Consider the following 104,083-nt stretch of genomic DNA (forward strand, 5'->3'; position numbering starts at 1 on the left):
CTTTCATGTGAGATGACTCGAAAACGAAAACCAGATAAAGTAACCCAACAGATCTTAAAGAAAAGAAATCCAATTTCAACATGTTATTGAAGCATTGGCTAGTGGTCATCATCTTTATCTCATATGGGAAAAAAACAGAGTACAATTCAAACATGTTATTGCCGACATGATATGGCTGAATCAGCTTTTCAACTTCAAGTGGATGGATTAACTTGTCAATTCAGACAAAACCATTGGGACCAAACTAATTATGTATGAACTATGAATGAATATTACAATTCACTTTCAAATTACTTGCCCACACTATATTGATCGTGCCTAAAACCTGTACCACCCAATTTGATGCGACTCACGTTTTAATTTTTATTTTTGATAAAAATAAATAAATAAAAATAAAACCGCCCCTCAAATTTTTAATTATTTATTTGCGAAATAACAAATATTAGTTTTTAATTATTATCTTTATCTGGCTATTTTTATAAATAAAGGCTCAAATTCATCCAAATTTTTTTAAGTTAAATTCAAGATAATTAAAAACTTGAACTTGTGTTGATTCATTATGTTGGATTTGTGGATAGTTTGATGAATTTTTTTAATAATTTTGTTAGTTATTATGATATAAATACAAAGTTTTTTACATTTTATTTGAGTAATTTTTGACAAAGAATATGAAGAATACATAAGATTATTTTTTCTTTCAACCGAATTTTTTCATACATAAAAGTTGGGATTACACCCTTATTGCTTGAACAATTCTTTGTTAACTTTTTCCTTGAGTTGAGTGTGGGGCGTCGGGTTCGGTTAGGTATGATTCTAGTGTGGATTTGTTGTGTGGACTATTTGGACCTCTCAGAATAATATCATCTTTGTCGGTGGGTCTTCATTCTTCAACGATAGAGAATCTTGTGGATATATAGGGTGAAACTCTCCTTCCGAAAATGGTTTCTACGTAAAAACTCTGATAGCCCTTGCTTTCTATATACGAGTGGGAGGTGCAATCTCTCTTTTGCTGGTCCAGTAAGGCGAGGTGAGGGTGTCATGCTTGGATTTTTCAGTTTCTGGTTGAGTGATATCTCTTAGGGTCTTGGGGTACTCTTTCATTGCTGGATTTTCCTCTCTTTCTCTTTGATGGCTGCCCTGGATTTTTTTTCTTTCATTTTTCAACAAGTCTATTAACTAAAAATATTACTATTAAGATGAATAAATAGAATGTTCGGGGTTCGAACTCTGACTCCTGCATATATAATGCAATGTCCCTACCAACTGAGTTAAACTCAGGAAAACCATTGCATAGTTAATGTATTTAATCATTAATTATATCAATGAACCTACAAAAATGAATTTTTTTTTTTTTTTTTGGTACAATTTTTGGTTATATTTTATCATTTTATCACTAATGATAATGGAGTAGTTCAAAAATATCTCATTAGTTTGCTATAGAAAAGAAAATAGTGATGGAAGCTTTATATGAATGGTTGGACTCCATTGACAGAATTCAAGTTAGCACTCGTCACATAGTCAACAAAATTTAAAGGATGAAATGAATTTTGGCCCCCCAATTTAATTTCATTTATGATTTTAGTCTTTCACTTTTAAATTTGTAACTTTAGTCCTCAAAGTTGTTAATCTGGCATTGCCAATTTGAGTTGAAACTATTTCATGTATCCATTTCAACAAATTTTTAAAAAATGTCCACAATTTTAATACAAGAATTAACTTTATGACATGTATAGCACATGAATGGATTTTAATCTAATTGGCCAATGTCATATGAGCAAATTCACTTTCCAATTGCCACATCATCCACTTATAACACCAAATTTACGGTGTAGACAAAATGTCTTACATTTATAAACTTTGAAGAGAGTGAAAACTAAATTATTCAGAAATAGAGGAATATAGTTTCCATAAACTTAGTTTAGTTAGTAGAGACATCACATTTTATAAGTGAAACTCTGATTACCAAATTTTCTTGCATACTTTTACTACCTATCTTAGTTGCACTTTGGGGATCAGCTCAATTTATCTGATACTAAGGTTAAAAAGTTATGATTTTTTTTTATTCAAATTGTTTAGTGACTAAATTTATACACATGAAATATGTAGAAGTCGAGAATTCTAAATTCAAACTCAGACTTCAACAAATTGGTGTCTCTGCTGCTACCAACTAGATTGTACTTATTGATCTAAAAAATTTATGATTTCAAGTTTAAACAATGCACATAAATAATTATGAAGATCTGAAAAGATAAGAAATGCAAGGCATCAGGGAAAAGATACCCAAGTACAATGATATAAATTGAAAAAAAATGTCCATAATCTTGTGGGGTTTGAATTTCTAGCATGAGGTTCTAGGAGGACTATTTTTTCCCCATAATCCGATGCAACCAATTAATTTGGACTTTTGTATAGCTGAAGACAAGCATAATTTTATTCGAGTGAAGCTTCATATGCATATTTTAATAACAATTAAATTTCAAATGGGAGATATGTGGAAGATGTACACTCATTACCATATTTTAATAACAATTAAATTTTGAAATACTAAGTGTAAACAATATTGTAAACAATATTTGGTGTTTACTCAAATACACATATTATTTGGAATATTTACCGGTATATTATTTAGGTGGATGATTGTGATTGGTCCATAAATAGTATTAACATAGAAAAATCAATAGATACTATTTGTAAACCAACGAGAATCATCCACTTCAACAAATGTATCAGTACATATCGACATGGGATCCGTTTGTATTTGACTTATTTTTTAGCTTATGAAAATAGCTTATACAAATAAATAGAGTTTTATGTTAATTCATAAGTTTTCACTAACAAAAATTGTATCTTTATAAGTTGTTTTATCATAAACTACCTTAAAAACTTATAAATAATACATAAAAATTTATTTATTTACATAAACTATTTCACGTAAGCTCAAAAATTAGTCAATCCAAACAGACTCATATTATGTGTACCGAAGAATTCACCAAAATATTTACATAGATAGGATATCACAATTAATTATGTGTAACTTTTTTTTTGACAAAAGTAGTTTAAGGACTTAAATTTCACTTTCGAAGTGAATATGTGACTTTCTCTATATATATAATGTGATGTTACTATGAAGTGATTTAAGCTCACGTGAACAAGAAAAAATTGAAGTTGTTTTTTTTCTCGTAAAAAAATAAAATAAAATTTATGATCTGACTATTATAATTGATATATGGATTAAATTCTTTTAATAATCAATAAATTAACTTATTTTCTGGGGTGGTTAATTAATTAAGCCTAACCAAAAGGGCCACAAGAGTCCACTTAGTGGACACACAAATTGGACAGCATTTGACAGGTTCTGCTTTAATTGGTGTATTTTGGCACACACCATTTCCAAAATATATGGTTCCAAAATTTTCCAGTTCAATTATTACTATAAACAGTGATCTAAATTATTTAAAACGGTTCTAAATTGTACAACAGTACTATTAACATTAACATAAATCCACTAATTAAAATTTAAAATGGTGTGGTGGCATCAAAGAAGCCTTCCCTTTTAGTACTAGGACTAAAGTTTCTTACATAAGCATATATTCATACAATATCTAATTTTTTATTTTATGGTAGAATGGAATGGATGCATAAAATGTTTGAGGGCAGGATTAGCTAGCATGTGACCTATGATTTAATGTTCATATGATCCACATGGTATCTTTGAAATGCTTAAATAGTAAAGCATAAATTTTTAATCACCTTGCTAAAAAAAATTGCAAGGTAATTATAAAAATGAAAAAAAATAGTTGGCCAGGTTGGTTTACTCCTTTTTTGGGAACTTCATCATTTTGGTGGAAGATAATTTCGAATCAATGACATCTTCAACTTCATCACTTTGAGAATGGGAAATAAGAGAAGCTCCAGTTTTGTTAGAAGGTGTCTTTAATGACACGTGATCAGGGTCAATCTCGTCTGTAGTAGACAAAATTAAAAGACGTAAGTTAAGTTATTATTCAATTATCAGTATGTGAAGTAAGATTGAAAAGAAATGCACAAATAGAACAAAAATAAACCGCAACAACAGGAGATAGAACTTGAACAACTAATTTGGATTCCTGAATTTGACCTTTAATATCTTCAATGAAGGTTTCACCCTCATGAACATCATTAACAGATGCATTTCCCATCATGAACATGCCCCTGGATGAGGTTGTGTATAACATATCTTAAGCTACAAATACTAATGAATACATTCAATAAAAACTTCAAATTATATACTAATGAATTCAGATTATTTGACATTCAATATGCTAAAATGGCCAGTTTGTAAAAGAAAAATATAAATAATTTGTCTTACGCATGGGTCTTCACATTTGGCTGGATGCGCTTATGATCTTCGACCATCATGCCTAGCAACTCAGCGACATCTTGTACTCTATAAGACACATGGAGATAAGTTTGATTGGATCACATAATAACAAATCCAATTCAATTAAGAAATCCAATGGGGGACCTCAATACATGATTTTTTTTTTACTGCACCTCAATACATTGTTAATTAGAAATAGTTAAAAAATCTTACCATTATAAGAAAGATCATTTTTTACATCGGCATTATTTCAGCATTGTGACCGAATTTTTGCTCCGAAGTGTACTGCGACCGTCCAGAAGATTGACACATCAGTTGCGATGATGTATCAAGACCTGGAGCAGATGTCCCACTTGATATAGCGAACTCTAAGTTGGTCCATTCAAACATGTAATTTGAGCTGGTTGAAGAGATAATGGACAAAAAACAAGAATAATAAACTACATCCATTGAGCTGGTAAAATTATATTCAAAAAAGCCATCTTTGGAATTTTGTTACCTTGGTTGAAATATTTCTGTATTTGGTGAAACTGATCCTTAATCGTTAGAGCTGTTTGCAGAGATCATATACCAAAAATCATGATTCAACAACAAAGATGAAGACCTGAAGCGTTGATTATAATATTTTTTTTCAACTAAAATATGAAAAATCATGATTCTAAAACGATCTCAACAGAACATTTTTGTTAAACCACTAAAGAAGAGCATCTCAAGCGTTGATTCTAGTGTTATTTTTCAAACAATAGTATGAAAAATGTAAAAAAATATTCCCAAACCACAAAAAATATCATAATTTTAGGTTGATTCTAATGTTATTTTTTAAAAAATTAGGATTGTCTCATGCCATTTAAGGTTGATCCATAAAGTAGATCTTCACACCATTTTCAAACAATAGTATGAAAAATGTAAATTTTTTTACAAACCACGGAAGAATATTATCTCAAGCGTTGATTCTAGTATTCTTTTTCAAAGAATAGTATGAAAAATATAAAAAATTTCACAAACCACAAAAGAATATCATCATTTTAGGTAGATTCTAATGTTCTTTTTTAAAAAACCAGGATTGTGTCACGCAATTTAAGGTTGATCCATAAAGTAGATCTCCACATCATTTTGAAACAATAGTATAAAAAATGTAAAAAATTTCACAAACCACAAAAGAATATCATCTCAAGCGTTGATTCTAGCGTTCTTTAACACCAACACATCATTTTGTTTGATGAACAAACATAAAAATCATAAGTTTTATGTTTTTGACAACTTAACATTATGTAAAACACAAATATCGTTAAACATCGTCAAAGGGTTACCTGAGAATCTACAACCACCAGCTCAAAATACTCTTTTCCATCCTTCATTTGTTTTTCACTTTGAAAGCTATCTTCCATAGATCTTTGGTGTCATTTATATTCTCTTCATTCCTAGACATTTTCCTGACAACAACATCAAATAATCATCATTTAAACTTTTTCGTAAATGCATCTTCTTGGTAAAAAATTGCAAGTGTTGATCTTTCTTGGTAAAAAATGATATCTTCCATAGATCTTTGCTTTTGTTGGTGTTATACGAAGATGATGAAGTTTAAAAACATGAAAGAAGTTCGATTTTAAACTTGCAAGTGTTGATTCAAGACATTTGAGTTCAACGATCTTTTCCATATTTTAGTCCATTTTTCTTTGATCTTCACTGAAATCTTCCAAAGATCTTTTCCATCGTTGATATCTTTGACACATTCGAACTTTCTTGCCATTTTCCTGGACCAAAACATCATAAAAAACTGACATTAATCTTAGTTTTAAAAAAACCCAAATAAAGTAAATATTTCATAGATCTTCTCTATCGTAAGTGTTATACAAAGAACATGAAGTTGAACATAATGTTTTTCTCAGTTTTTAATAATTTCAAAGACTCATATCAAAATATTGGAGTTAAACAAAGAAGGGAAATTTTTATAAACCATATCTCAACTTCAAGTTATATCATTAAGTTACAAACCATGAAACAACTTAATGATGAGTTTTCCTATTAGTTGAACAGAGTTTTTTTCAGTTTCAACAAACAAAAAATAGATTAAGTTGTACCAAAGTTGCAAGCATTCATCTAATATCATGAAGCATGAGATGAAGAACTTGAGGAAGATGAAGAAGTACATGAGAAAAGAGGTCTTACCTTTGGTTTCCTGAGAGAATATTTTGAGATGGTATCGGGTAATGTGAAGGAAAATGAACAACAAAGGAAAGACTTTGAGTTAGTTTTGTCAGTTTGGAAATTTTGAAAGGAAAAAGAAGTGATGTGACATAAAGTAAAAAATTGAAAACCAATTGGTAGAGTTGAAATGGAACCATGGCTTGCAATAGAGTTGCATTTTGTCTCACAACTTGATTTGGCTTAGTTAGCAAGCCATGTGGCTTGGTTAGGCCCTCATCTGGTTCAATTACTATATTTTTGGACTGGAAATACCCATGAAATGGACAGGTGGCAATTTCTGGACCAAGGGCAAACTTGACTTTACCATAGTCATCAATTTTCTTATATTGTAATAGATATGGAGATCTATACATCTTTACAAACCTCGGACCGGAGAATATATTATGACACCTGGTGTCTCAAGTGATATGGATATCAGCAAGAGGGTATTGTCCATGGTTAGCCTTGGATATGACCTTATTCAATGGTTCTTAAATAACTAAGTCATACTCTGACAGTTATTCACCAAATCTTATTCATATGCTATGAAAACCAGTGAAGCCAAAATGATAACAAACGAAATTTATAAATGACAGAATGTCATCCAACATTTTACACTGCTATGACAATATAAAAGGCGATGAGGATTACTCAGTGGTGTTACAACTAGCTAACCGTAGTTTATTTGAGTTGATAAATGCCCGTAAACACTGCGTTTGGGATCATAAGAATAAAAACTATAAACATTTTTTGGAAACAGACTCCAAAAAGTATAACTTGTGGACGAAAATTGCTAAGAAATCGGAGCTTAATGTTCCTTCTCACTTCTCACTTAAACTAATAGAGGTTTGATTAAAGCTATGGAGTATCTTTGAAAGAAAAAGTGAGGCGCGGTAACCTTAAACCGGAAAATGTTCTATTTTTTTTAGGAGACATCTGTGGATTCTAATGACAATCGCCTGCGTGCTAAGATAGGCAACTTTAGTTCATGTTCTTTTTCATCTTCAGTACCGCTTGTTAATCCTATAACCGGTACCGAGGGATGGAAGCTGCCCGAACATATAAAACCAGGTGCTTAAACAGACGAAAGATCATATTTGTTCGTGCTAGATCTCATAATATATTTATGTATAACAAAAGACCATTTATATGGAATGATTGGCAATCTGAAGAACTGTCAAGATGGTATAAAAAAAATCAAATGAAGACCTCAAAATATATTCCTCGAGAGATTAAGGATTTTGTTGTACAGTTAACAAAACCTAAACCGGAAGATAAGTATAATTTTTTTGGATTCTCTATGAAGTTTTTATTGAAATTTCAATTAAACTTTTTTAAGTTAGTAAAGTTTGTCGGTCATAATGTGGATGTTGATGACATCTTCGTAAAAGTTCTTACCGTGGGAGAGAATGAATGAAGAAGTGTCCCTTCATACCTTCATACAACCTTGATTCATGAGGTAAACATGTTTATCTAAACGATAAATTGTATTTTCTTGGTCATGTGAAAGATGCTGAAACCCTCGATATCTTTGTTTTCCGGTTGGCTACAGAAACTTTCGAAGAGTTTTAATTGCATCAGGATATGAGCATATCTGATACTCCCTCTGTCTCAAAATTATTGTCACAATTTGACTGTGTGCACTATTCATACAAGCTACTTTGACCATATTTTTTTACTAATATATAAAGATAAATATTCGCATATGAGATCTTGTTAGATTTGTCTCGATGAGTACTATAAAAATATCAATTTATCATAATTTTTAATAATACACAACTAAAAATATTAATGATCAAAATTGTGTATCGGCAAGTATGCAATAGTAAAATGTGCATAATTAATAAATTTAATACTTGATAATATATATAAATATAATATATTAATTTTTGTTTTACTGAAGATATATTTCTTTAGCTACACAAGTACTAAAGAAATATAGAAAATTGAACACACACAGACACACACATTGTTGGTTGTTAATTGCTTGTTTATTCCTGACTTTAATTACCTTGAGAAAAAAAAAATTAGAAATTCTTTTTGAGAGAAAACAAAGTAGAGTTTCAATGATTGCATAGTTATCAACAAAGCTTTAATCTGAAAATAAAACACTCTGGACATCTCCAAAATTGGTACATATATAATACACCAATATATGAATTGGTCAAACTAAAAGACCCTGAAACAATGCATGCTCCACAATCCAAACAATGATGAAGAGTAGTATATTTGTTCAATTTTTATCATTATACTTTCGGTGTTAAAACTTTTAATTAACACGTGACATCCCTGTTGCACTTTACCATGACATTCTTGTGATCACTGACTGAGCCGACATGTCAAAGAGTATTTTTAATTATGCTCGTCGTTAAGGGAGGGCTATATTCACTCTCAGTGGAAACGGAGTCGTGACGCAAGTCACGCTTCATTAACCATAGGGGAAAAACGTAACCCTTAAGGGTTATAATTTTCCTCGTGGGTTGATGAAGTGTGACTTGCGCCACCACTCTGTTTCCAGTGAAAATGAATATGTCTCTTCTTTAACGACGAGTGTAATCAAAGATACTCCTTAACATGTCGGCTGAATCAATGATCTCAAGAACACGAGGATAAATTGAATTGGAGATGTCACGTGTTACTATATATGACAAGCATCTTAGGGTTGTTCTTAGAGCCAAGCGGACGCCCCGAGGATGACGACCGATAGTGGAGGATGATAGGTGATGGTTTTTGTGGTGGTATATCAGTGTATGGTATTTGGAGTTATACTTGTGATATGAATATGCTAAGCTATTTGCTTCTCTCAGTAATTTGGTCAGTTATCATCTCTTTTTTCACACTTGTTTTAAAACATAAATTATCATGTTTCTATTTTCTCACTTCATATCCTTATCAAAATTTTGAAAGAAACTTTGTAAATTAACAAAGAACTAGCCGCCATTTTCTCGGTGTCTAAATTATCAAGTATAAATGAGGCTCATTGCTACATTCAATAGTTCACACACTTTGATTATTTATAAATAATTATTGTTACAATAAGTACATGAATCCATAAAACATTTTCAATCTGCTAAAGTTACATGGTTGAATACATCATGGCACACCAAAAAATATTAGTAAAACATTTACACTAAATTCAATTCTACAAACTGACGTGACTTGTAAGACAATAATCGTGTCTACTTATAAACTCAAGTGCAAAGTATTTTATATCTGATGTGAGATTCTTAAGACACTCTTTCATGAGAGATGACTCAAAAACGAAAACCTGATAAAGTAACCCAACAGATCTTAAAGAAAAGAAATCCAATTTCAACATGTTATTGAAGCATTGGCTAGTGGTCATCATCTTTATCTCATGGGAAAAAAACAGAGTACAATTCAAACATGTTATTGCCGACATGATATGGCTGAATCAGCTTTTCAACTTCAAGTGGATGGATTAACTTGTCAATTCAGACAAAACCATTGGGACCAAACTAATTATGTATGAACTATGAATGAATATTACAATTCACTTTCAAATTACTTGCTCACACTATATTGATCGTGCCTAAAACCTGTACCACCCAATTTGATGCGACTCACGTTTTAATTTTTATTTTTGATAAAAAAAATAAATAAAAATAAAACCGCCCCTCAAATTTTTAATTATTTATTTGCGAAATAACAAATATTAGTTTTTAATTATTATCTTTATCTGGCTATTTTTATAAATAAAGGCTCAAATTCATCCAAATTTTTTTATGTTAAATTCAAGATAATTAAAAACTTGAACTTGTTTTGATTCATTATGTTGGATTTGTGGATAGTTTGATGAATTTTTTTAATAATTTTGTTAGTTATTATGATATAAATACATAGTTTTTTACATTTTATTTGAGTAATTTTTAACAAAGAATATGAAGAATACATAATATTATTTTTTCTTTCAACTGAATTTTTTCATACATAAAAGTTGGGATTACACCCTTATTGCTTGAACAATGCTTTGTTAATTTTTTCCTTGAGTTGAGTGTTGGGCGTCGGGTTCGGTCAGGTATGATTCTAGTGTGGATTTGTTGTGTGGACTATTTGGACCTCTCAGAATAATATCATCTTTGTCGGTGGGTCTTCATTCTTCAACGATAGAGAATCTTGTGGATATATAGGTGAAACTCTCCTTCCGAAAATGGTTTCTACGTAAAAACTCTGATAGCCCTTGCTTTCTATATACGAGTGGGAGGTGCAATCTCTCTTATGCTGGTCCAGTAAGGCGAGGTGAGGGTGTCATGCTTGGATTTTTCAGTTTCTGGTTGAGTGATATCTCTTAGGGTCTTGGGGTACTCTTTCATTGCTGGATTTTCCTCTCTTTCTCTTTGATGGCTGCCCTGGATTTTTTTTCTTTCATTTTTCAACAAGTCTATTAACTAGAAATTTTACTATTAAGATGAATAAATAGAATGTCCGGGAGGTTCGAACTCTGACTTCTACATATATAATGCGATGCCCCTACCAACTGAATTAAACTCAGGAAAATCATTACATAGTTAATGTATTTAATCATTAATTATATACAATGAACCTACAAAAATGATTTTTTTTTTTTTGTACAATTTTTGATTATATTTTATCATTTTATCACTAATGATAATGGAGTAGTTCAAAAATATCTCATTAGTTTGCTATAGAAAAGAAAATAGTGATGGAAGCTTTATATGAATGGTTGGACTCCATTGACAGAATTCAAGTTAGCACTCGTCACATAGTCAACAAAATTTAAAGGATGAAATGAATTTCGGCCCCCCAATTTAATTTCATTTATGATTTTAGTCTTTCACTTTTAAATTTGTAACTTTAGTCCTCAAAGTTGTTAATCTGGCATTGCCAATTTGAGTTGAAACTATTTCATGTATCCATTTCAACAAATTTTTAAAAAATGTCCACAATTTTAATACAATAATTAACTTTATGACATGTATAGCACATGAATGGATTTTAATCTAATTGGCCAATGTCACATTAGCAAATTCACTTTCCAATTGCCACATCATCCACTTATAACACCAAATTTACGGTGTAGACAAAATGTCTTACATTTATAAACTTTGAAGAGAGTGAAAACTAAATTATTCAGAAATAGAGGAATATAGTTTTCATAAACTTAGTTTAGTTAGTAGAGACATTACATTTTATAAGTGAAACTCTGATTACCAAATTTTCTTGCATACTTTTACTACCTATCTTAGTTGCACTTTGGGGATCAGCTCATTTTTATCTGATACTAAGGTTAAAAAGTTATGATTTTTTTTTATTCAAATTGTTTAGTGACTAAATTTATACACATGAAATATGTAGAAGTCGAGAATTCTAAATTCAAACTCAGACTTCTACAAATTGGTGTCTCTGCGGCTACCAACTAGATTATACTTATTGAACCAAAAAATTTATGATTTCAAGTTTAAACAATGCACATAAATAATTATGAAGATCTGATAAGATAAGAAATGCAAGGCATCAGGGAAAAGATACCCAAGTACAATGATATAAATTGAAAAAAAATGTCACATAATCTTGTGGGGTTTGAATTTCTAGCATGAGGTTCTAAGAGGACTATTTTTTCCCCATAATCCGATGCAACCAATTAATTTGGACTTTTGTATAGCTGAAGACAAGCATAATTTTATTCGAGTGAAGCTTCATATGCATATTTTAATAACAATTAAATTTCAAATGGGAGATATGTGGAAGATGTACACTCATTACCATATTTTAATAACAATTAAATTTTGAAATACTATAAGTGTAAACAATATTGTAAACAATATTTGGTGTTTACTCAAATACACATATTATTTGGATATTTACCGGTATATTATTTAGGTGGATAATTGTGATTGGTCCATAAATAGTATTAACATAGAAAAATCAATAGATACTATTTGTAAACCAACGAGAATCGTCCACTTCAACAAATGTATCAGTACATATCGACATAGGATCCGTTTGTATTTGACTTATTTTTTAGCTTATGAAAATAGCTTATACAAATAAATAGAGTTTTATGTTAATTCATAAGTTTTCACTAACAAAAATTGTATCTTTATAAGTTGTTTTATCATAAACTACCTTAAAAACTTATAAATAATACATAAAAATTTATTTATTTACATAAACTATTTCACGTAAGCTCAAAAATTAGTCAATCCAAATAGACTCATACTATGTGTACCGAAGAATTCACCAAAATGTTTACATAGATAGCATATCACAATTAATTATGTAACTTTTTTTTGACAAAAGTAGTTTAAGGACTTAAGTTCACATGAACAAGAAAAAATTGAAGTTGTTTTTTTCCTCGTCATAAAATAAAATAAAATTTGTGATCTGACTATTATAATTGATATATGGATTAAATTCTTTTAATAATCAATAAATTAACTTATTTTCTGGGGTGGTTAATTAATTAAGCCTAACCAAAAGGGCCACAAGAGTCCACTTAGTGGACACACAAATTGGACAGCATTTGACAGGTTCTGCTTTAATTGGTGTATTTTGGTTCCAAAATATATGGTTCCAAAATTCTCCAGTTCAATTATTACTATAAACAGTGATCTAAATTATTTAAAACGGTTCTAAATTGTACAATAGTACTATTAACATAAATCCAATAATTAAAATGGTGTGGTGGCATCAAAGAAGCCTTCCCTTTTAGTACTAGGACTAAAGTTTCTTACATAAGCATATATTCATACAATATCTAATTTTTTATTTTATGGTAGAATGGAATGGATGCATAAAATGTTTGAGGGCAGGATTAGCTAGCATGTGACCTATGACTTAAAATAAATAGGATTTAATGTTCATATGATCCACATGGTATCTTTGAAATGCTTAAATAGTAAAGCATAAATTTTTAATCACCTTGCTAAAAAAAATTGCAAGGTAATTATAAAAATGAAAAAATAATAATATTCAAGAATCATTTGAATATTCCTTCACCTTGAATAACTTTCTATTGCAAAAAAGAATATAGGACTTCATATGCTTCATTTGAATCCTCCCTTGTTCTGATTATGATCCTGAAAGCTCCCAAGTAAAAATCATGCATGTAACTATACATACAAGAAAATTGAAAGACAAAACCTGCATAAGAACAAAGATTGAAGCATCACATACATTAAAGTAAAAACTACTAAATAAATTGGAATGCCAATAATGTAATGCATCTAATTATTATCAATACAAAAAGTATTTAGCTTATAAAAAAAAAAATTACATTAACGATCAATCATAACTGTCAAATCATTACAAATTTATGACTAACGTATGACTGTAATTGGCACTACAGTCACACACATATGATTGATTGTGATTTACCGACAGTATAAAACATTTTTTTTTTATGTTAACCTTTCGATTCTTAGTAATCCGGAGTTTGACCGCGAGGTAATGTAAAGTTTGGACAAAAAATTGTTCCACTCAAAAATTGAACTAGGATTTTCTCGAACAATCTGTCTTTTAGTGAAATTCATTAACCACTTGAATCCGATGTATAAAAACTATTGACACTGACAATGTATAAAAAACTATTTTTACATGCACCTAATCACATCTCACCTTATAGGTATTTATGAAAATATTTTAAGAACTAACATAACAAAGTTGTATAATAGTGTGATTTTATTAAATGTATATGTAAAAAAGTGTTACAGAACATTAGTATGGGTCACGAGGGGACAACGGGGGAGCATCCACAATACAAGTGAGTTGGACATCACAGTTTAACCAAAAACCTTAAGGCGTTAGGTTTATGGGTCCTCCACTTTTCTAAGCAATGTAAGACTTAACTCATACTTGGCACAATAGAGCATAGAAATTAATCTAATAAAAAATTTGAAGATTGTGAGAATTTTCATTACCTTAGATTTGGAAGGAACAACCATCTGTGGAAGATAACCCTGCAATCCAATGTTATAAACTGGACTACCATTAGGATAATAAAGTCCATAGTTTCTCTCAGAAGCAGGACCAGGCTTCAAATCTTCATTAAAAAGTGCAAAAACATATACATCAATTGGAACCAAAGGTTTTGCAGGAGTTCCTTGTTTTTCCTCAATTCTTCTAAGCAAATTTCCATTATACAATTTTGCATTTTGAGGTGTAGCTCCAATTTCATCGGAATCGCCATTTGAAGGCCAACCGGTCTCAGAAACCTTAACTTCAACATTCGTATATCCTATCGCTTTGATTGCGGCATAAACAGCATCAATTTGTGCATACAACATGTTATCATAATGTAAATTTGTATTTGGATCAACCAAACCTTGATTTGGTTGAAATAATGCATAGTTTAAAGATACCTCATTAGGGTTATCTTTATAAGCAAAAAAAGGATAAGCATTAATAAGAAAAGGTGAATTAATTTCATCAAGAAATTCAACAAGTGGTTGAATATATTGCATCAAATCTTGCTTAAAAGAACCATAAGAAGGAGGGTAAGAATTTTCCAAAATGTTAAAAGAATTAGGGATGGCAATGGGTAGGGTATGGGTAGGGTACTATAGTACCCATCCCCATACCCGCGGATTAAAAAAATACCCGTACCCATCCCCATACCCGCGTGGGTAACAACTTTTGCCCCCGTCCCCATACCCTATGGGTACCTAGGTACCCATACCCGTACCCGTTACCCGCATTTTTACTAAAAATAAATTGATCAATTATAAAATATCATATAATTTTAATAGAATTAAAAAAATTTCAAAGATTTTAATATTGACTAATGAAAATTATAAACAAAATTATTACTAACTTTATGTTAAAGTTCATATTTATGTTAAATATTCACATTATTTTTATATTATGTTATAAATAAACATTTTTATTAAAAATATGTAATAGTTTAGTAGAGTTGTATTGTTTTAAATTGATTTAATATAATAATATAAATAAAATAAATAAATATATATTATGCGGGTATGGGGCGGGGTGGGTACTAAGGTACCCGTACCCGCACCCATACCCGTTCATTTTTGCGGGTAATTACCCATACCCGTGCCCGTACCCAAAATGCGGGTTTTTACCCTACCCGTTGTGGGTAATTTTTGCGGGTACCCTCTGGGTATGGGTCAAATTGCCATCCCTAAAAAGAATGAGCTGTTGTGACACTAATTAGTTTGTCTAATCCAAGATTAACAAGGGCATTATGGACATTTTGCATTGAAGGAAGAAGGTTTAAAATTAATTGAGTATCATTACTATTGAATACTTCATTTCCTACATTTATGGAAATTATTTTTGTTTGTGAAAGATAAGGTAGAACATGATGTTGAATCCAAATTTGAGCATTTGAAAGATTTGTCATATTTTGTAAATGCTCATTTCCAATTCCTATAACAAATTCAACATTTGATTGAGAGAAAGCATGTAGAACATTTGGATCAGCATCATAGAGTTTGATTCTTGTTACATTCATTGATCTTATAAGAACAGCTACTCTTGAAGGAGAAGGTAGATTATTTCCTACTTGTCCATAGTTTATTCCAAAACTTAGGCCATTGATTTTCATAAATAATGAATCTGAAAATCATAATTAAAAACAAATTAACATCATAATGTTTATAATAGAAAGAAAAAGAAAATATCATATTCAAACAGAACCTCTAAAAAGTAGAATAAGATAAAGTACCTGAAATGGTGAGAAGAAAGAAAAGAAGTGAGGTGAAGAAGGAAAAGCTTGTCATTATTATTGATCTGATCTTGTGATTATAATATGCAACAATATTTATGCACAGAAAGTGAGGTGATGCAAGGTTTGATTAATAATGTGTGGACTTTGATGTGATATTATTTAATAATATCTTTGTTATATTTAATTTTTTTGGTATATTATATTTCTCTAATATTTTTTATCTTAATATATGCTTGTCTTTGTGGTGTCAGTTTAGTGGTGATATAATGGAATGAAATGGAGCGGAATAGAGTGAAATTGAAGAAATGGAGCGGAATAGGATGACGTTCATATTTCCTTAGGCTCTATTTGGCTCATTGTTCGTCACTGGGTGGTTTGTTCCCCATCGTGGAATGCTCTATTTGGTGGTTGTGGTATCTGTTTGACTTTCTCGTTGCTAGACTATGATAATTTTCCAGACTTGTTGAATTCTGCAGGTTTTGAGTTGTTGATTCTTGGACCCGTTCTGCGTTGATCGTCGGTTCTTTCACCAATTATTATACCTCAGATTAATTTTAGACTTAACTAAAGGTTGAAAACTTATGTTGTTTTAAATGTTTGCATTACCCGTTTGGGTTGATCTACACTTTATTTGATTTTAATGGATTGGGTTTTATTTTCCTGAAGTTTTTATTACACTATGATTTTAAAACTGATCCTGCTAAAAAATAAGGGACTGGACAGGACAACTCCTGCTGTACTGTGTTTGATTTTAAAACTGTTCCTGGTACTGGACAAACTGGGGGCCAAGGGACAGGACAAAACTTGAAATTCTTGTCCCCCACAGAACCACGGGACAACTTTTTGTCCTCAGCACAAGTTGTCTAAAATATCAAAATAACTTTTTGTCCACCAAACATCGTACAACACAGAGTTTGTTCAATACCTTAAACGTTTGTCTTGTGCTGTTCTGTCTTGTACTGTCCTGTACTGTTCTGTCCAGTATTTATATTTTGCAGATCAAACGGACGTTTTCGTTTTATTCTAAATAGAAATTAATAAAAGAAAATACAAGGCTGAGAGACAAAAAATCTGATCTAGTATAACTACATAGTCAAGAGTGATTAAAAAAATGTCAGCACAAAAGTGGAATAAAAATAGAAACTACCCAAAACCGGTATTAAGAAAAACCCTAAATATTTGTTCTGTGTTTTATTTATTATATTTATCATCAATGAGAACTTATTTTTCTATTACTTAAAAAAAAAAAACTATTTGAGAATGCAATGTCCACTGATTTTTTCATATTTTTAAGTTTGATATTATACTAAAGTAGAGAATTTATTTAGAATAAAGTATTTAGAAATATGTTACCAAATATTTTTAAAATATAAGTGAAAATATTGTGCAGTTTGATGTAAAATTTATTAAATGAATAAATTTGTGTTTTTTTTTTAGACTTATTAAAAAATTACGATAAATTTGAATTAAATCTTATATTGATTTTGTCAAAGAATTACGATATAAAATTGAGAATTTGGATAAATCCAAATTTCTCAAATTAGATTTTCACCATAAAAACTACTCCGTATCTCTTAATTTTAAGTAGAAATCAAATCATCAAATCTTTTATTTTTTGTTTTTTTACGGTTCCTCAAATCTTTTATATAACATAATAAAATCTTAGTCAAAAAAATAATATAATCAATCTTTCAAAAAAATAAACAGAAAAATAACAGATTTTGTTTTATATCTAGGTTACACCCTTCTATATATTCTTGGTCGCTTGACAAGTCTCAACATAATATCAAGGAAAAAAAAGTTATTTTTGAAATATTTGTTGCAAAATATGGAAGCCGTGATCGATAAGCAACGTATGATCGAGATCAAAGCAATGCTGCAGAATATGGAAGCCATTGTGGAAGAGAAACGCAATACCACACCTTTCAACCCTTTACCTCATTGTACTTTGCACAAAGTGTTATCTCAAGTTGCTCCACAATTTTATACTGAACAAGAGTTAGCACAAATAGAAGAAATCGATCAAAGTTATTGTCAAGTCAATAACAAAAAAAGGGGTCGCTCAAGTGATGAAGGCAGCGTGTCTCATGAAGAAAGAGGAGTGAAACCAAAGCGCACGAAGAAGAGGGAACTTAAAAAGAAAGTTAGGGAAATTGTGTCATCACCGCCGCCAAAATTGCCTATGATCGTCGAGAACAAGATCAAAGAGTTGAATGGTCGTGATATCAAATATGTCATGCATAAGGAATTGTTCCCGTCAGATCTTGACAAAGAAAAAGCTCGTCTTTCACTTCCAGTCGAACTCGATTATCTTAACGAGATGGAAAAGATGGAGTTAAAGAAAAGAAACGAAAAAGGTAAACTAGTTGGTTTAGGAGTGGGTTTGTTGGATCCTTGTTTTAGACTGTTCTCAATGTCCTTAAGGAAGTGGGACATGCGCAGTGATAGTGTTTACAATCTTGTTCAGGAATGGAAACTTGTTTTGTTGAAAAACAAGTTTAAAAAGGACCAAAAACTTAACATTTGGTCATTTAGGGACAACGAAGACAAGTTGCACTTTGTACTCGACGACAGAGTAATCGACGACAGAGTAAATTCCGAAGAAAGTGAAGAGCTAAAAAATTCAGATAACAGACAAGTAAATTCCGAAGAAAGTGAAGAGCTGAACAATTCAGTTGAGATCCCTAAAACAAGTGAAGCATAAATGTTTGACTTAATAGTTAGTACTATATTATTATCAAAGTTTTTAATTCCTGCAGTATGAATTAAATGTGTTTGTTTTCTTTCTTTTTTTCATATAAAATAAAATAAAAATTGGTTGTTATTATTGTTTCTTTCATAAATTCTCTATATGGATTTTATTACTCTGTTATAGATTTTCCTAATGTCGGACACAAGCTTCGTTGGGCATTTTAGTGTATGATTTTTAGTGATATTGCTGCACAAAGGATATTTCTTTAGCATTCAAAAATCGAATAACAACATTGAACATAATTATTTATTTTTCAGTGCATTATTTCATTTAAATTTTGAATTTCACAAAACCAAATATCTGTTTTTATAAAGATATAAACAAGTATAGAGAAAAGGCTTTTTAAATTTGTGAAATACACCCAAAAAAAAACAAAAGTTTTTACAATTTTTTGATCAAAAGCCTCTTTAAGAAATAAGATGATGACGAAGCAATGAATTTTGAAAAATTTGAGCAACACTAAATTTGTGAAAATGCATATAAAAAATCCATCAAAAACTCGATTTCAGTGACGAATTAAACACAAAAACAGAATCTATTCATCATAGAATCAACATGAATATTTGCAAAGACACAAGGAGTATTGAAACAATCTGAATTTCTACTCCAAATGCATGAATCATGTGTGAAATCAATCAATAATTATTTGGTAATCACAGTATCAATGCACATAAACACAGTACATCGAGGCTTCAAATCATGATGAACACATTCAAGAAGAGTTGAAAAAAATGGCTCTAAAACTAGGTAGCACAGTCTAGATCCGAATTTGACGGTTAATGTTCCTCAAATTATGTTTAGAAAGTCAAACATGGTAGGTCATGTAAAAATCTAAGTGGACCTAAACAAAGTTTGATGAGACAGTAAAAAAACAAGAAAAGAAAATGCATGAAACTGAATTTCATCAAAGATTGATTATGTCGTTCATAACTAAAATGACACCATTGATCACATTCAAATGCCAAACTTATCATATCTAAAAACTACAGTGCTTGCTTGCACAAACAAAAAACCATCATCACAAATAACTAATAATGCCATAAGAAAAGCTGATTATAAAGCAGAACAACCAAATCAGCTGCAAAATCTACCTTAAATTACGGATTTCCTCAAGCAATAGTTTTAACTTTCAAGGCACCATCTCTCAGTAAAGTTCTCCTTCCTTGTGAGTTTCAATTACAACGTCTGCGGTTGGATAGGAAACACAGGTAAGCACAAAGCCTTCCTTAAGTTGATTGTCATCCAAGAAAGAGCCATCAGACTGATCCACTGAACCAGAAACAATCTTTCCAGCACAAGTAGAGCATGCTCCAGCGCGGCACGAATAAGGGAGTTCAACTCCAGCATTCTCTGCTGCGTCTAAGATGTAAACATCATCCGGGGCATCAAACTCGTCCTCTTTTCCATCTGGTCCGATTAGCTTAACCTTGTAAGCGGCCATTGCAGTCGTTCTATATGAAGAGGATGACTTCAAGCCAAAAGACCTGGAAACACTCTTTGTCGACCCAAAAGAGGAAGGGCACTTCACTGTGGTAGCAGCACTGGTTGATTGATTGCGGCTTGCAGTTTGAAACATGGATAGGGGGGAAACGTTCACAGTGGACATTGATGCCATGATCACCCTGAAAATCAATCAATACTATAAAAATTAATATTATACAACAAGAGCCAATAGGTTTTATATACTAAAGAACAAAATATCAAGATTCCAATTGGACACAGTTGAAGTACTATATGACCAACATTGCAAGGCCAATGCATTCTCCAAATTACAATAATCTTCTGTATGAACTAAAAGTATAGGATTACATTTATTACCTTAGCGGTTAGCCAAAGTTTATACATGAAAGATGTTCCACCAAGAGTCTAACAGCCATATGTAATATATACCATCGCACACAGTATAAAATTATGGTGCAGATGTGCACAACTAATCTGTAGCCTTTTTTTAATTATTTTGAATCATTACATTGATAAAAACATGTCTTAGTAATGACATGTGATGTTATTATTAGATATATAATCTTATGCCTTAACTTGCCAGAGTTAGCGCAGAACAGAATTTCAATTATAATGCTCATTTCTAAAAGCAAAACATGAGACAAATTTGTAGAAGTATCTGATAATTGATTTATATATTTCCACGTTGTCATCTGCTTGGAACATAATTATAACTAAATCTAATGTAGTTAAGTAAGAAAAAGATTTTAATGCTAAAACAAACTGTAAATTGATACCAACACCGATATTGTTGATTGTTGAATGAATTTATGCCATAAAAATTTACAAAGAATGGAATCGGTTCCATTCCTGTTTTATAAAACGGCTTTTGTTTTATGGAGCAGTATGAGAAGAAGCAAGATGGTAGTTCTATACTCTTCACTCGAAGCTCCAAGCTTACAAGTTACAATGAAAACAACCTAACAAAACAAAATAACCATATTTTATGCTCAAAGCCAATATTCTTGTGATCATTATCTGCTCATATAACAAAAATTCTTTCATAACCAGTCTAAAGAAAAAGCCTAGGTTGTTTAACTAGTGCCACCACCGTGCGGTAACAAGAAGCTTAAAAGTCAAGCTTCAACACTAACACGTCTTGGCACACAATAAATTCACGAGGGTAAAGCTGATCCAAACATTGCATACCTCTAAAACACCACTTAATTACCCCCTAGAAAGCACTAATGTAGACACAGACACCAAACTAGACATTGATACCAACACAAAGACATCGAAAAAAGAAGTGATTGAATGTACTACATGTGTCGGTGTCACGTGACAGAGATTCAATGATTCAATCTGAAACATCAGTGCTACATAATTTGCCACAACCAAGAAAACAAGTAAAGTTTGTGTCTTTACATAAAAACTTCCAACGGGATCAAAATCCCAGCCAAGCACCGTTTTGCAACGACAACCAAATTAGTTCCAGACACCGTAGGACACTCTTAGATAGGTCTATAACTTTATGAATATTTCAAAATCATCCCCGACTCTATTAAATTGTTAAGTTAGTCCATATATTTAACCACTTACTATCAATTGGATCCCTAATTTTATACACTTATTCTCAACTTAATCCCTAACATATGTTTTGAAGGATTAATCCAAGTAAACTTTAATAGAATCAGGGACCTTTTTGAAATATTGATAAAATCAAAGAGTTATTTGAAAGTGAGTTACAAAGTCAGTACTAATAAACAAAGAAAGACAAAATTTTCAGAGTTGTGAAATCAAACCCTAAAACCCCATCAAAGGGGTTAAAAAAAAAAGGAATTTTTTGTTTGTTATAATGAATAATTGAATATGGTGTTTATATAGTAGAAAAATGATGATAGACATGAAGATGGCGTCAGAAATTAGAATGGATAAATGGTGCTGATGAAAAAGTAAAATTAGCTTAAATAAATTGCAGAATCTAATAATCTATAATACACAAGTGTAATTAGGACTAACTAATAGAGATTCAGAGAGAGAGAGAGAGAGAGAGAGAGAGAGAGAGAGAGAGAGAGAGCGCTTACAGAGAGAGAGAGAGAGAAGGGGAAGAAGATGGTGGCGTTGGTGTGAGAGAGGATGGAAGCGGAAAACACGAAGTGAGTGAGTGAGAGAGAAAGTGATGGGTTTTGGGGTTTATAGGGAAAGTGTGGAATTGAAAAGGAAGGAAGGATCTGTTTTATTTTACAAACCAAACCCACCCACAGATTCCTTATTCTCGCCGCCCAAACCCACCAACAATGCTTTTAACGGATAGAACGGTGAATTTTGTAAAATTTGTATTCGATATAAGGAAAATGCTAACTTGTGCACCGTGCATCATATGGTGCACTTATGCATGTTAGAACTTGCTTTTTTTTAGGTATATAAACCTATGTTAACAATAAATGGTCTTGCTAACCAGTGCTCCCAAACACTTTTTAAAAATAAAATTTTTTTATTTAAAAAATTAAACACTACAATTTCTAATACGCTGATTTTCATATTCTTATAAAAATTCTATAAGAAATTACGAATGCCGCTCTTTAACATTTGCCAACAATAAAATTGAAAATTCTAACTTTTTTCTTTTTGATAATAGAAAATTATAATAAAATTAAAGTTGTTTTTTACCAAGAAAAAAGGATTATGTAAAAGCATCATCTAACAAAATGTATTAGTAAGATGTTTGTGTTTGTTTTGGTTCATCTATTTTTAAAATTGAATCAAACTAGTTCGATTTTCTTATCCGAACTAAATTATAATGGTTAATATTCGGTTTAGTTTGATTTATCGATTTGACATCAATATTATAGACACGGTTTGAGATACAGACTCCAGCTGAATACAATTTTACTCTATATTTTTTTATTATTATGATATTAGTACGAAGTTTTCACATCTCAACTGAATTTTCTCAGTACACATGAGTCATGAATCGAACAATTTATCATATGCTTAAAAATGAATCGCTCAATTCATTGTTGCTCAATTTTACTCTATTTTCTAAACGGTATCCAATATGCTGATACCCATTCACCAGGTGCCAAATTAGACAAACATTATACTAAGTTACTAACTATGGTGGTATATAAAAGACAAAAGTAGCATATACAAACACACCTAATGGAGCCCTATTTATAATTAAACAAAAAACTAATGGAAACCATTAAATTAACTAGATCAAAGATTCCCCCAGCATGTATACCTTAGTCACCACACTATATATTTTTAGAATTTTAGTCTTCTAAAATTTCTGTTCTTAATTTAGTCTATTTATTTTTTTTACAAAGTTTACGTATCATTTTTCAAATAATTCTTTTATTACATATTACCGTTTAGATTAACTTATTTTTTAATTTATGCAAACAACTTATACAATATAAATGGTTTTATGTTATTTTATAAATTCACACTAATAAAAATTGTATTTTTATAAGTTATTTTATCATAAACTACATTTTTTTTACAGATATCATAAACTACCTTGACAAACTTATAATAATACATAAAAATTTCATAAGCTGTTTGCATGACCTCAAAAATAAGTTAATCCAAACAGACCCTAAAACTATAAAATATCATTATTTTAATAATTTAACTATTTAATTTTTATTAAATTATCTATAACTTTACATTAAAAAATAAAGGCTTAATTGTATATACAGTTCCTTATTTTTATTTTAGGTTTCAATATGGTCTCTTATATTAAAAAAGTTTCAAGTTAGTCCGTTATGTTATTGGTTTCAATATAAGTTCATTCTTTTTGTTAAATTTTGAGTTAATTTCTTTTAAAATATTCACACAGTACCTTCATAAGTTGTTTCCGTAGGCAAATCCATTTGTCAAGTAGACGATTAAAACAAAAATTTGACCAAAAAGACCAACTTAAAACTTTTTAAACATAAGAGACCAAATTAAAACCTAAAATAAACATAAGTGACTAAATATGCTATTAAGCTAAAAATAAATTATTAAACTAACATTATTTTAAAATCTTTTTTTTTTAATAACATTATTTTAAAATCTTAATAATGAACAACTAAAATAAAAAACTGAAAGTTTAAAGGGAGTAAAGCTTTTAGAAATTCTTAAAATATTAAAAATAAAGATTGATATATTTTTTTATCAAAAAAAATAATAAAAAGATTGATATATTTAGACGAACTAAAAAAAAAATATTTAACCCTATTTTTATTTTATTTTTCTGTCATAATAACTCCTTTCACCTTGCTCTTCTTTTACGTCTGCTATCATCTATCACCGTTTCCGTTTTGTTGATCTGAACATTATTTAGGTTTATCATTTTTTATTTAATTAATTAATTCTACACAACGCTTCTTCTTTGCGTAGCGAAAAAGTAGCTTCTTGTGTTTTCTTTTGGATTCAGAAACAATCAATGGCTTCCAATAAAAACATTCGATGCCATCACTGTGCAGGTCCTCTTTCTAAAGAGATGGTATTTTCCACTTCATCACTTTTTTTCTCAATTCAATTTCAGTTTCTTTTGATTTTTCATTCTTCTTTTCAATTTTGTTTGCAGGAAACTAGTAAATGGACTGTTGCTCCCCTTATTAGAGACAGCTTTTCTATGGTAAAATTCTCAACACCCCACTTCTTCTTTGTTGTCAAAATCCAAACTTTTTTACTGTTTTCTTGTTTAATTTTTCTGGGTTGGATCTAATCTTGTCATAAACTGTGGAATTTGTTTGATTTTCTTTATGGATTTTTTTAGAAGTAAATCACCAAATTGGTCCCTGACTTTATAAGACATTCTCAAATAGGTCACTGACTTGTTAAAGTTTATTCATATTAGTCTTTTAAAGAATATGTTAGGGATTAAATTGAGAATAAGTGGATAAATTTATGGACCAAATTATAGTAAGTTGTAAAATATAGGGACTTAATTGACCATAAATGGTTAAATATAGGATCCATTTGAGACATTCAGAGCTCCCTCTTCTCTTGAACTTCCATAGGAGTCCGCTCGTTTTCATACCGGGCTTAGGATAGGATGTTAACAGTGACGAGTCTCTCCCGCGTCTGCTCCGGTAGGTGCTGTGATAGCAGGCCTTGAATTTAGGTACGGGAATAGGTCATGACTTACTTTCTTCCGGAGGATATAATGTTAAAGGCTTCACATATGGTAGAACTCTTAAAGGGAGAACGTCGTTACTTTTCGGCTAAGATATCTTTCTAGAGGTCAAACAGTTTAAAAGGGTCAGGGACCTTTCTGAAATATTCATATAGTCAGGGACCTAGACCTATTTATTTGAGAGTACTTGCATAGTCAGAGACTAATTTGGTGGTTTACTTTTTTTTTTGTTAGTTTTTGATCGTTATTACTTATTTGAGGGATTTGGATTTTATTTTTTGTAGATTGGTTCTGCCGTTGGTGGCACTGCAAGTGCATTCTATGGATTCAATCATGGTATGTGTTTTTATTTTATCCACACACTAACATGTAAATATGTAATGTGATGTATCAGCTTGATACTGACACTGATACTAATATGTACACACCAGTAATAAATTTAAAAAATAGAAGTGGTTGAATGTTCTCATATAGAAGATACAGCGTTATAGCATAGCAGAACTTCAACAACCCACTATTGTTCTATAATATGTGATTTAGTATAAAGTGTGTCAAATAGAGGCCATAGTGGTGCTATAGTATTGTAGCGTAGCAGAATTTGAAATCACCGTATTTTCTGCAATCCACAATTGACAACACTGAATGGTGTGGTGTTGGTGTCCTACATCAACACATGTCAGACATTGGACATGCCATCAATCTAAATTGTTTGTGCTACATCAATGGTACCTTAGTATGCTCCTCAAAAGGGTAATTCATGTTTGAAGAATGGAAAAAAAAATGCTGATATAATGCACAAAATTTTGTGATTGTTACTATTATTTTTTATTTTAAATCAAAGCTCCACCGTAGTAGAGTGTTAATTTATCTTATTGATTTAGTCCATTAGAAAACTTAAAATACTGTCATTAAAACAAAGCAACTAAGATGCACTGCATTAAAACTTTAGTTGGGGGATTTGTGGCCTTCAATTATAAGAGGAAAGAGAATGTGTAAGTTTGATTTTTACTATAATGTAATTGCATAAATAGTTCATGTTCCAAACTGAAAGTATGAAGCTTTATTGGTATTATTTTTGTTAATATTAACGACGTAGACTATTATTATTCATAAGGATTTCTCTTTTCATTTGTAATGCAGTTATGCCAGTTGTCCATAGATATGTAAAAGGACCGATGTGGGTACATTTTCTCGTTGGTGTAAGTTTCTTGAGCCTTTCTCCATTTAGTTCATCAGTTCTATATGTATTCCTTTTAAATTTTGTCCTTTTGCTCATTTATACCTTTTCCTCATACTTAATGATTTCTTGAGGTTCATATTTTTCATCACTAGCTTTAAACTCTTAGATTAAGCATCCTAAACATCTCATAGTGATAGTATTCTTTTCTGACATTTAACTGTTTAGGAATTATGTTCTATCTAATTTACTTCTTCTGCTTCCTTTTTGTTAAAATCATGGAGATATTTTTAGCCAGTGTCTGGACACTTCTTATTTTTCTCCAAATCAATGGCAAGCATTGATAAAATTAATTGTATACTTCTGATTGTATACTTGCAAAAGAAATCATTTGTTCGCCGAAGTAGTTCTTATTGGGTATTGAACTGTTTTTGCATTTCTATGACATCCATATAGAGTTTTAGGTACCCTGTAAGATTCCAATGATATTTAGAGAACAATCCTGTTGTGACCTAGACACCCTCACATAGAAGTAAGTCGGCTTATATCTCGTTCCAAAAAAAACTCTTACATATATTACTCTATTTGCTCCAAGAATACTGCACACACACGGGTTTTCTATCAATTGCATTTTACCACTGGCTTTGAATATTTTTTCCAAGAGGAAGTTTTAGTGACCTTTTCAAAAACAAAGATGCCGTCTCCACCAACTTAGATAATCATATTTGATTTCATTTGGATGAATCCTGTTTTAATGCAAAAATCATTAGTTGTCCTCACGGTAATATTTATACTTTAACATTAGCAATGAGTTAAGGTTGTCTCTAAATTTATTCTTCTGTTGAACTCTTTCTTTGTTTAATTGTGTAATTTGTATCATATATATTTGGGGTATACTTTGGATTATGGAATATATTATTTTATATATTGGCCGTGTTATCGTTTGGTTTATATGGATATCTTTTACATGTTGGAATATCAGAAATGGAATTCATTGGTATTAACTATTGTAGAGCTTTTACACATAGCAGAAATACTACTAGGGGGATTTTTCTTATTTCAGCAAAACTTGCTAGTTTGTTACCATGAAACTGATTGAGAACTCTCTAATTTCAGACACCACCTGTGATCGTATTCTCCTCAGTATGTGCAGGACTGGCAGGTGAATTTTTATATTGTACCTTACTTATTTTGCTTGGCTTATATATACCACATATATGCAGTTTTTCCGCAACTTCAAACTGGAACTATGCCTAACTTGGTAGGGTAAAAAGTTATATATACAAACCACCTAATTTTCACAGGTTAACAAGTTTAAGAATAAGTGCTAAACTTCCTATTGGTGTTCTTATCCTTGTGATATAGATTTACTCACTGTTGTCATATAGTGCAATAGTGTAGCAGAATTTTAACAAGCTACTATTGTTCTGCTATACGAAATTTACTACATACTAAGTGTTTTCAACTAGAGGCTATATAGCACAGTAGCAGAATTTGAACAAACCACTATTTTCTTTGATCTGTGGTTGACAGCATTGGATTTAGTATGTTGCTGAATTGATAACAATGTCTTTCTTTTGAAAAACTACAGGTGGGGCTGTTCCTGCTTTAGCACAACTTGTTTCTTCATCTTACCATGCAGCACAGTCATCACCTCCTTCAGACGATGATAAGATTCAGAAGTCAAGAACTTCATCCACTCTCTAATATGAATAGTATCTAATCTATACACATGCATATATTGGCATCTGCTACCATAACCATTTATTCACTCTACAGTGTGCTGAGAGTTTGGTTTTTATCTTGTAAATACTGTTTTACAGCTTTAGTGCTTCGCTATGTAATTTCACCTCTCCTCAACTGGTACAAAGTGAAATGCATCATCCAATATCTTATAGTCTTGTTTATTACGTTGTCATTTCGTTATTCAATTTGATTCAGAGCTTTTATAGTTACACTTGTTAAACGTTCAGATTATCACCCAAAATTTTATTAACATTTTATCGTAATACCGAAATAGCCATTGACTCACATATTGCCCACATAGTGACCTTGATTTGCCAAATTTTCACACACTTTGTGCATGTTTGGATTCACTTTTGGAAGAAGTCAAAAGTGATTATGAAGACTTAAAATTGATTCAATTTTCACTCCAACTAAATACACACTTTAGAGCGGTCGAGTGGAAGCATGTCAATGCGCAACCAAACATGTTTAACATACATATACATACTAAACTAAGGTCTAGAGCGGTCAATAGACGCAGTGGAAGCATGTCAATGCGCAACCAAACATATGTTTAACATACATATACATACTAAACCAAGGTCTAACACGAACCTGGATTGGGTGCAGTCGGCCCCCCCGACTGCTTGCAATCCATTTCCGTCTAATACCAATTGTTTAAAAAAGTTTTTTTTTTTATATATTTTTTTAAATAATTGTAAATACAGTACTACATCATTTTTTTTTAATGTAGCCAAGTGACTAGCAAATTCACCTTAAAAGTGAATAAGTGGAGTATCGCGGTGCACATATAATGCTGAGCTAAGCTCACGAGGACTACCTCATAATGTTTCTCTCAATAAAAAAAGTGTAATTTTGTCAGGTGCGGTGAAAGTACTAGTATATATATATATATAAGAGCCTCAAAACTTAAACCCTTCACCGCGCCATTGAGAAACCCTGCACGGCACAAACACCGCACCTCACCACTAAAAAAGTAGAGTCTTAAAGCCCTATTAGGTCGTAGCCACAAAAAATTAATGACATAATGGTGTTGAAAAAAAAATTCTTTCAATGAGACCCATGATTAAGGGACTTAATACCCTCCGTTCCAATCATCAAGTCCAGTGCCAATCACCATTAAACCAACTAATACATCAAATTATCATATTTTACTTTTCGCAATAAGTGAGTTTTTTTTTTTTTTTTTTGCTTATAATTTAGGATGGAGAGATTACTAAGTAAGTAAGATTTTGGAGTTTGAATTTTTTTTACAGCTCTATAGTGCTATCTAAGTTGAGAAAATTAAGGAGTTCTTGAAACTGTAAAATTTCCTATCCAGTATCTAAATCAATATAAAATGCCTAATTTAATATCTGTAAAATCTCCTCCATGCACTAGTGTTTGTAAGAGGAGTCCAACTTAATACTCCTGATGTTTGTTACTATTTCAATGTTTTGTGAACAAACTAAAATTGAATGAATCGAAGAATTATAAACATATGGGTTAAATTAATAGAACCAAGGAAATGGCTTTAGGTTGTTCATATTTATGAAGTTTTTCATGTCTTGCATGCATTTGGAAAAGACCAAAAATGCAGTGCCACCGCACACTGAATCAAAAGCAACACTTCTAGTGAGTTTCATAACATGTTTAGAGCCACTTTCTCGCATACTGATACAACTTTGGCCGCAATTCATAGAAGCTTTTAATTCACTGTGCGGTGTGACCTTGATTTGCCAAATTTCCAAACACACTTTGTGCCTGTTTGAATTCACTTTTGTAAGAAGCCAAAAGTGATTCTGAAGACTTAAAATTGATTCAATTTTCACTCGAACCAAATACACACTTTAGAGCGGTCAATAGACCCCCAGCGGAAGCATGTTAATGTGCAACCAAACATGTTTTTATCATAGACAACTTGGGGACTTAATTCACATGATTTCCAATTATAACAACCTATCCTCTATCATTCTACTCACCTCTTCCCCAATGCTCTTCCAAGTCATGAATTTAGTATTGATTTGGGTGAAAATCAATAGAGCATACAATTCCAGCACAAATGTCCTTGTTGAGTGTAGACTTCACTTTCCAAAGAGAAGAGTTCATCTTTGATGTAATGTAACAAATGTTGCTTTGTGCTTGATATTGGTGACTCACTCTCTTTTAACATTGTGGTATATATGGCGAACAAATAGCAACGAAACTCGGAAACTGATGGTACCAAATATCAGGAAGAAAGCATAGCATATGCATGCGTTGTAGCCAAGAAAGAAAGATAGTTGTAAGAATCCACTCATTGTTGATCTTGCATAGAAGTAGATACCATACCCGAACATGAAAATGGCCGTTGAACCACCACACAGCACAGATCTGCACACAAAATAAGTATATATATAAATAATTACAAAGCCTTATATTGAGGGGACAATACATAAAACATTATAAATGTCTTCAATTTTTGTTTTCAATATGTTAGAAACACTTTATTTATTTATTAATAAAAGTAAAGAAGTATTATTAAAGAAAAGAGGACATACTTCAGCCGAGATGCAAATTTAAAGGATATGCAACATCAATTTTAGATAGTTCTACACTGACGTCCAATGAAAATTCACTATTTAGCCGCATCAACCGACTTATGTAAGGGTGTACTTGAATTGATCATAACATAAACACTTTCTATCACTTTGAAACTAAAAGAAATATCGCTATATAGGTCTATCTTGGGTTAGTAAGATGGGTAAGAATTGTGACATCAAAGTCGATCAGTTAGATTACCAAGATTCCTTTCTCTAGGGATCTAAAGGGAAAAGAGCCCCCAAAAAACCATGAGGAACGGTTACATGCTTATTTTTCGTCTCTATCAGCAAGACCCTCGTGGCCAATGCACAAGAATTTATAAAATTTATTTTACATTAAATTTATAACAATATACATTCTCTCCATACATCTAAACACGATAATCAGTTCATACTACAATGATTTTACCGAAGATGTCATGGTTATTAAGGATCAAATATAACCTCAAGCACACAAACAAAAGGAGGAAGCTAGGGGAAAGAAAGAAAAAAAACATTAAATCAAGCAACAAGCATTGATGTGATCAATACAACATACCTCCACCACCATTCATGGTCTTCGACAGATAGTTGAATGTACGTCAAGCCAATATTTACGAGCGCAACAATCACAACGACGGTGATGAGTGTGGCAACCAAAATGCCAGGAAGTGTGTATATTTTGTAACCCCACATACTAGCATACACCTGATGTAATTGCAGGACAATTGCACTAAAAGGCACAAAACCTCCAATAAACATTTGAAATGGTGTTCTCCTGTACCAAGAAAGCTGTTGAATCTCTTTCGGATATCTCTTTGTTGCAGAGGGGCGCTGAAACACAGACCTAAAACGGTATCCAATTACTCCACCGAATGCAAGCAAAGGGATTGCGACAAATGCATATAAACTAAGAATCACAATAATGGAGCCCAATGGGAGTCCAGCTGTAACCCTGTACGATATTGCAATAATGTTGAGGATTGAGACTATAACAAACACTGGTCCAATGTAAAGAATCCCTGCTAGACCAACACTCCTCTCCTGGAATTACAGTCAAGAACAGAATTTTAATAGGTAGTGAAAAATAAAATAAAAAATGGAACATTTTCTTTTCCTTGTGAAATAAATATAGAATTACCCATCCATTCTCAGCAAATTGGCCATGGAAAGATGCTGTTGAATACCCAGCAAAAACAGATGAAAGAGTGAATAGAAGGACAAGACAATTTGAGAGTCCGCCACGATTGTATGGATAGAGGGTACCAATAAATGCAAGAAACAGTAGAAAAGAAAGCCTGAAGAAAAGTGCATATTAGTTTATATAAAAAATAGAGGAATGGTTCAATGCAAAAAAAAAAATAGAGGAATGAAGTTAAGCGTTAAGAGTTTATGTTAGGAACCCATAAATTAGATGAAAAGAAAGGATTATTTTATTGAAATATTGAGAAAGAATGAGAGAGATAGAGATAGAGAGAGAATAGGAGAGAGATCTCCTCCAAGTGTTTTCCCTTCTACAACAGATTTGCTTCTCTATCATAAATTATTATAGTACTCAATGCCCTCCCTCTATCTTTGTAGCCTCCTATTTATACAGATACTAGGTGCATGTTTGGTATCACGTTGGATTTAACAAAATCACAGTGGCACCATAATTTTGTTGAAGCTCCAAAGTATAGCTTTTCAAAAATCACGTGACTCAATGTGATTCTGCCAAAATCACCGTCAAACCAACTTTTATTCTATATCCTAACAATGTACCCCTTCCTGAAAAACGACCTTGTCCTCAAGGTCAATATGCTAATTTCTTCATGTTTAATAGCTGTTGAAAAACAAAAACTCGTTACCCCTGGGTCGCACTGTTTTGTATAAGCTAGCTTCAGAAAGGGGTAAAAACTTCTTTCTAGATCCCATTGAGTTGCACTTTTCTGCAGAACTTTCCAAGAAGGAAAAAACACAGTTGTTGGCTTGTTGCATAAGAGGATAAAATTTTCCCAAACACCATAGGGACAAGTTCAGCTTGGCAGTGAATCTGCCAAACAATTTTGGTTATAAAATGAATGGGTTATGAACACTTGAGCAGGGCACTTAAATTCTGAATTGGGCCAGATGTGCCTTGGCCTTGAATTACCTAAAATGTTTTGTTCGTGACTCTAACAGATACTAACTCCAACGATTTCCCATTCTACAACAGAGTCACTGCTCTAATACTAAATGTTTACAATACTCAACAATTTCCCTCTATCCTTGTATCCTCCTATTTAAACAAATATTCATCTGCTGACCAACAAACCAATCTCTCTGACTAACTACTCTTATTATTCTAATTCCCCTTTATTCTCTATCCTAACAGTTAACTTGTAATTAGTTTTTCTCACATTAAACAAATGAAAAGTGATTATGAAATTGCAGTATGATAAGCTAGATTTCTAAACCACTTTGATTTCTATTTAATGAACTAATTTCAACATACATTCTATGTGTTTGAAGGCAGAGATAAAAAGTGAGAATAGAACAAACAGCATTTTGTCAAGAGAATTAAGGCTCACAAAATTAAACTTATTTGTTGGAATAATGAAGTTCAATTATTAAAAAGATTTTGTATCCATGGCAAAGATGCATTCAGGAAGTGCATAAGTTGAAAGAATTAGGGCCAAAAACGTTTATGCCCTATCACCTAAGGCAAAAAACCTACCACCTATTATCTAATTCATTCATTCCTAATCCTCTCTTCTTGTCGTTTGTGTTCTCCTAATGCATCCATAACTAAAGTTGGGTCTCCACTTATAGTATACAAATTTTACTTAAAATCAAAATGAAGTTTGATCCGCATCATAAATATCACAACACATGAGAGTACACCAGTGAAAGCAGAAATCAAGAGATAAAAAAAGTGCTTCTGGCCTTTTCTATCACTTGGAAGTCTAGATTTAGACTGCTAATGGATTTGATTAAAAACATAGGTTGGTTGATGCAGAGATGCTGCCATGTAAAGATTAGAGGCTGAATATTTGGCTTTTATGAATGGTCTTGAGGAATATGCATTTAAAATTCAAACACTAAAGCAGCTTACAAGATTAGCAATTGGGTACCCGTTCCCACAACAGCGAAAAACAAGGACGAGTTTGGAGGATGTTTGAATACATCACCATGAATGGACTTCCAACCAACCTCTCTATCTTCTTCATTTGCATTAGAATACCTAAATGGAAAAATGAAGATAGTTAGGCTAACACAAAAAATAGGCTACCAAAACCCAAATCTTGTAAAATTATCAGAAAAAAGCAAAGAAACTTACTTTTTCAAATCACTCTTCAAATGTCTCGTATATAGCAAGGCAAGCAAACCGATCAAAAGCAAAATGATGACAATGGAGTTAATGAATGAGAACCAATGAACTTGACGATACATAGGAAGCAATGAAGCTTTCGAGTATCTACCCATCCTGTTCTCAAACTGACGCTCAGTGGCATTCCAGATAACAGAATAAGTGAACTTAACATCAATAACAACATCTTTGGTTATATCAACAGCACGATTCGGATCACCAAATGCTTTAACTTCTACAACTCGATTCCCATTGTAAAGAACATCAAATTGAACATGTGTAAAAAGGTAATAATTTGATCCTCCCCCACCATGAATCAAATTTTGATCTTCAAGTTTCCCAATAAACCCCCAAAATGGAAGATCATCCAAATAAAACTGGAAGTAAAATTCACTATTTATAGCTTCCTTAAAGCTTCCAATTTCATCAATTGTAAGCTTCTTTTGACACAATGTTTCATCAATCTTATCTTCCCTAAACTTAAACTCATACAAACCATTGCTTAAACGATCGCCATTGAGTACTTCGCCAAGGGATTCTTTCTCTTTCACAATTGGGTCTGTCAAAAACAAATCCTTTTTCAAATCCAAGTATTTTCAATAAAAACCCTAATTATTTGATTACATTTTCAATTTTTAACATTATATGATCAAAATTGAAACCTAATAATTAAACTTAATTGTTACTTACCTGGATTGCAGAATGGTAATTCATAGTATTCATATGTTTCACTGTAAAAAAAACAATCATATAAACTGAAATTCAATGAAAATTGCAAAAAAAAAGAAAAAAGAACCGAATGAAAATGGAAGTGAAGTTACCTGGGATTGTTTAAGGGTCCTAGTTTGTTGACGAAAAATGGGACATTATCAGCAACGTTGTAGATGTGATTTGAGGGTGAAGCAGAAGAATGTAGAGTGGTGAAGAGGAGAAGAAGGAGGAGAATGAGGTGATGGGGTTTAGCCATAGCCATAGCCATAGATAGATGCAAACTCAATGAGTCAACTGCAAAAACTCAGACATGTTATAGTTTTAGGTACAGACAAGCTTATTAGAATAATAAGATCACAAAAATAATATATGAAACTCCATGAAATTAATTCAACTTACTATTACTAATTACTCAAAATTTACTTTTTAATTCGTAGAATTTTAGATGTATTTGGTTAATAATATGGATCAGATACATCCAATATTCAATGAGTTTAAAAAGTAAATTTTTTCTTGGAGAGAGTACTAACAATCAGTTCCAATTAATTCAACTTACTCAGACATGTTATAGTTTTTGGATTTTACTTATTTTTGAGTTTATGACAATAGTTTATGCAAATAAATAATTTTTTATTTTAATTCATAAGTTTTTATTAACAAAAAATTGTATCTTTTTTATAATAAGGATTTTTCTAACATATGCAACATTACACATGATAAAAATAAGAAATGAGTAATTAATGTTTTGTTTTCTCTCCCTTATTTTTCTCCTAATTTATTAAGTAACAACTAATATCTATTTTTCTCTGTCAAAAAAACTAATATCTATTTTTCTTTCTTTCTCTCTCTCTACTCACTCCCTCTCTTTCTAATTTCACGCTCTCTTCTCCTCTTTCTCTCAAATTTGATTGAGAAACACGATAAAAAACAAAACAATAAATAAAAGAGAACAAAACAAAAAACAGAAGAAGAGGTAATACAACAAAATTATTATTTTGGGTTTTGATTTGTTTGTTTAGATTTCGTTATTTGGTGTTTGATTCGTGTTTAAAAATTATAAATAAATGTTTAGAAGGGATTTGGGGTTGATTTGAGTGTTTTTGTGGTTTGTTTTGGGTTCCGATCAGTTTGTTTTGGGCGGCGGCCGTCGAACAGCACGTTTGCGAGACGCCGCTGCCCGCTGGAATATAGTCCAAGTGGTGGTCCACAACCGATGTCCTTGCTATTCACGATTAACACATGAATGTGTTCTTGAGAGAAAGAGGAGAAGAGAGTTGTGATTAGAGAGAGGGGGAGTGAGTGAAAAGAGAGAAAGAAAAGAAGAAAAAAAAAAGCATTAGTTGCTACTTAATAAATTAGGAGAAAAATAAAAGAGAGAGAATAAAACATTAATTACTCATTTCTTATCATGTGTGCAATGTTGCACAAGTTAGAAAAACCCTTATAATAATACAAAAAATTTATTTATTTGTATAAGTTGTATTGTATAAGTTCACAAATAAGTTAGTCCAAACGGACCCTAAATCTTTTAAATTTTTTATAATTGGTTTTTGTAGATTTATCTTTCTCTTATTTATTTATTATAAATTATTGAAAGAGTCGAAATTCAAACTTTAAATTCCCGATTTCTCCGTATACTTATAGTACGCAGGTCTGATATATGTGCTTGAGTTTTAAGAAGGGGAAATAGTCATTCTAGTCCCTCAATCTGCAATTCGCTGTCATTTTAGTCCCTCACTGAGGAAAAACTATAGAATAGTCCCTGAATCTGCATTTCGTTAGTCAGTTTGGTCCCTGCTGTTAAGTTTGGCCGTTAACTCAACAAAAAAACTGACGTGGCATTTTTTTGGACACATGTCAGCTTGCTGAGTTGGCTCGAGGGACGGAGAAACAACCATTTTGGTCCCTGAATGTGCAACTCGCTGTCATTATGGTCCCTGACTCAAGAAAAAATACAAAATAGTTCTTGACCTTGCAATTCGTTAGTCACTTTGGTCCCTAATGTTAAAAATTGTCGCTAACTTTATAAAAGAACTGAAGTGACATTTTTTAGGGACACGTGACACGCAGACTTAACAGATTTGTGTGACAGTTGGATGAATGATGTGGTTAGGGACTAAAATGACATTACTTTTTATTTTCTCTCAATTTCTTTATCTTCTTCCTCGCATTCTTCTTCATCTTCTTCATACATTCAATAATCTAACAACAACTTATTTCGCTTCTTCTTTTAAATTCTGTTGTTATGCATACTTTTTTTCTCTTCATTTATCTTCTTCATACATGAAATTACCTAACAACCCATTTTGCTTCTTCTTCTTTCAATTTTTTTTGTTGACTTTCACCACCAGTTTAATCTGGTTCGGGGGTTAGTTATAGCATCAAGTGGTTCCGGCCCCTCCCGATCGTAGTTGTGAGGGATCGAAATGTGGTCATTCCTACCAAGTTCAGCAACAATCACCACTGAACCAACTAACGATTGATTCCTTGTTTCAAATTATGTTGTTATGCAAATTCTACGGGGGAAATTAGATACTACCCCACCCGTTCCTTTTTATTTGTCGTTTTAGATTACTGTACACTATTCATATAATCTACTTTGATCATAAATTTTTATTAATATATAAAAACCAAATGTTAGCAAATAAGATATCGTTCAATTTGTCTCCAAAAAAAAAAGATATTGTTCAATTTTTTATAAAGTTAACAACAATTTTTAACGCAAGGGACCAAAGTGACTAACAGATTGCAGAGTCAAGGACTATTTTGTATTTTTTTTTGAGTCAGGGACAATAATAACAACGAGTTGCACATTCAGGGACCAAAATGGTTGTTTCCCCGTCCCTCATGCCAACTCAGCAAGCTGACGTGTTTCCAAAAAAATGCCACGTCAGTTTTTTTGTTGAGTTAACAGTCAAACTTAACAGCAGGGACCAAACTGACTAACAGAATGCAGATTCAGGGACTATTCTATAATTTTTCCTCAGTGAGGGACCAAAATGACAGCGAATTGCACATTGAGGGACTAAAATGACTATTTCCCCTTTTAAGAATTTTCTCACAAAAAACACTTACACAATAAAATATTCATAATATAAAGTTTACACAAAAAAATGACACAATAAAATATTCATGATATAAATTTACATTTACAAATGAAAAAGTTAATAACGAGAGATAATAATTTTTTTACATCATTAAAGCATTGAATGCACAATTTACGAGATAAAATTTTCATATTTGTATTCTTAACTAGTGCCCTGAAACACTATTTAACATTTTTCATAAAATTTAGTCATTTTTTCAAACATGTGTGACCCATGGTTATGAGAATTTGTGTTTGGAGCTTAGAGACACAAGCCAACCAAACACAAGCCAACCAAATAACTCAAAATCTTTCTATTAATGCCTTATTAGATGGTTGATGAATGATGACCACAAAATTGTTGAATATAATTGTGGGAACTAGTATTTCATAAAGCAGAAGAAACAAGTTTAAAATTACGTTGTTGCAAGTTTTTTTGACCTCCACAATTTGCTACACACAAAACAAAATATGAATTCAAAATATTACACCCAACTAAATTATCTTTTAGTAGGTAGTCTATTATTTTACATGAGAAACTTTCATATTATGTCACTAAATGATGAAGTCTCCTCGAAATGGTGTGTGTATGTGTGAAGAGATGATACCCACCTTTAATAGAGTATTATTACCTTTGGTCTTTTTAATAAATCTAAAAAATACTTGCCTTTTATAAAAAGTAATAAACGTAATATTCATTTATTATGTTGACGCTTCTACGATCATCTGTCAACCACATTATCCTGCACAAAAACCTAATCCAACAAAGAATAATATTTCCTCCGTCTCAAAATAATTGTCACACTTTACTACTGCACACTTACCGATGCACAATTTTGATCATTAATATCTTTAGTTGTGTATTATTAAAAATTAATATTTTAATAGTACTCATCGAGACAAATCTAACAAGATCTCATATGCTAATATTTATCTTTATACATTATTAAAAAATATGATCAAAATAACTTGTATAAATAGTGCACACAGTTAAATTATGACAATAATTTTGAGACGAAATTTTTTCTCCCACACGAAATAATCTCCTCCTACTACTACATCACCTTACCCCATCAACATTCCACCCCCAATCTCACAACCATCTCTACTACAATTAATGATGTCAAGGTAAACAATATACTATCGGTCCGTTTGATTCGCTAAAAATAAGAGACTGGACAGGACAACTGTAGTTGTACTGTGTTTGATTGTAAAACTATTTCAGGAACTGGACAAACTGGGAAGCAATGGGCAGGACAAAAACAGAATTTTTTGTACCTCACTTTACCACAGCACAACTTTTTGTCCGCAGTACAAGTTGTCTAAAATGCCAAAATACCATTTTATTAACAAAATATCGTATAAGACAAAAAAATGTTCAATATCCCAAAAGTTTGTTCTGTGCTGTTCTGTCATGTGTTGTGCTGTTCTGTTTTGTACTGTTCTGTCCAGTACTTACCCTTTAACAAATCAAACACACCCTATATCTCTCTTCTCTCATACTCTCCTGCCTCCAACCAACAATCACGCGTATTTATGTGTATTTTTTTGTCAGGTTGTTTAATAGCTATAAATTTCATTCTTAAGATAAATAAGTTGAATGTTTGAGATCCGAACTTTAACCTCTATATATATATTATATTTATAAGATAAATAAGTTGAATGTTCGGGATTCGAATTCTAACTCATACATATATTATATGTATTTTTTAAATGTATGTAAAAATATATATGATAAAAAAATAAAAAATAAAAATAAGCACACACCAGTATTTTGATGTCAAACAACACAACTCAAATAAAAAATAATATTTCAACATAAAAGATTTATTATCAAATATTTCTTACATATATCTTAAAGGATTTAATTGATATGCACCAACGATGTAAAATAATTTTACACTGTCAACCAATATCAACCATGTTTTCTGTAACATCACCCCACTTTCTTGACATGACATGGCAAAATAATTGTTATTTATTGGACAATCGTATAAAATTATTTTACACCGTCAGTGCATATCAATTAAACTCTATTTTAAATATACATAAAATATAAAAAAAATAAAAAGTAGAAAAAAGATAGAAATAAATATATACAGTTTCTGTCTTAAAAAATATACAGTTTCAATCAACCAAAAAAATAAATATAGTTTCATTTTCATATTATTAATATTATTTGATGTTGAAAATCACTCTTCTCACATCACTCTGTGTACGGATCTTCTTCTCTTCTCTTCTCTTCAGGTAATTCCAATCTAATATTTCATTCATTTTCATTTTCATTTCAATTTCAATTTCAATTCTCATCCCAAATTTAATTCATCAATCCCCAATTTTGTATGCTTAATCAACTCTTAATTCATTTTCTCATTTTTCTATGATTTCTCTTGTTTCATGATTTCAATTTAGTTTAGCACCATTTAATATTTCATGATTTCAATTTAACACCATTTATTCACAACGATTCTGCTATTTGATTTTTTTGAATATTTTTGTTCTTCAGATTTTCACTCACTCACTCACTCTTCGATTGAATTGAATTGAATTTATTGATGGATTGAAAAAAAAAAAAAGGTTTCTTTTTATCAATTTTTATCAACACAAGACACAATTTTTGTGTTTGTGTTTGTGTCTTGTGTTGTGAGTGATGGAGAATCTTCCTGTTGAAGTCATTGGGAACATACTGTCCCATCTCAAGGCTGCAAGAGATGTAGTAATTGCCTCAGCAACATGCAAAAAATGGCGAATTGCGTGTTGCAAACATCTCCATACAATTTCATTCAGTTCGAATGATTGGTCTGTTTATCGCGATATGACAACGACCCGTCTCGAGATTTTGATCACACAGACAATTTTCCAGACTTCAGGGTTGCAGTCCCTTTCCATTTTGATGGAAGATGTTGATGAGTTTTCGGCTTCTGCTGTTATTGCTTGGCTTATGTATACAAGGGAAACTTTGAGGCAGTTGTTTTATAATGTGAAGACTATGCCGAATGTTAATATTCTCGAGATATGTGGTAGGCATAAGCTGGAAATACTTGATTTGGCTCATAATTCTATTGTTGGGGTTGAGCCTAATTATCAGAGGTTTCCGTGTTTGAAATCTCTTTCGTTGAGTTATGTTAGTATATCTGCGTTGGATTTGAATCTTTTGGTGTCTGCGTGTCCGAGGATTGAGGTTTTAGAGCTTGTTAATCCGGAGATTGCAATGTCTGATGCACAGGTGAGCGTTGAATTGAGTAGTTCGACGCTGAAGAGTGTTTATGTTGAAGCAATCAGTTTGGATAAGTTTATATTGGAGGCTGATGGGATTGAGTGTCTGCATTTGAAAGATTGTGCGCTTGAGGATTTTGAACTAATTGGTAAGGGGACTTTGAAGAATTTCAGGATTGACGATGTTAGTGTTATACATCTTGATATCGGTGAGATTGTTGAGAATCTTGAGACTGTGGATATCAGCAACTTCACAATTATCTGGCCAAAATTTTACCAGATGATTTCGAGATCGTCGAATTTGAAGAGGCTTAGGCTTTGGGATGTGATGTTTGATGATGAGGATGAGGTTGTGGATTTGGAAACTATTGCTACTTGCTTTCCACACCTGACTCATTTATCGCTGAGTTATGATGTGAGAGATGGAGTTCTTCACTATAGTTTACAAGGATCTTCTTATCTAGAGAATGTTGTTGTTTTGGAGCTTGGGTGGAATGTGATTAATGATCTTTTCTCCCAGTGGGTTGAGGGGCTGCTTAAGCGATGTCCTATTCTCAAGAAACTTGTCATTTACGGTGTTGTTTCCGAGGCAAAGTCTGATGAAGAATGCAAGATGTTGGCCAATTTCACTACATCCATGGTTGAGCTGATGAGGAGATACACAGATGTTGATCCACATTTTAAATTTGAATAGGACTGTTCTTCTAAATGCCTTGTTATAGCTCAGGTTTTCATTTAAGTCCAATTATTTTTTCACATTTGCAGGTAACTTACGGAAATCAACAGTTTATGCACAACTTTAACAACATTCTTATTGGTTTGAATCTCAATTTAAAATTTGTGTGATTGACCAAGAATCATACCTCATAGTAGACATTCGGGAATTTGATCATTTGTTTGGCAAAAGAGAAGTTATTAATTATGCACTATTCCAAAAATTTAACATTGTCAGTTTTGTTCTGGTAAATTTTAGTCTTATAGACCAAAATTAATAAATACCATTATAACAGATTTGAGTTGTTACAGTGAATGTGGCCATTCAAGTGGTCTTCAAAGTTATATCATTAGAAAATTTTCTCTGGAGTTTCATATCTGTTTGTTTTTCGTCTCTCTGAATCTATTTTAAGATGTGGTATGATAAAATTGTGCATGTTTGGATAACCAAGAATGCACAAACCTGCTCTTGGCTTTTCAAATCATGCTAATCATGCTCGAGCCTTGATAGATGTTTTGACTTTTGGGGAGTGCAGGTTCTATATTGTGTTTGCAGCAAAATGCAGGCAACTGTGGCTGCAATTATGGTTGCATTGATGTTGCGGAGACTTCTAAAACCTTTATATTGTGCCACAATTGCCGAGCCTGTTTTATCACCCCTAATTAAGAGTCCCATATTGAATGAGACTAGACCCGATTATAACTTCATATGTGGGGCAATGTTCACCTCAGAATTCAATTTTGTAAGGGTTGAGTTAGACTCAACTCACTACTATTAACATTTTTCCCAATCATCTAAATAAACACGCAAATGTAATGTAATTTCCCAATAATGTTGATGGTGAATTAATGCACTCTATTTGAACTTCTCCAATTGTCTTGATTATTCGACCTGAGTATTCAACTTGGTCTGTCAAAGATTTTTACAATTCCGCATTCGGCTTTATAATGCAGCAAAACTACGCATGTAGTTAAACTAAGAGTCGAATATAACTGGCTGCACCATAAAACCGACTGCAAAGGTCTATTTTGGATTTTTCACATGGCAAAAGTAAATACCGAAGTTTAATAAACTGTACCTCTCAAAATGGCTATGATAGTGTTGAAGTTCATGCCAGAGAACTGTTTCCTTTATATCATTTTCAAAGATCGTCTGCAAAACATCGATGTTCAAGGAGAGTAAACCATGCCCAAATACTTGAATTATGCCATTGACAGAGTTAATAATTTCATATTGAATAATACTTCATTTACCTTTTTGGGAAAATTTACGCCATATAGTAGATGCTGAATATGACTTGAACCATTCACAGGCATCTCATATTTGACACAGCTGCAGCATAGAGCAATATTAAATATCAAATGTAGAATGCAACATAAAAAATGAAAAGAATATTTTCCTCTTAATAGCATACAACTAAATCTTCTTGCAGGTTTTTCTCAACACCGTCGTGGCAAAGACTTATGATGCCGCCAATGCCATCACTGCTAAAAATAAAGGAAACAATGAACTGTTACTTATTGAGTTATTTCTAACAGAATATTTGTATATATGAATATGATGAAGCTGCAAATATTGTTGACAAACCTTATGCTTGTATCTAATTTGTTTGAACTTAGTGAGCAAATTTTTTCGGCTACCTTGGCAGTGTTACTAACCAATAACCTATCTACTTCAACCGAAATTCTTTTTGATTCAGTTTCCTACAAAACATAGTTTATGATTTAAAGGTCATCCGCAAAGAATGCAAATTTAATGTATACGAAAAAAATTGATGTACCAAGTGATTCATTCGGTTAAGCCTTTAATGAGTTCTCTGGTTTCATGATTTAAAAAAGAAATCTGAAAATCTAAACACAAAACATGGAACTGAAATCCATGAAAGAATGAAACAAAACAACTTTACAATTTCTTGAAGAACAAGAAAAAGTGAAACTCAAGATTCAAGAAAAAATGGTAGAGCAAAAGAAATGCTCAACAAGAAGTGGAACAGCCACAGCAATTACAAGAAGAAAGATCAACATTCCAAACAATGCAATCCGAACTGTAGTGACCAAATCACTATAAACATCGCACGATGCAAGAAACGAGTTAACAATGACGGTGTTTGTACCCGAAGGACACATTTCAAGTCACTTCTCCACAATGACCTTCTAACTTGTCCTTCATAACCGGCCACATTGGTTGCGTGAATCTCGCATTAGCACTAAACCGTAAATCCAAATACACAAACCCGCAAGGCTCTCCATGACCATGAATGTTCCTCCATTCATCAATCATCATAGACACATTATGAAACTTTGCTTCTTGAGTCAAATCTTTCGCGGGTTCATTGTAGAAAGGTTCCGGGAGAGAGAAAGTTGAGAGCTTTTCTTGACGGTGGAATAGCGAGAGATGAAGAGAGTCATAGTAAATGGTGCTTCCAATAGTGTTGGAGTCTTTGGCAAGAAACTCGATACCTATCTAAACCCTAATCCAAAAACCAATGAAAACCTTTCATTTAGCCACATTATCCACTTACATCCATTTAATGTGAGTCTCTCCGTCCGTGTCCACGATCCTTCGCCACTCACTTATTTCTCCCACAATTGGGCTCTGATACCACTGTGGGCCGTGAGGGGGGAGCCTCATTGGATTAGATCAGCACATTGGACATTGAGCAACCTTACAAGTGACTCTAACACCACATCTTCATCCAAAATCTTAAGGCATTAGGTTAATGGGTCATCTCACTTATAAAGTATAAAGTGTTCAACTTCAACTCTTCCAACAATATGAAACTTTTTTTCCCGCACTCTATTGATCTCAAAAGTTTTTATCTCAATGAGATGATGAATATTTAGTATAGTTTTGGGTGTGTACTCCGGTTAATAGGGATATTTATCTAATTCTTATTGTTTGATCTTATTGTTTGGACGCACCTATAGTTTGATCTGAATGCAACATACCAAATCAAGTTCAGCTACTGTCTACTTATCTATGACAGATCTTTTTTGAGAAAAATTATATTAATCAAACATTCAAATTAGTCAAGTCTGAAATTCCGTAATTGATAGGTTATACACGTAAGTTTCATTATAAATCTTACATTGGAATGTTTTCTCCCTTAATCTAATTTTTTTTAATACTCAATTATAGGATAAGTCCGGTCTCTTTAGTGAATTTCAATAGTTAAATTAGTTCAACAATTAAAACTTATCGAAAAGAGATGGGAAGTTTTAAAAGAGATCCAATTCTCAATGCCATATACGGCAACATTTTTATTTATTTTTCTGTCAAAGAGCTTAATGGCGATTTTGGCAATGTTCATACAAGTTGCTCAAAGGCAAAAAAAAGTTATAAACAATGTTCTTTTTTGCTTGCTTAGACAACAAGTAATAATAACTTAATAACAATTGAATATAATTATCATCAACAAAGAAATAATTAATTCAAGAATTTAAATTTGATCTAGACAAATCACCTCTTCATAGACAGGTACAGCTCAAATAATTACGGCTAAAGGTAATGCCAAATTCATAGAACAATCTATTTGTCTAAAACCTTCACAAAAACATTTCCATGTGATGAACATCATATATTGTAAGGTATATTGGGAACAAAGGTGTAAATACTTAAAGGGTCATACATATATTGACTTAAGCCTGCCTATGAGAGGTTTCATATTTTTAGCCAAATCACTTTTTTATGACCAATCATTGAGCCACAAAGGAATAATTGGTAGGAGGCATATTATACCTATATAAAAGAAGCACAATATTTAATAATATTTGATTTTACCTCTTTGTGGGGTAGATGAGGTTCATTGCATAAAAGTTTCCCTCATCTATATTTATTCCACAATAATATGTGGTCTAGAACTAACATCTATAAGTGCAAGAAAAACAACTAACTACATTCGATAAATATCAAGAGTTTATATGTCCCTTGTATTATTATACATGGTAGTTTGAAAGAGAAAATGTTTGAGAGGTAAGCCAAGCCAAGACATTAACTACATATGTTGATGGATTTGTTCAACAAAAGAGAATATACATACTCTTACTTTCATTACACAATTAGAGCTGTTAAAACAGGCTGTCTGATCCGTTTATAAATGGTCTAAAATATGCTTTAAATTTTATTAGATTCGACTAAAAATCTAATTTAAATATAAATTAAAAAACACTACCGAAGTCCAACCATATATACAGGATTGGATTACCGGCCATCATATATATAATTTATAGAAACAATTGAAAACACTATATAATAGTCCAACAAAATTTCTTAAAACATTATCCAATATAATACAAATTGTCTAAATCAACACATTATCCAAACATTATACAAACTAAAGTTCAAAATGATCTAATATAATACAAGCTAAATATAAATTGTAGAAAACAAATTCTAGATTGTCAAACATAACACAACACAAATTCAAGCTAAATTCAAATTTCAAACTAAAATATCATTTGAGTCTTCTTGAGTATGCTTAAACAAAGTTTTTTATTTTAAATATTTTATAGACAGCATATACTATCTTATCATTGATCCATAATCAAATTCCAACAAGACATAGATTAAGTTGAAAATAATTCATGATTGATCTATGTACTATATTGTTCTGCAAGCAATGCAATATGATGATTACCTTGTGTACCATATTGTTCTGCAAAAATGTCTATAAGTAGAAAAGAATCTTAACAAGGCATGATATTAGGTGATGACAAGGAATGGATGTTGACCTATCAACAAAGGAAGAAAATACCAAACAAATCCATCTCATAGCTAGGATTAAATACACAAAGTGGGTATGCTTGTGGAATATTTTTAATTTTTAGTTTTTATATAATATTCTTGTGGAATATTATTTTAATGTTTTGGTTGAAATTAATGGTATGAGCACAAGTTCATGATAATAGATATATGATGTGTAAAATAACTCACTTTCTTATATTTGTATAAAAAGTTAATTAAATCCATAGTCTCTCCTTAAGTATGAAGGGACCAAGAAAATTTACCTTTGAACCTTTCTATTTTGATCCTTTTTATTTTTGATATCTTTTTTTTTTGATATAAAGTAAACTTGTCTTATCTTGATCTTGTATAAAATTTATTCTATTGCTATAAATAATGAATAATAATAATAGGGGATGGATCAAATTACACTGGTGTAATATTTGAGTAATGTTACACCGCTCAATAACGCTTTAACGAATACAAATTTTACAAAATCCAGCGTTGGATTGAAAGCTTATATCGTATAGATCATCTATGTTGAATTGTATAAAAATCTAAAATCGTTTGATATGTTTTTGAGATAGATCAAGATTAACGGTATTCAATAAAAACGCGTAAACCATTAATCTTCATCGATCTCAATAACCTATCAAACGATTTTAGATTTTTGTAAAATTCAACATGGATGATCTATACGATATAAGCTTTCAATCCAACGGTGGATTTTATAAAAAATTTATTCGTTAAAGCGTTATTGAGCAGTGTAACATTACTCAAATGTTACACCGGTGTAATTTGATCCCTCCCCATAATAATAATATGATTTTAAATTTTTGTTATAAAAAGTACTCAACACAAGCAGCCCAGTTGAAGGCCCACAAGAGAACCAATGAGAAAAGACAGACGGTTAGAAGAGAGAGTGGAGTAGGAGTCAGTGATTCTAGTGGCTTCCTACATAGGACCCCACTCCTCTCTCTGGTTATATTAAAAATTTGACTGGTTTTTATTTAAATTTTATTTGGGAAATGCTCAATGTAGCGAAAAATAATTTCACCACAATATCAAATATCACGAACCAGGGGGCACAATTAGATACACACGCGTGTTTTATTCTTTCTCAGTTTTTTTCTTTTTTGTTTTCAGTCATTTATTTTTGTTTCTTCTTCAACACCGCTTCACCTTTACTTTCACAACACCACTTCACTTTTCCATAGTTTCCAAAGATCCAAATATCGAATACTGCTTCAGTATACAGATCCACCGATTTGGGTTTAATTTGGGTCTTAACTTAAATTTGAAGGGACTTTTAAGAATTTTGAGGTATATGATGAAATGAAGGGGATATTCAACTCTTTCTTAATGGCTTAATCTTGTTATTTTCACTTTGGAATCAGAATCGAACACAATTCTAAGGAGACAGGAACATGAATACAATTGATTTGGACATTTATTCGTTTGCTGATGATGAAATTCATAGAATTGATTTGAGGTGAAAGTGTGGCTTTAAGCTTAATAGGAGAAAGCTGGAATAAGATGTTTGCAATTGGAGTGTTGTTTTTGATTTGGTGAGGATAACATAGAAATCAGAATGGAAAAGAGATACAGTCAAATGGTCACACCAGCAATTTATACAACGTTTTGTTCCTTCATGATACATTCGTGAAAGTTTCCTTCGCGATATATAGCACAACTCATTTTATTTTTATTTTTTAACGACATGATTTATGCTATTAATTTTGAATATTATGAATTTGTTCATGAATTCATTCCGTTCATTATAGTAGTGTTGGATTTTGTATCTCCAATCAAAATTGAACTAAACATAAACTTATTATATGTTTGGATTTAGTGTAATATGATGCGTCCAAGTATAAGTGAGCGCATAAGATATAATCGCGAGTTTCCGTGCATTTAGCTTATAAGCTAGTAAAATACTCCTTTCGGCCTTATTTATAAGCAAACGTCAACAAAATTTTTTTGCCTCAAATATAAGCAAAAGTTACAAAAAATAACTTTATTAAATGCTATATCATTCCAAAATTACCCATAATTAATTGTTCAACTTTTTTACATGATTGTAAATTCCCAATGCAAATCTAATACTCCCTCCGTCCCAAAATATAAGCAAAAATTGGTCAATGAAAGTTGATGTATTTGGTTTAAAATTTAGTCCAGATACATTCACTTTTGTTGATCTCCTTTTGCTTATATTTTGGGACGGAGTAGTATATTAGAAGATCATTTTAGGAATTGTAATAGAAATTTCACATAAAATCAAGACAAAAAAGTAACTCCTTAATACGTGTGCAAAATGGAATTTTGGCTTACAAAAGAGGCCGGAGGGAGTACTAAATTATAAGTTTTTTTTTAAAAAATTGTTACCAAACAGAGCTTTTAGCTTATAAGTTATAAGCTAGCTTATTCGTCTTCCCAGTCAGAGTCACAATCTCTTCAAATTTTAGATTAAGATGTAACGTCTAATTCATTTATGTGGTTGTTTAAATCCTAATGTGATTCAGCCCCCTCATAATATTCCAACATATACTTGAGTCTAATTAAACACACATTAACTTTGCATTTAAATTTATTATTCAACTCAAATTTACGAATATGTATACAAACATACATCATTTTAATTAATTTCTACCTACTTTTAATTACTTTTAATTAGAATCAATTTTACAAAATTAATTTTATTGCCATAAAATCAATTTTACTTTCTCAACCTTAAATATTTACACCTAAGGAGAATAATAAAGCAAGCCAAACACACTTCTCAATAAGTTTTCTTCCTACAGAAGGAGAAAAGAAGATAGAGACACCCCATGAGAGATAAACTCTTACAAAATAGAATTTATATATAAGAAAATGACTGAACTATCTTCTTGTGACAACTTATATATAACTTTGACAACAAAACTTTGATCATTCTCTTCTCTCTTCTAATTTGTCCACACAGGTAAATGACTTCTATATATCTATGTGTGTATATATATATATATATTGAGACACACAAAAAACATACCATATATTTTATATCTTTCATCTTTTTGTAATCAAGTTTTTCTCTTGTTACTTGAGTTAATTTTCAGCTTCAAGGAATATGAGAAGGGTTTGAACTTTGATCATAGTTTTGCATGGCTAGCCAAAGAATTGGAGAAATTGGTTTGTCTGAGTCAGGACCTTCAAGTCAACATGTCCCTTATGGAGTTCTTCATGGAATCACTAATTCAACATCAACCTTAATGTATTAATTCTTCAATAATTTCTCCATCTTAGTGCTACTAACACTTATAATTTTTTTATCAAACATAATCTAATATGTTACTTTTTTTTAAATTTTTTTTTATTATAAAGTTGCTTTAATTTATTTTCTTCATAACTTTTTTTGGTTTTTTTAGGAATCAAGGGTCTGCTTTTGATTTTGGAGAGCTTGAAGAGGCAATTGTTCTACAAGGAATTAAGATAAGAAATGATGAAGGAAAATCATGTATGTTAATTAATTTAATTTTTTCTTATGTTACATAAGCATAACCAACTCTTTCCAAAAAGCATAGAAAAAAAATAGTATTGGAGGAAGAAAAGTGTGGAGTTGGAAGAGTTACCATTTTGAGTACAATAAATCCATAATGATTATGAACAAATAATACTAACTTCTCTTGCATGACTCCAAAAGGAGGAGTTGGTTCATCAATTAAACTATTTGATATATTATTGAAATGTCTTATATATTATTATATAGTCTTGTGCTATTATTTTGGTTATGACTTATGAGATTATTTTTGTTTTTGTGATTTCTTGTAGCAGCTTTATTCACAAGTAAACCAGCAGCTACACTTGAAATGTTTCCTTCTTGGCCAATCAGATTCCAACAATCACCAAGAGTTGTAGCTTCTCTCACTTCTCCTTCTTTGACCATTCCATATGTAAAAATTCTCATTCTTTACAAAAAAATAACTTTTAATAAAAACTTTTTTTTTTTAGAATTATTCATGTTAATTTAGATCAAAAGTTTGTTTGAAATTGTGATTTTGTTGAATCTCTAAGATATTGTCAAAATTATGGTGTATATCAGGGTGATTCAGCCTTTGGTATCATGTTGGATATATCAGAATTACGGCGATCCACCATAATTTTTCAAAAACTATACTCAATAACTTGTGCAAAATTACAATAAATCATCGTGATTCTATCATTCTCACCGTGATACCAAACCTAAGTCAGACAAACTCAATGCAAACCAAACATGCCCTTACTATAATTTAGATCTTCATTTTCAAAAAAAGTAATATTTTTTCCACTATCTTTTACAAAAAGAATGAAATTAGTTGAAAATGAAAATGAATTATTTATGGTGGATTTTGAAACATAGGGAGGTTCAAAGTCAGGAGGGGAAAGCACTGATTCAGGATCAACAGAGCTACAATTTGAAACAGATTCTCCAATAAGTGTAAAAGCATCTTCATCAGATCATCATAATAATCATAATCATGTTTTTGATCAACAACTTCAGCAGGAGACAGGAACTGATGATAGCTTAAAAACAGGCACATCACAGAATCAATCAAAAGCCAAATCACATAATGAAAAGGTTTGTTAATCTCTCTTTCCATGTTTCCTAAACTCAGACAAAACTTTAATTACTTAGCACTATTAATTACTTTATTGTTCTTTCTTTCACTCTCTTTTTTTCTTTCTTTTACTGCACAAGAAAGCAAAACACAGATCCCAACAACTCTGAGAAAATAAAGATTCATGAAGGATTTTCTGTGAATAATCTCTGACATGAAATATGGAAAGAGAGAGAGAGAGATGAACATGTGAAAAGAAAACAAAAGGAGAGAATCTTTTAAGTCATTATCAAATGTTAACAGTTACCAAACAGATACTTTCACTTCACTTGTGTTTTATTCCAACTTTTTTTTGAGTTAGAAATTTAAATTTTAATTAATAATATAAACAAAAATAAATAATGGTAGACACTAGACACAGATGCTTTTTACTATATATCCATGTCATATTGATCATTATTACATGCCTCCTCTTAAGAAAACATAGATCTAATTAATAATATAACTCTATTATGAGTTTAAATTAATTTTTTTTTTTTTGTTTTTATTGCTAACGTGTTAGTGTTGTGTTGTGTTTCCTTATGAAATATTTCCTCCCAATATAAAAAAAATAATAAAAGTAGAAGTTTATAAGTCCGTTTTATAAAATTGAGTTAAGTCCAACTCCCAGAAATTCTAAGAATCCAAATACATAAAACTAATTTTTCTTTTGTTTATATTCAAAATTGGGGAGTAATAATCCATATTAATTTCTTGTGGTTGCAGAAAAAGGGAGCTGTTTCAACATCAGAAAAGACACTTGATCCAAAGGTTTTTTTTTTTAAAAAATATCACACGTTACATTTATTTATAACATATAATATATTATATTCCATGTATTTTTGTTTTTTTACCATTAAGAGTTAAGTGTACGTAGTAAATACTAAAAAATTTGTTGTTTGATTTGTCATTAGACACTGAGACGATTGGCACAAAACAGAGAAGCTGCAAAGAAAAGTCGTCTAAGAAAAAAGGTGTGTCAACCATTACACATTCTACATTACTAGTACTACGATTATGGATTTAGATCATCTCCAATTTTTCCTCGTGTTTTTTCTCCTTTTTATAAGCAATATTAATATTATTATGGAAACAGGCTTATGTGCAGCAGCTAGAGACAAGTAGATTAAGGCTATCCAATCTGGAACAAGACCTTCAAAGAGCACGCTCTCAGGTGTGTGTACGGTCCAGTGCAGTCAAAATGCACGCAGTCAGTACATACAAATCGTCCGATCTTGATCAGACGGTTAAGATTTTAAGTTCAGATATTAGTTAGTTTTTTAAATATAAAATTGATTTTTAAATCTGACCGTCCGATCTATTATTGAACGGCTCCAATGTGCCTGAATGCAGTGCAGTCAGAAATCCTTGACTGCACTCAAATCTGGTCCTGTGTACACTCTTATTTCTTTTAATATTACTCATTAAATATGAAAATGTAAAATACTCTTACAGCATAAAGTTTTTATTAAGTAGTTTTCTATAGTCATGATGATAATTATTTGTGGTGTTTGATTTATTTAATAGGGACTATTCTTGGGTTGTGGTGGTGGCAATATAAGCCCTGGTAAGTAATCTGCTCTTTTTATTCATTTTCAAAAAAAAAATAAAAAATTGAACAGCTAAAATTAATTATATATGTTTGTTCGTTGTAGGAGCTGCAATGTTTGACATGGAGTATGCAAGATGGCTCGAAGAAGATCAACGACAATTGGCGGAACTTAGGGCCGGGCTGCAGGCAGCATTACCGGATAATGAATTGAGAGTGATTGTGGACGGATATTTGTATCATTACGATGAGCTTTTCCGATTGAAGGGCGTGGCTGTTAAATCAGATGTGTTTCACCTCATTAAAGGCATTTGGGCTTCTCCTGCTGAACGACCCTTCATTTGGATCGGTGGTTTCAAACCCACAGAGCTCATCACGGTAATTTTTATTTTTTTTTTGTCAAGTAGTTTAGTGACTAGAAGTTACATGGAATGTCCGAAGTTTCAACCTCGACTCCTGCATGTATAATACAACGTCCCTACCAACTGGCTTAAGCTTACGGGGTCACAGTGATTTTATCATTATATGTTTATTAAATTATTAATGATGTTTTTATGATTTTGGTTATAGATGTTGACACAACAGTTGGAACCCCTAGCGGAGCAGCAATTAGCAGGGATAATGGAACTAGGGAAATCGGCATATCAAGCAGAAGAAGCTCTTTCTAAAGGACATGAACAGCTCCACCACGCTATTGTTGACACCATCGCCGGAGGGGATGTCATTGACGGTGTTCAACAAATGGTTGCCGCCATGGCTAGAATTTCCAACCTTGAAGGATTTGTCTATCAGGTAAACAAACTTATTATATCTACACTATATATGTAAACTAACATGATATCATATATTAATCTCATACAGAAATTACTATTAAACGTCCGTGAAACATATATTAATCTCGTATTAAATCAGTTGAATATTTCGTATCAATAACGTAGTTAAAAAAAAAAAAAATTAAACATGTATTTAATTTCAGATATAGTACCAAAAAAGGGATTATTTTTTGAGTTTAATTGTTGTGCACCGTCGGTGTAAATTATTTTTACACATACATCCAATGACGCATTGCCACGTCATATAATGAATGTGACACATCATGTGTTTTTAATGACCATACATGATGTGTCAGTTTTTTATTGGACGCATGTGCAAAATAACTTTACACCGACGGTGCATATAAATTAAATTCTTATTTTTTTAAGCAAAAATGTCATGTTGTTGATAAATATGAAACACTACCAATATGGTCAAGCCTTATGTGTACGTATATGTTTCAAAATTATAAATTGTAGCACATTTTTTATTTGCTTATTTTTTAAAACAAAATAGCACAATTTTTGTTTGACCATGCGTAAAGTCTCACTTCATGCGTTTATGGCAACATTTTATTTGAATTTCATTATACATGCATGACTTGTCCATACCTCCCTTTGTTGGTCTTATATTCAAAATCATCAAACCATTGGAAGAATTTTGGAGAAGTAATAATAATCAAAGTTTTATTGAAGTTATCTTCAAATTCAAAAAGAATAATTGAAAACAAAATTAGAGTTTATATATGCCCCTTATAAGGATGGTTCATATCATATTATTACTTAGTAATTTACTTTTCTTTTCTATTTTCTTTATTATTATTTTTTTGGCTAAATTGCAGTTTTGGTCCCTCACGTTTCTTAATTGTGCGATTTTGGTCCCCTTGTTTCAAACAAGCGATTTTGGTCCCCACGTTTCATAATTGTGCGATTTTGGTCCTCCTAATTTCAAACGAGCAATTTTGATCCCCACATTTGCCCCCTTTTGCATTTCTTGGTCCCTGTTAACTATTTTGACCAAAAACTGCATACATGAATTTTTTTGACACGTATCTTAATTATATTGGACAACCTATAAAAAAAATTATATATATATTTTTTTTAAAAAAAAAACCAATGAAGGGTTACTTGAGTCTGTTGAAGTTAGCAGCCTGCATACAATGTTCCTTGCCGTGGCAGATGCAAGAGTTGTTCTCATTAAATTGGTAGATCGATTACATAATATGATGACGCTAGATGCATTGCCGGTTGTAAAAAAAATTATAGGTTGTCCAATATAATTTAGACATGTGTCAAAAAATTCCATGTCAACAATTATTTGGTCAAAATAGTTAACAGTGACAAAAAAATGCAAAATGGGGCAAATGTGGGGGACTAAAGTCGCTCGTTTGAAACTAGGGAAACCAAAATCGCACAATTATGAAACGTGGGAACCAAAATTGCTCGTTTGAAACTAGGGGGACCAAAATCGTACAATTAGGAAACGTGGGTGACCAAAATTGCAATTTAACCTTAATTTCTTTTTTCTTTTTCTAGAGTTTGGTTTATCTCAAGATTTTTGTTTTTCTTCTTCCTATTTTTACGAATAAATTTTTAGCTTAAATATAAGAAATACGGATTGGACCATGATCATTTTTTATGGTTTTTTTTTTATTTAGGTAGAATTACAATAGATGATAAAGTTGTACCTTCAAAAAAAGAATTTTGAAAGATTAAACACTTGTATTCTCACGACTAAATTTAAACACAAAACTTTTGATTAAACTAAATGATATCCATTTATGATATCCATACCATTAAAACATCATCCTCATTTTTTAAAAAAATTTAATTTTTAAAACAATGACTCATGTTCCACTGCATGGTAAATTGACTGGAGAGTATCCTTTCTCTCCCTTGCCAGTTCAAATATCATTTCTCATTAACTAACACACACATATGCTAAAAAAAGTTAACTATCTACATAAATCCCACTGTTATGAATCATGAAATCGAATGGATAAAGATCATAGATGTCGGCAAGATAGAGTGCATAAGAGTATTCATGACGAAGATACTCATAGAAATTCATATTGAATGAATATTGATTGATAAAAGAAATAAGTAAAATGTACAATGAAGTAGCTTATTTATAGGACTATTTGGAGTAACTAACTCTCTAACTAACTTTCTAACCTCCTAACTAACTTGGTAACCTATCAACTAACTCTAGTTGATTAACTAACTATCTATATTCTTAACACCCACAAATTAATTTTTAAAAAATCTTAAAATTCCACAAATTTTTTTAAAATCATCTTAATATGGGCAAGTGTAAGTATTAATTAATAGGAGCTAAACTGTTATTTTCTAAAATGTCCACGCATGTTTTGCGCCGCAATTCTACCTTGTCTTTTTACACCTCCTTATTACCTCAAAAATAAAATAAAATAAAAAGCAAATGTTAAATAGTGCCCTAGAGATACTGGTTAAGAATTTAAATTTAGAAAATTTTTCTTGAGTATTGTGTAGTCAGCACATGATAAATCTAAATTTTAATTATTTTAATGCATAACTTTTTCTTTATTTCTTTTTTTAACTCCTTAACTAGTACTAGTGTCCTAGTTAAGACCCAAGTAAAAATATATTCAATAATAGAAAACCAAAGCTCATGTCAAAAAAATAAAATATTATTATACCAGATAAATATATGCCTTTAGTTCTTTAATTTGTAGGCACCATAATTTTTTTGAAGAGGATTTGTAGGCACCATGATCTATCTATATATTGCAATTTGCATCAAACTATGATCAATTTCTTTCAATATAATTAAATTAACATTTTTTCTTTTAAATAACATGTCTGACTTTAATGTACCTACTACTTGTTTGATACATATGTCTTTGTAAGTATATAAAATTATTAATTATTTCATTATTATAATTGTTAATTTTTGGATACTTTAGTTTATTACTTGCTAAGTACGGTGCATGAATGTTAATCAAAACATTGAGTGCCAGACATTTGATGTAATTTTTTATATCTTAAAATGTTTCAATCAAAAGTTGGTATAGACAATGATGGATTGCATATAAGCCTAAGGAGACTTATAATCATCAATATTTTAATTAAAAACCAAATTGACAAATAATGATTTCTCATTAATTAATTAAATTCCAATAATAAACAATAAAAAATCATATCATATTATATATAAAAATGTATTCAAATCGGTCCAAGTTCACAGGTAAGACAAACTCATCAGTTTCAACCCCTTTTTTATATTAAGCTTTATACTTTTTTTTTGGTTAACTTAATTGGCTTCTTGATTAAGTGCAATTATATGATTTCTCACTCAATTATATTAATATATTTCATGTTTATATAATATATTGAAGGCTGATCATTTGAGGCAACAAAGTCTTCACCAACTATGTCGAATACTGACAGTTCGTCAAGCAGCACGGTGTTTCCTTATTATCGGAGAGTATTATGGACGTCTTCGAGCTCTTAGTTCTCTTTGGGCTTCAAGACCACGAGAGTAAGTTATAGTAGCATATATTTGCCGTTCAAAAAAAAAAGCATCAACCATCATAATAATTGCTAAAAAAATGATTTAATTAATTATTATTGGTGGAGATTTTTATACCATCAACCTTAACGATTGTTGGATAACGATTGTCGGATATTAGTTGTTTGTGTAAAATTAGGTTAATATTTTTGCATTTTAATAGTTAATATGTTTTTAAATATTTTTAAAACATACAACAATTTAAAAAAGCAAATACAACTTTATTTAAAAAAAAAAATGAGACTTAAGACAAGGAGATAATAAAAAAGGTGATATCTATTAGTAATATTAATTCCTTTTGTACATACAGGAACTTGATGAACGATGATAATTCATGCCAAACAACCACGGAATTGCAAATGGTTCAACCTTCTCAGAGTCATTTCTCAAGTTTCTGAAATATATATAATATATTTTATGTAATTGATACATTCTAATTATTAATTAATTAATTAGCATGAAAGCTTCTTTTTGCAAGTGGATATCTTCGAGCTTCTTTAGAAGAAAAGTGTGTAAGCGGCATCATCAAATATATATATTAATTACTACCTCTTTGTGTCTCTATGTTTTATTGTAAATAATGGAATTCAGAGTTTTATGTGATAAAAGTTAATGGTTATATATTGTAGCTATAGATAGCTAGTAGTACTTATATACTACTATGCATAAAATTAACATGCTATTCATATGTGGATATATAAAAAGTTTATGAAGCAGGTGGTTTTTGTGCATGATTCATGTGCAATATATTTTGCCTAAAAAAATAAAATAAAATAAAGCATTTCCTTTTGAATTAGTGGCTTTTGAAGTATACGGAAGGGTGGAATAAATTTGAGTTGAGAGGGTATTGTTACATTGCACTATAAGATGATTAAAGTGTCAATCTCGAACAATGTTACAATGCTGGCATAATTATATTTTGAGTCATACTTACGGTGTCTTAAAAATATTGTTTAAGATTTTTCAAAAAAAATTTAAAAAATTGTTTAAGAAATTCATATAAAAAATAGTCTTCAAAATACAAAGTAAAGACACTAAAAGTAATAAATACATAACTTTTTAATTTATTTTTTATAATAAAAATTTAGGGTGATAGAATGATGTTTTAGTCTAAATAAGGAAGACCTTAGGGCTCAAAGAGCCCTTACATTTGTCTCTCTTCAAAGACACTAGCAGGGCTCGAACCCGAGAGTTTTCGGATTCAAGACCTGTCTTTTTACCACTAGACCGAGGCTTTGGAGTTAACTTTCTAATTTTCTATGCATAAACATTTGTATTTGTTAGTATTTTTCATATTTTATTTGTAACGATACGTTGATAAAAAAAATTATATGGTGTTTTTATTAATTTGGCCTTGGTGATTTGTATTGTATATTACTTTTTGATGAATGAATTAGTAGCAACTGGGAATAAATTATTAGGAGGGATGGCATACAATATGAGTCATTATCCGCGTGCTAACTTCGTATATTACTTGTCAAATGTAGATGAAATATTGTAGACTTAATTTGTAGTGTACAACTTGTTCAATTCATATAAGTTTCTTTAGATTAGGTAAAATTAATTAATTAATTAATTTATAGTAATGTGATGCAGCTTTTGTCATTACTTGTTTGTTATATAAGTATTCTTTGCTGCATGTTTTCTGAACTAACTCTTCATGCTCTTGATATTAATATTGCATAAACAATTATGAATTAAATAAACTCCTTTTAAATTGAACAATTCAAATGTGAAGTGAATGATATTAAATATCAATTAATAATCAAGATATCACATCTACATACATAATTAATCATGGATGAGAGATGGAGTATAATTTTGATTTTCTCACTTAGGATGCAAATCAAATTATATTTTACATTGCATGGTAAACTGAAATCCCAACATGGAAAAAGAAGCCACCCTTAGGCACCCTTTGTAACTAAATGAATGGCATAAACTTCATTCTAAAGATTATGAAGTAACATTTCTCAAAAAATTACATTCCAATTGCAGGACTTTAGCACAGCAAAACCAATAAGATTAAAAAAATGCTGAATATCTAGTATCATGGAGATGATAAGAAAGGGATCTGAAAGCAATGTCATGAAAAGATCTTTTGAGCTATTTCCTGTATGCAACTTTCTATGAAAAGATCAAGTTGGTTTACCTAACCATTGGATCAAAATTCCGATCCTAACCACAAAATTCTCCACTCCAAAAAACCCAGGTTACATTACCATCTTGATGCCCACCAGGTTCGTCAAATACATGCAAATTCTCCTTCAGACACGAGCTGTTTCATAGATACAATTTTTACAAGTTACTTTCCTTCACATAAGCATATCCAACGCTGATAGGTCATCCATTGGAATTTCAAGGCCCATAATACAATCAGTGTCTTGCAAACCATCATCATCAAAGTTCAACCAAGAACCAAGATCTTGCGGCCCGCCAAGTTCACCAGATACACCAAATTCGTCTATTGCACTTAAATCAGGCAGCGGCAAATTCCCGAAGTCCGAGGATTCCTTTACTTGAGAATTGTCCTGGTTAACAGATAATGTTGTCCTATCTTTTCTACCATTGTTGCTTGCATTAGCCACAGATAGACTAGAATCATAAATTGGTAAACATGCAGATTCCTTTGCTTCCATGAACCTATCTTGTCCACCGGAAGTACTCTTTTGCTTGGCCTTAGCTTTTGGCTTGTTTTCATTTTGTCTACTGTCGAATGACGGGCAACCAGCTATGGAATTAGAATTTTGTCTGGCCTGATCCCGCATCTGATTTCTTTCCCTCTCACTTCTCTTTCCCCTCACTCCACCGGGAACAGCGCCATCAAGATTTGATGTTCTTGAAGAGCCATTGACCAGCATTTCCCTCTTCTTCTCCTTCATCATCACAGACCCATTCTTAGATGACATTTGTTCTGATGAGTGGATCGAACCTTGAAAAGAATCAACCAGTCCCCTGTCTGCATAATCCCTCTGACCATCATATTTCTCAGAAGCACTCGAAACTGCACCTGAGTAGCAGTAGACACGCAACAAAAGTTAAAAAGAAGTTAAAAAGCAAATAAAAAAATAACCAACTGAGACCCATAAATATCTTAAACATTAGCAAAACTACAGCCAATGAAACAGTACTTGCATAATCAAGGAAGGCAGTCTGATTACACAGCAAAGATTTCTAAGACCTAATATGTCAAAAGGGTAACAACACATCCACCGACATCAATACAAAAGCAAGTAAAAGAAAAACGAAATACCTAATTTTCTGGTTTCAATTTGATGCAAAGCTTTATTGCATGTATTACTGGCTGTGCCAGAGTAAATGCAATCTGCAAGCTGTCCACCATTCTCACGTGAATGAGGGGAAAACATAATATTTTGCAGAGTAGGTTCACTAAAGCAGCTAACACCAACTTCTTCATATCTTCTACATCTTCCAAGGGTACGTTTAAGAAAAGCCAGAGCAACTTGATTTGAAACCTTCTGAACGACACTTTTTGAATTTCTACTTCCACGGCATGCCTGCCAAAATTTGAGTAGAAAACATGTGTTACAACTTATGAAATGCCTACCAATTTTTTAACAGAAAAAACAACCAAAGCCTATTCCCACTAGGCAGGGTATGTGGGCCTTAATTAATATTATCATTTACCCATGATCTCATAGAAATTGTCTGTTTCTGAGCCCTAATCACACGAAAGATAGTGAATATGATCGAATAAGGATTATTGGGAAGGCAGCAAAGAAACAGGAAGGGAAGAGAAGGTGGTATGCTAAGTATTTCCAAATTAACCTTGGAAAGAACAAAAAAATTGATTCCTTAAATAAAATACCATTTTTGCGGTCAGAACACTACAGAAGTTATTACCAAACTAATGGACTACTTGCAAGTGTGACTCAAGAAAAAAAACCAACATCCCTTTTTCTAAAAAGTTGGTAAAGGAAAAGCTTATTACCAATCTCTTTCTGTAAGCCATTTCAGTAAGTTGGTCGAATGCAGTTTGCTCAATCTTCCTGCACAGTAAGCACATTAATCTTAATAAGAATCAATAGTATCTTCAGCACAAACTCAAGAAATGGAAAATCATGACTCATGAATGCATGCCAGAAAATGAAGAAATTAGGTTAGGAACCCGGAAATTAGATTGAATAGAAAGAACAATCTTATTTTACAAATCTGAATCATTCTCTCTACCCTTCTATTCTCCTATTAATACATACATCTAATACATTAACAAAACTCCTTATCTCATATCCTAACAAACTAACTACTCGTATATTGTTACTAACACCTACTTATCCTTTATCCTAACAAACACATTATCCTATATCGTAACATTAGGACATACCTATAACATAAAACAAATAAAAGATCACAAAGACGGATCAGCTGTGAAACATGCAAAGCATGATTAGGATTTAGGATATACCGTTTTTCAATGTCCCTCCCTTCTAGAATAGCTCTATCAATTATGTCCAAGTTGCTCTTCTTCCTTCCATTCTATTAAGCCAATCAAAATAAGAGGTAATGATATAAGAATGGACCAAATTAGAGGCAAATTAGATAAATGTGGCTAATTTTTATCGAGGACAATTCTTGCAGTGCAAACCTGTTCATATAGAGTTTTCTCAAGTTTCACAATGTCATGAATTATAGCTTCATCTTCCTCAGCTAAATCAGGCTGCAACAAGAAAAGAAAGTATAAGGAGTATAGTTATAAATCAAGTAAGCTTCAAGTAACTATGATATTTGTAATTCCATATATAAAATAAAACCCTACCAATATTTCTGGATATATACCAATGCTCTGCAACTCAAGCAGCAGCCTGTCATCCAAAGACATCAGCTGATACTCACCATCAGGAGAAGCAAAGCTAGGATTACTTAATTCAGGGTGCAGTTGATCAAGATCATTTGAACATATTTCACTGGTGTGAGTGATGTCAGAAAGGCAAAATTCTTCATCTCCCTGCCAAACTCCTGTGCTTTGTGAAGAACTGGGTGTGTTGGGGTACCTAAATGTGTTGGATGTGGTACTCTTATCACAAGATAGTCTGTCCAATTTACAATTCTTCTGAATTTGAAAATCCACCTGCGATTCAACTTCAGATTCCATTCTATCCCGGTCTTTGGGTTCAAAATCAACTTGATTACAAGAACCACAGTGAGAATCATCACTAGCACACTGTCTAGATATATTCTTTGCTTCGCTTTGGTGGTATGATTCTTCATTGTCGTCTTCATCAATTAGAGCACAGAGAAGTCTTTGGAATAATGGGGTACCCTTGTCCAGTCTTTCTATGTCACTCCTCCCACCTACAGCCTCAAACTTGGCTGATTCTTCATCAAAGTGGCTTCTCCTTCTATCCTCTGAACCTTGAGTTGTTTTGTTATTTACAACAACACCCTGAGGAAATAAAAATATGCTAGTCACTGACATTTGTCATATTTAGTTTGTACCATTCCCCATATTTATATTTCAGACGAGGGAATTTGATGGCACTTGTGAAGATCTTATCAGCAGTTTTTCATTGTTGATAAGCAAGATGAAAGATGTAGGCTAAGTTATGTACAATGCTAAAAACTTACCAACATATCATGATCAATGGCAAACATATGAGATAAACTCTTTTCCAAATTGTCAGCAATATTGAGCTGATACACAGATGAAGCAAACAAAAGCAAAAAACCAGTACATCAGTAACTATTCAACATATTGAGAATCCAACAGTAACTTTACATTTCCAGAAAAATATGGCATGTTCAAGACCTACCTGTTGCTTCACGAAAGATGCATCATCCAAGCTGATGGAAGCAAAAATATGCTCCATTTTACTCCAAAATGGACCCGAAGCAAGATCTTACATAAAAAATAAAGGCAGCAAACTAGTCAGACATAAAGCTGATAAAAAGGAGAAACATAATGGAGATATATAAGAAATCTTGAAAGGAGGTAAAAGGTTAAGGTACACACTGCTAGCATTAAGAGCAGCATTAGCAGCTTTACATAATTCTTCGCGATCATCATCAGATTCACCTAGACAGACATATTTCAATATGCAGCGTTTAAAAACATTATTAAAAGAAAATATAATATAATATAATATAATATAATATAATATAATATAATATAATATAATATAATATAATATAATATAATATAATATAATATAATATAATATAATATAATATAATATAATATAATATAATATAATATAATATAATATCAAAAGACTAAATATTAATATATGAAAAAAGAAGAAAAAAAAGTATACAAGAAACGTAGAAAAACGAATTTACTGAGAATGAATTTAGCAGCCTATGCCATAAAACTAAAATTCCCAAACGGACGAGGCACAATTTTGAAAACCTAACACTACCTCCAAAATCAGAAGAACCAATGTTCAGTTGCTTCCCTACACGAGTCAAAACCTTGCGTTCTTTCTGCTTTTTTGAAGGAGGGCGCCCATTTTTGCTGCATTAACAAGGTATGATGACAGTTATGGAAGATAGAAGGAGAAAGGACAAATCATATCTACAAATAAAATCAACATACGTTTTATTCTTATCATTAGGCCTCATGTCTTGTACTGGCGGCTTCAGTATAGGTACATTCTCAGACTTCTCCCTCCCCAATGGAAGGCCTGGTCTTATTGACAATAAATTCCTTCCAGTTCTTCCGTGTCTCTGCACACCATCTCCTAATTCATCTGTTGGTATTTTATTCTTCCTCATTTGTAACATAGGAGTTCCATCCTTATCTGCAACCATAGCAGTGTCACTTCCATTCACACCTTTCTCTTTTATTTTGTTTTCCCCAGCAACAGATTCTTCACTTTCAGATAATCCAAAGGGAGACGAAATATCATCAGGCTGTCGTTTATATTTCGGTGTACTGTTATCTGCACTGCTAGCCAGTTGGAACCCATTGTTGCCAACAGAAGAAACTTTAACATTGAAATCAGAAGTCAGACAGCCTTCAGATGAGACCTGAACTTCAAGGTTGCGTGAGGCGGGAGGAACTACTTTCACTCTTCGTGAGCGTGAATTTTTAGGTGGTCTCTGTCCACCCCACTGGGTCATTGGATGTATAGAAGAACCTATAGATATTGAAAGCTTTAAAATATTTGTCACACTAATCACCATGAATTCAGAATTTGAAAGCTGTTACAAACCTGGAAAACTTCCAGAAGGAGACTGACTGTTAGGCAACTCTAGCGCACTAACTGAACCCGTTCTTGGTGTCCGAGATACCTTGTTTTTAATTGGTGCATTCGGGCTGCCTGTTGGGTCCTCCTGAGTGTTTGCTCTAATTATAGAAAGATTGACGATTAATAAACTTCAAAACTAATGTATATCAATGTAAATAGGACCAGACTAAAAGCTTATTCACTGGGATCTCACTATAGAACCTCACAAATTGACTGGTAAAAAAACTAGGCTGTAGAAATGAAGAAAACCGCAGCATAATAAGATATGTAAAAACCTGTTGTTTCCTTTTGCTACAACTCTCTGGTCAGCTGTGTGGTCCCTGTGAAGAGAAACACCTTGCTCACCTGTAAGCATCACACGCACACCTGTATTATTAGGCTCTGAAGAGCTCTCAGACTTGTTGATTCCACTAGATCCAGGAAGTGGTTTCAATCTGCAACACAAAAAGATGATTATTAGTAAAATAAGATAAGATTAGTTTTCTTTTTCAGACCATTTGACAATGATGTGACTACCTAAAATTTGACAAACTACCCAAGTGAAGTAAACAAACACAACATTCACAGAGGAGAATAAATAACTGGGGGACCAGATTAGCATGAGGAAAAGAAACAAGCAATATAATGCAGATGAACTCTTGTGAGTTTGTCTAATGTTGAATACAACAGGTTAGTTTGCACAATATAAGCAAACAATATACATGTAACTAAAGCCTAAGAAATGAAATTTTCCAGCTGAGGCTACTCTACAGCAGTGAAGCAAATTCAGCGTCCTTAATCCTGATTTATTACTAGTAATACACATGGAGGGGCATACAATCATTCATTCATATGACATTATTATCTATGACTGTCAAGGTTTCTATTGGAAGCCTTCCTACAATCCAGTTGTATCATTATTACACTCCAGAACACAAATACAAAACATATTTAATCTTTCCAGGTATTTAAGGCTTGAAGCGACTTGTACACCATAAGTAGTTTTTCATAATATGGCAAAATTTTGAAGTACTTCTTAATCCAAGTCTGATTTTGCATAGAAAAGGTAGTTATCAGAAGTATTTGGGTTAAATATAAAACAATTTTTCAGCTAAACTAAATTTTCAAATGGTAAAGCTACACATTCAGGGTGCCATTCAAATCATTTTAAATAGTGTTTTGTTCAAATTCTCCTATGCAATAGAGCTATTTAACAACATTGAACACCACTAGTATGAACATGTAACATACACGCACGCACACATATATAGGATGCCTATAGGAAGCTGGCAAGGGATCGTCCTAAAACATGTAAATGTTGAAATTATATTTACATACATAAATCTTCAAAAAGTACTAAAACCCCTCCAACACACTCTTCATCTAAAATTAACATTACACTTGAAAAAAAACATCTTGCGATCTAAATGAAAGACACATAAAAACTACCCGAAACCCTGAGCATCATTAAATCGCATCTTCAAATCAGCATTTCCCTTTGGAAAAGTAACTCGTTTTGCGTCCCTTTCACCAGATATAACTCTGTTTCCTACTGTTCCGACGGACCTCTTCTTTTTTATTTTTTGATCTAATCCCTCGCCTCCGGCAAGTAATCTGCGAGTTTTCTCTTCATTTCGAACAGAGTCCCCCCCAAGTGTCTGAATCAGATTTCCATCCTTCTCAGTGAGCATTGGTTGTCTTCCAATAGCAGCAGACCTACTTTCCTCCTGGCAGCAGGGCAGAATGCACAAAGTTATGAAAATGAACATAAGAGTTTTATTATCAATAAGCAATAAGTGTAAAACTTTATGTTTAAAGACTGTAGCGGAAAACATAGTTTAAAAATTATATGTCTGATATTAAAATCTGACATTAGTGTTAAAAATGCCTTACATGGAAATTCAGATGATAAATTACTCAAATTATTTCGTACTGAAATGTTTAAAATAGGCTTAAAGCAACTTGAAATCATTATTTTGAGAAGAAAAAGTGGCCTCAGATCAGATGTGTTGAACTATTATACATATATAATACACTCCTATTAGGACCTTAACAAAATTGACACTCCATATTGTTAGAAGGGATTTAACAATGTACTGGAGAAAACTCTGTAATAAAACAACTTAATATATAGCATCTTGGATAATGCAGACAAAGAATAAAATTGTAGTAACATCAGTGTAAAAGATACCCGTGTGTCTCCCACTGACATACGAATTCGCTTATTCAGCATTGAATTTGAGGTTTTGACTTCTCTCTGAGTCATATTATCATTCGGGATTTTGTGAATCTGGCTACCCATCTTTGTTAAGTTTACTCCACTTCCCTTTTCACTTGATAAATCGCTCCTTTGCCTCTTCTTTGAGTTTAAGGCCTCTCTATACCTATCCAGTTTAGATATAGATTCACGAAACATTTTTGATCTATCCCTGATCAACATATTACACACTTCTATTAGGACATCAAAATGAATATACTGTATCATAAAAATTTTGGTTAATAATATTAATCTGAATCAAATAATTTTACATTAGACAGAAACATAGTCACAAGTATTTAACTAGCCCTAAGGATGTATGAAATTTAGAAAGGGCCCCGCACCTCGAAAAAATTACAACAGAACAGGCCTATAAGAAAAAGAAGGGCAGTGGTAAAAGAAACAAAGAAACTATTTCATCGTATCTTCATATGAAAAGATTTGAACATTTTCAAAACTACTTTATTTCCACATAACTGTCAGTGTCACTTAATCTTGCCTGTATCGTAATTAATATTGTAAGCACTTGACCTCCCATATAAAAATATTATACCCAACTGTAACATTTAGATCATACATTTCAAAATTAATCACGTCACTATAAACCTTGTCGGCAGTCAGCATTTCAAAAATAATTCATCAGATCTGAATAATTTATAGAGGAAACTCCAAAAGAATGGACAGAATAACAACTATATACCTAGCCTTTCTGGATGCATCTTGAACACTTTCTTTTAAGTGTTTTAACTCTCCTGAGGACCCTGGGCCCATTGATTTAGGATGAGGAACTCCAAAAGAATGGTCTTCTGAAGTGTTTCCAGCAGAAACACATAGTACCCTCTTTAGCTCCCCCGTAAATTTTTGGTTTCCTACTGTTATTGAATCTAGCGGCAAACACTGGGGCAAAGGTGGCATATCCGATGAAGTTATCCCACTTGCGCTGCTGCTGTTTAAGTTACTCCCAGAACTCAACATTAAGCTGTTAATCTTCACAATGCTAAGAAAAACGTCAAGAGAAGCACTCTTTCCCTTGTACCCAAGAACATCAAACGGAATCACCCAAATTCCTGCCAACAATTTAATAAAACAAAACACAGTTAATTAAGCAAAGCATATATATTGAATTTACCAAATGCACCATCACATCATGAATTAGGTAGTAACAACAGCAACAAACGACTACAGAAAGTACACAATGCAACACAAATAAAACAATTCCGAGTCGTACAAATCTCGAACAATTAATATAGAACAGAATCATACATACAATGTAAAGTAAACTACTGTCTAAACCTAACTAATGGTGGTAAATAGAGAAATTCAGAATCAACATTCAACAAGACACTCAAAATAATAGCTTTGGAATCTTATTACACAATCCAACTAAGCTTCTTATTAGGTATGGATGAAATTATCCAATGTACCTCAACAATTTCATGAAATCTGAAATTCCAAATTCGAAAAACATGTAAAACAACATACTGATCAGTATAAGATTAGTAGAATCCAAAATTAATTTTTCCTATTGTATTAAAAATAAAATTAAGTTGAAAATTTTACACTAAATTCAGAAAAGGGAAGTATCACAAAAGAAGAAAACGAAAAGAATTCGGTAATGGAAACCCTAGGTAGGATAATTTACCGAAAAAAAGGTGAATTGGGGACGTGAGAAGGAGAAATCAAAACCCTAGTTGAATTGAGAAAAATTAGGGTTGAGAATTGAGGAGAATGAATGAAGAAAGTGTGTTTACCTGGGTTGAATTGAATTGAATGGAAGAAAGTCAAGTTGAGATCAAAGCTTCGAAACCCAAATCCAGATAGAACTAAAATAACGCGGGACTATAGGATTAGGATAAATAAATAAATAAATACTATATAAATAGATACAATATAACTAATTTAATCTACTGTTTAGTTCCCTAAAATAAAATTAGTTTCTCACTAATTTGAAGTTTGACTTTTGACTAAGAAGTTATTTTTTTACTATTATATATACTCTTTTTGACGTTAATTATAATAACTTTCCACTTTTTAAATTCATTGGATAACTAATGTATTTGACCTTAATTATAGACTAGATACATTAGTTTTTCAATGAATCTAAAAAGTGAAAAATTGCTTATAATTAAGGTCGGAGTGAGCATACATATATACTTCCTCATACTTTAATTATAAGCAAATGTCATTTTTTGCATACACTAAATAACTAATGTATTTAGTCTAAAAAATGGACTAGATATATTAGTTATTCAATCTATCTAAAAAGTGATATTTGCTTATAAATAAGACCAGATGGAGTACAAAAGAGGGTCAAAGGTCCAAGAAAAGAAAAAGAAGAAAAAAATCAAGCGCACATTTTTAGGCATGAGAATGGATTCTCTCAATTGTAAAAAAACAATTGAGAGAATAGAGAAATTCTTAGGTGAGTCATCACCTAAGCATTAATGATTAAGCACAACCAATTATATAATTACAACTTATTATTATATTAAATAATTACAAATAATTAATAGATAAATAATTAAAACCAAATCTCTATAAATAAGGAAAGAAAAAAAAATGAGTTAAAAAAAAGAACATGTGTTGTGCACTTTATTAATTTTTTTTCTTTCGAATTGCTCATATATTTTTCTTTCTCCAACTAAGCTCTCTCTTTTTGTTTTTAATTTCTTTGTTTCAATTATTTTTATGTGAACACTTCAATGATCAATACATTGTCGAATGCTTGTTATTATGTATAATGTCTTATCATATTTTAATACTAACTTATCATATTTCAAAGAATTTTGCATATGGAATAGAGGTGCCCAATAATACAAGTTTTGTATAAAAGAATATAACCTTATTTTTATTCATTATTATTTTTGTATTTTTTGAAAATTTAGGGACTATCCAAACTATTATGAATTTGTTGGATAAAAAAATAGTGGATAGTTGATAAGCAAACTTATATCATATAAATTATAAGGTAGCTTATAGCTGATAAGCTAGATAATTCAATTTGTATTATGTAGTTAAATTAACGGTTGAATTATCTTATAAATATAAAGTGCCATAAAAAAATGCTTAATTAATAGTTTTAATTATTTCAAGTAAGATAACTGGAATAAAATGAGAGAAAAAAATAATAAAACATAAACTAATTGAATTAGCTTATTAATATAAATACAAGTTTCAATTAGTAAAATAATAAAAAAAATAAAAAGAAAGCTTAGTATGAAATAAAAAATATGAGCATGTGCACATGTATGTTTTTTTTCCTTTCCTTATTTATAAAGATTTGGTTTTGTTAATTTTTATTTTTTTTTGTTAAAGAGATTTGGTTTTATTAATTACTACACTATTAATTATTTGTAATTATATAATATGATAATAAGTTGTAATTATGTGATTGGTTGTGCCTAATCATTAATGTTTAGGTGATGACTCACCTATGAATTTCTCGAGAGGATAATGTGTAATCTAAATCATTTATATATTGTAAAAATATGATAAAGTTTTTTTTGAAGACAAAAATATGATAAAGTTGGAATTTGAAAAAAGTGAGAGAAGTTGATTAAGGGTTGAAATGTAAAACTTGAGAAAATTTGAGGAAAAAAAATGAAGAGAATATGTTCTCCCTAATCATAAAAAAAATTACTTTGAGGTTCTCTAGGAGGTGTCTCCATAATCTGAAAATTCCATGAATCTAAAGAGAGACCAAAATTAGGTAGTCAGTCAGCACATATGTTGCCTTCAGGCAAAGTGTGAATAACCTGAGTATGTCAATCATACTAAAGAAGTTGTTGAATTCGCCGAACCATGTCAATAAACATTTTTGAGTCACTCTCAATAATCAGGTGAGATATACATTCTCTTTATGCCATGTCCAAGCCTAAATAGAAACCCCACATCTTAGCATGCAGAGTATCACAAACTCCAATTTTGTGACTAAAGCCCTTAAGCCACCTCCATAAGAATTGCGAGAAATCCGCTACATTAATCATTCGGTAAATAATTATTTTTTGGAATCAAATGGTTTGTCGAGATTTCATTAATCATTTGGGGGCCGTTTTGGTTAGCGTATTTTAATTTTATGAAAAATATTTTATGCAAATAAATAAACTTTTATGTTAATTTATAAATTTTTATTAGCGAAAATTGCATCTTCATGAGCTGCTTTTTTATCAATTACTTTGACAAACTTATGAATAATACATAAAAACTAATTTATTTGCATAAGTTATTTTATAAGCTCAAAAATAAGTCAATTCAAACGAATGCTTGATTAGTGTTTCGTTCATCTTTAAGTTTATGTATCTTATATTTCCTTTAGTAAAACATAGAATAAAACTTTGAATTAAACTCATCTAAGTCTAATTTGACTTACCAATCGACAATGTGAATATTATTAGATTGAATATTTTTAGTCAGATTTTAACCAAAGATCTCATAGTCCTATGAGTATTAGGAGGTGTTTGTTATTTTTTCACAAAAAAAAAGTTACTTTCTAAAGTATTACACTCTCCAATTTTGTTTTTAAAATATATAAAAAAATCATATTTACGGCTAAAACATGACTCTCTTCATCTTTACGACTAAAACAATTAAATTTCATTATCGATCATTATGAGTATCTAAATTTGGTCTATAATTCAAGGAACAAGGATGCTATGGCGTCGGAATATGTCGAAGAGGGGACCATGGAGAGTTTATTTCAGCAAAAACAGCTTGGCTTTAAGGATTACCACAACCTCAAGAAGCAGAAGCTTGCGGACTAAAAGAAGCGTTAATTTGGCTTGGTGAAATGAATTTAGCAGCGATGTCCATTTAACTTGACTACTAGCAAGTCATTGCCGGCCGGCACCAATAGCAAATTTTTAGCTCCAATTTCAAATTAGGTGCTATTTTAAATTTTTGTAAAGCTTATTTTAGATTACTACCAAATTTATTTGGAGACAAGCAAATAGTGTTGCCCATTTGTCAGCAAGGGCGTCATTGTCTTATGCTCGGTGTCATGATCATGTGCCATATTGAAAATGTTCTTACAAATGAAATGAGTTAATTTGGTTACTGTCTAACTTTTTTATTTTACTTCATATTGCTAGTCATTGAACAACCTGGCTTAATATTGACCTCACATTGAAGTCTCATACTGAACTCATTCTCTCTTAGTAGTGCTAGCATTAAATTTCACCCAATAATAAAAAGAGTCCTTAGCAACAAAAAAAAAAGCATGTTTCTAACATTTCTTTCAAAAAAGAATAAAGACAGTATACATGATAGTTTCCTCCTTTCAACCAAAGAATGTGATTTACATAACTAACATTATCCCAAAAAATAAACCAACAATAAACATAATGGATTATGATAAAAATCATGTCAAAATTAAGATACAGATTTTAATGATCTAGGTTTATATGAAATATCTTCTTCCCCAAGTAAAAGTGCCTTCAAAATCGCCTCGCCTAAGCCACTATAATGTACAATCAAATGGCCACCATCTACAACTTCATGATATTGTATCCATGGTAGCTTCTCTGAAATGAATCTTTGAATTTGAGAGGGTACTACTTTATCTTCATAGCCCTGCCAAATGTGAACTGAACTTCTGTTATTCTGAGGGAATGGATTACTAAGCTTCATTGGATCAAATTCCCAATTGCCAAAGGCAATCATCCAATCACCCCTGAGTGTGTCAAAAACAACCTGGTGCCTCAATTTATCCTGCAAATAGGAACATACAATCGTCACAATGACCATCACAGAAGAGGATTGCCGGATTGAACTGAGTTGAAATGTGGTTGGTTCAACCAGTTCATTGTTTTCATTTTTATCAATTACTTGTTTATTAAGTCATTTGGTTCAAGCGGTTGAATCTATTAAACCATAAATAAAGGTTTACTGATTCGATCTCTAGTCAAGTTTTTAAAACATTGGTTATAATACAGGTTTCACAAAAAAAATATGCGACCACAATTTAGGCTGCAAAATCAATATTTTTTATGTCTCTGCGACCACATTTAAAGCAGCACCAATCACATTTGACTGCGAATCAAGGATCATGATGCAGCCACAATCTAAACAAGTTGAAAGAAACATGCAGTAATTTACCTTAGTAAGCATTGGAAACCCAGGAATTCTCTCTAAAATTTCTATATCTCTTTTGTTGAAGAATGCTGGATTTTTTTCTATGACAGAATTTGAAGGGAGCCACTTTTGTCTCACCCACCAGTGTAACAGTCTAGGAAAATATCTTGCAAGCCACATAGCCAACTTGATAACTCTCTTTCTGTAGTCATCCTTTACAAGACTCTTAGGAAGGGAAGGCCATTCATAGTTGATGGTTGGTGCTATCATAGCCACACCAGCTAGCCTTCAAAAATGTTGAACTTGTAGTCAAATTAACATTGCATTTTTAACATAAGAAAGGAAAACATAGAAATACATATTTCGCGTATAAATGCACTTTTGAGATATTTTTGTCCCTAGTATTTTCGCCTATTTTCACTATTTCTAAATTAAAAACTATGGTCCCTAGTATTTAAAATTTCTGAAATTTTCTCCACCACGGCACTTGAGGCTTCCTAAATCATAAAAATAGGAGGATCAAAAGTACATTTAAGCCTATCTATTGAGATATTTTGGTTGCAATTTACCTGTTAGGGATATAGTTGAGACAACTCCAGGTAGCATATGATCCCATTGAAACTCCAATCACATGGAATTTTGATCCAACTTGTAACTGATCAGCTAGTTCTTCAATGTCATGTGCTTCACTTTTCAGTGAGCGTTTGGGGTTTGGATCACTTTGTCCATACCCTGCTCTATCATAGTGCAGAATATATACTCCCAATTCATCTATTAGTTCCTGTAGATTCAGTGTCAATGTTATCTCAGTTAGCATATGTCAACGGATATGCAAATTGCAATGCAGGTCGAAGTCTTATATCTTGGAAAAATGCTTCAAAATTCAGAATCAATTACAATTTACATCCCATTGGATAAAAAAAAAATCCAATAAAAAGACTAATTGGTGAGATTCTCAGTTTGAATACTCTTGTTCCAAATAGTGGTTATAAGGCTTTGTTTCGATAAACAACTTAAATAAGTGTTTATAGCATAAACGTTTATTACATAAGTGCTTGTGTATAAACTATTTCTATAACAAAATATAAGAAAAGTCAAACTGTTTTGACATAAGTTGTAAGCTGTGTTCATAAGTTCTCTTGGAGAGCTTATTTAAAAAAGCTGAAAGTAGCTTATGAACATGTCTATGTTCTTTTCATAACTCTTCCAAAACAGTTTTGCAAGTTCTTATACCAGTAGATATAAGCACAAATAAATTAATACAAACACACACTAAGTGGCGGTGGTAGCCATCTCTCTTCTTACAAGCCTATTTTGTAGGATTAAATTAGACCTAACAGTCATCAATCCCATGCATTCACGCGCTCAACACGTTGGTGGCTGATGAATTGAGATCCAACACTCCAAACTTTGAAGCTTATTTTGAATTTTGAATATCTTTTTAAACTGAAATACCAAGTTTAAAATTTGGACAGTTCGACCTCGATTCAACGACCATCAATGTACTGACAGCGTAAATGAGTAGATTACTGACCGCACCAAATCCAAAATATACGACACCTTTTGAGTGTATCAGAGTATCTGAATATATCTACTCTGTGTACTAATTTGTGAATAATATCCCTAACATTTCGAAACTATTTCCAACCATTCCCCTAAAAAAATTAACTTCCTGTGTGGTTTTACACTATTGATCTAAACCTGTTAATTTAACGTAAGTTGTAAGTTGTGTTTATAAGTTTCCCTGGAGAGCTTATAAAAATAAGTTGACAGTAGCTTATGAACACGTTCTCCTAAAAGCTGCTTGTGTAAACTCTTCCAAAACCTATGAAGCAGACACTCTTAAGATTAGGCATGTCCCGATGTCGGACACGCGTCAGTGTCTGACATGACACCGACAAATATCCCTAACATTGAATTATAGCATTTTCTTAAATTATTATTGTGTCGATGTTTGTGTCATGTCTGGTGTCCAAGCTTCATAGTCCAAAACAGCTTCTCAAGTGCTTATACCAGTAAATAAGCTCAAATACATTAATACAAACAAACACTAAGTGGTACCCATCTCTCTTCTTATTTTTTTTTTTTTGCTCAAACCCATCTCTCCTTACAAGCCTATTTTGTAGGATTAAGTTACACCTAACAACCATCAATTCCACGCTTTCACACGCTCAACATGTTGGTGGCCAATGAATCGAGACCGCACAGTCCAAACATTGATGCTTATTTTGATTATTTTTTAAAACTAAAATACAGTTTAAAATTTGGACAGTTCAACCTCAATTCAACGACCACCGACATGCAGACAGCATGCGAATGAGCATATTATTGCCCACACCAAATCCAAAAACTTATCACACCTTTTGATTGTATCCAAGTATCTGAATATCCCTAACTACTGTGTACTAATTTGTGCATAGCATAATATCCCTAATACTTGTTTGAAACTATTTTCAACCATTCCCCTAAGAAAATTAACAATAAAAAAAAATGTGGTTTTACACTATTGAATATTGATATCTCACAACATATCCAGGGTCGTATCTGAGGCGGGGCGAAGAGGGAGACCGTCCTAGGTTCCAAAAAATTGGATCTAAACCCATTAATTCAACATAACATATAAACAATTCCACAATCAATACAATGAAATTAAAGCAAAATGAAATTAAGGGTAATACTTGAGAGGCAGGAAAGTTCATATCTTTAGAGCTTCCAAATCCATGAACAACAATGATACTATGTTTTGCTTTATCCTTTGTAACACCAGTTTCTCTATAAGCAAGGTACCTTCCATCACTGAGTTTAATTCTTGTTGAAACTTCATCATAATTTTGATCATCAAGAAGTGAATGATTATGATTTGGAGGTGGAAGTTGAGTTGCTTGATAAGCCATTCCTATAAAACCTATGAGTAACACTATTGCTGCTTTTGAAATCATCACTGAAATATTTAACAATAAAGGGTCTATAGATCTAGGACATTTTTTTTTAATTTTTTTTTCTATAAATTTTTTAGCACAATAATAAATAATCAATCATATAATTATGCTAATTAATATTTAATAGTATGAAGAAAAATGTAAAAGTGAAATTTGTACCTGTCAAACTTGAATCAAAGATGCTATGCTTGCTTGCTTTGATTATATTCCTATGCTTTTGACTTATAGATCTTTGAATTTGATCATAAATTTGGGAGAAAAAATAATTTGACCGGTTAAGAATAAAGATGGAGGTAGCAATACTATACTACTTGTGTGTAATTTGACTTTGTAAAAATTTATTTTAATTTTAATTTTAGTGAAAAGAAAGGAATATTTGTTCTTAAAAAGGTTTGATTGAATTAGATAGAAGCAGTATCTTGTATTACCAAAAATAAAGATGACAGTATCTTCATGTTAGTTTCTGCAGAAATGGGCCATATGGCTTTACAGATTTAAAACTGTGTCAGATTGTTCACAAAAGTTTTTATTTTCTTTGACCACTTTGCTCAGTTTTCTTTTTCATCTTCATGCTCAGTACTCAGTACAGTTCTTTTGAATATTGCTCGGTAGAGTTTATTAAATGATCGTAGTAATTTTTTTTCCGGGGTCCACCGCACAATTTAATCTAGTTCGAGGTTAATTCTGACATTAAGTGATTTCAGCTTTCTCTTAATCGTAGTTATGGGATCGAATTGTTGTTCTCCTTACTAAGTTCAGCGTCAATCACTACTAGATCAAATAACGATTAGTATTAAATCATAAATTTTGATAAAAAAAAAAAAACTTTCTTTTTAACCGCTAGTGATAAATATTAGGTTTTTTTTTTAAGGAAGCTAAAAGGGAAAAAAGAAATAAAGACTAAAAAAAAATTATTCACGAATTAGGGATGACAATGGGTAGGGTATGGGTAGGGTACTATAGTACCCATCCCCATACCCGCGGATTGAAAAAATACCCGTACCCATCCCCATACCCGCGTGGGTAACAACTTTTGCCCCCGTCCCCATACCCTATGGGTACCTAGGTACCCATACCCGTACCCGTTACCCGCATTTTTACTAAAATTAAATTGATCAATTATAAAATATCATATAATTTTAATAGAATTAAAAAAAATTCAAAGATTTTAATATTGACTAATGAAAATTATAAACAAAATTATTACTAACTTTATGTTAAAGTTCATATTTATGTTAAATATTCACATTATTTTTATATTATGTTATAAATAAATATTTTTATTAAAAATATGTAATAGTTTAGTAGAGTTGTATTGTTTTAAATTGATTTACATATATTATAATATAATAATATAAATAAAATAAATAAATATATATTATGCGGGTATGGGGCGGGTTGGGTACTAAGGTACCCGTACCCGCACCCATACCCGTTCATTTTTGCGGGTAATTACCCATACCCGTGCCCGTACCCAAAATGCGGGTTTTTACCCTACCTATTGTGGGTAATTTTTGCGGGTACCCTCTGGGTATGGGTCAAATTGCCATCCCTATCACGAATTAGAATACACACTTAAAATATTTTTATAAATAAAAAATAATAATTATAAACTTCAAATACTTGATCTAATGGTAAAAAGACACATATTCATGAATATGAGAGGTCTCAAGTTCGAGCCGTGCAAATATCTTTAGAGAAAGGTAAATTTAATTATCTTTGTAAGTGCTCTTTGAAAAATATAATTATATATAATTAAATGATTGATAATATTTTAAAATATATAGTTATAATTAAGTTTAATATTAATTTATATGAGATTTTATCTATTATTTATCAAATAAACTATTACATTAAATATAAAATTAAATTTACAAATAATTAAAAAAATCACAATATTAAAATTTTAATAATCCATATTTTTCATGTGTAAAAAAAAAATGATCTATATTTTTCATAGAACATTAACCCGGGCGATAGTACGGGTAAGTTATACTAGTATTGATTTATATAGTAGATTTGTTTATGATTTTAAGGGTAATTAATATAATTTTTAGTTGATCTCTTATAATAATTCTTAAGTTTGAAGAAATATATTATATTTTTTCATGGGTTGCAGTGGTGTAGTCACAAGTTGCTTTATTTTTTATTTTGGGGTATTTTTTTTATTGTTTTCAATAATAGGTAGAGACATATTTGACAATATTACTCATGAGATATGGTGGTTTTGTGTTTTTCATTTTTTTATCCTGTTCGAAACGAACTTTTAGGCTGGATCAAGTCCAATGCCACATCCATTAACTGAATTCCACTTTTATTGGCATGTATATATATATATATATATATATATATATACAAACTTTCACCTTTGCCTCCACCCGCAAGCAAAGAGAAGAGTAAACAATTATGCTTTTTGGTACATACTTTTAAGGAATTGAATATGTTCAGAATATGACTCAGATATTTATCCGAAAAGGATAAGAGAGATAGAGAACTCATAGTGGTGGATCATGGAAGGATTGCTTTGAGGTGGAAGTTGAAATCCGAGTATTCTCGACTAGGCGTAAGGCCCAATCGCCGAGGAGATCCTTCTCTTGGACTGCCGAGCAAAGCCCAACAACAGGACAACCCACGAAGACTCAACTCAAAGTCAACAGACGAGAAGCCCAGCGTAATCGTAATGTTCGACATCGGAATAATTAACATTTACTACTCATCATGGCTCTCCAGCCGTTTTTCGACAACCGTTAATGACATTAAACATGCTCATCAATGGTCTTGGCCCAACGTTGTGGGCTATATATACTACTCTCACATTATACTTATATTGTGAAACTCTTACTTCACACTCACCCTAACTTAAATGTCGAAACACCTGCATGTACAAGTACGATCAAGTACATCATCATGCTACCATAAAATTTAAAAGACAACCAACAATAACTTCAAAATCCAAAATTTATGGTACCATGCATCAAATTCAAAAGACAATTGTATCAACACAACCTCAAAATAGAAAAATATTATGGTACCATCATTCAAATAGATAATTGTACCAAAAATAACATCCTCAAAATCTAAAATATGGTGGAGTTCCAAATGCTGAAGAAGGATATGGAATGGCATGAGTTGGTGGTCTCCTAATACGGAGAAAGACTTGCTTGGGCACAAACCCAAATATGATACGTTAGACACACATATATGATTTTAAAAAATTGATTAATTAATTGATGTGACTTAATCATTTATTTTTTAAAAAAATCTCTTTAACGTGTGTGTGCCCAAATATTATTGACTTGAGGTTGTGTATATAATAGAATTCCCCTACAAGGAGGTGGTGGTACTAAAGAAACACTTGGAATGACCGGAAAAGGTGTTGTAGCTTATGTTGTTAGGGAATTTCTATCATAGGCATAACCTCAAATCTATTATTTATAGACACACATATATAAATTATCAAAATTAAATCATAAATAATTTAGTCATATCAATTGATATTCACTATTTCATTTATCATTTTATGTTATTTGAGTTTTGTATGTGTGCCCAAATTCAAATAGTTTAGATTTGTGCCAATACAAGTGTTGCTTGTATTGTTATTGGAATACTTGGCCAAACACAAGGAAGTCTTAAAGCTGGTGGTTCATATTGCATAAAGAATAAAATGACATTAAATTGAAATAAAGCACACAAAGTACAAAATAGAAAATAAAATCATAAATAATATGTGCCAAGTAAGTCCTTGATTTTTCTCATATGGGCCATATAAGTCCCTAACATTTTCTCATATGGGCTAAATAATTACTCGACTACATTTAAAATGTTGTTATTTACTTTTCGCGCCCCTCAAAAACCTCAGGCGCCATTTAAAATTTCTAAACTAACCCCCTCGTTTTTTAGAATACGAGCACTGTTCGCACTCTAAGTAACGAGTGACAATATTTTTTACTTAAACCCATCGTCTGTACCCACCCCCTGAATGAAAAATAACATGGAAAGAAGAATGTGAGCTAGATGGATAATAGATTACATCATGATTTGAGATACGATTTAGAAACGACTATTTTGTCTTGATTTATTATTTTTCTAAAGGAGTAAAGACAATTGATTTTTTTTTTTATTAGAGATTAATCTGAGCTCCCCAATTTTTGGGGGGAACCAACACAAGTCTCACTATATGTCGCCACCAAAAGTAATTCACCAACTTCACATCCACCCTTAAAAAAAATATTTACTTACTATTCTAAGAATTGATCTCTTTTTATATTTTGATAAAAACTAAAAATAGTTTTTTTGCTTCTATCAATCAATCATAGACGGTAATCCAAGTACTTACCAATTTCAACTTAATATAATTCAAGTTAATTTTTTTTGTCCAAATTGTTAGATCAGCTCTCTTTATTACCTCCATTGTGAACCTGATCTAGTAAGAACACTATTAATTAACATGTTTATACATGTATGAAAATTGAATTACAATATTTTTTAGGGTCAATAATTATAGTACGTAATTATTAGGTTCGGTAAACAAACGTGTAGTGCAAAAAAATATACTCAAACATTATACTCCTCTCTCACACACACACACACACCCAAAAAGAGAAACAAAAGAGAGGCAAATTGCAAAGTCTCAAGTGTGCAAGGAGAACCTCACAAATAATCATCTACAAATTTCTCTAAGGATGTTATATCATAATCTTGAAAAGGTTGTCTTCCACTATCACTACCTTTCAAAAGAAACTTCATTTCAAAAAGACAACAGATGACTCAAAAGTTATTGTTTTGTGTCACGGGAGGAGGAAAAAAAAGTGTAAAAGACATCTCTAGGGTAACATGTTCTCGTAACGATCGGGGGAGGGTCGAGCGAGGAGCATTCACTTTTGTGAGATTTTTTTCTTTTGAGCAACACACTTTTGTAAGAGACACACCACTTGTCCACCCAAAACTTTAAGGTGATATATAGGTGAGTGAGTTCTCCCACTTATAAATGTTCAAGTCACCACATTCCTATCCAATGTGAGACTATTTCCACAAACTCACACTTGTTATATTCTCAACGTAACAACCGATCAAAAATAGATTTCCAAATTACATATTTACAAGGCTACCAATTATTTGTTTCCAACCAAAGGAACACACTACTTCATGCTAGATGAGAATGCACGGCTCGCCCAAGTAAGAGTAAGACAACCTAAAGTATGAAAATTTGAAAAAAGAGTATGAAATGTTTTTTTAAAAAAATAAAAGGAGAAATGAGGAGTTGATAATGATAGAAATTAGAAAATCACATACGTACTGACGTTATGCTTCCATCATAAAAAAGGGCTAACATGCATGCATATATGTATGAGCATTTGTCTAACAAAGATCTCTAAAATCTTGTCGGCAAAACTAATTAATTAGTTACTTATCAATCCTACTTCACTCCAAATTTGAATTGAAACACTTTGGTAGCAAGTGGCGTGGCCTCACTTGTGCTCGTTTATTGATAGCTTAAAGATTTGAAAACAGAAGAATTCATGTGTATCATCATACTTCTTGATATAAATATAGGTGATTACTTCTCTACCCTCACATAAATTGAGGGTATATGCCCTATGCTGACATGACCAATCAAATTCAGCCATATATGTGTCCAAGTCAAACATAAATAATTTTTTACCAAAATATAATTTTGACTACTTTAATTTTCAAATAATTATACTTTAGGTTACTAATTTTCATTAATTATATTTTAGGTTACACATATTCTTATCATTTACTAAAAAATACTTTTCACAAATCCTATTCATCTTTTCTTACGTATTCATCTTTTCTTAAGATCAAATTTTTTTCGTCGGTGCTTCGCTTGTCGCCGCCGCTTCACTTGTTGTCGTCGCTTCGATTTAATTCCTTGAGGGATTTGTAATTGCTATTTGAATTGTTAAATTGACAAATAGTGATTAAAACATAAGAGAATAAAAAAATAAAATCAATGTTATCTAGATGAACCGATTCTGGAACAAACGTAGCCGAAACAAAATTCTGAAAGACAATTGTGAAGAGACCGATGATGGAGAAGTGATTCTGGAGCCTAAGGAAGCGGCGATCTTCAAGGATCACAAGTGAAGCAGCGACGACGACAAGTGAAGCAGCGACGACAAGCGAAGCGCCGACGAAAAAAATTTGATCTTACGAAAAAAGAAAAGATGAATCCGTAAGAAAAGATGAATAATATTTTCAAAAAGTATTTTTTTTAGTAAAGGATAAGAATATGTGTAAGCTAAAATATAATTAGTAAAAAGTAGTTACCTAAAATATAATTATTTGAAAATTAAAGTAGTCAAAATTATTTTTGGTAAAAAATTATTTGTGATTGACTTTGACACATATGGCTGAATTTAATTGGTGCCATGTCAGCATAGGGCACTTACCCTCCATTTATGTGAGGGTTAATTAGAAAAAACCATAAATATAATCGAGTTTTTACTCAATTCATGACGGATATAAAATTTGAGGTACGTACACTCAAATTATTCCAATACAACCAAAATATCTTCTGTTCTTTTCTTAATTGTTGTTGTCGACCATTTTATAATTTTTTTTGTCAAGTAGCCTAGTGGCTAGAAAATCTACATATCTTTAAAGGTGAATAAGTGGAGTGTCACACGGGTTCGAACCCGAGCTCCTGCACATATAGTGTGATGTCCTTACCAACTGAGCTAAGCTCACGGGGACTTACACATGTTTTTTTTAATCCTCTAGTTTGTAAGTGAATGGCTCTGATAATACAGAATTCGACCGTGAGATAAATAAAGTTTCAACAAAATGAGGACCTCATCTTTTAAAACTAAGATTCAAATCTCATACTAACAAAATTTAATTTATTCTTTCCAGTTTAGAATTGTTTTAATTTAAGATCTTGTTATAAAATTTGCTTAAATATCTAAATTTGTAGGGTTGGCCTTTGTTGAAAATGTTTTGACCAATAGACCATAATACAACAAAAAAAATATTTATAAATAAACACGTATATATTTCAGTCTTGGTCCTATAGTTGGTGTTTGTTGGATCATTTATATTTTTCTCCTCTTAGGTAATGACCAAACTAATCCCACTGCATTGCTCTCACACTTTTAATTGAGATCAAATGTTAAGGTCAATGTTTGAGATATGGTGGGCCTACGGTTAACATTCGCATGATATACAAGTGTATAAAAATAATTATTCACACTATACTACCATGTTTTCAGATTTAGCAACAATATGAAACGTACCAATTTGAATGTGACTTACCTAGGCTTAGGTATTTTACCTTCAACTTGTAAAAACAGTCTAACAATATTCACATTTTACCTTCCGGTGAAGATTAGTCATCAACAAAGTCGATAAATTATTTCAACCAATATATATATATATATATATATATATATATATATATATATATATATATATATATATATAGTTTTTTATTTTTATTTTTTTGACAAAGACCAATATATATGGTTAGTAACACAATATTGGGTTAGAATTAATTGTAAATTCTAATAGGGACCACTTCATCAAGTGGTCTATGGTGGACCAGTCATGAATAACATTATAACGAATACGAATTTTATAAAATCTACCGTTGGATTGAAAGTTTATATCATATAGATCATCCATAGAAAAATTTAGGAAAATTGAAAATCATTTGATATGTTATCGAGACACATTAAGATTAACGGTTTATTAAATAACGTAAATCTTGATGGGTCTCAATAATATATCAAATGGTTTTAAAAAAAATTTAAAAAATTTATGGATGATCTATATACGATATAAACTTTCAATCCAACAGTGAATTTCGTAAAATTCATATTCGGTAGATCACTTGTTTAACGTAACATTAGCCTAGAATTAATTAGTGTTTTATGGTATTAAAACATTCTTTGCAATATCAATTGGTGAGTCACATGTTGTGGATGTCATTGTCAATTCCCTCCATTAATTACTCTCCCTAAAAAAAACAAGCAAAAGGCCAACAAGAGAAAAAGAGAAAGCAAAGGTTAAAATAAAAAGGGAATAGAGAAAAGTCCATAAAGAGACAAAGAAATTCCTTAATTAATTAATTATTAATTTATTAAATCAAACAATCATATAAGTGCTTGGTTTCACTCATCTAGGTAAAGAATATGGCTATGATGGAATTTGATGTAGAGGACAATAATTTCATTGAATGGCTCAAACCATCTAATTCCTCTCTTTCATCCCTAACTTCATCATCATCTTCTTCTTCTTCTTCTTCTTCTTCTTCTTCTTCTTCTTCTTCTTCTTCTACCACTCAAAATGAAACTATTCAATTCTTTCCTATGTTGAGTGCAAAGTCTTCAAAAGAGGATCAAGAACATGAAGTACCACAAATTAAGGGTTTTGATGTGGCTTTACATATTGGATTACCTCATGAAACTAAAGAAAATGATGAGAAGTTTTTCCATGCTAAAGAAGAAGAAAAGCCTTCTAAGAAAACCTTCCAAAGGTTTTGGATACCAACTTCTGCACAGATTCTTGTTGGACCTATGCAATTTTCTTGCTCCATATGCAATAAAACCTTCAATAGGTATAACAACATGCAGGTTAGTTTTTCTTTTTAATTAATTTCATCAGTTTTTTATTCTACTAGTTTTTGCTTCACTTTTTTTTTTGGTAAAGTTTTTGTTTCACTTTATTTATAAAGAAAATTGGAAAAACTTACTAGAAACATTAAATTAGTGAGGAAAATTTAGAGAGATAAAACGTACGTAAAATATCCCTCTACACAAATCCGTAGCTTTTTTTTTTTTAAACATAAAATTAGTCACAGAAATCAGTAATTAATTTTATTTTTACGTCACGTTGAAGCTATAATTGATAATTAATTAACTCTATATAATTAAGAAGTTCCGTTTCAAAAAAAATAACTATAATTAACACAAAATTGATAATTAATTAACTCTATATAGTCTTATTTTTTTAGAGGAAGTGGCAAACATCACTAACATTAATTAACACAAAATTGTGATGTTTAATGTTAGAATTTAGGTGAAGGTGTCCATCACCTAGTAATAACTGCATTGTCACTTGAACTAAGCTTTAGAGACAAACAATGTTTATTAGATACATACACCCATAATCTATACAAGAGAAAAATTGAGTACAAAAAATAATGTCTTAAATTCCATTACTAAGTGTTTAAAACATCAAAATTGAAGATAAATTTATTTATTTTTCCTCTAATTTTTGTTGGTTATTGAAGGGGGGAGAGTGGGAGGGAGCTTTTCTTTGTGCTTTTTAGTTTACCATAAAATGGAAGACAAATTAAGTGCAATAGTAAATTTGAAAATGGGTAGGTGTAAGATATGTAAATTACATTTAGGCCAAATCCAGAAAGCTCTTAGAAAAAAACAATACAAAACTTTGGATTCTCCTTTTGTTGTACTAATCAATTGATATATTCTTGATGGAAAATTCAGATTTCAAATAGATTTTTTTTTTTAATTTCACCATTCATGGTGCTAGCAGTTGCTTTTTTATTATAATTTGACTTGTCCTACCCCATCAGTCAAAAGATTAACAATTATTTGCAAAATTAGTAATCATAGATAGGTCAAATAATGCAGGCTCCAACTTTTATTTTTAATGTAAAAGCAAGTGTGGTTAATTAAGATAAATAATTTATCTCAAACAAACTTCTTTAAGTCATACTAACCCCCATTAGACCATTTTTATTTATCTCATACTAGTCCAATAATCATTATTTCATGATATGAATTACTCATTCCTCTTATATTATTCCAAGATGCACAATTTTTTTTTTTTCAAAAAAATTCATTTTGAAAATTCAGATGTTAGTTTTATATCAATTTTTAATGCAAAATAGGGACCGTTTAATATGAACCCGATTCAAAGATAGATCGTATTATTTATTATAGTAAATTTTAATAAAATATTATATTTGTTTTTTATTTTGTATCATTATAAAATTTATTTATTTATACTAAAAATAGTAAAAAATTCATTTTAGACTATTTTTGAAAGGTACATGTTATAAACACTTTGCAACTCAGTTGATAGAGATATCGTTTTATATGTGCAGGAGTTAAGGTTTGAATCTCGGATACTCCATTTATTCACCTTTAAGATGAAATTTCGCAAAATAAATAATGTATATAGGAGCCACTAAACTATATACTTGACAAATAAATAAATAAATAAATAAACACTTCGCAAAATAATGTATATAGTATATTGAACCTGAAATATATACTATGGAACTTCATATATATCAACAAAAAAAAAATACCATGGAACTTCATTTATTACTTACCCACCATATATTTGCTAATCTATACCTATACACATATATATATATAAAGAGGATACACAAAAATTTGGTGTGAACTTTTCATAATACCAACAATATCATTGACCTTTTTCTTAAGCAGTAAAAATCTTTCATTAACAAACTCATCATAACATAAGACATGTTTTTGTTTTTAGCAGCAAAAATCTTTTATTAACAAACTCAATCTAACGTAAGACATATTTTTTTTTTACATAAGTTTCCATAATAAAAATCTTTTTTTTTTAATAAATATTATTTGTAGACCAATTAGAATCATCCACCTCAACAAATGTATCGGTACATATCCACAGTGTACAAAGAATTCACCTTATATAAAAAGTAACAAAATAACAAATAATTAATTTGAGACAAAAATATATTTAATGAGACGATATTTTTGCTCAAAATAAATTGCATGCATGAAGCTCTTAATTATTTAATTAATGCCAACTTAGTTAGTTTTTATGAATTTGTAGATGCATATGTGGGGGCATGGATCTGAATTTAGGAAAGGACCAGACTCACTTAGAGGAACACAACCAGCTGCAATGCTAAGGCTACCTTGCTATTGTTGTGCTCAAGGTTGCAAGAACAATATCAATCATCCAAGAGCTAAGCCTTTGAAAGACTTTAGAACACTTCAAACTCACTACAAAAGAAAACATGGTATAAAGCCATTTATGTGTAGAAAATGTGGCAAAACTTTTGCTGTTAAAGGTGATTGGAGGACTCATGAAAAGAATTGTGGTAAGTTATGGTATTGCACTTGTGGTTCAGATTTTAAACACAAAAGATCACTCAAAGATCATATTCGATCTTTCGGAAAGGGACATAATCGACTTCCGGGTCTTGATGATCGAGCTTTCGAGGAGGAGGAGGAGGAGGAGAAAGAATGTGTTACTTGTTCTCATGAAGATAAAGTTGCTCGTACATGATCTAAGTGTATCAAGCATAAATCTTAATTTCGTTTGTTATATTGAACTACTAGAAAAATTAAAGTTAAAATAACGACAAAAAGTTTGAGTAAAAATTTCAGAATCTCAAATTTTTGTCGTTATTTCAACTTTTTATAGTATAATAAGTAAATGCAGCTAAGTTCATTGATTACTACCCTTGTGCTCGACAACAAAAAATTCTCAATATTGCCAAAGCATGAACATGAGAACGGTTTGCTACCGAGCGTTTGCAGGGTAGTGATTAGCTCATATCTATAAAGGTTTGATTAATATTTGTGGTTAATTAATTTGAATAAATACATTAGCCTCAAGTGGTGAAGTAGATGAATTTTCTTCCCATATATATTTGTGTACACCTCTTCAATGGAGAAAATTTGTCCGCTTCATTGCCAAAAGGATTTCTGTAAGTCTTGTTAACATATTTTCAATTATACTTTATACCTTACCTAAGTGCATGCTTTTCGTTCCATATTTTCAATTATATTCGTTAGTTTGATGCCCCACATAATTACCTTGTCAATATTGTTGCATGTATATATATATGTACATGTAAGCGTACGTGAGACATGGAGAATAAAGGGGTATATCAGGATTTAGGAGTTTGAAATTTGAGTTATTTTGACTTTTGAGGTAGGCTTTGACAAAACAAAAAGTAGTGTAGTAATAATTGGATAAAACAAAACAAATAGAGAGCGTGTGTGAGCGATCACCATTCACCACCATAGTTTGTCGGGGGGTGTAAGAAAACGTTGGAGAAGGGAAATAGGAGTATCAATCACAATCAACCACTGCTATCTTAATCAATTGCATTATTTTATTTCATTTCATATCATGCTATGTGCTTTCATACTTAAAATTTAAAATTTTAGATTATAAGTTTAGGATTCTAATTATAGATACTAGTGGGACATGCAAGCGCGTTTCGCGCCTGCCTGTGTCTAACTTATGTTCAATTAAAAAAGATATGTTTTATGTTATGGTGAGTTTATTAATAAAATATTTTTATTGCTACTAAAAAAATCAAGGATATTGTTGGTATTATGAAAAGTCCACACCAAAAAATCATCGGCTCTAGTATTTGCTGTTAAGTTATGAGGGGAGTTTAGATCATCATATTAGATTAAAAGCAACTATACAAAGAGAATTTAACACCATATTTTAATTCAAAATATTAAGACATTAGGTATATATATGTGTCTCTCTCACGTATATAGTGTTCAACAAACATTTTTTCATCCGATATGAGACTTATATTGACACTTAATATATAAACTAACACCCCATAATCATATTCTCTATTTCTTTTCTTTTTGTTTTTTTTTTAAAAAGAGACTTTCATGCATGTTCTTATTGGGTATCAAATGTGAGTGATTAATTTCACATCGACTATAAATAAGCTTAATGTTAAATATATAAAAGGGTAACTACGTAATGTTGTAAGATTTTGGGTAAAAATGTGTTCTAGAACTCACACTTGGGGAAGATTGTTGGGTTTCACGTCAGTAGTTGAGCACTATAACGACTTTGAATGGGTAAAATGTTTGATATATATGAGAGACGACCCATATACATACTGTCTTAATTAAGGTTTTGGGTGAAGATACAATATTTCTCTCAATGATACATTTCTCCTCCAAAATTTATAATTACTTCGTTCAAACACAATTTGTATTATACCCAAAATGAATTGGCTAAGACTAATCGGTACAATTAGTCCAAAAAAAGACTAATTGGTACACGTGTAACATCGATCATTTGGGTATTAAGTGAATGATTGAGTCCCACATTGACTGTTCGATACATGCTGGTTCCCTTTCACAATTTATTATTTTCTAGAAAAACAAATGTATCAATACACTAAATGGTTTTATCAACCAAAAAAATAGACTACATGGTTGTGTCAATAAATACGTTTTCAATAAACTGAACACCAGAAAGTTGCATAACACATGCTTAATATGTATTGATATATCATATAATGTTTTACAAAACTGAGTTAATTTTTAAAAACAGAATTTTCCTTTTCTCTCCTATTTTACAAAACTTCGTGCATCTTTTTCACTAAGAAAATAAAATAAAACATACAAACTTTCATCACATTTCCTCAACTCTCAAACTTCTAAAATAGTGTTTAGTTTGATTGGGTGCTTAGCTTTCTTGTGGATTAATAACGACCAAATTATGTGAATTCTTCAATAATTTAGATTGATTAGTTTGGAGATTTTCTAAGCAAACGTTAAGATTTTCACTTTAATGAGTGAGATATTCTTAACAGCTAATTTTACCAACCCATACATATTTAATAGCTTATATTATCATTATATGCTATTTTTGCCAAATAAAATATTGTATTTCTTTTTTTTTTTTACTCGTTGCAATGATTTGTTGCCTCATAGAATTGAGAGTTAGGTTTACCTTAACTCTATAAAATTAACTTGTAAGATGAAGATTGCTTATACTTATAAATATATATACAAGTCATCTTGCAACTGATGTGAGACTCTTGACACACATCCTCACGCTCAATACTATTAGGTAGGTGGTCCAATTAGAAACCTGATAGCGGATCGTAGATGAGACTCTGATACCATTTTAGAATTGAGAGTTAAACCCAATTTAATCCTACAAAATCGATTCATTGCTCTCACTTATAAACACATATTCAGATGATCTTGCAACAATCTTAGCAATACAAAATGTTAGAAATCCCTATTTGCTAAAAGATCTATGAAGCACGGACAACTCTATGAGTATCAATATCGTACGGGGTGTCGTGTCCGATCCGTACTTCATGCTAAAAGACGCACAGAGCCGAATATCTGAGCCAACCGTTACTTTATTCATGCATTCGTAATCCAAGATCAGCTAGTAGTACTTGACATGATTTTTGTCTTCTCACGTATAATGAAAAAAGAAACATTCTTAATTGGATTGCACCGTTTGAATCCAACCCAACCGAATACTAATAAAGTAAGCAAAGACAACAAAATCAGAGAAAAGATAAGAACAAAATAACAATGTGACAGTGTTTGAGGTGGAACAAAAAAATAACCAAACACAATGGAATGCTATATTCCCACATGTCAGCATTGCAATGTGTGAAAATATACATACTTTTCCACGTGTCAAAAACTTGCAAACTTAGCTGACGTGTCATGTTATGGTGATGACAGAAAGATTTGGTTTCTTAGTGAAAACCCCATGCACGTGGCAGTTCATGACTATTGTTGTCTCAGCTACAACCTATGATCATGTGAAATTGTTCATAGAATCATAATGGTTATTTAGTGCATACCATATCCAATTCCAAAAACTCTAAACTATATGCTTTTCTTTTGCTCATTGTAAGAAAAAAGAAAGAAAGAAAGAAGAGACTTTCATTAAGTAATTAGCAACAATATGAAGGTATGTTAATCTTAATCTTTTCTTCATTGACATGTTTTATTCCTTATTTTTTTCATATAGTTCAATGTCTCATTAATGTGTTTATGGGAAATTTGAAGGTTGAAGCTAGGTCTCATCATCATGTTCATGGACATGGGGAAGAAGAGAAGGTGATGACAAGGAAGCAGAAGGCAGAATCTAAAGCACAAGAAGTAGAGCATACTCCTAAAAAAGCTAAGGTGGAAAATGAAGGTGGTCACACTAATGGAAAATCTGCTTCAAATGTTTTAGAAGAATATGATGAGTTTTGTAAAGCCACAAATGATAAACTATCTTTGGAGCAAATGAAAGAGATTCTTGAAGCTAATGGTCTTGATTCCTCTGGTTCTGATCTTGAAATTACTAGAAGATGGTTGGTTTCATTATATTAGACCATTTTCATATTAACTATTTTCCATGACCATAATGTTCATATTGTTAGTGATGTAATGTGATTCAATTGCCACTTTCTTGAACAGCCAAGATTTGCTGTTTTTTGGTGCATTAGAGAAATGCACGGTTTGCAATGGCAATTTGGAGTTTGATGGAAGACGTTATGCTTGTAGAGGCTTCTACAGTGAGTGGTCTAGTTGCACTTTCAGCACAAGGGACCCTCCAAGGAAAGAGGAACCTATAAAACTACCAGATTCTGTTCAGAACTCTCCAGTTTCAGATGTGACTTTCTCTGATTTATTACCATTTTGTTTCTTCATTATGTATCTATAGCATTGTTGTATTGTAACTTGTCACCTAAGAATTTGACATGTGTGTGTATGGTGTAGTTGCTGAAGAAATATCAGGACCAGAGTAAAAGGCCTCAAAGGGATTTAGGCTTAGCTATAAAGCCTTTTACTGGAATGATGATTTCTCTGATGGGTCGTCTTAATCGAACACATGTATGCACCTATGTTGTTATTGTTGCATTAGTAACTAATTAACTAACTTCACTTTAATGTCTTTTAGCATCTACTGAGTTTTGTTAATTGGCTATTTTGTTTTTGGCTACCAGGGATATTGGAAAACTACTATTGAAAAGCATGGAGGGAGAGTAGTAAACTCTATTATTGGTAATTTCATAAATACTTATTTTCTCATCCTTCTCTTCTGTTCCTAAGAATTGCATTAACATTACTAGTTAAATTTTTTAGGTGCAACTTGTTTGGTGGCTTCACCTGCTGAACGAGAACGTGGTGGAACATCTAAACTTGCAGAAGCCATGTGAGTGCTAAAAACTTAGATTTATTTTTACTTCATCAAATGATGGATTCGTTGTATTTTGTTTGTATCAAACAAGAATTTTTTTTTGTTATTTTGTCACAAATTTGACATCATATTGTAAGTTTTGCAACTCATTAATTATTACCTTCATACAATTTAGTTGTATAATTTGATGTCAACTTTGGCTGTCAAATTACATTTCTTGAATATCATGAAAAAAAAAGTAAATAAACATGCCTAAGTAACTAACTATCATGCCTATCTTACTATAGGGAGAGGAGTATACCTGTGGTTAGGGAGGCTTGGTTAACTGACAGCATTGAAAAGCAAGAACCACAACCTTTAGAAGCTTATGATCTTGCATCTGATCTTTCTGTGGCTGGAAAGGGAATCCCTTGGGACAAACAAGATCCTGGGGAGGAGGCTATTGAATCACTCTCAGCAGAAGTACATAATCTACTCTTTCATACTGCATTTTTTTTGTTACTATTTTATACTCCCTCCGTCTCAAAAGAAAATATATTTAATTAATGCTTTAACTTTTATAAGGGTACAAATAGTAAAGCATCACTAAATATGCATTCCTTTCTTAAAAGGACTAAAGTTTTGGGACAAAATTAAAAGTCTAAAAAGACTAAAGATTTCGGACGGAGGGAGTAGAAGACATGTAGTTCCCATTTGTTTGTGTTTGATAAAATTTGGTGAGTGATAACAGCTCAAGCTTTATGGAAAGAGAGGAGTCTACAAAGATACCAAATTGCAGGAGCAAGATGGAAAGATATTTGAAAAAGATGGGATACTATACAACTGTGCCTTCTCTGTTTGTGACCAAGGGAGAAAACTTAATGAGTAATGATACTATGAAATCAATCGTGAATTTCATCTTTATTGACATTTATAAAACAACTATGCCTAATTAGTATTGTTAATTTGGGACAGCTACTGTGTCATGCAACTGATTATTGTCCCTGAGAATCGTTTGCATCTGTATTTCAAGAAGGGAAGAGTGGGGGACGATCCAAATGCAGAGGAGCGATTAGAAGAGTGTGAGAATGTTGACAATGCTATCAAAGAGTTTGTGAGGCTCTTTGAGGAAATAACAGGAAATGAGTTTGAATCATGGGAAAAAGAGAAGAAGTTTGAGAAGAAGCCATTGAAGTTTTACCCCATTGACATGGTACGTATATATTGCTTCCTTTATATGATTAATGATTTATCCATGCCACTTCTATTTTTTTTGATTAAACATAGAAAGAATAATGGCATTGAATAGGATGATGGAGTTGAAGTTAGACATGGGGCACTAGGTCTTCGGCAGCTTGGTATAGCAGCCACACACTGTAAACTTGAGCCTGTGGTTGCAAATTTTATGAAGGTTTTGTGCAGCCAGGAGATTTATAAGTAAGCACAATACCTGAACACTACTTTGTATGAATACCAAGAATTCTTAAACTAACCTTACATTGAACTCAGGTACGCATTAATGGAGATGGGTTATGACTCTCCAGACCTTCCAATAGGAATGGTTACAAATCTTCACCTGAAAAGATGTATGTACATTTGAAACACTTTTGTTTTCTTCACATTGTGTCATTTAGAAATACTGACAATTTAACTCTATCAGGTGAGGAAGTTCTGATGGAATTCATTGAGAAAGTGAAATCATTGAAAGAGACAGGACCCAAGGCTGATGCTATTTGGTCTGATTTTAGCCAGAGATGGTTCACTCTGATGCACTCCACAAGGCCTTTCATTTTTAGAGATCACCAGGAGATTGCAGAACATGTAAGCCAATTAGTCACAACACCTTTGTTGATTTCAACCACTTATCTTGAAGACTTAATCTTTGTCCTAATTTTCCTAGGCTGCTGCAGCCCTGGAGGGTGTTAGAGATATAACCCTTGCTTCTCACCTCATAGGAGATATGAGTGGTTCTACTATTGATGATCCAATATCAGACACTTACAAGAAATTAGGTTGCTCAATTTCTCCCCTGGAGAAAAATTCAGATGATTACAATATGATTGTGAAATACCTTGAAAAAACATATGAACCTGTCAAAGTTGGTGACATTGTAAGAATAAAACTGTTTCTGTTTGTTCTAGGAACTACAAGAATGCTCAAATCTTAGTAAGTGTTTACTGTTTACTTATGAACTTCAGGAGTATGGGGTGTCAGTTGAAAACATCTTTGCTGTGGAACCAAGTGCTTGTCCTTCTTATGAAGAAATAGTTAAGCTGCCAAATAAGGTTCTTCTATGGTGTGGTAAGACAGCTAGAATATTCAAATAGTAAAGAAAAAATTGGTTTACCTTGGTTCTTATCAATGACCACACTAATTCTATGATTATAATATGGAAGGATCACGAAGCTCAAATCTTTTGAGGCACTTGCACAAGGGGTTCTTGCCAGCTATATGTTCACTACCCGTTCCTGGTTACATGGTATTTACAAATATAAATGATGGTTGCTTTAAATCTGATGTTGGTGACTATATTTTCCTCACATGTTGCTTGTTCTTGGCAGTTTGGCAAAGCCATTGTTTGCTCTGATGCTGCAGCAGAGGCTGCAAGATATGGTTTTACTGCTGTAGATAGGCCAGAAGGGTTCTTGGTTTTGGCCATTGCTTCACTAGGAAATGAGATTACAGAGTTGAAAAGCCCACCTGAGGTAGGCAAAAGTTATAATCCTTTTATGGTTTTTTCACTTGCAAAGTTTTATTATTGATATGGTCATGAAAATGATCCTGAGACAGGACACAACATCTTTGGAGGAAAAGAAGATTGGAGTGAAGGGGCTTGGAAAGAAGAAAACAGATGAATCAGAGCATTTTGTTTGGAAAGATGACATAAAAGTTCCATGTGGTAGAATAATTGCCTCGGAGCATGAAGATAGCCCTCTGGAATACAATGAGTATGCTGTCTATGATCCTAAGCAGGTATAACCTATCTTATGTTAATGTATGAGCCAAATTTCAATAGGAATAACACCTTGATTATCCGAGTTTGAGCACAATTTGTTTTGCAGGTACGCATAAGCTACTTGGTGGGGGTGAAGTATGAAGAGAAGGATGCCGTGATAGACACGGCAGAGTGAAAGGCATAACAAAATGATATGATCAAAGGGGAAACTTTTTTGTAATGCATAAGTACTTCAAGACCATCTTGTTTGAAGCTGTTGCTCTATCAAAGCTCAACAAGAAGTTTATGTAGGAAGTAGGAACATCTGTCATTTTGATGTAAATAAGTAAATTATGTAGCAGCAGAAAAATACGTCTATGCTATGTCACGTTTTGACCTAGGTATTGTATAGGTCCTACTTATGAGTGGAAAACTTAAAATGTTTTGTGCTGCCTAGTATGTATTAAGCAAGAAAATGCAACTAACCAAATACCACGAGTAGTGGGGTCCTACATAAACACTATAATGTAAGTTTGAGTTGACCACTTCAATATGAATGGACGAAATCATACAATGATGTGTGCCTTTTGGTGTTTAACTATAACCTACCATTTGAGCTGTGTAACTTCATTTTTCCACATGTAATTAACAAAATATCAATCATATAAAGGGTCTCAAGCTCTAATGAGTTAACATCAATCATATGAAGGGTCTCAAGCTCTAATGAGTTAAAGAAATTGAAATAAAGTAAATGAAATTCATTTTGAGCTAAGTTATTCCAAGTTGATACCTCAATAGCATTTTGTAGTGGACTACTAGTCGCAGCTTCTATGGATCATATTCATGGTGGAATGCTAGTTGTTCCCGTATAGAAACCCTGCATTATTTTGATGGGAAAAAAATCATGAAGCATATGATATAAGCTGCAAATAGGGGTGTTAGAACAAAAGGCTGCACATCACACCTTACCATAAGTTTTGTTCTAGAGACCTTCTATTGTTGTAATATTAATTAAAGACTAAAATGGTAAGAAAGAAATATTATGTTGAACACTGATGGTAAGAGGGATTATGTTGAACGCTTAATTAAATGTTCAGAATCTTGGAGCAAATCAATTTATTTATTTGGAAGGTAATTAATATCAGTTACCATTTGAGTTAATATTTTAACAATAAATGTTGGTAATTATTGTTGGTAATGTTTACTACAGAGATTCCAACCAAGTAGGGCATGAATAAATATAGAATATGGTTATGAAGCAATAATTGGCAGTGAAACATAATAAGCACCTAACTTAAAGAAGAAACCAAAGAAAGATATAACACACATAATAGATGTGCATGATTCATAATTTTGTATTGATCTAACCAAAATTTACACTTGGATGTTGCCTTAGGCTACATTTGGGACAGTACAACAAACTTGAGAAAAACAAAAAATGAATCTCAAACCAAACTTAGTAATCCCTTCCACTATCTATTCACTCCACAAGTATTACAACAAGAGAGCACAGAAACATGAACAAAATTTACCCCTCCAACACTCATATCAGCAACAACAGTTCACTGTCATCTATACATTACAACAGGAGGAATCTTAAACTTCTCTGATATAAACGGTATAGGCTTACGTCCATCGACAAGATCACTATAAAAAGCATATTCAGCTTCATAATCATGCAAATGAAGTTCAGCTTTCTGGTTAGTATGATAATGATGTTTAGCAGAAGATGATTTACCAAACCCAAAAATACTAACTTTATCACATACCCCTAAAGCCAACATAACAGCTTGCATACCAGAAGAATAATGAAACAAAGCACCATCATGAGCTGAACCCCATTGTTCTAAACCCTTCCCTGTTTCCTCCACAAATCTCTTCAATGAGTAATACTTCACAATCCTAGAACACAACACATCAAACCTAGGATCTGTCACCAACAAAGGAGACTTATGTGAAGCATTACAAACAGTATAATCCAAGAAATGCACAGCTTGACAAATGTACATAACAATAGGAACATTAGGACCATAAGGGTGACAAAAACACCCTGATCTTCTTGCACATAAATGCAAAATGTTGCTATTCACAAATGAAATACTTGTTTTTTTTCCAACTTTTGATTCATAGTTATCAACCCTAGCATTGTTTAACCTTATAACAAATTCATGTGCATCAATTAATGAACCATAGTTTCTATTAAGCAAAATTCCACTGTTACCAACAACAGCACAAGAAGAGTACTTTTTTTCACCAGAATCAACAGCATTAGCATTAACTTTGTTATATCGATCGAGCGGAACCTTCACCGATCGAGTTAATTCCAACATTATCCCCGATTGAAACCGACGCTTCCTCGCCCAATCATGCAAAACTCGCCGAAAATCAAGCCAATACCGATAGAAAAGCGGCGACCGGAGTGTTGCCGGAACATTCCTATCACCACCGCCGTCATGATGGATGAATCTCCGCCACGAAACGAATGTCCTATGCCGTGCTTGACTAGCAAAGTTACCATCAAGAAGCTGCTGAATCTCTTGCCGGGATTTTTCCTCACCGATCTCAACGGCGGCGTGTTTGAGCAAAGTGGAGTTTAACGACGGTGGATCGCGAGTGAAAACACGCGCTTCGAGCTCGATTGAGAGTATACCTTTACGAAGAATAGCGCGTGAGGTTAACGTAGCAATGAAAACGAGAAGAATGAGAAGAATGAAGAAAGGACGAACGGTGCGTTTCATCGGAAAATTGTTGTTCTTAGATTTGGTTGAAGCTAAATGAGTGAATGAATCGATGCAACAAAAATTTGGTGTTTCTGTTTCAGATCCATCTTTTTGTTCAGAAGATTTAGGCATTGGAATTGGTAATGAAGAATATTTGAATTTGAATAATGATGTTAGGGATTTGAAATGGAAAGTGAGTGTTTTTGAGTTTCCATAATTGGGGGAAAATTGAATAGAACCCTAAAAAATGAAAATTTATGTGTTATGCAATGAAATAGCGAAGAAGGGTACATAAGAAAAGGATGAAGAATTTGGTGTAGCAGTAGAAACTGAACATTGAACATGAAATTTTGGTTTAGTTTTGTTTTTGTGTGTTTTGTTTTGTTTGGTTTCCAAGGTGCTATGGAACCAAAACAAAAACCCTAATTGGAATCTATGACTAAAATGATGATTCTAGTTCTAGGGAATGATAAATTATAACTAATATTGTTGAATCTTAGGGAGAGAGTAATGGGTTGGTGTCCTAGTTAAAAAGGGATGATGCATGGTTTTGTGGAAGAGTGAGTTAGTATGTGGGGTAAGGGGCATTATGGCGTGAGAGTTGCGTTGGGGTGGGAGATGATGTGAATGTTATGATGGTGTGCTTTGCAAGTGAATAATAATAATCATGTGGAGATTACAATTTTCACAAGTGGGTCCTTGTTTTTGGCTGCTTGGATCGCAAATCTAACATTATCTTCCTATATAAGATATAGATTTATTTGAATAGAAATGTTAACTAGTTTGGTTATGAAACTAATAATGATGATTTAATGAGTGATGCTTAGATTCAGTAGCTGGTCCATATAATCTGTTTCGGAGTCAATTCTGATATTAAGTGGTTTTAGATTTATCGATTGCAGTTACAGGAGATCGAGTTGTGGTTTTCCCTACTAAATTCAGCGTCATTATCGTTGAACCAACTAACTATTAATGTTAATGAGTTAGAATCCTCTTTAGTTTTAAAAGAAATTGACAATTTATCAAGATATTAGGTTCAAGTAGTTAATGAGTTCTTATGAAACTGATCGTTTAAAAACAATTCTTAATTAGACTTCACTTACCTTGCAACAAAATTCTAAATTACTACATTCTCTTTCTTAAAATCTAGAGGGTTAAAATAGGAAAAAAAATTGAGAATTTTATTTGGAGAGATAAAATATAATAGTGAATTCTAACGTGATTTTACTATTATTAAATATTTATTAAAGTAATTTAAAGGTGTTTGTGTTTATTTATCTAAATGAAGTTCTCAATTTCTTTTAAAACAGTTAGAGGATCTTACTCATTATCTATTGCTCTAAGAATACATATTTTTTAAGTCAAAATATCAATATTTGTATCTAAAAATACTCCTTGATTAGCATTTTTATATTTTAGAATTTAATGGATATGCTCAGTCAATATAAAATAAGTTTATAGTGACATCAAATAGAAATTAAACATTTATCTATGTCATATAATATTGAAGTGAAATGTAGGGGTGATCGCATCCAAACCAATCCAAAAGCAAAATCGTAAACCGAACCAATTCAAATTGCAAAAACCATATTGGGTTTGGATGAATTCGGATGATTTTTTTATTTAACCGCACAGTTTGGTTTGGTTAGCGATTTTCATTTCATAAAACAGAACCAAATCGAACCAAACCGCAATGTGTTATATTTTGGAATCACAATGATGTATTACTTTGAAATTTCAAGTTGTTCTTTTTTTGGTACTGTAATGTTACTTTTGTGTTGTAATATTATTTTAGATAAACAACTATTATTGGTACTGTGATTTTATTTTGGGATTTTATTTTGGGACTTCAAATTCTTTTTTTGGATAAACAACTTTTATTAATACTGCAATGTTGTTTTGGAACTTCAAGTTTTTTTTTTATGTTTAAAATTGTTTGGTACTGAAATGTTATGTTGTAAATTGCACCAACCAAACCAATCCAAACCGCATCTATTTGGTTTGGTTTGGTTTGGATGACTTTTTAAAAATCAACTGAACCACCGAACCGCATGCATTTTTATCTCGCAATTAGGATGATTTTTACGCTCAAAACCAAACCAAACCGCACCGTGATCACCCCTAGTATCTATATTGGGCCAAAAATGCATTAGTTTAAGGGTTCCTTTGAAGAATTACCGTATATAAAAGGGATGTGGTATTTGGTGTGAAAGTTACACTGGTCTTATAAGTACATACAAGTAATATGAATTTTGGCCCCGGTTCGGTTGACTTCATCGCGAGACATTTATTCGTCCCAGTGGAGAGTATCCAATCGGTATCACCAGCAATAGAGATGTCAGATAAAATCTTTCGAGGAGAAGAAAACATGATTTCAGTTAAAAAGAAAAAGAGAAAAAGGTCGAAGAACCTTTGAAGAACAAACTTCAAGCATTGTTGGTCCTGGTTAGGAGTCAGATAATTTTCATGCACTCTATTTATGTATGATCGGTTATTTATGTGCTGATCTTGTATGCATTTCATGCATTTGTGTTTGAACCTTAATCATGTGTATTATTCGTGGTATTTATCTTCTTGTTTTGGATTTGCTGCTATCAAATTTGTATGACACTTAACCATGTGTACTATTCGTGGTATTTATCTTCTTGTTTTGATGGTATGTTTTCTCCATTTTGTATGTAGTGCCGGGTTGCTACCGTTTGCAGAGTTACAAGCCTACTTATGAATTTACGGCAAAATATTCACAGCAAATACTACGAACTTCTCACCGCAATGCTTAATAGATTGTGTTGCGTGTTTTGTTGGGGAGAAAGTTCTGGACAATTGGTGCCAAGAAGATAAATGTTACGCATATGACACATTTCAGCTTTATGTTTTGTTGCAAAGTATGACATATCGTCACTGGATAGTTATAAGTACACCAGAAAGATGTTGTCTTGCAAAAATTATGACCTAGTGAGTTTTTTTAATTTTCATAGATTTTGTTTTGTGCGTTTTTTAAAAATTTAGTCTCTTTCTCGGATTTATGTATGTTTTTAAGTCTTAGGGTTGGATTAATGAGTTCCTCTAGTTCTTTAAAGTGAAATTTTTCTTTAAAGTTTTTAACTTAAATCACAATCCTTAGATCAATCTTTATTGTGATCTTTAATTTTCATTAATGTAGTGTAATCTTTTCAACCAAATCACTTTAACCTCTCTCATACAAAAGTTTAATTTTCTTTTCCTTCAATTTTTTTTTGAAATTCTCTCATTGTTTTTGTGGAGTTTTAGTTTTAAAATTGATGACAAAATTATACCTTGAAATTGGTGGAAACCATTTTTTCCCAACTTGAAAAAAGTGGTAAAAACTGATGGTTGTGTCCAAATTCATTTTAACAAAGTTTTCATATTCCTTACAAGTTTTATTTTTGTTGGAATTAAACTTATATTACTTTTTTTTTCATTAGATTGTTGCTCCGATATCAATATTATCGCTGAAAATGTCTGAAAAATCATATAGCGAAACAGGAAGGGGGAAATGGAGTGAAACCAGCGATGAGCGACGGGGGACTCAATGAAGAAAAAGTAAATATCGGTTTTAACCAGATCATCACTGAGTATACAGAGGTGGTCTCTTATGAACAAATTATTGAATATCTAGAAATGTCTCTAATGCTTGGAACATTTCAGCGTTTCAGTGATTACGAAAAATATAAAGAAAAGTAGTTTAATTAAAAACTATAGTGAATATTTATTTTTTTGTTAGGGTATCTAATAGTGTAGTAAAGTGATTTGACAAAATATACTATCACGACGGCAGGGACGGATCTAGAAATCAATCATACGGGGGGCCGAATTTTTTTTTAACAATAAATAATAGAGTTAAATATATTTTTTATCCTTATAAAATAACGAGTTTTTATGTTTAGTCCTATTAAATTTTAACTTAAAATATCCTTTAAAACATTGCAGTTTGGTAAGAATAGTCTCCATTTTGAAATATTCTTACAAAAAATTGATACTTTTAGTCCTCAAAATAGTTCCTATAAAATACAAATATGGACTAAAAGTAAATTTTTTGAAGGACAAAACTTAAAAACTCATAATTTTATAAAAACTAAAAATATTTTTAACTCAAAATTATTAAATAAAATCACAATAATTTATTTAAGAGGTGTCATTAGCAACTATATGCATGTGGGAGGGGGGGGTTGAAGCCCCTGCTTACCCCCCTTCAGTCCGTCCCTGCACGACGGTATACAATTGGTTCTCAGTTTGTGCATAGTCTTAATTTTTTCTTTATATTAGTATTTTATTGGTCATGTAATAATTGGATTCTTTACCAAAAAAAATAAATAAATAATTGGATTTAAGGGAAAGTGAAGTGGCTATATTTATTTATTTCCAAGTTTGCACATCTTTCCGGAAAATGGAATCTCCTTCTAATATAATCCACCTTGATGTCACTAAAAGCAAGCATTAACAAGCTTTGTTTCTTTCTCCTTTTGACCGGACCAAACATTAGTAGGAAAAAATATGATTAGTTTTATTAAGCAATGCTGAAGTTAGGGGTGATCATATCCGAACCAATCCAAAAGTAAAACCGTAAATCGAATTAAACCAAACCGAAAATCGCAAAAACCGCATTTGGTTTGGATGTATTTGGATGGCTTTCTTACTGAACCGCAAACCGCAAAACCGCAAGCCGCAAAAACCGCAAAAACCGCGGATAACCGCAAAAACCACATTAATTTACTATTATATATTTATATTCCAATATCGTAAAAGAAAAAATATTTATATTCCAATATACATGCCCAATTACCAAGTCAGTCGACCAAATTAATCGAACTTCAAGTTGTTTTTATTTTTTGTACTGAAATTTTATTTTGGTGTTGTAATGTTATTTTAAATAAACAAATTTTATCGGTACCGTGATGTTATTTTGAAAATTCAATTTTTTTATATATTTAAAATTGTAAGTTACTATATAATGTTATTTTGGATAAATAATTTTTGTTGGTACTACAATATTATTTTGGAACTTCAATTTTTTATTTTTTTTTTATGCTTAAAATTGTTCGGTACAATCGTTATGTTTTAAACCGCACCAACCGAACCGATCCAAACCGCATTGGTTGAAGTGGAAGAAATAGTCACAAGAAAGGGGGGGTTTGAATTGTGACCCTTTTTAAAAATTAATCCTGCATTCTACAAAATTGATCTCAAGTGTATACTTGGATAAATGTTAGTGAATTATAGAACAGCTTGGTCTGAGAACGTTCTTTACTATAAAATAGATTGTTCCGAGAACGTTCTCTACTGCGTGAGAATTCAAATTAAATATAATGAAGTGCTTTGTGTGATGTGTGTTTACAGTAAATAAAAGAGAATAAGGAAGAGAAACAACACACAAACAATTATCCTGGTTCACCCCCTAATAGTATGGGCTACTCCAGTCCTCACGCTCCTGTGAGATTATCCACTATGAGATACTACCGATCTCAAATTACACTTCTTCCTTGATCTAGTCCAAGATCATAATCTTCCAAGCTTCACTCGCTTGATCTACCTAAGTCCTCCAGACTTTATAAGGTGTCACTCAATCAATAGTTACGTATTGACTTGAGCCAATCTTTTACAAATGATGATGGTTTGGATCTTCAAGCTTTTACAAAAACTCAAACAATTGAGAAGCTTGTTACAATGGAAAAAACTCTCAGTTCACTCAAATGATATACTGATCCTAGTATTGAGATTACAATGTTTGGAGTGAGAGAGATTTAAATAAAGAGACAAAGATGTAACCACTTAAAAATGGGTTATGTTGAAAAATGGTCTCTTGAGTTATTTGCTTTTAGAAACTCAAAGGTTAGTTTGAGAAGCAAATAAAAACACTCTAAACTCAGAAGTATGATGAGAATGTAGATCTTGAGTGTGAGTGATAAAAGAAGAGTTTTATGACTTGTAGACAAAAACAAGTGATTGATGATTTGTAGCTTCAACTCTTGCTCTTCAAAGGCACCAATGTCTTCTATTTATAGTTGAGGTTGTGTCTTCAGTTCCTTGGTCCCAAAGGAAGTCTCTAACGGCTAGTTTATTCAAATAAGACAGCTCATGATGATTTGTTGAAGAGATAAGTGTTGTCTGTTCTTTCTCAGAATGTTCTCCAGGCAGTTCTTCAACTTTTCAAATAAAAGAGCCAGTAATGACAGCTTGCAGTGAGTTGTAGATAGTTGTCCATTGCTTTTCCACCAAGTATAGCCGTTATAAATCATTTAAACACGTTTTGGCCAGCTGTAGATGAGTTTGCATCTTCAAATGTAAAGGACAGTCATTCTCAGCATCGTTCTCAGAATGTTCTCCAGACTGGGTAATATATGACTTTGTTCTTTTGAAGCAGATTTGATGCATGACAGAAACCAGCTGTAATATGTAGAGGAAGCAGCTGTATTGTCCTTCTTTGGAACTGTTCATGATGTCCTTTCCAAGTACTTTCATCTTGAACAAAATAAAACACATGGGAGAATGTTCATATAATATCCTTTTGAAAGTACATGACAACTAATAGTTGAAGATGTGTTGTCCCATTCTCATTGGTCTATGTAAACATTGTCTAAACACTCTTGATACACCTGATGAGATGTTGTCTTGAGAATTTATCATGTTGCACATGCTTGATCCTTAACTATGGCCAAAGGGGAAAGTCATTTTTCTTCCAAATTTTCCTTGTCTTAATTGATCATAAACTGTTGTGATCTTGTGAGTTAAAACCAAGATAAAAGTG

The 104,083-nt window shown here is 31.8% G+C and overlaps 12 protein-coding genes across 25 annotated transcripts; 6 read left to right on the forward strand and 6 right to left on the reverse strand.

The window, feature by feature from the left end:
• Positions 1 to 3,525: 3,525 nt before the first annotated feature.
• LOC123924753 (glucan endo-1,3-beta-glucosidase 14) lies at positions 3,526 to 16,326 on the reverse strand. 2 transcript variants are annotated; one of them, XR_006814833.1, is made up of 5 exons: positions 16,218 to 16,326; positions 15,683 to 16,108; positions 14,449 to 15,053; positions 13,360 to 13,672; positions 3,526 to 3,675 (listed from the first exon to the last, which is right to left on the reverse strand). XR_006814833.1 is itself a non-coding variant. In XM_045977721.1 (4 exons), exons 1-4 carry the CDS (start codon positions 16,270 to 16,272, stop codon positions 13,601 to 13,603), a joined length of 1,158 nt encoding a protein of 385 aa, XP_045833677.1. In that variant the 5' UTR covers positions 16,273 to 16,326; the 3' UTR covers positions 13,169 to 13,600. The 2 variants fall into 2 exon arrangements, 1 of the variants encoding a protein (XP_045833677.1); XM_045977721.1 differs by lacking the exon at positions 3,526 to 3,675 and having other exon boundaries at positions 13,169 to 13,672.
• Positions 16,327 to 18,048: 1,722 nt separating this feature from the next.
• Positions 18,049 to 18,973, forward strand: LOC123924633 (B3 domain-containing protein At2g24670-like). The gene has a single exon (XM_045977582.1). It carries the CDS (start codon positions 18,049 to 18,051, stop codon positions 18,922 to 18,924), a length of 876 nt encoding a protein of 291 aa, XP_045833538.1. The 3' UTR covers positions 18,925 to 18,973.
• Positions 18,974 to 19,857: 884 nt separating this feature from the next.
• LOC123924634 (ferredoxin, root R-B1-like) lies at positions 19,858 to 22,652 on the reverse strand. 4 transcript variants are annotated; one of them, XM_045977587.1, is made up of 2 exons: positions 22,505 to 22,652; positions 19,858 to 20,594 (listed from the first exon to the last, which is right to left on the reverse strand). In XM_045977587.1, the coding sequence occupies exon 2, from the start codon at positions 20,585 to 20,587 to the stop codon at positions 20,117 to 20,119; it is 471 nt and encodes a 156-aa protein (XP_045833543.1). In that variant the 5' UTR covers positions 20,588 to 20,594; positions 22,505 to 22,652; the 3' UTR covers positions 19,858 to 20,116. The 4 variants fall into 4 exon arrangements, with proteins under 4 accessions (XP_045833543.1, XP_045833542.1, XP_045833540.1 ...); XM_045977586.1 differs by having other exon boundaries at positions 22,501 to 22,647; XM_045977584.1 differs by having other exon boundaries at positions 22,497 to 22,646.
• Positions 22,653 to 24,633: 1,981 nt separating this feature from the next.
• LOC123921742 lies at positions 24,634 to 28,627 on the forward strand. Its single transcript, XM_045974397.1, has 6 exons — positions 24,634 to 24,907; positions 24,992 to 25,042; positions 25,828 to 25,879; positions 26,684 to 26,742; positions 27,837 to 27,882; positions 28,312 to 28,627. The coding sequence occupies exons 1-6, from the start codon at positions 24,848 to 24,850 to the stop codon at positions 28,425 to 28,427; spliced, it is 384 nt and encodes a 127-aa protein (XP_045830353.1). The 5' UTR covers positions 24,634 to 24,847; the 3' UTR covers positions 28,428 to 28,627.
• A 1,324-nt stretch (positions 28,628 to 29,951) lies between these two features.
• Positions 29,952 to 35,400, reverse strand: LOC123923667 (transmembrane 9 superfamily member 5). The gene is made up of 7 exons (XM_045976364.1): positions 35,156 to 35,400; positions 35,025 to 35,065; positions 34,305 to 34,893; positions 34,080 to 34,208; positions 32,148 to 32,304; positions 31,566 to 32,050; positions 29,952 to 30,818 (listed from the first exon to the last, which is right to left on the reverse strand). Exons 1-7 carry the CDS (start codon positions 35,311 to 35,313, stop codon positions 30,602 to 30,604), a joined length of 1,776 nt encoding a protein of 591 aa, XP_045832320.1. The 5' UTR covers positions 35,314 to 35,400; the 3' UTR covers positions 29,952 to 30,601.
• A 4,910-nt stretch (positions 35,401 to 40,310) lies between these two features.
• On the forward strand, positions 40,311 to 42,376 carry LOC123924755 (F-box/LRR-repeat protein At1g67190-like). The gene has a single exon (XM_045977724.1). The coding sequence runs from the start codon at positions 40,781 to 40,783 to the stop codon at positions 42,038 to 42,040; it is 1,260 nt and encodes a 419-aa protein (XP_045833680.1). The 5' UTR covers positions 40,311 to 40,780; the 3' UTR covers positions 42,041 to 42,376.
• Positions 42,377 to 49,546: 7,170 nt separating this feature from the next.
• Positions 49,547 to 57,926, forward strand: LOC123924186 (transcription factor TGA9-like). 4 transcript variants are annotated; one of them, XM_045976988.1, is made up of 13 exons: positions 49,547 to 49,745; positions 49,879 to 50,033; positions 50,188 to 50,276; positions 50,591 to 50,712; positions 51,159 to 51,377; positions 52,123 to 52,167; positions 52,311 to 52,370; positions 52,493 to 52,570; positions 52,924 to 52,963; positions 53,052 to 53,323; positions 53,516 to 53,737; positions 57,135 to 57,277; positions 57,618 to 57,926. In XM_045976988.1, the coding sequence occupies exons 2-13, from the start codon at positions 49,924 to 49,926 to the stop codon at positions 57,703 to 57,705; spliced, it is 1,488 nt and encodes a 495-aa protein (XP_045832944.1). In that variant the 5' UTR covers positions 49,547 to 49,745; positions 49,879 to 49,923; the 3' UTR covers positions 57,706 to 57,926. The 4 variants fall into 4 exon arrangements, with proteins under 4 accessions (XP_045832944.1, XP_045832946.1, XP_045832947.1 ...); XM_045976990.1 differs by having other exon boundaries at positions 49,565 to 49,745; positions 50,591 to 50,670; XM_045976991.1 differs by having other exon boundaries at positions 49,565 to 49,745; positions 50,594 to 50,670.
• A 1,106-nt stretch (positions 57,927 to 59,032) lies between these two features.
• LOC123919577 lies at positions 59,033 to 68,647 on the reverse strand. 2 transcript variants are annotated; one of them, XM_045971523.1, is made up of 17 exons: positions 68,503 to 68,647; positions 67,452 to 67,818; positions 66,686 to 66,923; positions 65,944 to 66,221; positions 64,791 to 64,949; positions 64,480 to 64,613; positions 63,861 to 64,404; positions 63,685 to 63,779; positions 63,279 to 63,341; positions 63,079 to 63,164; positions 62,894 to 62,959; positions 62,085 to 62,711; positions 61,914 to 61,985; positions 61,734 to 61,804; positions 61,260 to 61,317; positions 60,561 to 60,825; positions 59,033 to 60,317 (listed from the first exon to the last, which is right to left on the reverse strand). In XM_045971523.1, exons 2-17 carry the CDS (start codon positions 67,724 to 67,726, stop codon positions 59,623 to 59,625), a joined length of 3,726 nt encoding a protein of 1,241 aa, XP_045827479.1. In that variant the 5' UTR covers positions 67,727 to 67,818; positions 68,503 to 68,647; the 3' UTR covers positions 59,033 to 59,622. The 2 variants fall into 2 exon arrangements, with proteins under 2 accessions (XP_045827479.1, XP_045827480.1); XM_045971524.1 differs by having other exon boundaries at positions 68,394 to 68,560.
• A 3,299-nt stretch (positions 68,648 to 71,946) lies between these two features.
• Positions 71,947 to 76,369, reverse strand: LOC123919579. Of its 5 annotated transcripts, none has more exons than XM_045971528.1 (5): positions 75,919 to 76,369; positions 75,499 to 75,761; positions 73,390 to 73,601; positions 72,845 to 73,106; positions 71,947 to 72,457 (listed from the first exon to the last, which is right to left on the reverse strand). In XM_045971528.1, the coding sequence occupies exons 2-5, from the start codon at positions 75,757 to 75,759 to the stop codon at positions 72,119 to 72,121; spliced, it is 1,074 nt and encodes a 357-aa protein (XP_045827484.1). In that variant the 5' UTR covers positions 75,760 to 75,761; positions 75,919 to 76,369; the 3' UTR covers positions 71,947 to 72,118. The 5 variants fall into 5 exon arrangements, with proteins under 5 accessions (XP_045827484.1, XP_045827482.1, XP_045827481.1 ...); XM_045971526.1 differs by having other exon boundaries at positions 75,499 to 75,725; positions 75,919 to 76,352; XM_045971525.1 differs by having other exon boundaries at positions 75,499 to 75,716; positions 75,919 to 76,290.
• Positions 76,370 to 83,889: 7,520 nt separating this feature from the next.
• LOC123921850 (zinc finger protein WIP3-like) lies at positions 83,890 to 87,508 on the forward strand. 2 transcript variants are annotated; one of them, XM_045974548.1, is made up of 3 exons: positions 83,890 to 84,005; positions 84,036 to 84,353; positions 86,578 to 87,406. In XM_045974548.1, exons 1-3 carry the CDS (start codon positions 83,913 to 83,915, stop codon positions 87,034 to 87,036), a joined length of 870 nt encoding a protein of 289 aa, XP_045830504.1. In that variant the 5' UTR covers positions 83,890 to 83,912; the 3' UTR covers positions 87,037 to 87,406. The 2 variants fall into 2 exon arrangements, with proteins under 2 accessions (XP_045830504.1, XP_045830503.1); XM_045974547.1 differs by having other exon boundaries at positions 83,890 to 84,353; positions 86,578 to 87,508.
• A 2,948-nt stretch (positions 87,509 to 90,456) lies between these two features.
• On the forward strand, positions 90,457 to 94,855 carry LOC123922159 (protein ADP-ribosyltransferase PARP3). The gene is made up of 18 exons (XM_045974905.1): positions 90,457 to 90,462; positions 90,561 to 90,853; positions 90,960 to 91,155; positions 91,263 to 91,376; positions 91,490 to 91,547; positions 91,629 to 91,698; positions 91,971 to 92,145; positions 92,414 to 92,547; positions 92,638 to 92,875; positions 92,972 to 93,099; positions 93,172 to 93,248; positions 93,323 to 93,483; positions 93,563 to 93,772; positions 93,861 to 93,963; positions 94,059 to 94,141; positions 94,224 to 94,367; positions 94,453 to 94,635; positions 94,725 to 94,855. Exons 1-18 carry the CDS (start codon positions 90,457 to 90,459, stop codon positions 94,791 to 94,793), a joined length of 2,442 nt encoding a protein of 813 aa, XP_045830861.1. The 3' UTR covers positions 94,794 to 94,855.
• Positions 94,856 to 95,912: 1,057 nt separating this feature from the next.
• LOC123924036 (beta-1,6-galactosyltransferase GALT29A) lies at positions 95,913 to 97,449 on the reverse strand. Its single transcript, XM_045976800.1, has one exon. The coding sequence runs from the start codon at positions 97,447 to 97,449 to the stop codon at positions 96,166 to 96,168; it is 1,284 nt and encodes a 427-aa protein (XP_045832756.1). The 3' UTR covers positions 95,913 to 96,165.
• Between the last annotated feature and the right edge of the window lie 6,634 nt (positions 97,450 to 104,083).

Source organism: Trifolium pratense, linkage group LG4, assembly GCF_020283565.1.
Source record: "Trifolium pratense cultivar HEN17-A07 linkage group LG4, ARS_RC_1.1, whole genome shotgun sequence".
NCBI classification, from domain to species: domain Eukaryota; kingdom Viridiplantae; phylum Streptophyta; class Magnoliopsida; order Fabales; family Fabaceae; genus Trifolium; species Trifolium pratense.

Excerpts from the sequence above, each read along its gene's own strand:
- LOC123924036 (XM_045976800.1), bottom strand. The coding sequence starts at position 97,449 with ATGCCTAAATCTTCTGAACAAAAAGATGGATCTGAAACAGAAACACCA.
- LOC123924633 (XM_045977582.1), top strand. The coding sequence starts at position 18,049 with ATGGAAGCCGTGATCGATAAGCAACGTATGATCGAGATCAAAGCAATG.
- LOC123919577 (XM_045971523.1), bottom strand. The coding sequence starts at position 67,726 with ATGTTGAGTTCTGGGAGTAACTTAAACAGCAGCAGCGCAAGTGGGATA. Across the intron at positions 64,614-64,790 it reads GTAGCAAAAGGAAACAACAG|AGCAAACACTCAGGAGGACC; the intron begins GTTTTTACATAT and ends TTCTATAATTAG. Across the intron at positions 64,405-64,479 it reads TCCTTCTGGAAGTTTTCCAG|GTTCTTCTATACATCCAATG; the intron begins GTTTGTAACAGC and ends CAATATCTATAG.
- LOC123924755 (XM_045977724.1), top strand. The coding sequence starts at position 40,781 with ATGGAGAATCTTCCTGTTGAAGTCATTGGGAACATACTGTCCCATCTC.
- LOC123919579 (XM_045971528.1), bottom strand. The coding sequence starts at position 75,759 with ATGATTTCAAAAGCAGCAATAGTGTTACTCATAGGTTTTATAGGAATG. Across the intron at positions 73,107-73,389 it reads CTCAACTATATCCCTAACAG|GCTAGCTGGTGTGGCTATGA; the intron begins GTAAATTGCAAC and ends ACATTTTTGAAG. Across the intron at positions 72,458-72,844 it reads GGTTTCCAATGCTTACTAAG|GATAAATTGAGGCACCAGGT; the intron begins GTAAATTACTGC and ends TCCTATTTGCAG.
- LOC123921850 (XM_045974547.1), top strand. The coding sequence starts at position 83,913 with ATGGCTATGATGGAATTTGATGTAGAGGACAATAATTTCATTGAATGG. Across the intron at positions 84,354-86,577 it reads ATAGGTATAACAACATGCAG|ATGCATATGTGGGGGCATGG; the intron begins GTTAGTTTTTCT and ends ATGAATTTGTAG.
- LOC123924634 (XM_045977583.1), bottom strand. The coding sequence starts at position 21,280 with ATGGAACCGATTCCATTCTTTGTAAATTTTTATGGCATAAATTCATTC. Across the intron at positions 20,595-21,209 it reads AATCAACAATATCGGTGTTG|GGTGATCATGGCATCAATGT; the intron begins GTATCAATTTAC and ends ATTGATTTTCAG.
- LOC123924186 (XM_045976988.1), top strand. The coding sequence starts at position 49,924 with ATGGCTAGCCAAAGAATTGGAGAAATTGGTTTGTCTGAGTCAGGACCT. Across the intron at positions 50,713-51,158 it reads CTTCTTTGACCATTCCATAT|GGAGGTTCAAAGTCAGGAGG; the intron begins GTAAAAATTCTC and ends TTTGAAACATAG. Across the intron at positions 52,168-52,310 it reads AAAAGACACTTGATCCAAAG|ACACTGAGACGATTGGCACA; the intron begins GTTTTTTTTTTT and ends ATTTGTCATTAG.
- LOC123922159 (XM_045974905.1), top strand. Across the intron at positions 93,100-93,171 it reads TGCAGCCAGGAGATTTATAA|GTACGCATTAATGGAGATGG; the intron begins GTAAGCACAATA and ends CATTGAACTCAG. Across the intron at positions 93,484-93,562 it reads ACCAGGAGATTGCAGAACAT|GCTGCTGCAGCCCTGGAGGG; the intron begins GTAAGCCAATTA and ends TAATTTTCCTAG.
- LOC123923667 (XM_045976364.1), bottom strand. The coding sequence starts at position 35,313 with ATGGCTATGGCTATGGCTAAACCCCATCACCTCATTCTCCTCCTTCTT. Across the intron at positions 35,066-35,155 it reads GGACCCTTAAACAATCCCAG|TGAAACATATGAATACTATG; the intron begins GTAACTTCACTT and ends TTTTTTTTACAG. Across the intron at positions 32,305-34,079 it reads GGTACCCAATTGCTAATCTT|GCTTTCTTTTCTACTGTTTC; the intron begins GTAAGCTGCTTT and ends ACTTTTCTTCAG.
- LOC123924753 (XM_045977721.1), bottom strand. The coding sequence starts at position 16,272 with ATGACAAGCTTTTCCTTCTTCACCTCACTTCTTTTCTTTCTTCTCACC. Across the intron at positions 16,109-16,217 it reads CTTTCTTCTCACCATTTCAG|ATTCATTATTTATGAAAATC; the intron begins GTACTTTATCTT and ends TATGATTTTCAG. Across the intron at positions 15,054-15,682 it reads AATTAGTGTCACAACAGCTC|ATTCTTTTAACATTTTGGAA; the intron begins ATTCTTTTTAGG and ends TTGCCATCCCTA.
- LOC123921742 (XM_045974397.1), top strand. The coding sequence starts at position 24,848 with ATGGCTTCCAATAAAAACATTCGATGCCATCACTGTGCAGGTCCTCTT. Across the intron at positions 25,880-26,683 it reads ATTCTATGGATTCAATCATG|TTATGCCAGTTGTCCATAGA; the intron begins GTATGTGTTTTT and ends TTTGTAATGCAG. Across the intron at positions 26,743-27,836 it reads GGGTACATTTTCTCGTTGGT|ACACCACCTGTGATCGTATT; the intron begins GTAAGTTTCTTG and ends CTCTAATTTCAG.